General features: G+C 44.9%; 2 protein-coding genes across 2 annotated transcripts; one reads left to right on the top strand and one right to left on the bottom strand.

Annotated features, from left to right (window-relative positions):
- The first annotated feature begins 29,466 nt into the window (after positions 1–29,466).
- On the top strand, positions 29,467–90,993 carry LRP6 (LDL receptor related protein 6). Its single transcript, XM_044281335.1, has 23 exons — positions 29,467–29,675; positions 33,002–33,395; positions 46,213–46,410; positions 52,019–52,215; positions 52,493–52,624; positions 55,985–56,381; positions 57,794–57,965; positions 61,512–61,728; positions 61,818–62,107; positions 62,902–63,128; positions 71,477–71,661; positions 73,553–73,879; positions 73,961–74,160; positions 74,819–75,030; positions 75,134–75,324; positions 77,451–77,660; positions 77,755–77,880; positions 83,598–83,834; positions 84,078–84,188; positions 84,272–84,502; positions 86,573–86,709; positions 87,242–87,339; positions 89,198–90,993. Exons 1-23 carry the CDS (start codon positions 29,621–29,623, stop codon positions 89,478–89,480), a joined length of 4,827 nt encoding a protein of 1,608 aa, XP_044137270.1. The 5' UTR covers positions 29,467–29,620; the 3' UTR covers positions 89,481–90,993.
- Positions 90,994–96,071: 5,078 nt separating this feature from the next.
- Positions 96,072–112,059, bottom strand: BCL2L14 (BCL2 like 14). The gene is made up of 6 exons (XM_044277973.1): positions 111,973–112,059; positions 103,913–104,281; positions 102,639–102,776; positions 99,919–99,986; positions 98,336–98,590; positions 96,072–96,952 (listed from the first exon to the last, which is right to left on the bottom strand). Exons 2-6 carry the CDS (start codon positions 104,277–104,279, stop codon positions 96,902–96,904), a joined length of 879 nt encoding a protein of 292 aa, XP_044133908.1. The 5' UTR covers positions 104,280–104,281; positions 111,973–112,059; the 3' UTR covers positions 96,072–96,901.
- Between the last annotated feature and the right edge of the window lie 12,794 nt (positions 112,060–124,853).

Raw genomic sequence — 124,853 nt, 5'->3', positions numbered from 1 at the left:
AAACAAGGCAAGGCAAAAAAAAAAAAAAAAAAAAAAAAAACGTCCTCCCAGCAGCACAGCAACACAGAAACCAGCGCTATGTAAAAAATAAAATCAACCAAGGCTATGTTCTCACGTGTCCAGGGGTCCAGGAATGGCCGACAGTCCAGGTTACAGGCAGACAAACAGTAGAGGAGAAGCCGTAGGCAAAGCGGTAAAACCTCCGGATCCAAAGGGAGGAAGCAGACGGGAGGCAAGGGCCGAGCAAGCAAGCCAGCCGACGAGGGAAGGAGAGAGGAGGTCCCTGGGGCAGTGAAGCAGCTGAAATCAGACACGAGCAGGAGGGAGGACTGGAAGCGAAAAAAGAGCAACGGAGGGTCAGCACGTCCGGCAACCACCGATGAGCCGCAGGTGAGATGATCCAGGATCCAGGAGCCGCGTCCAGCGCGGAGCGCCGCTCAATACTTCAGCGCAACATCAGCTAGTCAGCTGATCGGGTGAGTCGGGAGCCTGAGGGGAAGAGGCCGGCGCGGGAGAGCGAGACGTGCTGTGTTCACGTCATCTCGCCCTTGTCAGATGGAATTTAACGATGAATAATCGCTTTATCCAACCGATGACAGATCATCACTGTCTGGGACACTTGTCTATTTAAGTCTTTAGCTGGGTTCACAACACGTTTTTACCCTAAGTTTAACATATACATTAGGAAAAAAGGTTGCATACGTGGAGAGCACCACGCTCTTCTATCCTGCAGCGTGCAGGAAAAATATGTATACGTTACTGACATCACTGAGTATAATAGTAATATAATTACACTGTGATCAGACATGAGATCCACACACCTTATACTACAGTAACAGCTATTCCATCTATTACTGCTGACTACCAGCCTCTATATCATGTCTGAGAGGTTGTCACAGCCCCGCCCCCTGTTACTGACATCACTGAATATAATAGTAATATAATGACATTGTCATCAGACATGAGATCCACACACCTTATACTACAGTAACTGCTATTCCATCTATTCCTGCTGACAACCAGCCTCTATACCATGTGTGAGAGGTTGTCACAGCCCCGCCCCCTGTTACTGACATCACTGAATATAATAGTAATATAATTACACTGTGATCAGACATGAGATCCACACACCTTATACTACAGTAACAGCTATTCCATCTATTACTGCTGACTACCAGCCTCTATATCATGTCTGAGAGGTTGTCACAGCCCCGCCCCCTGTTACTGACATCACTGACTATAATAGTAATATAATTACACTGTGATCAGACATGAGATCCACACACATTATACTACAGTAACAGCTATTCCATCTATTACTGCTGACAACCAGCCTCTATATCATGTCTGAGAGGTTGTCACAGCCCCGCCCCCTGTTACTGACATCACTGAATATAATAGTAATATAATTACACTATGATCAGACATGAGATCCACACACCTTATACTACAGTAACAGCTATTCCATCTATTACTGCTGACAACCAGCCTCTATACCATGTCTGAGAGGTTGTCACAGCCCCGCCCCCTGTTACTGACATCACTGAGTATAATAGTAATATAATTACACTGTGATCAGACATGAGATCCACACACATTATACTACAGTAACAGCTATTCCATCTATTACTGCTGACAACCAGCCTCTATACCATGTGTGAGAGGTTGTCACAGCCCCGCCCCCTGTTACTGACATCACTGAATATAATAGTAATATAATTACACTGTGATCAGACATGAGATCCACACGCCTTATACTACAGTAACAGCTATTCCATCTATTACTGCTGACAACCAGCCTCTATATCATGTCTGAGAGGTTGTCACAGCCCCGCCCCCTGTTACTGACATCACTGAATATAATAGTAATATAATTACATTGTGATCAGACATGAGATCCACACACCTTATACTACAGTAACAGCTATTCCATCTATTACTGCTGACAACCAGCCTCTATATCATGTATGAGAGGTTGTCACAGCCCCGCCCCCTGTTACTGACATCACTGAGTATAATAGTAATATAATTACACTGTGATCAGACATGAGATCCACACACCTTATACTACAGTAACAGCTATTCCATCTATTACTGCTGACAACCAGCCTCTATATCATGTCTGAGAGGTTGTCACAGCTCCGCCCCTGTTACTGACATCACTGAATATAATAGTAATATAATTACATTGTGATCAGACATGAGATCCACAAACCTTATACTACAGTAACAGCTATTCCATCTATTACTGCTGACAACCAGCCTCTATATCATGTATGAGAGGTTGTCACAGCCCCGCCCCCTGTTACTGACATCACTGAGTATAATAGTAATATAATTACACTGTGATCAGACATGAGATCCACAAACCTTATACTACAGTAACAGCTATTCCATCTATTACTGCTGACAACCAGCCTCTATATCATGTCTGAGAGGTTGTCACAGCCCCGCCCCCTGTTACTGACATCACTGAGTATAATAGTAATAGAATTACACTGTGATCAGACATGAGATCCACACACCTTATACTACAGTAACTGCTATTCCATCTATTACTGCTGACAACCAGCCTCTATATCATGTCTGAGAGGTTGTCACAGCCCCGCCCCCTGTTACTGACATCACTGAATATAATAGTAATATAATTACACTGTGATCAGACATGAGATCCACACACCTTATACTACAGTAACAGCTATTCCATCTATTACTGCTGACAACCAGCTTCTATATCATGTCTGAGAGGTTGTCACAGCCCCGCCCCCTGTTACTGACATTACTGAATATAATAGTAATATAATTACACTGTGATCAGACATGAGATCCACACACCTTATACTACAGTAACAGCTATTCCATCTATTACTGCTGACAACCAGCTTCTATATCATGTCTGAGAGGTTGTCACAGCCCCGCCCCCTGTTACTGACATTACTGAATATAATAGTAATATAATTACACTGTGATCAGACATGAGATCCACACTTCTTATACTACAGTAACAGCTATTCCATCTATTACTGCTGACAACCAGCCTCTATATAATGTCTGAGAGGTTGTCACAGCCCCGCCCCCTGTTACTGACATTACTGAATATAATAGTAATATAATTACACTGTGATCAGACATGAGATCCACACATCTTATACTACAGTAACAGCTATTCCATCTATTACTGCTGACAACCAGCCTCTATATCATGTGTGAGAGGTTGTCACAGCCCCACCCCCTGTTACTGACATCACTGAGTATAATAGTAATATAATTACACTGTGATCAGACATGAGATCCACACACCTTATACTACAGTAACAGCTATTCCATCTATTACTGCTGACAACCAGCCTCTATACCATGTGTGAGAGGTTGTCACAGCCCCGCCCCCTGTTACTGACATCACTGAGTATAATAGTAATAGAATTACACTGTGATCAGACATGAGATCCACACACCTTATACTACAGTAACAGCTATTCCATCTATTACTGCTGACAACCAGCCTCTATATCATGTCTGAGAGGTTGTCACAGCTCCGCCCCCTGTTACTGACATCACTGAATATAATAGTAATATAATTACACTGTGATCAGACATGAGATCCACACACCTTATACTACAGTAACAGCTATTCCATCTATTACTGCTGACAACCAGCCACTATATCATGTCTGAGAGGTTGTCACAGCCCCGCCCCCTGTTACTGACATCACTGAATATAATAGTAATATAATTACACTGTGATCAGACATGAGATCCACACACCTTATACTACAGTAACAGCTATTCCATCTATTACTGCTGACAACCAGCCTCTATATAATGTCTGAGAGGTTGTCACAGCCCCGCCCCCTGTTACTGACATTACTGAATATAATAGTAATATAATTACACTGTGATCAGACATGAGATCCACACATCTTATACTACAGTAACAGCTATTCCATCTATTACTGCTGACAACCAGCCTCTATATCATGTGTGAGAGGTTGTCACAGCCCCACCCCCTGTTACTGACATCACTGAGTATAATAGTAATATAATTACACTGTGATCAGACATGAGATCCACACACCTTATACTACAGTAACAGCTATTCCATCTATTACTGCTGACAACCAGCCTCTATACCATGTGTGAGAGGTTGTCACAGCCCCGCCCCCTGTTACTGACATCACTGAGTATAATAGTAATAGAATTACACTGTGATCAGACATGAGATCCACACACCTTATACTACAGTAACAGCTATTCCATCTATTACTGCTGACAACCAGCCTCTATATCATGTCTGAGAGGTTGTCACAGCTCCGCCCCCTGTTACTGACATCACTGAATATAATAGTAATATAATTACACTGTGATCAGACATGAGATCCACACACCTTATACTACAGTAACAGCTATTCCATCTATTACTGCTGACAACCAGCCACTATATCATGTCTGAGAGGTTGTCACAGCCCCGCCCCCTGTTACTGACATCACTGAATATAATAGTAATATAATTACACTGTGATCAGACATGAGATCCACACACCTTATACTACAGTAACAGCTATTCCATCTATTACTGCTGACAACCAGCTTCTATATCCACGGCTGTATTTATAGCTGGTGCCACCCTAGGCACTGTATGAATATTCTCTATCATGGCCCAAAATGAAAGAAGATGGGGCTAATACATAGATGTGGCAAGCAACACCACAGAGCAATACCTGCAGCAGAACCAAATACCAAAGCACAGCTAAATTGTTATACCCCATTAGAACAAAATACCAAAACGCAGCACAAAATACTGCTCCAGCAGAACCAAATACCACAGTGCAGCACAATATACTGCCCAGCAGAACCAAATACCACAGTGCAGCACAATATACTGCCCCAGCAGAACCAAATACCACAGTGCAGCACAATATACTGCCCCAGCAGAACCAAATACCACAGTGCAGCACAATATACTGCCCCAGCAGAACCAAATACCATAGTGAAGCACAATATACTGCCCCAGCAGAACCAAATACCACACTGCAGCACAATATACTGCCCCAGCAGAACCAAATAAAACAGTGCAGCACAATATAACAATATACTGCCCCAGCAGAACCAAATACCATAGTGCAGCACAATATACTGCCCCAGAAGAACCAAATACCACAGTGCAGCACAATATACTGCCCCAGCAGAACCAAATACCACAGCATAGCACACTATACTGCCCTCAGCAGAACCAAATACCACAGTGCAGCACAATATACTGCCCCAGCAGAACCAAATACCACAGTGCAGCACAATATATCAATATACTGCCCCAGCAGAACCAAATACAGTGCAGCACAATATACTGCCCCAGCAGAACCAAATACCACAGTGCAGCACAATATACTGCCCCAGCAGAACCAAATACCACAGTGCAGCACAATATATCAATATACTGCCCCAGCAGAACCAAATACAGTGCAGCACAATATACTGCCCCAGAAGAACCAAATACCACAGTGCAGCACATTATACTGCCTCAGCAGAACCAAATACCACAGCATAGCACACTATACTGCCCCCAGCAGAACCAAATACCACAGTGCAGCACAATATACTGCCTCAGCAGAACCAAATACCACAGTGCAGCACAATATATCAATATACTGCCCCAGCAGAACCAAATACAGTGCAGCACAATATACTGCCCCAGCAGAACCAAATACCACAGTGCAGCACAATATACTGCCCCAGCAGAACCAAATACCATAGTACTATACAATATACTGCCCCAGCAGATCGTATTGAACTGTGCTATTTGGTTCTGCACTGTGGTCTGCTGGGAAGTATATTGGAAGCATTTTGGTATTTTGTTCTCCTGCAGAACCATACACCACAGTGCAGGGCAAATGCAATCCTAGCAGAGATAAAATACCACAATGCAGCACAATAAACCACCCCAGCAGCACAGAATACCTTCCCAGAAGCTGCCCCATTGTGGTGGCCGGTGCAAGCTGCCTTTTTCCCTCCTCCTGTTGTCTTTAAGATATGGAGGAGGGGGCTGAGAAGGTGAGACGCGGGTCACAGCACTGAGCCAGCTTTACCAAACATACAGGAGAATACAGCACTACATACCTCTTACATGCAGTGAGGTCTCCTTTGATGCAGAAGTTGCCTTTCTTCATCATCTCCATTTGGCCTAGGTCACCGCAACAAGTTCTTTCACATCTTCTCTCTGCAGAGTTTGCCACATAGCTATATTAGATTCCTCACTTTTCTATCATCTTTCTCCTCCTGGTGCCCCAACATTGTCATCCATACTACTACCCTCAATGGCCTCAAATACTGTACTGTCAAAAAAATAGTGCCCTCAGTATTATTAATAATACCTATATAGTGACCCCGGTAGTACTAATGCCCCTATAGTGCTTCCAGCAATAATAATTCCCCCCCCCCCCCCCCCCCATTAGTGCTCTCCAGTAATAATAATAATTTAAGCTAAGAAACGCCCCTAAAACATTGTGGTAGCACAGTCTTCTGCCACCGTGATTTGGACTTATACATTTTTTTAATTTGGTATGTATTAATTATGGTGAAATAAAGAACGACGGACCCTTGGCCCTTCCTACAGTATAATAAAAAATATCAACAAAAAGCCTAGAGGCTGAATACCCAAACTTGACCCAGATCATTTTTCCCAATAAAACTTAACTTTTAATGATCACAATTACAATGACTCAGTGAGCATAAACAATAGGTTATAAACCGCTGTGTCCAGTCTGTGTGTAAAGTGTGTTTGTATAAAGCCGAAATCATAGATGTCAGGGACGTGCACTATCCCTGCTAAACTATTAGATCAGTGTTGCCAAGAGTCATTATAAGGGTCCATTCACACGTCCGTTTTTTCTTTCCTGATCTGTTCCGTTTTTTGCGGAACAGATCAGGACCAGATCTGGACCCATTCATTTTCAATGGGTCCTGGAAAAAATCGGACAGCACAATGTGTGCTGTCCGTTTCCGTTGTTCCGTTCCGCATGTCCGTTTAAATATAAAACATGTCCTATTATGTTCCGCAAAAATCGGATCCTGGTACAATGCAAAGTCAATGGATCCGCAAAAAACGGAAGACATTCGGATGTCATTCCGTATGTCATCCGTTTTTTGCGGATTCCGTTCCTGGAAACACATAACAAATGTTTTTTTATTTATTTTTTTCAATTTTTTTTCAATGAATTCCAAACAACTTTATTTGATTATTGAAATTCATACATGTTGCAAAAAACGGATGACATACGGAAACATTTTCAGGAACAACGGATCCGCAAAAAAACGGACCGAAAACCAGGATATAGGAAAATACTGACGTGTGAATGTAGCCTAATTGTGATAATTAAAATGTATGTTTTATTGGGAAAAATTATCTTGGTCAAGTTTAGGTATTCAGCCTCTAGGCTTTTTGTTGATTTTTTTTCTTTAACTCTACCCACAATTGTTTGATTGGGTTGAGGTCTGGCGACTGTGGAGATTAATCCAGCACCTCTACTCATTGAACCATTTCTTCTCCAATCTCGATGTATGCTTCAGGGTGTTGTCCTGCTGGAACACTATGTCGTCCTTTTCATACCCATAATACTCAAGTGTATGAAGCGACTCATCTTGTAGGATACTCACATATATCTCAGCATTGAGACCACCATCGATCCTGGTCAAGTATTCATCAGGCTTCCCCCACTAAACTTAACAGTTCCTTCAATTTCTTGATCCGTTAGCCCCCTTTTCCCTTGTTTCTTCCAGACTCATTTGCACCCATCAGAGCCCGGACTATTGTCTTTCGCTTCATCGCTCCAAATCACCCGTTTTAAATCTTCTATTGTCCACAGTTCGTACTTTTTTGCAAACTCGAGCCAACGCTTCTTATGATGATACTGGCTTCTTCACCTTTTTCGGGCCACCATTCCAGACGTGTCTAATGCGCGTTGCACGGTGCTTGCATGTGATCTCTGTCACAGTTCTGCTTTTTCTAGGCACTGCGGAGTGTCTTTTGTCTGAAAAGTTGGGCACCATCTTAAGGGCACTTTACTCAGCGCAATCATCGCCCGAACAATTGTACGAATGTTTGTCCCTGATCATTGCCACGTGTAAAGATGTCTAGCAATCGAAGGACTAATGATAGTTTGCTTGTCTGTCGTTGATTAAATTTTTCATGATCAAATAGAAATTAGGGGATATACTGCTGATAATAATGGAAATCGTATGGGAGGGAGGGACAAATACCATATTTTTTCACCCTATAGGACATACTTGTTTCCCCCCCAAAGTTCGTTTTATGGGACGAATACTAATGAGAGCTTCCATTATGGAAGCGCTCATTTGCACAGGAGGAACGGGAAGCAGTGAATGCACCGCTCCCTGGGCTCTGTACTCACCACTTCCTCGGAAGCTCGCTGTGCTGTGACGGCGCACAGCGTGAGGACCTCGGGTTTCTGTGACTTTACACTGTTCAGCGTCGAGTCACAGCGTGCGGCAGGAAGAACAGGAAGAGCGCTGCATGTGAGGAGCGGTGGCGTCCCAAGCAGGAGAGGTAAGTTACTACTGTCTGATCTGAGGACTGATTGGGGGTCATTCACATTGGGGCTCTGATCTGAGGTCTGATTGGGGGTCATATTCACATTGGGGCTCTGATGTGAGGTCTTATTGGGGTTCATATTCACATTGGGGCTCTGATGTGAGGTCTGATTGGGGTTCATATTCACATTGGGGCTCTGATCTAAGGTCTGATTGGGGGTCATATTCACATTGGGGGGTCTGATCTGAGGTTTAATTCACATTGAGGGCCTGATCTGAGGTTTTATTCATGTTGGGGGTCTGATCTGAGGTCTGATTGGGGGTCTTATTAACATTGGGGGTTTGAGCTGAGGTCAAATGAAAAACATTTTTTTCTTATTTTCCTCCTCTAAAACCTAGTTGCGTCTTATGGGCAGGTGTATCTTACAGGGTGAAAAAGACGGTAATCATAATATCGTTTGTATGAGAATCTCGATCGCCGCTCATTACGGGCAGGTTATCTGCCCATGTAAAAGGACCCTTAGACAGTGCTCCTTCCCACTTTCTGGGGCATGCACTGCTGACTACAAACAGCTACGGCTCCACAGATCGGCGACCCTTTCAGAGCTGCCACTTGTAAACATATATGGCCCCACCATTTTACCCATGATACATTGGCCCCTGTCTTGGCAATGACTGTGAGTGACAGCTCTGACATGTGAGTACAGGCAATTTGCCCTTAAGGATTATTTCTACTGTCAAGTGCCCCGTGGTGGTGCCTGCTATAAAAAGCCATTATAGGACAATGATGTCGTACAGTGAATGCAGCAATTAAGGCAAGTTTTATGGCTTTCTTATAGTTTTCCAGACTCTGGGCAGCCACGTAATTAGGGGAAGGTCTGATGCTCACAGGGGGCTCATTGTGTCCATACACCGGCACTTTATTAAAGACGTCCTCCCCGGCCGTAATACCTTAATTTACTCTGATTTATTCCTAGATGCCTGAAAGAAGGAACAGAGTACACCCTGATCATTTAAGAAAGTACCTTACATGATAGGCTTAGATACAGCAGCTCAGCAGACAGTATCAAACATGATAGTATTAGGGCTCATGCACACAATAGTATTTTATTTCCGTGTCCAGTCCATTATTTTTTTTTGCAGACCATATGCAGAACCATTCATTTCAATGGGTGGCAAGAAAAAAAAGTTACTCCGTGTGCATTATGTTTCTGTATGTCCGTTCCACAAAAGAATAGAACATGTCCTATTATTGTCCATATTATGGACAAGGATAGGACTGTTCTATTAGGGGCCAGCTGTTCCGTTCCACAAAATACGGAATACACATGGGCGTCATCCGTATTTTTTTGCGGATTCGTATTTTCCGGACAGCAAAATACACAGGGTCGTGTGCATGAACCCTTAGATACAGAGTCTCAGCAGAGAGTATCATACATGATAGACTTAGATACAACAGCTCGGCAGGCGGCATCACACGATAGGATTTGATACAGCAGCTCAGCAGGCAGCATCACACATGATAGGATTAGATACAGAGGCTGAGCAGAGAGTATCAGTTACAATATCAGGCTTAGCTATAGCGGTTCAGCAGAGAGTATCACACAAAACGATTAGATACGACAGCTAAGCAGACAGAATCACACACAATAGGATTAGATACAGCAGCACAGCAGAGAGTATCACACATGATAGGCTTAGATACAGCAGCTCAGTAGAAAGTATCACATAATAGGATTGGCTATAGTAGCTCAACAGATAGTATCACACATGATAGGAAAGATACAGCAGCTCAGCAAACAGTATCACACATGATAGAATTAGATACAGAGGTTCAGCAGAAAGTATCATAGATGATAGAATTAGATACAGAGGTTCAGCAGAGAGTATCATACATGATAGGGTTAGATACAGCAGCTCAGTCAACAGTATCACTTATGATATGATTAGATATAGCAGATCAGCAAGCAGTATCACACTTGACAGGATTAGATACATCAGCTGAACAGACACTATCACATATAATGGGATTAGATATGGCTCAACAGACAGTATCACACATAATAGGCTTAGATACAGTAGTCCCGCAGACAGTATAACACATCATACGATGAGATACAGCAGCACAGTATCACACATTCAATATAGATACATAGGCTCAGCAAGAGAGCTTAGGCAGCATTGTAGTCGGTGATGACTCCTCTGGGGGGATTTGGGTTCCGAGAATGATGAGGCGTCTGCTTTTCGGCTCGGGGCAGGTTCTAGAGTTACAGGACGGATGGGAGAGTTTGTCCCATTTCTCTGTTTTCTCTCCAAATTCCTTTTTTCCCACGTGACCTGAAATCGGACTGTGGACAGATATTTTTGGGGTTATATTTTCTCAGCTCGCACTGGTGGGGCCCAGTCGGGGAAGTCATAAACCTTTAACACATTAGAAGCAGGGAGCATTAGCACGCAATGTGGATGATTTTAGTGAAAAGTTTTTGAAACTTAGTCTATCTGTAAAGTTTTTTCTAGCAAATTGAATGAACAGATAGAAACTTGAGGGACCATATTATAGTCAGTGGGGTCCATTGGGCACTATTGGTGTCCATCATCTGACAGATCTGGCACTGCTGTCATTTTCATGTTCCTATAATGGAACAGAAAAACTGAAATACAAGTGCAGATGTGAACCTAGCCTTACATATCGGACATTGTAAATCCGCGATACAATAGTTCAATTGAAGTGATTATGTGACCAGAATTTGAGCCACTTCGGATTGAAATTTCATTATAGGAAATCTTCATATTTTGTCTTAATATTGGTGCAATTGTAATAAAAATCAGTTTGATTTGATTTCCCCCCAAAAGGAACCATCTAAAGGTTGGCGTCAGGAATAAAAACAGGCAGAGGAAAAATTGTGATCGCCCCAAAACTGGGACCTGCAGAAATACCCAGATTATTGGGTTGTCAATCTTACATCCCCACTTGGCACCGAACCCGAGTTTGGGAAATGGTTTTTTACAGTACAAATTTTTTTTTTTAAGTTGTTGCACAAAGTCTCATGAGACTTCGCAAAGCAATAACTTCGGCTCATCGGAGCCAATACACTTCGGCTCATCGGAGCTCCTGTCCGTACAGTATTAGAACAAAGTTTTATGCAAATCAACTTCGGATGTTTCATTCAAAGTCGATTTGTTCATCCCTAGATACAATATAACAAAATCTATGGAATATATAGCGTACAACCTCAATGATTTACAAATCTCATAGACCCATATTTTATGAGATGTTGAAAGTGAGACATTTTACCATTTCATGAAAAAATTTACTCATTTAGAACTTGATGGCATCAACACATCTTAAAGAAGTTGAGACAGGGTCATGTCTACAGCCTGTAAACGTCTGGGAAGTGAGAAGACCAATTGCTGGAGATTTAGGGCGCCTTCACACGCGGCAGATTTTGTGGCAGAAAATTCTCCAACTGCAAATCAGTTCCATTCACCTTAATGGGGTACTGCAGAAATCAATGTGCTTGCTGCCCCATAGAAATGAATGGAGCTGGACTTCCGGTTCCCGCGCTGGCATGGAGTGAAGCATCCAGCTGAGCTCCGCTACCCTCAAGAACCCGATACCCTCCTAACACCGCCGTAAGGCTCCATTCCCCTGCTGAAAGGTTGGGACACATAGGTATCTCCTGCGCAGCGGGAAGATGTCAGGAGAGGGAGAAGACCAGGGGGCCACGCCGTGCGTGGCAGCATCTAAGATGGCAGCGGCTGAGGAGTTCAATGCAGCGTCCTGCTCCACACAACGGTGCCCGCGGCTGCACTCCTCACAAGAGGACCTGTTTACTTCCAGCCCGATCCAGGTTATTGATCTCAAACAGATGGCCATAGTGGTGGCCAATTGCCTCGCTCCAGATCTAAAAGAGTCGCTGGCTGTAACTATCCAGTCAGCATTAACAGAGCTGCAAGACCCCTTTACCCAACAGGGCTATTGCATAGATGAACTGGAGCAAAGAATCTCGTGCATGAAAGAAGATTTAGGTGGCACCCACACAAAAGTTGATAAGATGCAGAGGGAGATCCGGGAACTGAGAGAGAAGGTGGACGATTTGGAGAATCGCTCCCGTCGCAGCAATCTCCGGTTAGTGGGGCTACCTCAGGAGGTACCAGCTTCAGAGTTGCAACAGATCTGCGAAACAGACCTACCCAGAGCCCTGGGCCTCTCTACTCCTAGAAGCACAGATTGGTCCCAAATTTAAATGCTCTCAGAAGCATGCTAAATAGCAACATAACGTCTCCCAAAGCAAGACAAGTCATAATGAAATACCTTGACTATACTGATAAAGAGGAGATAATCCGTGCTTATCGCGCGCAAGGAACCGCTTACCCTCAGTGGCTACAATGTCAAGGTCTTTAACGACATTTCGTTGGCAGTTACTAAAAAGAGGAGAGCTTTCAGCGGAATATGTGCATCCCTCTTCAAACGTAACATACGCTTCCAACTGCTGTATCCGGCTTTGCTGAGGGCCAAGTGTGTAGATGGCTCCTTTAAGATTTTTGAATCACCTTCAGAGGCAGATATTTTCTTCTCATAAGGCCCCTACCTCCCTGAAAAAGACGCCTCTGGGGATCAATGTAATGGCAGGTCCACTGTCGCGATATCCACCGTCTACACCATCGCAAGCTTCAAGAGCGTGAGAAACGGGACTGGGGAATAATGCTTCCTGAAGGTGTCGGCCCGTTAAAGAGTAATGAGGGGGGAGTCGCAGAGAGCGACGAGGAGAAAGCAAAGCTGTTAAATATTTTTTTCTCCAATGTATTCACTGAGGAAAATAAACTGTCAGATGACATGCCGAATGTTGAAATAAATTCCCCATTAAAAGTGTCCTGTCTGACCCAGGAAGAAGTACATCAGCGACTTAAAAAGATTAAAATAGACAAATCGCCAGGACCGGATGGCATACACCCTCGTTTCCTAAGGGAATTAAGTAATGTCATAGCCAGACCCTTATTTCTGATATTTGCAGATTCTATATTGACAGGGAATGTCACACAGGATTGGCGCATGGCAAATGTGGTGCCAATATTCAAAAAGGGTCCAAAAACAGAGCCTGGAAACTATAGGCCGGTAAGTTTAACATCTGTTGTGGGTAAACTGTTTGAAGGTTTTCTAAGAGATGCTATGTTAGAGCATCTTAACGGAAATAAGCAAATAACGCCATATCAGCATGGCTTCGTGAGGGATCGATCATGTCAAACAAATTTAATCAGTTTCTATGAGGAGGTAAGTTCTAGACTTGACAGCGGCGAATCAATGGATTCGTGTATCTTGACTTCGTGTATCTTGACTTCTCGTGTATCTTGACTTCTCCAAAGCATTTGACACTGTACCACATAAAAGGTTAGTATATAAAATTAGAATGCTCGGACTGGGAGAAAACGTCTGTAAGTGGGTAAGTAACTGGCTCAGTGATAGAAAACAGAGGGTGGTTATTAATGGTAAATACTCAGATTGGGTCACTGTCACTAGTGGAGTACCTCAGGGGTCAGTATTGGGCCCTATTCTCTTCAATATATTTATAAATGACCTTGTAGAAGGCTTGCATAGTAAAATATCAATTTTCGCAGATGACACTAAACTGTGTAAAGTAATTAACACTGAAGAGGACAGTATACTACTACAGAGCGATCTGGATAGATTGGAGGCTTGGGCAGATAAGTGGCAGATGAGGTTTAACACTGACAAATGTATAGTTATGCACATGGGAAGGAATAATGCAAGTCACCCGTACTTATTAAATGGTAAAACACTCGGTAACACTGACATGGAAAAAGATCTAGGAATTTTAATAAACAGCAAACTAAGCTGCAAAAAACAGTGTCAGGCAGCTGCTGCCAAGGCAAATAAGATAATGGGTTGCATCAAAAGGGGCATAGATGCCCGTGATGAGACCATAGTCCTACCACTTTACACATCACTAGTCAGACCACACATGAAGTACTGTGTACAGTTCTGGGCTCCAGTGAACAAAGCAGACATAGCAGAGCTGGAGAGGGTCCAGAGGAGGGCAACTAAAGTAATAACTGGAATGGGGCAACTACAGTACCCTGAAAGATTATCAAAATTAGGGTTATTCACTTTAGAAAAAAGACGACTGGGAGGAGATCTAATTAATATGTATAAATATATCAGGGGTCAGTACAGAGATCTATCCCGTCATCTATTTATTCCCAGGACGGTGACTGTGACGAGGGGACATCCTATGCGTCTGGAGGAAAGAAGGTTTGTACACAAACATAGAAGAGGATTCTTTACGGTAAGAGCAGTGAGACTATGGAACTCTCTGCCTGAGGAGGTGGTGATGGTGAGTACAATAAAGGAATTCAAGAGGGGCCTGGATGTATTTCTGGAGCGTAATAATATTACAGGCTATAGCTACTAGAGAGATATCGTTGATCCAGGGATTTATTCTGATTGCCTGATTGGAGTCGGGAAGGAATTTTTATTCCCCTAAAGTGAGGAAAATTGGCTTCTACCTCACAGTTTTTTTTTGCCTTCCTCTGGAAACAACTTGCAGGATGACAGGTCGAACTGGATGGACAAATGTATTTTTTCGGCCTTATGTACTATGTTTAAAGAACAGAAGAAACAACCTCGCTGAGGATTGAAACACTAGCGTGATAGGACTCTCTACTGGTCCTCACTTTCTGCATTGAGTCGTTTATTCAAAGCCTCATTGTGGTCCTTGTGGCAGACTCTAAGACGCGGGGAACAGCTCAGGCCATCTTCAGGCAAGGACTGTCGTGAGTTTTCTTATGTACTCTCTATGACCGAGATTATATAAGGCATTGATGAGCTCTTTGCTTAGGTGGGGAAGCCCCCTCTCACACATACAGGCTCTATATTCTTTAGGCTGTGTGTTAGTTTACCTGCACTACCAGACCAGCTATGGAGGGAAGGGGGGATGTTTAATGCCAGAAAAAAGTGAAGTGCATTAGTAAAAATTTTTCTTGTTTGTTATCTTACATTTTAAGGAAAGTACCAGAATTTACCTCAATGTTTCTTAAATTCTACACGTGATATAGCTTCTCTCCTAAAAGACACATCATTGCTAGACGCCTGGAGAACTTTACACCCAGATGATCGGCAGTATACACACTATTCCCATGCCCAACATTCCTGGTCAAGGATAGATTACTGGATTATAGCCCCTCAATTGTTAACCAGGATACAAGAGGTACATATTGGAGACTTAGTTATATCTGATCACTCCCCAGTGCTCTTGACTCTGGCAGATTCAACCCCCAAGGGCAAGGAGTTTATTTGGAAATTTCCATCCTACCTAACAAAAGACGATACTTTTTCAGAATTAATACAAGCATGGTGGCTGGAATATAGCTCCCTAAACCAAGTACATGCCACTAACCCGTTGTTGTACTGGGTGGTTGGCAAGGCGGTAATACGAGGTCGGTTAATATCCCTCATTGCAGGACTCAAAAGGCCCACAAAGGCTTATTACCTTAAAACTAGTAGAGAGGTCCAGAGAACGTACAGGGAATTCCTACAATTCGGCACATTACAATATAAGCAAGCCTGGATACAAGCCAGACGGGACTTTGATTTATGGTCAGACAGGAAGGAAAATCTCTATAGAGCAAATTGGGAACTGGAGTTTCATAAATACGGGAACAAAGCAGGGAGATTGATGGCTAATCTGGCAAAAGGAAGACAGTTGGTAAGGCCTATAGGTCACATCAGAAATTCCGGGGGGTCCATTGAAACAGATTCACGGATGATCCTACAGGTTTTTCAAGAGTATTACGCGGGGATCTATAGTAAACCAATTACTAATATAGATGATGGGCACCAGTTTTTGGACAAGTTAGGACTTTCGGTTCTCACTCAAGAGCAACTGAACGAACTGAACTCACCCATTACAGCAGAGGAGATCCAAACCACAATCTCCCACATACCGGGCTCTAAGGCACTGGGACCAGATGGGTATTCAGGTGACTTCTATAAAATTCTTAAGACACAAATTTCCCCTCTGCTGTCATGTGTAGGTAATGCCTTTCTTCAGGGAGGGAATTTCTCTTCTCAGATGAATGTGGCTCACATTAGACTGCTACCTAAAGAGGGCAGACCATCTGAGGATCCCGCCTCATACCGCCCTATCTCCCTAATTAACCAAGATGTGAAAATCATCTCTAAACTCATGGCCAACAGACTGGTAGGGATTCCTTCAGATCTGATAACTCCAATGCAAGTTGGTTTTATTCAAGGCTGTTCGGCGGTCACTAATATACGTATACGAGTATTGGTGGCTCTGGATGGAGTGGCGCGGAACACAAGGGGGATACGGACACCGCCCTAGTTACCCTAGATGCAGAAAAAGCATTTGATAGTGTTCACTGGAAGTGGCTAGGGCGGGTCCTAGACAAGATGGGAATAGTGGGACCCTTCAGATCTTATATTGCTCAATTCTACCAAAACACACAGGCTAGAATTAGCATGTCAGGCTTTCTATCAGAACCCTTTCGGCTGTTTCGGGGCACCCTGCAAGGCTGCCCATTGTCCCCCTTATTGTTTAACTTGGCTATAGAGCCATTAGCACGGTATCTGAACAAGCAAGCACCATACGCTGGTATTAAAGTGGGAAATAGTACCTTGAAGGCAGCTTTTTTTGCTGATGACGTTATACTGTTCATGAGGCACCTTAGGAGAGACTTACAAAAGGTATTGGATAAAATAACAGTTTGGGGCACTTTCAGGGTTCAGACTGAACATTACAAAATGTGCGGTCTTAGCCTTGAAGGGGGGTAAGCCTGGCCCAAATGCTACTATCTGCGGTATACCATTGGCAAGAGATAATATAATCTACCTAGGGATTAAAATAGGACATAAGTCTGACTTCCTGTACTCTCTTAACTATGTCCCTTTACTTAGGAAATTAAGCCAAGAGCTCAAAAAATTGCAGAATCTGCCTCTATCGCTTTTGGGACAAATTAATCTTGTCAAAATTATGAGTTTCTCGAAACTCTTATATCCGCTGCAGACATTGCCCCTCCTAATCAAACATGCTGATATTTCCAAATTATATGAGGCAATATCACACTTCATATGGCAAGGCAAGCGGCCCCGGATATCTATGAAAAAGCTTATGGCCTTGAGGTCAAAAGGGGGTATGAATCTGCCAGATTTTAGAATGTACAATTTATCTTGTCTCTTCCAACATATCAAATACTGGGTTCGCAGATCAAATTTCCATTTGGATTTCACTTTGGAAAAAAAATGTATGCTACCCATGGGATCCTTGTACCTTACTACATACCAGCCTAAAGCATCTACCTGTGCACCTAAGGAACTCAGTGGTATTCAGACACACATGGGCTGCATGGAGGACCCTTAGAAAACTCTTTGGCCTTAGCCAGAGGATCTCTAAATACTTGTCTCTATGGAACCATCCAGAGTTTGAGCAAGAGAGAGCTAATGTTCTCTTCAGGGAATGGAGGACAAGGGGATTATGACTGCTCAACACATGATGCATGCTACTGACAAACGGTGGTTAACTCAGCAAGAAATTACGGAGCAATATAATTTAAGATCTTTTCAGGCCATTCAGTTTGCACAGGTCAAAGACTTCCTTACTGGCCAAACTGACCAATGTATCTCATGAAACGAAGGCAAACAGGTTTGATAAGATCCTCAATAGAGGTTCAAGCCCAGAATCAATTTCCTCATTGTACTCTCAAATCAGGGTAGGTCTTGGCGATGGTATGCCTGTACACGCATTTAAAACATGGAGTAGAATTCTGGGGGACCAAGAAGCAGGTGACAATATGCTTAGGGGTTGGGGTTCCATGAGAAATGCCATACTTAACGAAACCTGGAGGGATACACATTTCAGGATTTTGCATAATGCTGTGTATGTCTTTGACCTCCCTATTTTCTCAGCTCGCACTGGTGAGGCCCGGTCGGGGAAGTCATAAACCTTTAACACATTAGAAGCAGGGAGCATTAGCACGCAATGTGGATGATTTTAGTGAAAAGTTTTTGAAACTTAGTCTATTTGTAAAGTTTTTTCTAGCAAAATGAATGAACAGATAGAAACTTGATGGACCATATTATAGTCAGTGGGGTCCATTGGGCACCATTGGTGTTTATCATCTGACAGATCTGGCACTGCTGTCATTTTCATGTCCCTATAATGGAACAGAAAAACTGAAATACAAGTGCAGATGTGAACCTAGCCATTGTAGATCCGCGATACGATAGTTCAATTGAAGTGATCATGTGACCAGAATTTGAGCAGCTTCGTATTGAAATTTCATTATAGGAAATCTTCATATTTTGTCTTAATATTGGTGCAATTGTAATAAAAATCAGTTTGATTTGATTTCCCCCCAAAAGGAACCATCTAAAGGTTGGAGTCAGGACTAAAAACAAGCAGAGGAAAAATCGTCATCGCCCCAAAACTGGGACCTGCAGAAATACTCAGATTATTGGGTTGTCAATCTTACATAACCACTTGGAACCGAACCCGAGTTTGGGAAATGGTTCTTTACAGTACAAATTAATTTATGAAGTTATTGCGCGAAGTCTCGCAAAGCAATAACTTCGGCTCATCGGAGCCAATACATTCTAATACTGTACGGAGCTACTGCTCCGTACAGTATTAAAACAAAGTTTTATGCGAATCAACTTTGGATGTTTCATCCGAAGTCGATTTGCTCATCCCTAGATACAATATAACAAAATCTATGGAATATATAGCGTACAACCCCAATGATTTACAAATCTCATAGACCCATATTTTATCAGATGTTGAAAGTGAGACATTTTACCATTTCATGAAAAAATTTACTCATTTAGAACTTGATGGCATCAACACATCTTAAAAAAGTTGAGACAGGGCCATGTCTACAGCCTGTAAACGTCTGGGAAGTGAGAAGACCAATTGCTGGAGATTTAGGGTGCCTTCACACGCGGCAGATTTTGTGGCAGAAAATTCTCCAACTGCAAATCAGTTCCATTCACCTTAATGGGGTACTGCAGAAATCAATGTGCTTGCTGCCCCATTAAAATGAATGGAGCTGGACTTCCGGTTCCCGTGCTGGCATGGAGTGAAGCATCCAGCTGAGCTCCGCTACCCTCAAGAACCCGATACCCTCCTAACACTGCCGTAAGGCTCCATTCCCCTACCAGAAGGTTGGGACACATACAGCAACACTCCGTGACACATGGAGTGGTATCTCCTGCGCAGCGGGAAGATGTCAGGAGAGGAAGAAGACCAGGGGGCCGCGCCGTGCGTGGCAGCATCTAAGATGGCAGCGGCTGAGGAGTTCAATACAGAGTCCCACTCCACACAACAGGCCCTGCGGCTGCCCTCCTCACAAGAGGACCTGTTTAGTTCCAGCTTGATCCAGGTTCTTGATCTCAAACAGATGGCCATAGAGGTGGCCAATCGCCTGGCTCCAGATCTAAAAGAGTCGCTGGCTGTAACTATCCAGTCAGCATTAACAGAGCTGCAAGACCCCTTTACCCAACAGGGCTATCGCATAGATGAACTGGAGCAAAGAACCTCGTGCATGGAAGAGGATCTAGGTGGCACCCACACAAAAGTTTATAAGATGCAGAGGGAGATCCGGGAACTGAGAGAGAAGGTGGACGATTTGGAGAATCGCTCTCGTCGCAGCAATCTCCGGTTAGTGGGGCTACCTGAGGAGGTACCAGCTTCAGAGTTGCAACGGATCTGCGAAACAGACCTACCCAGAGCCCTGGGCCTCTCTACTCCTAGAAAAGTGGAGAGGGCGCACAGATTGGGCCCAAACTTAAATGCTCCCAGAAGCACGCTAGATGGCAACATAACATCTCCCAAAGCAAGACAAGTCATAATGAAATACCTTGACTATACTGATAAAGAGGAGATAATCCGTGCTTATCGCACGCGCAAGGAACCGCTTACCTTTAGTGGCTACAAAGTCATGGTCTTTAACGACTATTCGGCGGCATATGTTCATCCCTCTTGAAACGTAACATACACTTCCAACTGCTGTATCCGGCTTTGCTGAGGGCCAAGTGTGCCAATGGCTCCTTTAAGATTTTTGAATCACCTTCAGAGGCAGATATTTTCTTCTCATAAGGTCCCTACCTCCCTGAAAAAGATGCCTCTGGGGATCAATGTAATGGCAGGTCACGCCCGCCGCGATTTCCACCGTCTACACCATCGCAAGATTCAAAAACGCGAGAAACGGGACTGGGGAATAATGCTTCCAAAGAACAGAGGAAACAACGTCGCTGAGGATTGAAACACTAGCGTGATAGGACTCTCCACTGGTCCTCACTTTCTGCATTGAGTCGTTTATTCAAAGCCTCATTGTGGTCCTTGTGGCAGACTCTAAGACGCAGGGAACAGCTCAGGCATCTTCAGGCAAGGACTGTTGTGAGTTTTCTTATGTACTCTCTATGACCGAGATTATATAAGGCATTGATGAGCTCTTTGCTTAGGTGGGGAAGACCCTTCTAACACATATAGGCTCTATATTCTTTAAGCTGTATGTTAGTTTACCTGCACTACCAGATCAGCTATGGAGGGAAGGGGAGATGTTTAATGCCAGAAAAAAGTGAAGTGCATTAGTACATTTTTTTCTTGTTTTGTTATCTTACATTTTAAGGAAAGTACCAGAATTTACCTCAATGTTTCTTAAATTCTACAAGGTATATAGGTTTTATATTCCTGCCAAGCTACTTAAACATTACATGAGACCAAAATGTGAAGGTATTAGAACAAGGTGCTATGTATCATGGTTAAGGTAATATCATGGAATGTGAAGGGTCTCCGTTCCCTGCACAAGCGCAATATGGTGCTTCGCCATCTTAAACGCCTGGGAGCGGAAACACATCTTGAGGAATCAGATTATCAAAGAATGGCCAAACTATGGGTGGGGAGGTATATGGCTCTCTGGCGGTGCAAGGAAAGGCAGGGGTCCTCATATTGGTTCATAAAAACTTCAGGCACCGGATTTATGGTCATTTCTCTGATACTGAAGGGAGACTATTGATTACTACTTTATCTTGTCCTGAGGGTGACCTGAACGTCTACAATATATACGCCCCCAACATAACTCAAGGTCTCTTCTTCTCTTTCTTAAGAGATAAAATACTGACAGACCCAATCGGGGATAAAATATTGGGGGTTGATTTTAATACCGTCGTTTTTTCCCATAGAGGGTCGTAGGCAGATGGAAGAGATTACATATAATATTGAATCGACCGCAGGTAGCAAACTTTTAGCTTCTCTCCTAGAAGACACGTCATTGCTGACGCCTGAAGGACTTTACACCCAGATGATCGGCAGTATACACACTATTCCCATGCCCAACATTCCTGGTCAAGGATAGATTACTGGATTATAGCCCCTCAATGGTTAACCAGGATACAAGATGTACATATTGGAGATTTAGTGATATCTGATCACTCCCCAGAGTATTACGCGGGGATCTATAGTAAACCAATTACTAATATAGATCATGGGCACCAGTTTTTGGACAAGTTAGGACTTTCGGTTCTCACTCAAGAGCAACTGAACTCGCCCATTACAACAGAGGAGATCCAAACCACAATCTCCCACATACCGGGCTCTAAGGCACCGGGACCAGATGGGTATTCAGGTGACTTCTATAAAATTCTTAAGATTTAAGAATTTCCCCTCTGCTGTCATGCGTAGGTAATGCCTTTCTTCAGGGAGGGAGTTTCTCTTCTCAGATGAATGTGGCTCACATTAGACTGCTACCTAAAGAGGGCAAACCATCTGAGGATCCCGCCTCATACCGCCCTATCTTCTTAATTAACCAAGATGTGAAAATCATCTCTAAACTCATGGCCAGCGTGCTTCTGGAAGCATTTAAGTTTGGGCCCAATTTGGAACGCAGGGAGGCTGAGAGGCACAAGGAACGGAGTGTGAAATTCTTTTTGGGATGGTGGCATAATTTTCTACTACATTTCCTTACAGAGGAAGAAATAGGTAATGTGATCAGACCTTTCTCTCTAACTCAATGTTACCTGACAGAGCAATTAAAAAACACGCTAGGTAGATTGCAGCTGAGATCTTGCGATCTTTTATAGGATTTATATATATCTTACCCATACCTCTTACTTCATAGGGTCCGCATTGAGAGCTCACGTATATTATGGGGATATATTGAAATGGCAGGGATATTTTTCATTTCATATTTTTTTATTTATTATTTGATGTGCAGGTATGTTGTCTGTACAATGTTTGTATAAAATGTTGTATGTATTAAAATTTTCAAAATGCAATAAAATTTATAAATAAAAAAAAAGAAAGGATGTAGCTGATTTTCAGTCGCAGAATTTTCAGCCACAAAATCTGCCGCTTGTGAAGGCGCCCTTAGGAGAGGAGTTGTCCCAATCTCATCTGATGTAGGATTATAGCTGCTCAGGTTTTTCACTTCACAACTCACCAAATGTTTTCTATTGGTGAAAGGTCTGGACTGTAGGCACCCTCACCGATCTGACATTAATCAGCTATCTTGAGGATAGGCCATCACTTGTAACCCCTTTAAGGCGAAGTCACTCCTGGTGTCAGCTCAAGGCTTTATTACATGGTAAGTAGCAAGCGACTATCTGGAAGGAAGTGTTACTTACTGAAAAATGCCTGGTCGTCAGTGGAGGAGACTGCACCAATGGCATCTTTACACAGATTATCGCTAACGAGTGTATATATGCAACGGTTTTTGTCTGGCCTAAGGCCTCATGCACATGACCGTAGGCAGCCTCTGGTATTGTGGCAATATACACACACCAGCTGTTTGTGCACTGACCTATCAGAGTGGGTAGTGGGTTGTCTGTCCATGCCTTCACACCGCAAAAAAGTAATCCATGCACTGCTTTGTTGTGGTGTGAACCGTCAGATGAGAACCCCATTCAAGTGAATGGGTCTGTGTCCACAGATGGCGGGCATAGGGTCGGTGCCCATTGCAGTCCGCAACATGGGCATGGCTGGCACACAATCATAGTCATGAGGCTAAAATAAGGAATTTATGTTGGAAAGTGGACGGATCACTGCCAACCTCATTACAATCAATGGGGATCCGGTGGTGAACTATAGAATCTAGCAATGCCGGATCTGGCAGGTTGCTCTCTGCCATAACAGTTGGTTTTTCAAGTGGTTTTTACTGATGAACTGTCCTCTGGATAGGTCATCAGTATCTCATTGGTGAAGGCCGCAGCGCTACTGTGAGCACTGCTGAGAAGGCAGCAGTGCTCACCGTAGCGCTGCGGCCTTCTCCAGATTTTCCTAGACCATGTGACGTCACATTTATTGGTCACATGGCCCAGGAGCAGCTCAGCCCCATTGAAGTGAATGGGGCCGAGAGAAAAACCAAGAACAGCCGCTATAAAATATACGGTGCTGTGCTTGGTGAGCTTAGAGAAGGCCACAGAGCTCATAGGAGCGGCGGTGCCTTCTCAAACAGACGATCGGATCCCCACCAATCAGATACTGATGATCTATCCTGAAGATATGTCATCAGTAATACATAACACTTGTAAAAACCCTTTAAAGGGGGCATTTACTAAGACCAGTGTATCGCACATGACTGGTGCACGCGTCTTAATAATTGTGGCGCAATTGGAGCAGATTTCCACTATAAACTACACCAGTTTCGTGATGTAGATTATGAGAAACAAGTGGGGTTCCAAATGCCCCAAAAGTTACCACATTTGAACAGCTCACTCTCAGGCAGCAGCACTTGCACCCCTGCAGCTGACAGAAGTGGGAATGTGGAGTAGGAGGGGGCGTGGCTTAGTGGGACCTGGGGGTAGGGTTTTTAAGTCTGTCTTTTGAGGGTGGCCTGAATGGCCAGTCTACTTGCCCCTGAACTGTGACCTCCACAGCACTCCGCTCCCTTAACAGTGTCATCCACAGCGCCCTGCCCCTTTAAAGCTGACCTGCAGCAGTGAAGAAAAATGGCTGGGTTGTTATGGAAACCTGGTGTAAAACTGTGCGTATGTGGAGACTAAGGGCCTGCGAGCTTCTATTGGCTAAGGGTCATTTGACCAGGCTTCTATTGGCTAATGCATTTTTTGGGAATATCTCACACAGGGATGTCCTTTTGAACAGCTCACTCTCAGACAGCAGCACATCCCTCCCACCCTTGCAGCTGACAGAAATATTTTTACCTTCATTTTTTCAATTCCTGGCGGCTGTGGACTGGAAGGGGCGTGGCCTAGTGTGACATGGGGGGCAGAGTTTTTAAATCCGTCTTTTGAGGGTTGGTCTGAATAGCCATCCTACCTACCCCCTGAACTGTGACCTCTACAGCACTCTGCTCCCTTAACAGTGTCATCCACAGCGTCCTGCCGCTTTAAAGCTGACCTACAGCAGTGAAGAATAATGGCTGGGTTGTTATGGAAACCTGCAGTAAAACTGTGTGTATGTGGAGACCAAGGGCCTGCAAGCTTCTATCGGCTGATAAGGGACATGTGACCGTGTGTATGGCAGTTGGGATATGAAGAGAAAGACTTGCAGGCTTGTATTTGCTAATGCAGGTCATTTTTTTTTAAATATCTCAGGAACGGTATGTCCTAGAGAGCAGAAACCCCCACAAGATTTCTTTCCAGGTAGCAAGGGATGAGTATATCAAGTTTCGTTGAAATCGATGGTTGCGTTTTTGAGTGATCGCGGAACATACACATATATATATACAGGTGAAACTCGAAAAATTAGAATATCGTGCAGAAGTCCATGTATTTCAGTAATGCAAATTAAAAGGAATTGCATTTATGCAGCTTAAAATTACAATTTTGTAAAATGGTTCAATATTCTAGGCTCAAAGTGTCACACTCTAGTCAGGTAATTAATCCATACCCCCTGAGCAAAGTGTACCTGAGATTGTGACTTTGGGGTTTCATAAGCTATAAACCAAAATCATCCAAATTATAACAAATAAAGGCTTGAAATATCTCGCTTTGCATGTAATGAGTCTCTCATATGTTAGTTTCACCTTTTAAGTTGCATTACTGAAATAAATGAACTTTGCACGATATTCAAATTTTTCGAGTTTCACCTGTACGTCCTTCTTTATATACATATATATATATATATATATATATGTATATAAACATATATACACACTCTTGCTTATGTCTGTATGTACAGTCGTGGCCAAAAGTTTTGAGAATGACACAAATATTACTTTTCACAAAGTTTGCTTCTAAACTGCTTTTAGATCTTTGTTTCAGTTGTTTCTGGGATGTAGTGAAATATAATTACACGCCCTTCATACATTTCAAAGGCTTTTATCAACAATTACATGACATTTATGCAAAGAGTCAGTATTTGCAGTGTTGGCCCTTCTTTTTCAGGACCTCTGCAATTCGACTGGGCATGCTCTCAATCAACTTCTGGGCCAATTCCTGACTGATAGCAACCCATTCTTTCATAATCACTTCTTGGAGTTTGTCAGAATTAGTGGGTTTTTGTTTGTCCACCCGCCTCTTGAAGATTGACCACAAGTTCTCAATGGGATTAAGATCTGGGGAGTTTCCAGGCCATGGACCCAAAATGTCAACGTTTTGATCCCCAAGCCATTTAGTTATCACTTTTGCCTTATGGCACGGTGCTCCATTGTGCTGGAAAATGCATTGTTCTTCACCAAACTGTTGTTGGATTGTTGGAAGAAGTTGCTCTTGGAGGGTGTTTTGGTACCATTCTTTATTCATGGCTGTGTTTTGGGGCAAAATTGTGAGTGAGCCCACTCTCTTGGATGAGAAGCAACCCCACACATGAATGGTCTCAGGATGTTTTACTGTTGACATGACACAGGACTGATGGTAGCGCTCACCTTTTCTTCTCCAGACAAGCCTTTTTCCTGATGCCCCAAACAATCGGAAAGAGCCTTCATCGAAGAATATGACTTTGCCCCAGTCCTCAGCAGTCCATTCACCATATTTTCTGCAGAAGATCAATCTGTCCCTGATGGGTTTTTTTTGGAGAGAAGTGGCTTCTTTGCTGCCCTTCTTGACACCAGGCCATCTTCCAAAAGTCTTCGCCTCACTGTGCGTGCAGATGCGCTCACACCTGCCTGCTGCCATTCCTGAGCAAGCTCTGCACTGGTGGCACTCCGATCCTGCAGCTGAATCCTCTTTAGGAGACGATCCTGGCGCTTGCTGGACTTTCTTGGATGCCCTGAAGCCTTCTTAACAAGAATTGAACCTCTTTCCTTGAAGTTCTTGATGATCCTATAAATTGTTGATTGAGATGCAATATTAGTAGCCACAATATCCTTGCCTGTGAAGCCATTTTTATGCAACACAATGATGGCTGCACGCGTTTCTTTGCTGGTCACCATGGTTAACAATGGAAGAACAATGATTTCAAGCATCACCCTCCATTTAACAGGTCAAGTCTGCCATTTTAACCCAATCAGCCTGACATAATGATCTCCAGCCTTGTACTCGTCAACATTCTCACCTGAGTTAACAAGACGATTACTGAAATGATCTCAGCAGGTCCCTTAATGACAGCAATGTAATGCAGTGGAAAGTTTTTTGGGGGATTAAGTTAATTTTCATGGCAAAGAAGGACGTTGCAATTCATCTGATCACTCTTCATAACATTCTGGAGTATATGCAAATTGCTATTATAAAAACTTAAGCAGCAACTTTTCCAATATTTATGTAATTCTCAAAACGTTTGGCCAAGACTGTATATGTAATGTAGTATAATATGGGAAGTGTAATGTTTTCTTTATGAGGTATTATATATTATATTTGTATTTTATAGTTATACAGTCCTGATCAAAAGTTTAAGACCACTTGAAAAATGGAAAAAAATCATAATTAGCATGGCTGGATCTTAACAAGGTTCCAAGTAGAGCTTCAACATGCAACAAGAAGAAATGGGAGTGAGACAAAACATTTTTTGAGCATTTAATTTAATTTAATGAAAACAACAAATAAACTGAAACAGGCTGTTTTTCAGCTGATCAAAAGTTTAGGACCACACGTCCCAAAAAAACTAAATCCCCCCAAAACAGAAATCCAACTTCCAAACATGAACTCAGTATTGAGCAGCTCCGCCGTTATTGTTTATCACTTCAAAAATTTGTTTCGGCATGCTTGATGCAAGCGTTTCCACGAGGTGAGTGGGAACATTTCTCCAAGTGGTGAAGACGGCCGCATGAAGGCCATCTACTGTCTGGAACTGTTGTCCATTTTTGTATACTTCCCTTGCCATCCATCCCCAAAGGTTCTCAATTGGAATTAGATCAGGGGAACACGCAGGATGGGCCAAAAGAGTGATGTTATTCTCCTGGAAGAAGTCCCCTGTCCTGCGGGCATTGTGTACCGTAGCGTTGTCCTGTTGAAAAACCCAGTTGTTACCACACAGACGAGGGCCCTCAGTCATGAGGAATGCTCTCTGCAACATCTGGACATAGCCAGCGGACGTTTGACGTCCCTGCACTTCCTGAAGCTCCATTGTTCCACTGAAGGAAAAAGCACCCGAGACCATTATGGTGCCCCCTCCACTATGACGCGTAGAAAACATCTCAGGTGGGATCTGCTTGTCATGCCAGTAACCATCAAGGTTACATTTTTTCTCATCAGAGAATAAAACTTTCTTCTACCTTTGAAGACGTTTTTTTGTTTTTGAAGCCCTTTAGTCTCAGATGCCGTCTGATGGTTATGGGGCAGCAGTCAGCACCAGTAAGAGCCTTAATTTGGGTCAAGGATCGTCCAGTGTCTTGACGGACAGCCAACTGAATCCTCCGGCTCAGTGCTGATGAAATTTTTTGGGGTCTTCCATTTGACTTTTTTGTTCCATAATCATCAGGATCATTTAAGAAATTCCAAATGACTGTCTTACTGCGTCCCACCTCAGCAGCGATGGCGCGCTGTGAGAGACCCTGCTTACGCAGTTCAACAACCCGACCACGTTCAAAAAGGGAGAGGTTTTTTTTGCTTTTGTCATCACAACGTGTGACTATCTGACAGAAAATGACAATGAATCCACATCTTTGCCCAGATTTGGCCTTTTAAAAGAATGCGGTCCTAAAATTTGGATTAGCTGAGAAACAGCCTCTTTCAGTTCATTCGTTGTTTTCAATTAACTGAATGCTCAAAAAATGCTTTGTCTCACTCTCATTTCTTCTTGTTGCATGTTGAAGCTCTACTTGGAACCTTGTTAAGATGTAAAATATGATTGCCATTTTTCAAGTGGTCTTAAACTTTTGATTAGGACTGTACATGTTTATGTACTGCGGTATAATGTGGGAAGCGTAATGTATTATTTATTACATGTAATACATATATGTGTATTTTATAGTTATATATATATACGTGTATATAAACATATAGACTGTTGTGTATGTCTGTGTGTATATGTGATATAATATGGGAAGTGTAATGTACTATATAATGTATATACTGTGAATTATATGATGGGTTCCTGTATAATGTATTCCAGGATTAGATCAATGTATATACTGTATAATAGTAATGTACACTGTGTATAGTATACAGCAGCACAAAGGGACAACACATCCGTGTGCCCTGACATGGAGTCGCCCGGTTGTTTACATAAGTGTCCTCTGCCCCCTTCCTTCTTGTGTCCCCATCCCCCAGGCTGAGGGTGGGAGGGGAGCCGGCTGGCCCCTCACTCCAGACCGAGGTCTCAGCTCTCCGCTCACAGAGGACAGGCCCTGGGAATGTAGTTCCGGCTGCAGAAAAGGGGGAAGGGAGGAGAGAAGGTAGTCCCTGCGGAATTCCGCGCCGTACTCGCCCGTGAGAACGCCCGAACGGACGGCGCTGGGTACAGTGCACAGAGCGGAGGGTACCGGGTTCATACCCGGGCAGTAAGGGCTCCCGTTCGTCGGTGGAGCTGTGCGGGACTCGGTTACAGGACAGGGATCAATCCGCCGCCGGAGCAGGAGGGGGAGGAGAGTATCCGCGGCGGCTTCACACGCAGCATGGAGGGTCCTGAGCGGAGAAGCGTCAGCCGGGGCCGGGAGAGCGCTGAGCATTGAGGCGCACGCTCGCGATGTACAGGGGCCACACGCAGACATGGGCGCCGTGCTGAGGAGCCTGCTGGTCTGCAGCCTGAGCTGCCTGCTGAGGGGTAAGTGCGGGGTCATGTGACTGCGGGGGCTCAGAGCGAGGGGGTGACTTGGGGCAAAGTCGTGAGAGGAGGTACGGGATTTTGGGGTACCCGACATCGATGTGGGGTGCGTAGGGTTACTGGAAGGGGGTCACCTCAAGCTGGCGCAGAGCCTTCTGGGTCTTTTTCATGGAGTACCTTGTACTGGGTGAAGTGGAGGTAAATGGGGCCTGCACTTGGGTAACCTGGAACCAGTTTTATGGAGATGATTGTACCTGGTGGTAGTGCAGGGGTTAATTGTGTGGGGTATGAGCTGTGTGCCCACCTGTGCTGGTGGTGGGCTCTCTACAGGGGGATGTGATTTGGGGTAGGGGTGCATATGAAGTATGAGGGAGCGGGGACCATGGTATGGTGATATTGGGGTGTCAGGAAAGCGATTGGGAGGCTGCGTGAGGTCCTAGGAAGCTGCACATGTTGAGAGTTGTAGTAAGTCGCTGGGATGGGTTTTTGGTTATTTTTGGCAGGTCTGTGTCCACTACTTTTTCTTGGTTGGGGGAGGGGGGCTCAGGATCTCAGCAGCCGCCATGATTGTTTGTTTTGGCTGCCTCCCACCTCACATTGCTGGACTGTTGAGTAAGCGCCCACTCCCCACTTAATCAATTTACATCCTAATAGCTTTTACATACATCCCCAGTTGGTGGGGAGGGGGCTGTGCCCTCCTCCTTCATTTTTCCTAACTTCTCATGAGGTTTGGAGTTTTTCTCCAGATCTTGTGAGATGAGATTGTTGTCACTTTGTTTTTACTTGGCTCCCCCAATATGCCAGCTGCAGGCGCGTCCCCTGACATCTGTCCAACGCATGTGTTCTCTATCCCTCCCCCAGTATGGACTAGACAGGCTGGATTTTACCACATTAACCAGTATGCCAGGGCACAGACTGGGAACACGCTGCCAGTTCCAAATAAGCCATAGACTACAACTCGCTTCCTAGAAAGCGCCGCTGATCTCCGGCATATCAACTGGTGCAGCCGGCTGCTTGGGTCGATCTTCACTTGGTTGAAAAGCTCTGCAAAGCCTTTATAAACCCTGTGTTTTTACGCCTTTTCATATTCTCTGCTTGCTGTCAGTGAAGTCGAGCATTTTTGTTTACATCCAGGGCCTAAAAACCTGCCCTGATCTCATCCTGCCTGTCGCTGAGGGGCCTGTTACATTGTATGATTCAAAGCAATCCTGAACGCAATGCGCCAGCTCCTTCCTATACATTGTAACAAACCATCATGTGCGATAAGTAATGCATTTTTCCGTTCACTGACCACCATCAGACATCTCGCTTAGGCTACATGCACACGAACGTTGTTTTTCCATGTCCGTTCCGGTTTATATATTTTTTTGCGTATATGATTCAGACCTATTCATTTCAGTGGGTCCACAAAAAATGCGGACAGCACACTGTGCGCTGTCCGCATCAGTATGTCCATTCTGTAGCCCCGCAAAAAAAAAATAGAGCATGTCCTAGTCTTGTCCGTATGACATACGGCTCTCATTCGTGTTTTTATTTTTTTGCGGATCTGCTAATTGCGGACTGCTTAACACCTACGGTCGTGTGCATGTAGCCTTAGGGTCCCTTCACACATCCGTAGTTTATTGCGGATCTGCAATACACCAGGCCGGCACCCCCATAGAAATGCCTATTCTTGGGTCCGCACCCGTTCCGCAGAATTGCGAAACGGGTGCAGACGCATTCACGGACGTGTGACTGGACCCTTACTGCTATGAGAAACTGGAGCACAAAGTCTGAGGAAGTGGCAATAAGACGCTTCATTATGGGAGGCGCCTGAGGAGCAAAAGTGTGCAGCTGAGGTCACATGACCAGGCTTTCTTTGTCTGCCTCCCCAGCAGCTGAGGGGTTAAGTCCCTGACAAAAGGTTTCTGCCTGATGCACTTCTCAGATGTCTGTCCTGATGGTGACGCTGCGGTCATTACCCACATGAAGTCTGGGACTTTAGTAGATATGGGAGTCCATGATGGTCTGACTGGGATGGGAGACAAGTCCTTGCTGGTTTAACAGCCGCTTGACTTTTAGTCTGGCAGCGCTTAAGTCTGAGGCAGTCTGACGTGTGCCAGTGATGAAAGCCTTGGGCAGCCCCCTCTAGATCCACCACCAGTACTCGGGACTGGGGCCTACTGGTGTCTGTGTGGAGCACTAATCCCACTAATGTTGTAGCAGCGCAGTTTGTAATCATTCGGCAGTAGTTCTGCCATCTGAAGATCACTCTCCAATCTGGCGGCTGTAGGGTCACCCTGGGACAGGCAGGGGGAGAGCTGCGTGCCCGCTATTTCATGGCTCTTTAAGAGATTCCTCCATATGGTTTATGAGCTGCAGCCGGAGCTCAGCTGATGCTCCCCACACCTGGAAGTCTTTATATCCATGCACAGAGCCCGCACCCTATCTGCACTTCATCGCCCTCGTCCAGATATTTCTCTAGATTGTAAGCTCTCCGCAGTCACAGTCTAACGTGGCTCTGCAAATTGGGAACTTTGTGCTGCTTTCTTTACCTAATTGGTTCCCTATGTCAAGAAATAGTGGGTTGATGTGGTCGTACCCATTATCAGTGTCACTTATTTTCATTCTGCTCCTTTTTCTAGATGCAGTGTAGAGCATGGTGGGTTTCTTGTTCAGGATCATATTGATCAGTAATATATTCCGTTCTACACCTCCCACTTGTAATTTGGTTGAGGCCTCATGCACACGACCATATGCTGTCTGCAAACTGCGGATACCGTCCATGCTGCCTCTGCGTTTTTTGCGGACCCCGTTGACTTCAGTGGGCCCGTGGTCAATGTTTTGCATCCACCAACAGAATATGTTCTATCTTATTGCAGAACGGCGTACGGATGCGGAAAGCACACGGATCATCAGTGTGCATTCTGCATCTGTATGACCTTTCCGCAAAAAGAATATAGGGTCCTAAAAAACACCACCACCATGCTTCCCACATCTGAATGTCAGTTCCGCAAAAAGAATATGCCCACAAAATCCGAACCACGGACCCAGTGAAGTCAATGGGTCCATAAAAATATGCAGAAGGCACACGGACTGGAGCGATTTGTGGACCGAAAAATGTATGTCGTGTCCATAAGGCCTTAGATAGTTATATCTAGTATAGCATAGAGGAGACTTTATTCAAGTGAATACAGAGATATCACTGTGTATGAATGCCACCATTGTTTACACTGCAGGCTACATCAAGGGAACTGAAAACTAGCAAAATTGAAGCTAGGTGTACATTGTTGTTTTTTGTACTACCTGTACCCGCTGTAGTTCATCTGTCCTGGTTTTTCTTTCAGCATCTCCCTTACTGCTATATGCCAACCGGCGTGACCTGCGGCTGGTGGATGCTGCTGGGATGAAGGGGAACTCCACTGTCCTGGTCACGGGCCTGGAGGACGCAGCCGCTGTGGACTTTGTGTATTTCCGTGGATATATTTACTGGAGCGATGTCAGCGAGGAAGCCATTAAAAGGATAAACTTCAACAAGACTGGAAGCTCGCCGGATGTCGTCATTGGCGGATTGGTATCGCCAGATGGACTGGCCTGTGACTGGTTAGGAGAGAAACTGTACTGGACAGACTCCGAGACAAATAGGATAGAAGTTTCTAACCTGGATGGCACTTTGCGGAAAGTTTTATTCTGGCAAGAACTTGATCAACCCCGAGCGATCGCCCTGGATCCTGCCAGAGGGTGAGTGGTAATGCCATCCAACTGTAGTGTTCTTCATAGGATAGAAACCTCCCTGCCCTTTGTTTTACGTCAGATGAAAAGCTGGCAGCTGTTTTGGTGACCGTATCAGTTGTCCCCCAACTTTCTTAGAAAAAATAGCCAAGTCAGAGGTTTCACATTGATGATGGGTGGACAGGCCTACCAATGCACAGCATGGGTGATAAATATCAGTGCCCCTCATGGGGACCGCCTGTGACCCTGAGAGCGAAAAGTCCCCGAGTCCACCCTCTGAATGTGTCGGTCCACTTCTCCGTTCACTTCTATGGAACTGAGATTTCTCTATTCTGTGGACGAGTGATAACTAGCTGATCACTGTGGGTCTGACCTCTGGGACCCCCACCAATCATGGAAGGGGGGTCAAGTTCCTTCTTTCTGATGGAGCAGCACTGCCGCTCCATTCATTCTCTATGGGAGCGCCGGAGATGGGCGAGTAACTCAAAAACATGGCAGTCAATTTGAAAGCCAATCTGACAGAGAAGGATCAGGGCTTTGGGTTTTTCCCCAATGCATTTGTTCTTCCAGGCGATAAGGCGTCTGACAACGGCTTTCCCTTTTTCCCCACTGACATGTACACGCTCATCTGAGCGGGGGAGTCGGGAGAGAGAGCTTTTGGCCCACAGCTGCTGAAGGTGTGTGGGCACCTTTACCTGAACAGGGCAGGATGCCTCAGGCACAGACTGGTGATTGTCAGGGGTGCATCACTTGGTCTATGGTCATCTTCTAGTGCAGCGTTTACTTTGTGTTGCATTTGGTGGAGATTCTTGGCGTCCGATCCCGGAGGTCTGCTTTCTATTTGCTTGCTGAATTGCTGATTGTTTCCTTTGATGCAGGGCCATGTGATCACAGCAGCAGGCAATCAGATGCCGAGCATATGCCAGAGCCTCCAAGCCTCGTCAGTGGCTGACAAATTAATTGGGTCCCCCCTCCCCTCCTCCAAAGGCCTCCGGGGAAGATGGTGGTTATAAGTCGCTTTGTCTGCTGCTTTTCCTTCCCATATTTTGCTTTTTAGCATCTTTTGACGGCTAATGGTTTACTGTGATAGCTGGTGACACTGCTTTAAGAGGATCCACCATAGGGGTGGCCTGATGCCTGCCCCCCAACCCCCATGTTATCCTGTGGGAATGAAAAGTGTCAATTCCTGCCCTGTGTTCCTCTGTGGAATGTCTCCATTCATCTCAAAGGGAACCTGTTACCACGAAATGCTGTGCAATCTGCTATAGAGCAGGAGAAGCTGAGCAGATGGGCGGTGTTTTCAGTGATTGACAGCTAACTCTGACTAACCATAAAGGGGAGGCTGTCAATCACTGGGTGGCACCGCCCACATGACTCCTTAGCCTAAAAAGAGATGTAAATGAATAAATTACAAGATTTACTAAGTCTTTTCTCAAAATGATACAACAATCTGCTTAGCTCCTCCTGCTCTATAACAAGCCGCATTTCATGGTGACAGGTTCCCTTTAGCCCCTTCCTGACTGCCCAACGTAAATTTGGGGACTAATGTATGCTATCGATGATGACGTTGATCGCGTACATTTAACACCTCAGATGCCATGGTCAAATGTGACCACGGCATCTGATAAGTTAAAGACCAGGAGCGCTCGCTTCTGGCCATGTACTGGGTCCCCCTGGTGACGGTTGGGGTAACCAGATGTAGTGTACTCAGGAGTGGTACCGGGCTGCCGCACACTAGTTCCTATTTTTAAAAATATAAAAAATTCGAATCATCCTCCTTTACCCAAAATAAAAATACAAAATCATGGGCATCGTCTTGTGTGAAAACATCTATACTATTAAAGAGGTTCTGCACTTTGTTTTAACTGATGATCTATCCTCTGGATAGATAATCAGCATCTGATTTGGCGGGGGTCTGACAACCGGGACCCCCGCGATTAGCTGTTTGAGAAGGCAGCAGCGCCGCGGCCTTCTCACTATTTACCGCTGGCCCAGTGACGTCACGACTTGTATCAACTGGCCTGGGTGGGGATAAGCTCCATTTAAGGGAACAGAACTTAGGCCCCGCCCAGGCCAGTGATGCTAGTCGTGACGTCACTGGCCCTGCGGTAAATGGCGAGAAGGCTGGAGCACCGCGACCTTCTCAAACAGCTGATTGGCAGGGATCCCGGGTGTTGGACCCCTGCCGGTCAGATGCTGAGGATCCAGAGGATAGATCATCAGTTTAAACAAAGTGCAAAACCCCTTTAATATAAAAAGATTTATACCATGCAGCAAATGACGAAACTGGGGGGTGGGAAAAAGTCAATATGGCCAATTCACAATTTTTTGGTCATTTCATCTTCAACAAAAACATTGAATAAATAGTGATAAAAAAGACACACACCCCAGAATGGTGTCAGAGAAAAGTAAAGATCGTCCTGCAAAATAATGAACCCTCATACAGTTATGGGGATGCAAAGGAAAACATTCTTTCCTAGGTTCTTATATTTTTTCCCCCAGTAAATCTATACATATCTGCCATCGTTGTAATCGTAATGACCTGAACAATAAAAGTAACAGGTCGGTTTTACCACATATGAAAAGGTGTAAAAAAACAAACACCCCATAAGGCTACATGCACAAGACCGTGCCGTTTTGCGAACCGCGAATCCACGAAAAAAAACGGAAGCCGCCACTGTGCCTTCCGCAATATGCGGAATGGGTGGCCCATTGTAGAAATGCCTATTCTTGTCCGCTAAAATGGACAAGAATAGGACATGCTCCGTTCCATAGCCCCGCAAAAAAAAAAAATATAGCAACGCATGCGGACAGCACACAGTGCTGTCCGCATCTTTTGCGGCCCCATTGAAGTGAATGGGTCTGCACCCGAGCTGCAAAAACTGCGGTGGTGTGCATGAGGCCTAAAACTGACGGAATGGTGTTTTTTCTTTATAATTCCACCCCATTTTGGATTTTTTCCCCTCTTCTCACTACATTGTATGCAACCGTAAATGGTGCCATTAGAAAGTACATCTTTTTGGGCCCAAAAAAACAAGCCCTCATACGTCTATGTAAAGTTATGGCTTTGGGAGGGCTGGGAGTAAAAAATGAAGAAAAAAAAAAAATAATGAAAATCGCCACCTTGAAGGGGGTTAATGAGGGGGTGTAAACTGCACAGAAGTCTGCATCAAAATTCACACATGCATCCTAATCTGCACTTTAAAAAACTGCGCCTGCAAAGTTTGTCAGATTTTCTTTTTTTCGCAGTGTGTGAAGGTATCCTTACGGATCATGTAGGCTTCATTCTTCGTCATGTCTGTAGTGGCGTCCGTGGCGCTGTATGTAGGCAGTGTGTTGTGGGAATGCTTCAGTCATATAATGCAGAGGTGCCATACCTCCCCACCATATGGTGTTCATGTCATGGGAACTATCTGTGTATGTTCCTTTGGTATAGGGGGGAATCTCGCTGACACTTCCCATTGACTGCGCTCTCCCCGGAGTTCCTCCTTATCTGTACCAGGGGACAGCTCCATTTATGCTGATTGCTCCAGGTTCTTGCTGGGAGCTCAGCAGGGAGCTAATGAACTGCATAAGTAGCTTTGGGTAGGTAGGAGCCAAGGGACTAGATCTCTGCACTTCCCCCGTCTTCTTCCATGTTTTTTTTTTTTTTTTTTCTTCTTCATCTGCGGAGCTTATGTATGGAAGTTTGGAGGGAATTGTGAAGAAGTCCCATGGTTGCCCTAATTGCAGCAGTGGAATGATTAGAAGCCTGCATATGGGGGAAACGATGAGGATCCATGTCTGAGCTCACAGCTGCTTGCATGTGGTCTCACTGACTGCATCACCCCCCTCCCCCATCCTCCCTCCAGCCCATGCAAGTCAATGAGAATCTCCTTCACAGACCCTGGGAAGCCTCCGAGCTGTAAAGTGCTTCTAAAATGTGGTTGTAATGGGGCATGTTTTAATTAAAACTAACAAAGACTGCTGGCACCTGGTATGAGTTTACAAATCCGTGCTATAAATACATGGGGCTATTCAATCTTCAGTGTGTTGGGATGAGCTGCTCTAATATCATGTGATGGCAGCATTATGAAGGGCAGCTCCACACTATTAACATGCCCACCGCTGTGATTGTTCCGGTTATACATCCCCAGGATAAATATCATCCAGACGAAGATTTCTTCTGTGTGCTACAGTATAACTATTAGAATGCCCCCAATGCACCAGAATAGAACTACTATAATGCTGCCCCCAATGCACCAGAATAGAACTACTATAATGCTGCCCCCAATGCACCAGAATAGAACTACTATAATGCTGCCCCCAATGCACCAGAATAGAACTACTATAATGCTGCCCCCAATGCACCAGAATAGAACTACTATAATGCTGCCCCCAATGTACCAGAATAGAACTACTATAATGCTGCCCCCAATGTACCAGAATAGAACTACTATAATGCTGCCCCCAATGTACCAGAATAGAACTACTATAATGCTGCCCCCAATGTACCAGAATAGAACTACTATAATGCTGCCCCCAATGTACCAGAATAGAACTACTATAATGCTGCCCCCAATGTACCAGAATAGAACTACTATAATGCTGCCCCCAATGTACCAGAATAGAACTACTATAATGCTGCCCCTATTAGGCCTTTTTCACACTACCGTATGGCTATTGCAGTGTTTTGCGATCCATTTTTCACGGCTCTGTTCTGTTTTGTTTCCGTTCTGTTTTTTTGTATGGCATATACAGTATTATTTTATTATTTATTAAAGCGCCATTCATTCCATAGCGCTGTACATATGAGAAGAGGTATACATACATAATACAGACAATTGCACTAATCATAAACAAGACGAGTTACAAACTGGTACAGAAGGAGAGAGGGCCCTGCCCGTGAGGGCTTACAATCTACATGGTATGGTAGAAGGACATAGTAGGTGCGGGTGAAGCTGGTCATGGCGGTATAAAGGCAGCATGGTCACGGGTTGTAGGCTTGTCTGAAGAGGTGGCTTTTCAGGTTTCTTTTGAAGGATTCCACTGTAGGTGAGTCTGATATGTTGGGGTAGCGAGTTCCAGAGTATGGGGGATGCACGGGAGAAATCTTGGAGGAGATTTTGGGAAGAGGAGAGAAGGAGGTCTTGTGAGGATCGGAGAGTGCGTGTGGGGATGTATCGGGACAGTATCTCAGTGATGTAGGGAGGGGACAGGTTATGAACGGCCTTGTATGTATTTGTTAGTATTTTGAACTGAATTCGCTGGGCAATGGGGAGCCAGTGAAGGGATGGGCAGAGGAGTAATAGGGTGAGAGGTGGATTAGTCGGGCAGCAGAGTTGAGGATAGATTGGAGGGGTGCGAGAGTGCTAGATGGAAGGCCACAGAGGGGAGTGTTGCAGTAGTCTAGGCGGGAGATGATGAGGGCATGTACAAGCATTTTCGCAGATTCAAAGTTAAGGAAAGCGCTGATGTGGGAGATGTTATTGAGTTGGAGGCGGCAGGTGGTGGAAAGGGCTTGGATGTGTGTTCGGAAGGAAAGGGCAGAATCCAAGGTCACTCCAAGGCAGTGGACTTGGTTGACCGGGGATAGTGTGCAGCCATTGATTGTGATAGGTCTGTTGGGGGGGTTGAGCAAGATGGGGGGAAAAGATTATTTATTCTGTTTTATCCATGTTAAGTTTTAGAAAGCGAAAGGCGAAGAAGGATGATATAGAAGATAGACATTGTGGGATTCTTGATAGTAAAAGGTGGTGATTTGTTGTCACAAATCAGTATACAGTAATTGCATAGAACATATTCGGCTGGGCATAACATTTTCAATAGATGGTTCCGCAAAAAATGGAACGGATACGGATGCATTCTATATTTATTTTTTTGCGGACCCATTGACTTTAATGGAGCCACGGAACGTGATTTGCGGCCAAATATATAGGACATGATCTATCTTTGAACGGAGATACGGAATGCATACGGAGTACATTCTTTTTTTTTTTTTTTTTTTTTTTGCAGACCCATTGAAATTAATAGTTCCATATACGGACTGTATACAAAACGCAAAAAAACGGCCCGCAAAACGCAAAAAAACGGTAGTGTGAAAGAGGCCTTACAAGAATATAACTACTGTAATACTGCCTCCTATGTACAAAAATAAAAAACATTGCTTATTAGAAGTAGGCCTGGTTTGGTATAGGACGCCATGTCTGGGCTGTGATATCATTGTGATTCTAGGTGTGACCACATTTTGTCAGGATTGTTGTCGTGTGTTGGTGGTGATTTTTTTTTACATGTTCTTGCCAATTGTTTCATGGTCCTGATAGTCTGGAGGACTCAGCAGATGTTGGGAGTCATACACGTCAGCTGGGTTTTTGCAAGACTGAAAGTGGGGAACCTTCAACAGGTATATGGTTGTAATGACTTCAATATAGCGTTAACTGGGGTGTATACACACCTCAGTCACATTAATATCCAGTAACTGCCGTGTGCAGCACGGACAGCAGCTAGATGGGCTGAGAGTGACTCAGTAAGGTCCTGGTAGGTTGTCACAGGTATCTGGAGCCATGCTGACTGGAGGGTGTGTGGGGGAGGAGCCATAGAGCGAACACGATGATCGAGGTGGTCCCACACATGCTCAGTTGTATTAACGAATTAGGGGGCCAGGTTAGTACTTGAAAGTCTTGGTCATGCTCTTCCAACTAATGTTAGACATTTCTAGCCTTGTGACGTCACGTTCTCTTGCTGGCAGATCCCATCCTCCCCAGGGAAGACAATCGGCATGTATGGGTGTACGTGATCTGCAAGGATGGATTTATACCCACATGGATGAGTGGTCCAGGGAATGCCACAAAAACATTCCCCAGACCATAAAGTGCCACCACCAGCATGTGTTCTTCCAGCAATGGTTGCAGGGTGTTTGTTTTCTGATGTTTCTCATCTGACATCCCAACGTCCATCCATTCCATGAAGCAGATAACGTGACTCATCGGAGAAGACAACTCTTTGCCAATCAGTGGAGGTCCGGGTCCGATACTGCAGCGAAACTGAAGTCTTTTCTGCTGATGTAACTTTGTTAGCAGAGGAGCAGTGACCATCCGTCTGCTTCAGAGTCCCATACACAGAAGGGTTTGCTGAACTGTTGTATTAGACACATGTCTGGTAGCCCCTGGTTCATTTTGGCATAAAGCTGCTCCACTGTAGAGTGTCGGTCCGCCCTTGCACACCTTCCTAGCCGACGTTCACCTCACATCAGTGGGCAATTTCCACGCCACTTATTCACAATGGTGCCATTTCTCCACTCTTGTTACACTTTGCCACGAACCGTTCACAAACTGTGCAGTTTGTAAAATACCGCCACCTTTGGCCCGAAAGCCAATAATCATCCCTTTTTTGATATATCACCCTTTACAGCAACAAGGGATATGTGTGCAGACAGCCTATCTCGCCCCTTATATACCCACCAAGCCGGCTCACCACACGTGACTTCCTTCATGAGCTACACACTGCCGAGAGTAGGAAGTGGTGATAATAATAGGACTGGATTGTGGGGTCCCTGCCGCCAGCACTGCGCCTCTCATGGCCTGCTGTGTGTTACTATGTTGTCCCTATTGCTTGTTGTAATGTCAGCAAGCAATTGGCAAAAACAACGACTTCATTAGAAGATGGAGTTGTGTTCTAGAAAAGAAAAAAAAAATCGATTTCTGTACCTCTTGTACTTTTTCCGCTTAGCTGACGCTAATGTGAAAGTAGCCTTAGGATACATGCACACGACGGTGAAAAAAAATGGACTATTTTAACGGACGTTTATTTAACTGATGCCTTTCTGACAAACGGACGTTAAAAACTGACCCATTCAATTGTATAGGGACAGTCTGTCAGTGAAAAACGGACAAGATAGAACACATTCTATTTTTTTTACGTCCGTTTTTCATGGACAGTCAAAAAGTTGCCTTGTGAATAACCTCATAGACTACTGTTCGTCTTAAAGCGGACGTGATGGCCGTTAAAAATAAAGATGTACATCCCGTTTCCATTTTTCACTGTCATGTGCATGTCGCCTTAGCTTACAGGTAGTAGTGATTGGTACATTGTATCTGTTGCTTTCCATTCACTTACAGGAAGTGGAAAAAGTGCAGTTTTATGTAAAGGCTCGGTTGGTGCATTTCATTGATAAAGGATGGTGTGGTTCATTCGCCATTGAGCCGTTTTTTTTTTTTTTTTTTTTTTTCTACAATCACTTCTGCATTCAGAGATCCCTGTAACAAAGGCCATTAGCAGGGCTGCCCTGTTTACACTCGGCTCGGTGGAGGCGCTGGGATGGGCAGGTCTCGGCCTGGAATGCTTTTGAACTTGAGTTGCAAAAATACAGAGTGAAATGGAGCATGTGCTGAGGTAGGAGGCTCGGCTGAGAGCGGAGCTGACATTCCTTACCTCGGCTTCAGCCACTCAGAGGCGACCGTGCGGTACACCGGAAAAGCAGGATGACCATGCGGCTTGTAGACATGCATGGTATGGATCAGTGTGTGATCAGGTTTTCCATGGAGGCTAGAAGACCTTGGTGCCAGCCTAGGCCACTGGACCTTCCTTGGAGGGTAGCGGTGACATTGGACCTGAGGACTGTTGTGTTGGGGGAGTTTCAGACCATTTATCAGGATACAGGTTAATTTAAGAAAAGGAGGCCCCACGACGGCTACATTTGTGCCCTTGTGCCAGTCCCTGAGGAAGTTATATTGGGCAGGGCTGTGGAGTCCAAAGTCCTGACTCCCACTCCTGCATTTTATCATGCTCAGACTCCTTCATAAATGGCCAGGCATTCAGTAATAAGATTTACCATCATGTGAGTAATGAAGCTACTTACACCATATTTACAAAACCTACAAAAAATGGAGCTCATAGTGTATCAGTGCAAAAAATATATATTTCATTGAAATCCCAGTAGTACATATATAAAAGACGTTGTCACTTTAAAAAGGTAGCAGAGAAGAACACCATCCTAGTAGGGACACGGGCTACATGTACGTATTCTAGTATAAGGACTTATTGTAAAGGATAAGTCTAATATGTTACATCATTATGCATATAAGAAACCGGAACCTGCAAGATGGACACAGCAGTACTAGGAAATCACAGTATCAGGGAAAATGCTGCGCACGCGCGGCACCTGCCGTCTCCACGTCGGCCCGCTGTATCACGTGACTTTGTCACTTGATTGGGGGCGTAGCGATGTGTCGCTGGCTGGGGGGAGGACCAGGCGCCGTGGCCCGCTCACCGTGTTTTGCCGCTGTACATCCAGGTGATTCAAATTATTTACTCCAAGTGGGAATGCAACCTCATTGGTGGGAAGGGCTTCATAATTTCATGATCCACAGTGATGGCGTTACCACCTGACACGCCGAAACGCACGTCGGGGTAGCGCCATCCTGGTCTGGGTACACTGAGATCTTGGTTAAGTCTCTTCATCAGGTTCTTTGGTATCTTTGTCTCCAGGGCAGTTTGTACATTCCTGTCCCTGTTTTCTGCGCAGTATTCTGCCTGATATTGTGATTTCTTAGTACTGCTATGTATATTTTGCAGGTTCCTGTTTCTTATGCATAATGATTTAACACATAATTTTCGAAGAAACTAGGTTCCTATTTTGTGGTTAAGCGGATCTCTGCAATTGTGGTTGTTTAATATTTTCTGCTCTGTAAGCAAATGTGATTATGACTTTAATAAGACTTGGGTGGTTTTCTCCCCCCCCCCCCCCTAAAACATAACAAAACAAAAAAAAAACTGTAAAAATCAATAAACAGAGACTTGTTTGACCGACACTCAGTGATCAATCAATGCTCCAGATGGGTACCCATTACTAAATCTATGGGCAATGATGATTTGGAACTCGGCATAAATTAGAGTAAGGGGTCCTTTGCCCCCACAGGTTGTCCGGGAACAGATGAGATGACGTTTCATTCCTAGGTGTCCGCAGCCTGCTCTGAGTGCCAGCTCCGGCCTGTTTACTTCCTCCCCATCATGGACATGATCATCTGCTCCACTGCGGCCAATGACTGGATTCAGCAGTGACATGTCCTCAAGAGACTCATCTCCAGTAAAGCCAGTCATTGGCTGCAGTGGAGCAAATAATCATGTATGTGCCAGGGTGGAAGTGAGGAAGGCGCGGACTGGACAATAGACACATGAGAGCTGTCACACAGGACTGGTGGAGAGTAGGTAAGTATGAATCTTTCCATAGCGGAGACAGGCTGTGGGCACCTGTGAAAAGTTGCTTATTCCTGGACAACACCTTTTTAATGCTGTCTTCCTGTTCTGTCTAGAAGTTCTAAGATGACTTGCAGGCATGCCCAGTACAGAACTTCCTCCTCTGGTCGTCTCTACTGAGCATGTGCAGTTTTGTGACCTGGAACGAAGGGCCTTGGAACAGCATGAAGATACCTAGTATAAGTGATAAGGGAGCACACCGGAGAGGTGAGGACTGATTATCTCTAACTCCGTTTTAATGCTGTGCAGAGACCTGTCAAAGGGGTTATCCGACCCCTGAAATGCTCCCCCATATGCCCGGGCCCCTCAAACACCATGTACTTACATTGCTCCCCGGCACCCGCGTCGCTCCTGGTCCCCACACGTCCACCACTGCTTCTGTGCGGCTGAAAGCATCCGGTGTCTGGGGAGGGGTGCAGCCAATGGCAGGCGGTGATGAGGACGAGCCTTCCTAGCATCTCCTGCCCTTGGTAGACTTCGTATTCCTGTTTTTAAAGTTGTAGCATCGAAGGCCAAAGTTATTCACCGAAGTCTCATTACTTTTGCCTCCGCACAGTGCATACATTTTAATGCTGTACGGAGACAGGCTGACTTCGGATCTTGGAACTGAAGCGTGATTAGCTCACCCCGGACAGGACAGAACCGGAGGAGGGGAGGACTGATTCTCTAGCACCACTAGAACACCCAGTTTATCACTGTCTGTAGTATAGGGGCAGGACAGAACCGGAGGAGGTGAGGACTGATTCTCTAGCACCACTAGAACACCCAGTTTATCACTGTCTGTAGTATAGGGGCAGGACAGAACCGGAGGAGGTGAGGACTGATTCTCTAGCACCACTAGAACACCCAGTTTATCACTGTCTGTAGTATAGGGGCAGGACAGAACCGGAGGAGGTGAGGACTGATTCTCTAGCACCACTAGTCCACCCTGCTTATCACTGTCTGTAGTATAGGGGCAGGACAGAACCGGAAGAGGTGAGGACTGATTCTCTAGCACCACTAGAACACCCAGTTTATCACGGTCTGTAGTGTAGGGGCAGGACAGAACCGGAGGAGGTGAGGACTGATTCTCTAGCACCACTAGAACACCCAGTTTATCACTGTCTGTAGTATAGGGGCAGGACAGAACCGGAGGAGGTGAGGACTGATTCTCTATCACCACTAGAATACCCTGCTTATCATTGATTTTAATATATAATAGCCTTGAATAAAACATAAAATTTATTTTTTTATTAGCATTTTCTAAATTTATAGGAAGGTTAAATTAATTATTAATAATGGATAATAATCTTTTAAGCTGGAGTTGTAGTCAGTACATTTCTCCCAACTCCACCCAAAACTAGCTTAGTCCAACTCCACTGCCCTAATTTTGGGTGTGAAAATCCTATAGCTGCATAAGATTGATCAGTGGTGGTAATGACCACAGGGAATCCTTTCTGCCCAGCACAAGCACCCATTCTCATAATTCATAGTAATCAGTTTGGACTCCTTCTCTGCATGGGGACTCTTAACAGCCAGATGTGTAGCCACTCTGGGGTATATATACCCTTGCGACAGTCCCTGGGGCAGTTTTAACAGATGCGATATTGGGTGTGCAAATGTTATAGGGGCATATAAGCGATCAGTGGTGTTAATGACTACAGGGAATCCTTGCTGCCTGGCTTGAGTGCCCATTCTCCTTATTCCTAGTCATTTTACATACAGCCTGCACCCCCGTTGGTGTTTGTGTGTGTTCGGTGGTGGGGGTCGTTCGTCGCGCTTTACTTCAGAGGACAAATTTTGCGGTTTGCAGTACAAGCGCAATGATTTCATATAATGACTTACTAATTGGAGGTGGCACGATTGTCTGTTCCAACTTGTCTCCCACCGCCGAACTTTGTCAAGTACAAAGGTGAATTGTCTGTAATCCTCATACCTGAGACATGCTTCGATCCGTGTGCAGCGGGGTACATGGCTGCTGCGTTGTTAACCCTTACCCTGTCCTTGTGAATGCAAACTGCCCCAGACCTTATAATATCACTTATATAACTTATTCCTCTCATAGATGTTCTACACTTTATTTTTTTTAAATATTCGATTTCAGGTTTTGTTCATCTTCAACATCTCTGCTTGCTGACTGTTAAAGAGAACATTTTTGTTTACATCCAAAGTCTAAAAGCGCATGGAGACCTAATCCTTCTCAAAGCTGTGGATTTGTTACAGTTGTGTTCAGTCCTGACAATGTAGCGTGATACAGATTACCTGCTCTATATGTATCTCTGAGTTGGCTAGCCTGGATGCAATAGTTACAAACCCTCAGCTGTGAGAGATAGGCAAAGATGGATTTTCAGCATTGAAGTATGAGAAGAAAATTTCTGATAGGGAATGTGGCCACCATTGTAGTTCTCCCAGTGTCCTGGTACATGCGTCTCTCTCGTGCATGGGTACACTAGAAAAGCTGGGTGACACCTACCAGTATGTGACTGTTGCAGCTCTCATATGGGTTGTGACCCAGCTTTTCCAGTGTCCTGAACAGCAGCTCTTCTCCAGCGCAGAGGTGATGGGTTATCGGAGGTACACAGCGCTTACCGCCATGTCTGTTTCTTTGTTTCAGTTACATGTACTGGACGGACTGGGGCGAAGTGCCAAAGATTGAGCGCGCCGGGATGGACGGCTCTCTGCGGGCCGTCATTATAGACACAGACATATATTGGCCGAACGGGCTGACGTTGGATTACGAAGATCAGAAGCTTTACTGGGCAGACGCCAAATTGAGCTTCATCCACAAGTCCAATCTGGATGGCTCCTTCAGGTGAGTGCCTATACCATCCCCTGTCTGTGAGGGGCAGCAGAGTTACCTGCACTGTGTAGAAGGCGCCTGCTTTGCGCAGTCTCTTCTGCGCAGCCTCCTCCCTGATGGATGGGAGCTCGCTGTAAAGTTGGGTGAGAAGTCCAGCAGGGTAAATGGTGTGTAGCTGCCGGCCGGTGTTTACACAGCTGCAGGATATTAGAAGCGGGTCCTCAGATCGGCTGCAGGAGCTTTTGTTTCCCTCTTCCTGTCAGGACATCTCATTTAACCATCTAGGCAGGGTGCGATCCCAGCAGCGTTCCTTACTGGAGCATCTCGCGTGCCGACGGAGGAGTCTGCTTTACAACCAGAGTGTTTGAGTCATAAATGACCAGGCGCTTTTTATTTTTTTTCTTGTCCTTTTGCATATGTGTTTGTTTAACAGCTGGCCACATAGGGCTGTTTTTAATCTCTTTTTGTATTTTTTGTTTTTAGGGATGAGATGTACAAAAAAAGCAGTGGAGCGCCACTGCCTCTTCAAAAAAAAAAAGCTGATCGGCAGGGGTGCTGGTAGTCAGACCCCCACCGGTCAGATATTAACCTATTCTGATGATGGGTCATCAGTTTCAAAATCTCAGACAGCTCCTTTAAATTTAAAAATGTACATTTTTGTTGGGCTTCTCGATTTGCTTTTGGTCATTTTTGATAACGTGCATAGTATTTATTTATTATGTTACACACACCATGATTTCATGGGAAACCCCTGGGGACATTCACACTTGTCTTTTTCCCCCCAATATTTTTACAAGGACTGTCCGAGTTAATTAAAAATCTCAGGCAACTGCTACAGTGTCCTAAAATTCACCTCCTACTCCAGCGCCATTCTTTGCAGCATGCTTTTGGCACTCCTGCTGCATAGTGGTGTCAGCCTTAATACAGCATGTGATTGCTGCAGCCAGTCACTGTCCTCAGTGGTCTATACCTGAGGACGATTGGCTGCAGCAGCGAGGTGCCAAATCCAGGTACGTCGCCGTACACATCAGACTACTGTGATGGCTGTAGGCCACTGAGACAGCGATTGGCTGCAGCAGTCATGTGCCATATACAGCTGTGGTAGGGGTTGTCTAAGATTTTTTGCTATCTCTGACAACTGCTGTAATTCCACTGTAACTGGGGCATTCATTGGAGCCACTGGAGAAGACAGCCCCTGTGGGGACATGATCTGGGTCAACCCTGCCATTCTTTTCTTGGATTGTTTATAGTTTTGGCATTTTTGGATTTCAGATTACCAGAAATTTGCTGCGCACTGAAAAGTTCTGCAACTTCTTAATGCACTTTGTTTCTGTTCCTCACAATTTTACTTCCTGCCAGTAGAAGGAATCATTCACATGTATTTTCAGAGGCTTAGGCCTGCCTGTATACCTGAGGGTTTGTCACAGTGTATCAGGTGTAGGGAGTACTGTCGCACAGCATCAGCCCTATGGGGCTGATACATTAGACTGATACATTGCAACAAGCTACATGATGCTAGAAACCTTTCGTTACCTTGTCCATTTTCAATGTTAGCATTGAGGTTCCACTCACTGACAGCAAAATGGGTTCTTGAAAATAATGAGGATGAAAACCCAAAGTTTCAGTAAGGCCTCTTTCACACGGGCGTGTGCGCCCCGTTGCCGTATTGCGGACCGCATTTGCGGCTCAGCAATACACGGGTGCTGATCCGTTGGCATTCCGCATCACGGATGTGGACCCATTCACTTCAATGGGTCCGCAAATCTGGGGAGATGTGGAATGGTGCAGAACGGAACCCTACAGAAGCACTACGGAGTGCTTCCGTGGGGTTTCGTCCCGTACTTCCGTTCTGCAAAAAGATAGGACATGTCCTATCATTTTGCGGAACAGCCGGATTGCGGACCCATTCAAGTGAATGGGTCCGCGATCCGCTGCGGCTGCCCCATGGACTGTGCTTGTGCATTGCGGCCCGCATTTTGTAGGCCGCAGCACGACCATGGGGCGCACACGCCCGTGTGAAAGAGGCCTAAGTCGGTGAAGAGAGGGATGCAAATGAGCTCTTAACAAGCTCTGCCTCTAATGCCACCAGATGTAAGGCAGCTATCCTATAAGTCAGTGTTTAACCCTTTAACTAGGCCTTGAGACATGACTCGGATAATAAATAAGCCAGCACCTCATCTGCAGACAGCTGTTTGTGGGTGACATGCATTTTGTATGATGGTTGGATAATCGGGATCGCACTGTATTGTCTTTGGTGTACTGCGTTTAGTGGCTTCCTAGGCAAAAGGTCTGTGCGCCCAGCTCCATGTGTAGTGACATTTGTCGGCTTGGTGCCAGCGGAGCTTATACAAGGTCTGTCACTAGTACCACGCTGCCGCTCTTGCTCGCTGGATTTATTTGCGGAGGCTGCGCCAGCTTCAGCGTGTCAAGTGCTGCCAGCTTTCTTGAACTTTCCTTTGGCACGATGAATTCCTTCACCAGCTAAAGAAAATAAAAGCCAAAGGAGATTTCCAAGACTTAACCAAAAGCAAATGTGTCGACGGCTGCTTTCCAGCTGTCTTGTGTGGGTGTCAGTGTTTTCCTTCTAACGCAATGTGGAGCATTGACGGCTCAGCGACCGGCTCTGTGCATGTCGTGCCGCTCCGTCCCCGGAGCAGGACAGTCATCGCCCCACAACATGGAGAGTTCACTCACTGGCCTTAGAGAGTCTGCTTCTGCCACTTTCTAGTATTCTTTTGCAGATTAGCTAACCACTTTCCATGATCTCTGCTTGCTGTCAGAACAGAAACATTCTTGCTTGCGTTCATAGGCTGAAAACCTACCCTGGCCTGCCTGAAGTCTGTTTCTTATGTCCTTTTTTTTTTTTTTTTTTTTAATATATTACAACTGAGGGTTTGTTAGTTGTATCCAGTTTAGACAATCCTTTGTGAGGTAAACGGTGAAGACTCCAGACTGATACATTGTGACAAACTATCAGGATAGGGCAGAGATTTGTGCTGCTGATGCATTGTAAGTAGCAGATCTGCTGTGAGGTGAATTGGGTCAGGACGGGTTTTCGTCCTCTGGAGGATGGCATTCATTGGCTGCAAGCAGAAATCTAGCATCATTTTAGAATATTTTTTTTCGGGAAAATACTATAAAGAGTCTCTAAAGTAAAGTGCTGGATAGTGATGTCTGTCACACCTGGATGTAGAAGGTAAATGGTGGGTACCTTGTGATGATCATGGGGCATATGCCCCTGCTGTTTACCATGATTTACCTCCTCATGGTGTGTAAGTGACAGTTTAATTCCTCTGAGCCAGGTGACAACCTAAGCAGCCATTAATTAGCGCAGTCTTTACGTCTGGTGCCCGTTATCTGTTATAAATGCATTATGTATCTGACCGGTGAAAGTGTCCTACCCTAGCTGGCACAGGACGCTGCTTTCCTTCCTGCATTGCTCGTTTCAGCTCTCTGCAGGAAACCATAGTGTGCCGCATTGTTCTCGCCAGTTAATATCCACGTCCTTATCACCACCGTTGCTTGGAGGCCAGCGCGTCCTATCTGCGGATATTAATGACTTCCAGGTAATGACTGTGTCCTATGATCAGTGCAATCTCCTAAGGAGATGTCAGGCCCCATGCATACGACCATATCCGTCATGCGTTCTTCAAATCGCGGATCTGCAAAATACGGATGTGATCCTTGTGCTGTCTACATTTTATTTGTTGACCTGTTGTTTTCACTTAGTCCGTGGTCTGCATTTTGAGGAATGGACATATGGATGTGGAGAGCACACTGATGATCCATGCACTTTACGAATCCACGTGTCTGTTCATCAGAAAGATAGGACTTGTCCTGTACTTGTCTGCAGGATGAGGACTGAGGAACCATTAGCGGGGTTGTCTCGGGCCTTTGATCACCCTGCAATCCTATAATGCGCAAGCACGTCCCCCGCTGCTGGATTTGCAGGCTGGTCGTAACCCCTGGATACGAGCAATGTGTAATGTGATGGGGAAAAATGAATCCAGCCAGCAAAGGAAGCAATATGGGCAATCGCAATACATTAGTAAGTGGCTTGTATTCACTTTGTGTACATGATAAATGCCCTTTGCTAAAGTAAAATGCAGACTGCACAAGGACCACATCTGTATTTTGCAATTCCACCATTTGTGCGGTCCTTTGCATGGGGCCTCACCATCTCCTCAGGAGATAGTACAGTACCGATCATAGGATGTAGCCAATGGGTCTGTGGATGCAACATGGACCGCACCCGTATTTTGTGGATCCGGACATGTCCATGGAGCCTTACCCTGGGTTCACACCTGAGCGTTCTGAAAGGAGCGCTCTGTATGTGCGATTGTACCGGCGTTTATAATCGCGCATACAGAGACAAGCGAACGCCCATTGTCGCGCGTTCCCGAAAGTCTATGCACGGGAACGCGCGACAAAACACCCGAAAAAAAGAACAAGAACTTTTTTGAGCGTATGGCGTTTTTCAGCGCGTTCAAACGCGCTGTAAAACGCTCAAGTGTGAACCAGGGCCATAGGGAAGCATTGGTTTTCATATGTTGAGTGTTTTACAGCGCGTTTGAACGCACTGTAAAACGCTCAGGTGTGAACCCAGCATTAGGGTGGCTTGCAGAAACGGAAACTTCCCTTGCCACGTGAGAATAGAAAGAAACCTGCACCCATGAGCATGGGGGGGATCTAGAGGAGATGGGCCCACTTATTATTTTTTTTCTTTGCTAGATTTTGACAAATGTTGTAGTGGTTGTGGCACGGTGGGCACCGCATCCAGCATGGCAGCAGTTAACAAGGTCTGATCCTCCTGCGTGTTTAGTCTTCAACCTCCCTCTTTGTTCCTCCCGGGGGTTGCTGAACTTAAATTTGTTTTATTTGTAGGAACCAAACGGTTCCAGCTGCGAGGACTGTGCGTCCGGGACCGACCTGTTTACTTTAGCCGCCCGCTCACCTCTGGGGATGTGTTTTTCATTGCTCCCTGTGTCTGATTACTCTTGTGATAATCTCCCTAGACCCGCACCCCCTCCTCCACAGGAAATGGCAGCGGACGGCATTTGTACTTTCCATTATTTTTCCCATAAAGTCTCCTTTGTTTTCGCTGCCTCCACAGGCTGATTGCATAAAGAGATCCTTGTGACTGAGTACATGACATGGAATCCCTGGCTGGCGATTATCTCGGCGAAGTACCCCCCCCCCTCCCCCCCACCAGGGCCCAGCAGTGGCAAATATTGCTCCTGAAAAGCAGAGCTTTCTTGGACATGCGCTGAACCGCTGCTGTATGCAAACTGGGTCAATTATAAAATGAATCCATGCTGAGCAGCAGGGTTATTTACATTTACCTGCAGGGGCCCCTATATCGCTGGTAAGGAGCTGTCGGTGAAGTTTAGGGAATTGCTGTCTATGCAGTTGCTTAGTGCATTAACAGGAGGAGAAGCTGCAGTTTTAAATTTCTCCAAGTTAAGACTAGAGACCATCACTTTCCTGAAATGTATTAGTGATCAGCATATAGCGGGCCCCATGTGGGACTGTGGTCATTTATTTATTTATTTTTTATTCACTTTTGCGTAATCTATAGAGGTTTACATGCACTGACTTTGAGGGTCTCTTGCTTTTCCAGACAAACGGTGGTGAAAGGATCACTTCCACATCCCTTCGCCCTCACCCTCTTTGGGGACACGATATTCTGGACGGACTGGAATACACGGTCAATTCTAGCATGTAACAAGTACACCGGGGAAGACCGCAGAGAAGTGGACAGCAACATCTTCTCCCCCATGGATATTCATGCATTCAGCCACTTGAGGCAACCAAATGGTCAGTTGTGGTTGGTTTTTTTTTCTATGGTTTCCTAATGCTATTCAGCAGTACAAAATCTGGAGTATAAAGCATGGGGGGGGGGGGGGGGGTGAGACTTCTGGAGAGAATACAGCTAAAATGGTATTGCTGGTCATAGTACCCTGGGAGCAGAGCTGCAGTGTAAGGCATGAGGGAGAAGTAGAGCCGGAGCCTGAGCCTTGTGAATGGGTAGGACGTTGATTTCAGTAGAGGTAATCTTCACATTTACCGATTTTTCTTCTTCTTCCTCTGGCAGCTACAAATCCATGTGCTGGGAACAATGGCGGCTGTTCTCATCTGTGCCTCATGTCACCAGTGGAGCCATTTTACCAGTGCGCCTGTCCGACGGGAGTGAGGCTCCAGGATGATGGCATGACGTGTTTGCAGGGTGAGTCTCCGCTGGTTTCTCACTAGGGAGAAATAAAAGTAAAAAAACTGCCTGTATATCGGGTGTTAGCAGTTTTACATAGGTATAGGAGTATAATACAGGATGTAACTCAGGATTGTATGTACACAGTGACTCCACCAGCAGAATAGTGAGTGCAGCTCGAGTATAATACAGGATTAGTACAGGGTAATGTATGTATGCAGTGACTCCACCAGCAGAATAGTGAGTGCAGCTCTGGAGTATAATACAGGTTGTAACTCAGGATCAGTACAGGATAAGTAATGTATGTATGCAGTGACTCCACCAGCAGAATAGTGAGTGCAGCTCTGGAGTATAATACAGGTTGTAACTCAGGATCAGTACAGGATAAGTAATGTCATGTATGTACACAGTGACTCCACCAGCAGAATAGTTAGTGCAGCTCGAGTATAATACAGGATCAGTACAGGGTAATGTATGTATGCAGTGACTCCACCAGCAGAATAGTGAGTGCAGCTCTGGAGTATAATACAGGTTGTAACTCAGGATCAGTACAGGATAAGTAATGTATGTATGCAGTGACTCCACCAGCAGAATAGTGAGTGCAGCTCTGGAGTATAATACAGGTTGTAACTCAGGATCAGTACAGGATAAGTAATGTCATGTATGTACACAGTGACTCCACCAGCAGAATAGTTAGTGCAGCTCGAGTATAATACAGGATCAGTACAGGGTAATGTATGTATGCAGTGACTCCACCAGCAGAATAGTGAGTGCAGCTCTGGAGTATAATACAGGTTGTAACTCAGGATCAGTACAGGATAAGTAATGTATGTATGCAGTGACTCCACCAGCAGAATAGTGAGTGCAGCTCTGGAGTATAATACAGGTTGTAACTCAGGATCAGTACAGGATAAGTAATGTCATGTATGTACACAGTGACTCCACCAGCAGAATAGTTAGTGCAGCTCGAGTATAATACAGGATCAGTACAGGGTAATGTATGTATGCAGTGACTCCACCAGCAGAATAGTGAGTGCAGCTCTGGAGTATAATACAGGTTGTAACTCAGGATCAGTACAGGATAAGTAATGTATGTATGCAGTGACTCCACCAGCAGAATAGTGAGTGCAGCTCTGGAGTATAATACAGGTTGTAACTCAGGATCAGTACAGGATAAGTAATGTCATGTATGTACACAGTGACTCCACCAGCAGAATAGTTAGTGCAGCTCTAGAGTATAATACAGGATGTAACTCGGGATCAGTACAGGATAAGTAATGTATGTACACAGTGACTCCACCAGCAGAATAGTGAGTGCAGCTCTGGAGTATAATACAGGATGTAACTCAGGATCAGTACAGGATAAGCAATGTATGTACACAGTGTCTGCACCAGCAGAATAGCGAGTGCAGCTCTGGAGTATAATACAGGATGTAACTCAGGATCAGTACAGGATAAGTAATGTATGTATGCAGTGACTCCACCAGCAGAATAGTGAGTGCAGCTCTGGAGTATAATACGTGAGGTAACTCAGGATCAGTACAGGATAAGTAATGTATGTATGCAGTGACTCCACCAGCAGAATAGTGAGTGCAGCTCTGGAGTATAATACAGGATGTAGCTCAGGATCAGTACAGGATAAGTAATGTATGTACACTGTGACTCCACCAGCAGAATAGGGAGTACAGCTCAGGAGTAGAATACAGGAGGTAACTCAGGATCAGTACAGGATAAGTAATGTATGTACACAATGACTCCACCAGCAGAATAGTGATTACAGCTCAGGAGTAGAATACAACTCAAGATCAGCCTAGGATAAGAAATATTGCTCTTCAGAAATGACAAGAACTTGATCACAGCGTGCATGGCTGTGGAGGATGGGGTAGCCATGATGTACTGTGCACTGCCTGTCCTGCATGGTGCCTTCATTTACCACCTCTTTGCCAGTGTATATGGGCAGCCTGTATAGTGGATGGAGATGCTGCCACAAATGTATTTCCCCTTTAGTGTATGCATTTTTTATTTTATTTTTTCCCTTCTAATATTAATGGAAACTTGGATCACTGTATCATTCACTTAGTGAGCAGCCTGGCCGCAGGCCAATGGTTTGTGCCCGGTGCTCGCTGGTAACGTTTGGGTAAGGTGCCGGTGACTAGTTAGGCCGTCTGATAACAATCACTCCACAGGTGCTCCTGGCTGCCTTTTGTCTGGCTTCTGTCACGCAACTGCAGCTGCTTGAGCTGTTAGTCAGCAGCACATAAAGAGCAGCAGGTTCCTGCCGGCAGCGTCATAGGTTTTGGTAAAAAGCGTTCTCCAGGATCCTTCCGTATTCCCAGCACCAAACTCTGCTGTTCTGTCGGGACTCTGCGCCTTGGCGCCCCCTCTTGGCTTAGTTTCTCTCTGGCTCCTTTGTCTGGGCCTGGAATGTTGTCCCTGCCCTTAAGTCAACATTGAGGAATTCTCCTGCTTGGGCCTCATGTTTGTGTTAAGGGGGTGGGAGGAGGGGGTACCTAAATCCTGTGGAGCCTTTGCTGAGGAAAAATGTCACTAGACTAAACACATTTTACTCTGAGCTGACCATTAATCCTGGGAGAGCAGAACAGAAGGCGGTAAAAATATTACAGTTGATTGGTAACAAAGCCCTCAATATCACATTGATATATTCAGGGTCTGATGGGAGTTGTAGTTTTCTACAGCTGTAGAGCCAAAGGTTGGGACCGCTGCTTCAAGTTATTTTGAGCTTTTGGCCACCCTCTTCACCCCCACCCACACAAAGTGTACCCAAAAATATAATTTCTTTAGGAAATCTTGTTGACTGTTAATATGGCCGCTATTACTGCAGCATTTTGTCTTGGCATTCAGCTTTGCCATTCAGGAGTTTGGGAAAGCTGGATGAAATTTGCTGAGCAGAATATGATATATGCACACAGCAGTGTAGTTTGTGTGGATTTTCCACGCGGATTGTCGTGCATTTTTTACTGGTTACCGTACTAAATTTGCATCAAAATCTGCATGTGTTAATTGTGGATTTTGTCGCGGATTTAGAGGTCGATTTGCTCCGGATCTCGTGCTTTGCAAAGAGTAAATTCCGCACAAACAGTTGACATGCTGTGCAGTGCGGTTACTTTCCGAAGTGTGTACACAAGATTTTAAAGATCTCGTCTACTTAGCTTGTACTGTATTAAGAGAGAATTCCACAAACTGCGCTGACATGTTGTATTACTGCAAATTTCCGCAGTTTTCACATTCTTAGATCATGGTTAAGGATCGATTTTGAAAATCGTGCCAGTTTACTGTAAAACCACACATTTCATGTGGCCTTACCTTTACTGAGGATTGAGATGTGGTATTAATGATTCTCCCTCTGAATTTCTGCAGGTGCGACAGAGTTATTACTTCTCGCCCGGCGGACAGATCTTAGGAGAATATCTTTGGACACCCCTGACTTCACAGACATCGTTCTTCCATTAGATGATATTCGCCACGCCATTGCCATAGATTATGACCCGGTTGACAGCTATATTTACTGGACAGATGACGAGGTGCGGGCAATCCGCCGGGCGCAGATAGACGGTTCATCCAGTCAGTTCATCATTGTTTCTCAAGTGTCTCATCCTGATGGCATTGCTGTAGACTGGGTGGCACGGAACTTGTACTGGACGGACACTGGAACTGACCGGATTGAGGTAACGCGGTTAAATGGAACCATGCGCAAGATTCTAATATCAGAGGACCTTGATGAGCCCAGGGCGATTGTGCTGGATCCAACTCACGGGTACGTTATGTTATACAGCCCTAGGGCTCATGCAGACGGCTGTTGCCTTTTTTGCGGACTGCAAAACTCAGATACAGTCCAGGCGTGCTCTGCATTTTGCAGAACTGAACGTCCTGCCCTCTATAGAACTGTCCTATCCTTGTCTGTAAAACGGACAAGAATAGGACATGTTGTTTTTTTGTTGTTGCTTTTTGTGGGGCCGTGGAGCAAAGATGTGCCCCCATTGGGTCTGCATATGGCCAGAAAAAAATGCAGATTGGATGCTGACCAAAAACACATTTTGTGTGCACATGAGACCTTATACTGTTGTGCTGAGCAGTGTAGCTGTGAATTCTGCATTGGGGGTGAGAGAAAACTTAAGGTGGATTTACGTGCACCAATAATGAGCCAGATTATCGGGAGCACTGCGTTCCTGCGAGCACTCGTTCCCCAATAATCTGACCATCTGACTGTGCCACTGATCACCTGATGAACAAGCAAAATGGTCGTTCATCAGCTGATCCTGTCTTTCGTGCAGGCACTCCAGTCATCGTTCCTGGACAGTAGATTGTGGTGTCTAAACAGCGACCTGCTGCCCAGAAACAATGGTTCTGTATGGAAACGAGGGATCGCGTTCCCTCAACCTCGTACTGTGAAGGAGCGATCTCCTTCACTGAACGAGCAGCCGATTGTCGGGAAGGAACGCTTCCTTCCCGACAATCGGTTGTTCACATCAGCACGTGTAAACCCGCCTTTACTAGAGTCTCCTCTCCTCTTCATAGACTTCTATTGGCGGCATGTAACATGATCTACCAGTGAGCTGATATTTTATGGTAAATGATCAATGCAGGAGAGAAAAGGAGGAGCTTCTGATATAGGACTTCTGGGAACCTTTTACCGGTCACTGGAGCAGAGGTTCTTGAGTCGCCTGTGTGATTTAGAGCCGTAGAGCCCATGTTTGACCATTGCACCATTCATTGACATTGCACCAGTCTCACAGAAGTGAATGGAGTTGTGGTCACATGTGCACACTAACACTCAGTTCACACAAGGGACTTGGGACCCCCATTTTCTTGATTATTGGGATTCCCTACAAAAGGACCCCCTCATCAATCATACTTTTATCACCTATCCTGTGGAAAATGAGAAAACCCTTAACTTTTCTTGCACTGGGGATTTGTAGCTATGTATCAGAAAAGCAGAGCGCCAGCCATATAAATAATTCCTTGGCTCAGACTTTTGTATCTATTTAGGTGAAAAGAGCAACATGGTGTTCACACGGCGGGGAGATCAGTGGTAGATCAATAGATTTCCCAGCAGCTGTTTTCTCCCTGTCTTAAGGCGTTGGTTCTTGTAAAAGTCAAGTTAGGAATTCCTTGTAAAGCAGTTGCCCTTTGATCAGTTCTGCTTACATGTCCCTTTTATCTCTGCAGTTATATGTACTGGACGGACTGGGGAGAAACTCCCAAAATTGAACGAGCGGCAATGGATGGTTCTGATAGGGTTGTATTAGTGAACACCTCGCTTGGGTGGCCGAACGGTCTCGCATTGGACTACGCAGAAGGAAAAATATACTGGGGAGATGCCAAGACAGACAAAATAGAGGTAGGAGTCCGCTTTTCCTGAATTGTTTCTTCAGCGTTAAGACCTCTGCTTGCTCTCTGCTAGGAATATAGAGTGCATAGTGTTTATTACGCATCAAAACTAGCAAAACAAAACTGGATATCCATATTATTACCTTCATTTTATCTGTTTGCAAACTGAACAAATACAGATCCATAGCCTTAAAATAAAATAAAGTTAAAAATTGCATTCTATTTTTGAACACTTTTCAACTTAGGCTACTTTCACATCAGCGTTTTCCTTTCCGCTATTGAGATCCGTCATAGGTAGTGTTGAGCGATCTTGTGTTTAAAGTTCGGGTTATGGATTCCGTTACCACGGACCATTATGGAATTTAGAATCCATAACGGGATTCTTCAATAACCCGAAGTCAAACTTTAGACCCCGAACTTAAAACACAAGTTCGCTCAACACTGATCATAGGATCTCAATACCGGGGGAAAACGCTTCAGTTTTGTCCCCATTCATTGTCAACGGGGACAAAACTGAACTGAAGGGATTTGAGTGCACCAGAATGCAATGCGTTCCGTTTCATTGTGTTCCCATGACGCACACAAAAGAGCTGCAAACAGCGTTTCTGAGTGCGTCCTGGGAAACTGATCAAGACGGATCAGCCATGACTCGCAATGTAAATCAATGGTGACTGATGTGTTTTCTGACACAAAAGAAAACGGATCCACCCCCCATTGACTTGCAATGGTTTTAGACACTGATCTGTTTTGGCAGTTTTTAGAGATAATTCAACTTGATCAGTTCATAACTGATGCAGGTGGTTGCATTATCATTATGGAAGCGTTTTTGCTGATCCATGACGGATCCATCAAAAACACAGATGTGAAAGTATCTTAATAAAGCTAAAAAATAAAGTGTAAAATTCTCTAAAAGTGGTTTTAAAAAACAGCCTCATGTCCTTGTATCTATTTTGGTGGCCCAACAGAGAAGGTTACAGCCATTAAACCACCACGTCTGTTTTTAGTACTGAAATGTTGGCCATTAAGGGGTTAATAAGGGGCCTTTGTTTCCCATTTTGTTAATTTGTGACGTTCTGAAATAAGACTGCGTGTTCCTCGCCTTCTTCAGGTACTCCCTTTGATAATGGTAAGGGACGGGCCTTGGGTTAGCCGCGTGTTGTATGCGTTGCTCAATCGAATGGGATGTAGCTCTATATTAAAAAAAAAATCTGAACTTCTAAGTACAGGCGTCGCTTTGTGGGTTCTCTGCCAGTCCCCGAGACGTCGATAAGCCGGCCGCGGTGGTTAATAGACCTCAGCAGGGGGGTTCAGAAGAAGCTTTTGTTCCCCGTTTTTATCTGGCAGCTCGCAGCAGACTGTCTCTACAGCAGTGACATTAATCTCTCAAAAAAAGATGGCCACCACTCATTGTACCGCACCAGCAGGGAGTGGGAGGGGCATCTAATGTGAACTGCACATCACTGGCATGCTTAACCCTGTGACTGTTATTCCACATATTTGTCCCCCTGTCATCACCCCCCCCCCGGCATTATAAGGATGTTTACTCCATAGACTTCACATTAGTGTGAGTGTGCAGCAGTGTTTGTGAAAGAATAGTGCTGCTTATGAACATAAAAGGGTTAAATAACGGAGTTCCCAATGCTGTGTCGTCGCCCCCCCCCCCATGATCCCAAATAAGGGAGGTTTCAGAGTCCCCTCTCAGCTCATATGTCAGTTCCCTGCTCTATTGACTTCTAAATACATTTTCGTGGGATGACCCCTTTAAGTGGGAAGCTGCTCTCAGAGGTTTGACTGGCCACGTACTACAGTGTTATAATCTTTTCCATGTAATCGGGAGAAATAACCATGCTTGCTTCCAGTGAACAAGAACTTTCTTGTTTTATTTCCAGATGCTAAAAATCCATCCTTTAGTCACTACTTCTCAAAGCTGAGGGTCTGTTACAGTCTGGAATCCTGGAGTAAACATTTGACCTGCACTAATACATTGTAGTAAAGGCCAGATTTGTGCTGCGGATGCGTTTACATCACAGAGGAGCTTTTATATTGTTCGATAACCTACAGTACTTGGTGAACTGTAGCAGCTCTCATCTGCTGTGCTCTGTGCCGGCTCTCCGCCCAGGGAGTTGGGTTGATGCGGTTGAAGCCACATGTGTTTCCTGTAGTCGACTTTCTCCCCTCTGCGGTTTCCTGGTGTTTAGAATTGACCCCTAATGTGAAACTTCACACCACTCTGCACTTCCTAGAGCTGCAACCACCACAGATTTCAGTTCCTGAACTGGGGTGAAAAATGGGGGTTATCTAATGCTTAACCTCTGATGGACCAGAGATGGCTTCACATGTAAGGGGAGACACTGCTGGCAGGAAAATCCCTATGGCTGCTGGACGGATCGTCTGATGGTTATGATCCTCTGGGCGGATCGTCTGATGGTTATGATCCTCTATCTTCTTTCATTAAGTTTTTTTCTGGCAGACTTTTCTAGTGGTGTAAGACTTTTCTTTTTTCTTGATTTGGGGAATTGTTTGTGGTGTCCAAGGATCATACTTGGTGCTGTGAAACACTATCATTGAAGTCAATAGGTAGGTGCACACGGCGCTGTCCATGGTTTGCGGCCCTCAAAATGGACATGGCTGTGTAAATACACCCTTATTAGAGCAATCTCCGATTTCAGTTTAGTTTCTCATTGTCTTGTATGGATGACATGAGTTTTAGGCTACATGCACACGACCGTATGTGTTTTGCAGTCCTCAAAAAAAGGATGACTTCCGTATGTCATAGGACATGTTCTATTTTTTTTTTATTTATTTTTTTTTGCTGGTCTACGGAACGGACATACTGATGCGGACACATTGAAATGAATGGGTCCGCATTAAAGCCAAAAAAACTGCGGCTCTGATGCGGACTAAAACAATGGTCATGTGCATGAGGCCTAAACAATACAAGATGGTAGTTGCGAGTCCCAAGGTGAGAGAGGTTTTAAAGTAGACCTACCACGTCTCCTGACAGCCGCAAAAAAAAAAAAAAACAGAACGAACTTGGAAAGTTTGGAAACAGAATATGTTTATGTGCATGTAGCCTTAAGCTGATACCATAGATGGGACAATTCACCGCTGATCCATCCAGTTGTGATACTTGTCAGGATGCAGTTGATAAAGGGATGTAAACTACAAGAGTGGAATTAATATCACTGGAAAAACAGGTTAACTTTTCGTTTTGAGCCTATGTCTAAGTCATATGAAAGGAGGATCCCCGAGATACACCTATGAGATCTATTGAGTGGTAGTTAGGTTAATCCTCTTGCGCGTCCGCTGGCTCATCCGCAGTAGAAATCCAAGTGTCAGTCTCTGGTTTCTCTTGCAGATCCTTAAATGGTACACAACAGATTTGCCATAGGTAAAACCTGAATGTGTGAACGTAACCTTAAATCTAGACTGCGTGAAGCTGTCAGGCTTGCTGACTGTGGTAGAAGCTGTGTGAGCAGGACTAGGCCTGCACCCTCTTTTGCCTAGCACTTAGCCTTGTGCTTTGTAGTAAGTGTGGCTTCATGACTTATTGCAGGTTATGACTACAAATGGAACTGGTCGGCGGGTGCTGGTGGAGGACAAGCTGCCTCATATCTTCGGTTTCACGTTGCTGGGGGATTATGTGTACTGGACAGACTGGCAGAGGCGCAGTATCGAGCGGGTTCACAAGCATTCGGGGGAGCGAGAGGTCATCATAGACCAACTGCCTGACCTGATGGGATTAAAAGCCACCAACATTCACAGGATGTCAGGTGAGTAAAGGTCACAGTCATTTGGAGAGTATCTCGAGGTTGTGTATTGCCTCCCGTGTATTCTAATTTTGTTTAATCTTCTCTTAAAGGAACCAATGCATGTGCAGACAACAACGGTGGCTGCAGCCATCTCTGCCTCTATCGCCCTCAGGGACCACGGTGCGCTTGTCCCATCGGCCTAGAGCTCATCAACGATATGAAGACGTGCATCGTGCCTGAGGCTTTCCTGCTCTTCTCTCGACGGGCAGACATTCGGCGCATTTCTCTAGAGACAAACAATAACAACGTAGCCATCCCACTGACCGGTGTGAAGGAGGCCTCTGCTCTGGATTTTGATGTTACGGACAACAGGATTTACTGGACAGACATAAGTTTAAAGGTGCGTGCGTGAGTGATAATGGGTAACAAGCCTTTCCTATAGCCTTGCCACACCTACGAAGTTGCTGGCTGGTGTAATACACAGCTGCACTCCCATCGCACCTGGTTGTGGCAGTGTACAAGCAGAGCAGAGAGAGACCCATTGTAGCCATGATCTACAGGGCTGACATAAGAGACAGCCTATGAATGTCCAAAAAATAAAACAATGGAGACAGCACGTCCAAAAGCGGAACTTTATTCCAGATGCAACGTTTCGGCTTAGTAATGCTTGCTTGACAAAGGCTATCACTAAGCCGAAACGTTGCATCTGGAATAAAGTTCCGCTTTTTGGACGTGCTGTTTCCATTGTTTTATTTTTTTGGACGTTCATAAGTTATTTTTGGGGGTGCTTTTTAGTACTTAGGAGCGCTGTTCACCCGTGTTTTTTGATAAGAGACAGCCTGGGACCAGATAAACGTCCTCAGAGTTGTCTTTTATAAAAGGCTTTTGAGGCGTTTCAGTGGTATACCCTACCAGGTGCTTGTGTGCATTTGTGCACAGTCACAATATAGTGGTATTAAATAAGTTCCTTTATGGAATAAAAATAAAATAAAAAAAGGCTATTTTGTTCTGCATTAGTGAGCTGGAAAAACACAACATTTGTGGGGTTCTGAAGTGGTGAAAGTTTATATGTAAAGGAATTTTGGGCTAATTTGGAACTATATTGATTATATGATCATTTTACATCCTGTTGTATACTTTAGTCCCATCCTGAGGTGCATTCAGAAATCTTGCTTTGTGCTCTTATCTTTCCAGACAATTAGTCGTGCATTCATGAATGGAAGTGCTCTGGAGCATGTGGTTCAGTTTGGCTTGGATTACCCAGAGGGCATGGCAGTGGACTGGTTGGGGAAGAACCTGTACTGGGCAGACACTGGCACCAATCGTATTGAGGTTTCCAAGCTTGATGGCCTTCATCGGCAGATCCTGGTGTGGAAGGACCTGGACAGCCCGCGAGCACTCGCGCTTGACCCAGCAGAGGGGTGAGTTACCAGATAATCTGTTATACCTAGATACACTTGACCCAAAAGTTGACTTTAATGTGCATCCTTTTGCTCCCTGATACCCTTTCCTGTCAGGAAAGATGTGTACCCCTTAAGATAGCCTGGACAGTGAGGTCTCTCATGGGGTGTCTGACACTGCTATTTTTGTTTATGGGCTGTGTCTGATATTGCAGCTCACCCTTACTGGGGAAGCTGGGTGGCAACTGTGGCATCTTAGACTTGCATGGCTGAATAGTAAGACAGCGGTGTGGGAGAAGATCTGTCGCTGCAAAATGAGGTTGATTTCTCTGCTGTGGATAACCTCCTCCCTATCCCCCACCTTTCTGCTCTGGGTCCCCTCCTTTTCTCCACTCTGAAGCCCTCTCCGTCCTCCTCTGCTGTAGATCCCTCCTCTTCCGCTGTGGACACCGCCTTTATTAGACCCCCTCTCTGGAGAATTATCATTTTCTGCTTTGTGAAAGAAAATTGAAAGTTTTTAAAAATGGCTGTCCTTCTTGTCAGTCTCTGTTCATTGTAACAAATTTATCTGCTCAGCCTCCTGCTCTGCTGTCATTAATGACACAAACGTGAAATATTATTTGGTCATTTAGTCAGAATCGGCCTCCCTGCCAGTCCTCTTGTGTAAAGTAGGTCATTGCTGAGCTGAACAGAATGGGCAAAATCATGTAGGGAAAGGCTCTGGAAAAAGACAGAAGCTCCAAGCAGTAATCATGGATGCATGTGCAGAAATAACTAAAGGGGTTGTCTCACTTCAGCAAATAGCATTCATTATGTAGAGGAAGTTAGTACAAGCCACTTACTAATGTATTGTGATTGTCCATATTGCCTCCTTTGCTTTCTGGATTGATTTTTTTCCATCACAGTATACACTCCTCGTTTCTATGGTTACGGCCACCCTGCAATCCATCAGTGGTGGTCGTGCTTGCACACAATAGGAAAAACACATACAAGCCACATACGGCCTATGTGAGCTCCCATGGTCCTAGCCACCAGAGAGGCCATTACTTTTTCCTATAGTGAGCAAGCACGACCACAACTGATAGATTGCAGGGTGGTCATAACCATGGAAACTAGCAGTGTATAATGTGATGGAAAAATAAATCAAGCAAGCAAAGGATAATAATACATTAGTAAATGGATTGTATTAACTTCCTCTAAATAAAATGCTATTTGCTGAAGTGAGACCGCCCCTTTAAGTGTACAGTTAAAAAAAAAAAAGAAAATATATATATATATATATATATATATATATATATATATATATATATATATATATATATATATATATATATATATATACAAAACAAAAGGTCAGGCAGCACTCCTTAATATGCAGCTGAGGCTGTAGCGGTGCCCGCAGTGATCCCTCGATCCAGGACCAGTAATATAACACAGAAAAATCCGCGGCACTCCTTAAGTGAACATTAAAAGTGCATATGTGCATATATAAATACATCATCACATGGTGACTAATTAATTCAACAGCCAATGCAATAGCAGTGCACTCCCCTTAGGGGTAAGCTACAATTCAAGTGGTCAATTCCAAAAATTAACATGGATACCAATCTATCCTAAATACATGTAGGTGAGATTTTAAAAACATATAATTCATTGAAATCCTCATCAATGCGTACAGGTGCATATAATAAAGTGAACAGTGCAATTAAAATCATGACTGTAGTACCTTCTCAGAGCAAGTTATGGAGAGAAATATAGGAAAAGGCGTCTTCACTTGTATGGAGGCTCGCGCCACTCTTCCGCGTCTGCTACTCCCCACTGCGCATGTGTCAATCCTTCTTCCCTCGTGACGCCGTACATAACCACCCTGCGTCACGTCTGGGCGGAGTCCCACATGATGACGCTCGATCGGCCGCGTCAGCCCCATCCCCGCACGCGCTGCGTGCGACACTGAGCTGCGCCAGTCGCACCGAGTCCCATCACTGGTCTATAGCCGCCATTTTAAATTAGGGCACTCATCTGGGCAAAATATTACACCTCTGTTTTTCCATAGTTCTTCTCCAAACTTATAATCCGATATGGGCAACAGTCAACATAACATTTTAAACAATGCCTACAGACAATTAAGCCACATGTTTAACATGAACATGTCCGTAGCTTCTATTAATTCACTATATACAGTATGCAATGCACATCAAATCACAGGACTGTGAACTTGAGATTAACTGACCATTTCTCCCGTTACCCTAAATTCAACGTTTAACCCTTTTGGTTTCAAAGTATCTAACTGAAAGATCCACCTGAGCTCGGTTTTCTTTAATATATTTAATCGATCCCCTCCTCTCACCAAAGGTTTAACGTGGTCAATGACCATAAATCTCAAGTCACTCTCCTTGTGATTTTTTTTCCCACAAAATGTTTCGATACAGGCAAATCAGTTCTTTTACTCCTGATGGACTGTCTATGGTTATTCAACCTGGTCTTTAAATCACATGTCGTTTCACCGACATATAGCCTTTTGCAAGGACACCATAATACATATATCACCCATGACGAATCACAGGTGAGATAATGCCTTATGTTAAAGATCTCTCCCGTGTCTGGATGCGTAAACCCTGATCCTTTCACCATCAGTTTACAGTTCACACATCCCAGACACGGGAAGGAGCCCGTGCGCCTTGTCTTAAAAAACGTCTGTCTTAATTGTCTCTTTTCAGGTACTCTGGAGTGTACAACCTTGTCCCTAATGTTCCCTGCTCTTTTATATGCCATCATAGGCGGATTCTTAAAGGCTGCAATATTCGGGTGTCCACTACTCAGTAGCCCCCAATGGCGCCTCACTATCTTTTCAATATTAGGACTCAACTCATTATATGATGATATAAAAGGCAATCTATCGTTCGCCTGTCTTTGTTTGGGGGCCAACAGCTCCTCTCTTGAAGTTTCTCTTGCTCTATCCGCATGTTTTTTCACTAGCCTTCTAGGGTACCCCCTATCAACAAAGGCTTGTTCCATCTTGTTCATTGCCAAATTCATGTTCTCTTCCTTATCAACTATTCTCCGTACCCGGAGTAACTGACTGAACGGCAAAGAGTCCACCATCCTCCGTGGGTGGCCACTTGTAAAATGCAGTAATGTATTCTTATCCGTGGATTTAATATTCAAATCCATATGCAACTGATCATCCTCAATATATACCTGTGTATCTAGGTACTGCACACGGTCAGCCGATGCCGTTAACGTAAATTGGATCTCCCTGTCTAGAGAGTTCAAAAATACGTGAAAGTCCATCAGCTGATCCATAGTGCCACCCCAAATGAGGAAAATATCGTCTATGTACCTCCACCACGTCAAAACTTGGTTGAAGTGGGGAGATACATAGACAAGACGTTCCTCAAATGACCGCACAAAAATATTTGCATAGGTGGGCGCGGCGTTGGACCCCATCGCCGCGCCCATCGTTTGCAAATAAAACTGTCCCTGGAACTCGAAATAATTGTTCCTCAAAGACAGCTCCATCAATGTCAATACAAACTGTCGTGCTGGGGCGGAATAATCAGAATGTTGTAGCATCTCAGCCACAGCCGACAGTCCCTTTTCTTGGTTAATAGAAGTGTACAATGACACTATGTCAAAAGATGCCAAAATCGCCCCTTTCGGAACCCTCGTTCCTTTAATCTTGGTGATGAAGTCTCCGGTGTCCCTAATGTATGATTTAGCACCCATAGCGTACTCCCTAAGTATTTTATCCAAAAAAACATTTATATTCGACAGAATCGAATTCCTGCCCGAAATTATTGGCCGTCCCGGAGGGTCGACCAACCTTTTATGTATCTTTGGCAATACATATATAGTGGGTGTAACCGGAGACTTCACCACCAAAAACTCTTTAAGTTGTTTATCAATGGTCCCATCCTGTACTGCGGCTGTTAAATGTGCAACAATTTTCCTGGCAATATCGAATCTGGGGTCCCTGACCAATGGTTCATAGACACCAGGTTCACCCAATTGCCTTTGTATTTCCTGTATATACCGAGAGGTGTCCATAACCACGATCCCACCACCCTTGTCCGCAGACTTGATGGTGAGATCGGGGTTACTGGACAAACTCTCAAGCGCAGACATTTCCTGTACCGTGATATTTGGTTTAGTGAAAATTTCACCTTGGGTTCTTTTTCTTAATATGGCAACATCTCTTCTGACCGCCTCTATAAAGCACTCTAGGGCATGCGAGTTGACAAGAGGAAAGAAATCACTTTTTAAATGCAAACCAAACTGTTGTAACGTCAATTGCTCATCAGAATAATCAGCCTCATTAGTGTTAAAGTAACAGTATCTATTAATGAAACAGAGGTGTTCTTGGAGAAACAACGGTCTTTTTTGGAAAAAATGCGAAAAGATCTTGAGGAAGTTAAAAGGTCTAAGTGGCATAGAGACCAAAATGATTATATGTCTGGGCAAGTCTATATTTGGGAACAACCTTGGCATACGGATCGGGGTCCGCAGCCAAAAAAGATGCCGAAACGGAACAAAGATACAAATAAATGGGCGAGAAACAACGACGCAAATGATGATTTCAACTCTAGCCAGCCTGGAACTTTTTTAGGCCCACGGGTCGCTACGGGAGACGCCCCACAAGACGGGGAGGTGTCCGATACAGGAGATCTGGGAAAAACCAGGGCACAGAGATTATTGAGGACCAACAACTCCAGACAGATGAATACAACAAAGAAGAAGTAGAGTCAAATGTGGTGATAAATATTTCATCTTATTCATTGACTGATTGTGAATTGAAAGTTCTGAACAAAGGACTATCATTTTGTCCACAGGCTAAACCTGATTGGTTCCAGTTGGAACTGGACTTGAACCGCCTCTTCAGGAATTTAAAACTGAGAGTGTGGTTTGACTCCAGTTCCCCTGGTGCCATGAACACTAATGAGGCTGATTATTCTGATGAGCAATTGACGTTACAACAGTTTGGTTTGCATTTAAAAAGTGATTTCTTTCCTCTTGTCAACTCGCATGCCCTAGAGTGCTTTATAGAGGCGGTCAGAAGAGATGTTGCCATATTAAGAAAAAGAACCCAAGGTGAAATTTTCACTAAACCAAATATCACGGTACAGGAAATGTCTGCGCTTGAGAGTTTGTCCAGTGACCCCGATCTCACCATCAAGTCTGCGGACAAGGGTGGTGGGATCGTGGTTATGGACACCTCTCGGTATATACAGGAAATACAAAGGCAATTGGGTGAACCTGGTGTCTATGAACCATTGGTCAGGGACCCCAGATTCGATATTGCCAGGAAAATTGTTGCACATTTAACAGCCGCAGTACAGGATGGGACCATTGATAAACAACTTTAAGAGTTTTTGGTGGTGAAGTCTCCGGTTACACCCACTATATATGTATTGCCAAAGATACATAAAAGGTTGGTCGACCCTCCGGGACGGCCAATAATTTCGGGCAGGAATTCGATTCTGTCGAATATAAATGTTTTTTTGGATAAAATACTTAGGGAGTACGCTATGGGTGCTAAATCATACATTAGGGACACCGGAGACTTCATCACCAAGATTAAAGGAACGAGGGTTCCGAAAGGGGCGATTTTGGCATCTTTTGACATAGTGTCATTGTACACTTCTATTAACCATGAAAAGGGACTGTCGGCTGTGGCTGAGATGCTACAACATTCTGATTATTCCGCCCCAGCACGACAGTTTGTATTGACATTGATGGAGCTGTCTTTGAGGAACAATTATTTCGAGTTCCAGGGACAGTTTTATTTGCAAACGATGGGCGCGGCGATGGGGTCCAACGCCGCGCCCACCTATGCAAATATTTTTGTGCGGTCATTTGAGGAACGTCTTGTCTATGTATCTCCCCACTTCAACCAAGTTTTGACGTGGTGGAGGTACATAGACGATATTTTCCTCATTTGGGGTGGCACTATGGATCAGCTGATGGACTTTCACGTATTTTTGAACTCTCTAGACAGGGAGATCCAATTTACGTTAACGGCATCGGCTGACCGTGTGCAGTACCTAGATACACAGGTATATATTGAGGATGATCAGTTGCATATGGATTTGAATATTAAATCCACGGATAAGAATACATTACTGCATTTTACAAGTGGCCACCCACGGAGGATGGTGGACTCTTTGCCGTTCAGTCAGTTACTCCGGGTACGGAGAATAGTTGATAAGGAAGAGAACATGAATTTGGCAATGAACAAGATGGAACAAGCCTTTGTTGATAGGGGGTACCCTAGAAGGCTAGTGAAAAAACATGCGGATAGAGCAAGAGAAACTTCAAGAGAGGAGCTGTTGGCCCCCAAACAAAGACAGGCGAACGATAGATTGCCTTTTATATCATCATATAATGAGTTGAGTCCTAATATTGAAAAGATAGTGAGGCGCCATTGGGGGCTACTGAGTAGTGGACACCCGAATATTGCAGCCTTTAAGAATCCGCCTATGATGGCATATAAAAGAGCAGGGAACATTAGGGACAAGGTTGTACACTCCAGAGTACCTGAAAAGAGACAATTAAGACAGACGTTTTTTAAGACAAGGCGCACGGGCTCCTTCCCGTGTCTGGGATGTGTGAACTGTAAACTGATGGTGAAAGGATCAGGGTTTACGCATCCAGACACGGGAGAGATCTTTAACATAAGGCATTATCTCACCTGTGATTCGTCATGGGTGATATATGTATTATGGTGTCCTTGCAAAAGGCTATATGTCGGTGAAACGACATGTGATTTAAAGACCAGGTTGAATAACCATAGACAGTCCATCAGGAGTAAAAGAACTGATTTGCCTGTATCGAAACATTTTGTGGGAAAAAAATCACAAGGAGAGTGACTTGAGATTTATGGTCATTGACCACGTTAAACCTTTGGTGAGAGGAGGGGATCGATTAAATATATTAAAGAAAACCGAGCTCAGGTGGATCTTTCAGTTAGATACTTTGAAACCAAAAGGGTTAAACGTTGAATTTAGGGTAACGGGAGAAATGGTCAGTTAATCTCAGGTTCACAGTCCTGTGATTTGATGTGCATTGCATACTGTATATAGTGAATTAATAGAAGCTACGGACATGTTCATGTTAAACATGTGGCTTAATTGCTTGTAGGCATTGTTTAAAATGTTATTTTGACTGTTGCCCATATCGGATTATAAGTTTGGAGAAGAACTATGGAAAAACAGAGGTGTAATATTTTGCCCAGATGAGTGCCCTAATTTAAAATGGCGGCTATAGACCAGTGATGGGACTCGGTGCGACTGGCGCAGCTCAGTGTCGCACGCAGCGCGTGCGGGGATGGGGCTGACGCGGCCGATCGAGCGTCATCATGTGGGACTCCGCCCAGACGTGACGCAGGGTGGTTATGTACGGCGTCACGAGGGAAGAAGGATTGACACATGCGCAGTGGGGAGTAGCAGACGCGGAAGAGTGGCGCGAGCCTCCATACAAGTGAAGACGCCTTTTCCTATATTTCTCTCCATAACTTGCTCTGAGAAGGTACTACAGTCATGATTTTAATTGCACTGTTCACTTTATTATATGCACCTGTACGCATTGATGAGGATTTCAATGAATTATATGTTTTTAAAATCTCACCTACATGTATTTAGGATAGATTGGTATCCATGTTAATTTTTGGAATTGACCACTTGAATTGTAGCTTACCCCTAAGGGGAGTGCACTGCTATTGCATTGGCTGTTGAATTAATTAGTCACCATGTGATGATGTATTTATATATGCACATATGCACTTTTAATGTTCACTTGACTTGAAAAAGGTTCTGTGAGAGAACCGAAACGTTGTCTTTGCTGACATGTGTGAATAAATTGCACATTTTTCTACTTTAAGGAGTGCCGCGGATTTTTCTGTGTTAGAGAGATATATATATATATATATATATCTATCTATCTATCTCTATATCCTTTAGTTAATGCAGTAGATCATGTCATACTCTAGTCCAGGGGTGCACAACGTTTCCTGGTTGGGGGCCACATTTCCAGACTGAACCAATGACGAGGGCCGAAATTTAAAATTTAAAGGTGCATTAACAACTGAAATATTGTACTTATGGCATATTGAACACACATTATATACCATTAATGTCTAGTTACAGTTACAGGACTCCCATCTAATGGGAGAAATACATGAAAAATACATGCGAGCAGCCACAAGACACAGGCATACATGTGTGTTACCAGATGGTTGGGGGCCGCACAGAATGGTATCAAGGGCCGCATGTGGCCCCCGGGCCGCAGGTTGTGCACCCCTGCTCTAGTCTCAAGGTTCTGTCTGTGCAGTCACAACCAGAGCTGCATAAAGCATCCAATGTATTGTTTTCTAGGTTTATGTATTGGACGGAGTGGGGTGGAAAACCTAAGATTGACAGAGCAGCTATGGATGGAAGTGAACGCATCACCTTGGTGCCCAATGTGGGCCGCGCCAATGGGCTAACCATTGACTATGCAGAGAGGAGGCTTTACTGGACAGATCTAGACACCAATCTTATTGAGTCCTCAAACATGCTCGGTGAGTAATCCTAATTGTCGCATTACATTGGCCTCCTCAGGAACAGCTTAAATGCATGTTCTGATCATGCATTATGTCTAGAGATGAGCGAATTTGATCCATCCCATTTTCCGTTGTTCACGGGAGTCCTCTCCTGCATAACGGAAATGAGACAGATCCATTATGCAGCCCATAGACTTCTACTATGACGGATAGGACTCTCCCACTCCGTTACTACTCCCTTTCTGCAAAGAGTGGTCTGCCGTCCATAAACAATGTATCTGTGTGCAGCAGTGATTGCTGCAGGTAAACGCTGCTCTCGCCTCCGATTAAGATCAGGCGATTGTCAGCCCATGTAAAGGGGCCTTTCCAGTTGCATCCAGAGCAGCATTTAGTGTTCTGCTGCCTGCAGCATGTTGAGCTGAGGGATTTTAAGTCATATCCATACACTTAGGGACCAACATAAGAAATCAGCATAATATTAAATCCGCTTAGCGTAGTATCAGTGCATGAAGCATTGTTATGCAGCCTTGTATGCATATTTAATACTAACAACCATCATGGCTCGTCTCTGTGAGCCGTGTGCCGGGCCTCGGGCCAGCGAGGCTCCTGCAGGTGAATGAAGGGCTCCCCAGCTGTGCAGCCTGCTCCCCACGCATGGGTAAGTTTTCTGTTCAGGAAGCGAGTCGGCTCATGGAGTGGTGCCAAACTCCACTCTCTGCACCAAGTTAATTTGCATTAAAAAGGATTTATCTGCAGGGGGAAATGTTTAACACAGTGTTTTAAGTAACTGATCCTCTTTGTATGAAGCATCCCCGTCTATCGGCCTCTTCCTTTGGCCCATAATCCTCCGCTCTCCTCCAGTGAAATTCTGACGGCTGCTTTAAGTTTTATCTCAGTTTCTCATAAATTTGCCATTATCATTGCACCTCTGATATGCTTTATTTTAAATGGTTTTTCAAGATCTCTGCTTGCTTTCTGTGAGTGTGAACTTTATTTTACATTCAAGAGGCAAAAGTCTACTTTTCACAGCAGTAGTTTTGTTAGAGTGTATCTGTTTGGAGTCCAGAATAGTAGAAGATTGATTCATTGTAACAAACAAGTTTCTATCTGTCTTTCGTCATTTGCATAGAAACTAAAAAAATGGGGGGGGGGATGCATTCGCTGACAGCAAGCAGAGAGACTTAATATGGAATATTATTTCCAAGGTGCTTCATTGTCCATTTCTGATCAATTAGGGCAATTCAGAAAAGGAGAATGTGGAGACAGCCATATTCTCTGTGGCTCTCGTGCATATGTAGCAGGGTGGATTTGATTTAAATCATAGTTTTCTACATAAAGACTAATTCTTGCTGGTATAACTTATAATATGCAAGTAGATGAAGATTTCTAGAATAACAACTTTTCATATTAGGTTGATTCTGTATTCATAGGTTTGTAGAAGTTAGGATTAAGGTCTTTTTCTCAACTCTGTTCATGTTATAACATTTTTGCTGTGAAGAGGAGGCATGTGATCTCTGCTGAGTCAATTTCAGTTTTGAGAACTGCAAAAGTAAACCAAGCATCTGTGACAATATCTTGTAGGCAGAGAAACTGCCCAATAATCTTACAAAAACCTCTGGAAGAGCATGACATTGAAAAATTAAACGTATTCTACATAATTAAAAAAACTAATCTTTATTTCATGCTGGAATAACCTTTTAGATGGTAATATATTTTCCTCAAAAAGCATTTTATATAAAAAAAATCCTATTTAAATCAAAATAATCTTCTTTTTTATTTTTTATTTTTTTTATTTTAATCATTGATTTTGTATCCACCCTGGCATGTGGTCTCACATCTGGAGACATCTGACCCTTTTCCTAGCCTACGCTTCTGTCCCAAGTCTTACAATCTTTATACTCACTCACAGGACAAGATCGTGAAGTCATAGCCGACGACTTGCCGCACCCTTTTGGTCTTACTCAGTACCAAGATTTCATATACTGGACTGATTGGAGCCGTCGGAGCATTGAGAGAGCCAACAAAACCAGTGGCCAGAACAGGACCATCATCCAAGGTCACTTGGACTACGTCATGGACATCCTGGTATTTCACTCCTCCAGACAGTCAGGCTGGAATGAGTGTGCGGCCAGCAATGGCCACTGCTCCCACCTTTGTCTGGCCACACCGGTGGCTGGTTACACCTGCAGTTGCCCCGTACACTACTTCTTGAACCCGGACAACAAGACTTGTAGTGGTGAGTGGTGGATCACAGCGAGCTGCCAGTCTGGGGGTTATAATGTCTGTGTGCCATGTTAATGTGTTGCTCTCGTCTCAGCTCCTAGCTCCTTCCTGCTCTTCAGTCAGAAAAATGCGATTAACAGGATGGTGATCGACGAGCAGCAGAGCCCTGACATCATCCTCCCTATTCACAACCTACGCAATGTTCGTGCCATTGACTATGATCCTGTGGAAAAGCACCTGTACTGGATCGATTCCCGGCAGAGCATCCGCAGAGCCCTTGAAGATGGCAGTCAGGTGAGATTCAATCTTTACCATGAAATAACTTTCATTTTCTGACCAGATAAAAAAAAAAAAAATGTGATTTAAATTTGTAATGCATTTTTAGAGTGAACAGATTTTCATGTTTCAGAGCTACACAGCAAATCTCCTGCCTGGTACGGTTATATGGTAAAATTCTGGCAGACTATGGGACCTTACTGTACGCGGTGACATTTAGTTCTAGAATATCGTAAAGAGGTTTTTAATGTGATGTGAAGGTAAAGGAGTTGTCTGGAATCTAGATATTGATGACCTATCAGATTGTTGGGGGTCTGACACCCCCACCGATTAGCAGTTTGCAGCTGGTGCCAGGACAGAGCCGTTGTGTCCTCTTGTCTTACTGCAGCTCAGCTCCTATTCACTTGAATGGAATGAGCTGCAGTAACCCCACACAGTCTCTACACAGTGCATGGAGCTGTGCTTACAATTCTGTCCTTCGGGTTGTTGCAGCAAACAGCCGAATGGTGGAGGTCCTGGGTGTTGGACTCCATTCATCTAACCCAGTCAAGCCCTTTTAAGACACGTTGGACCTAAACTTCTTTTTTTCAGTTTTTATGCCCAATATATAATGCCTCATAGACTGGCACACGGAACCGCTTGATATTACCCTTTCTAGTTTAACCCTACCTTTCAGAACGTGACCTTGGTTTCCAACACAAACCCCAACCAGAACCTAGACATGCAGCCCTACGACATGAGCATTGACATCTACAGCCGTTTCATATATTGGACCTGCGAGGCGACCAATGTTATAAATGTCACCCGCATGGATGGCCGCGCTGTAGGAATAGTTCTGAAAGGAGAGCAAGACCGACCCAGAGCCATCCTGGTGAACCCAGAGAGAGGGTGAGTGAGAATTATTCTTGTCGAGTAAATGATCAGTCTATGGCCCTCTAATAATTGTTATATGCATGGCTGACCTATTGATGGTGTCCTTCTGCTTCTCCAGGTACATGTATTTCACCAATCTACAGGAACGTTCAGCCAAAATAGAGCGCGCTGCCCTGGATGGGACAGAACGGGAGGTTCTCTTCTTCACCGGTCTTAGTAAACCCATCGCTCTTGCCCTGGATAATAAAATGGGAAAGTTATTTTGGGCAGATTCAGACTTGAGACGGATCGAGAGCAGCGACCTGTCTGGTAAGAAGCATTAGGTTATTTAAAACGGGTGCCTCGTTATCCGGCCCTGTAATTAATATGGTTATGGCTGGGAAAAGCCCCAGTTGGACTGTCAATTCTCCAGCAGTGCCCTCTGCAGGAAAATGGAGGTTTACATGCCACCTGTTCAAATTTGTGGTGTTTTCTGATCTCTGCCATTGTCGCACAGCTCCGTGTTCCCTCCTTCCACTCTATAGGGACTAAGCTAGATCAGTTTTTGCTTACTGTCTGTTGGAGGCAGACTTACCTGTAAGTCTGCTGATCAATTTTTTTGGGCACTTTTACGTTTGCACAGGGATTACAGGGAGCCCCGCAACCCCCCCTAAGAGTGGGGAGACCAGTGAGTCATCAAACCCATGCTCAGTATCAAGGGACCCCGGGACTCCACTGAAACTATTCTTGTGTATATCGCTCCCCCACTCCCACAGCTGGCCACTGGGCTTCGCTGCACTAACCTTTGAATACTGGAATCTTTATTAGCGTGAGCCCCTATGACAGTGATGGCGAACCTTTTAGAGGCCGAGTGCCCAAACTGCAACCCAAAACCCACTTATTTATAGCAAAGTGCCAGCGCGGCAATTAACCCTGAATACTACAGGCCAGTATATTATATCCTCTATGTACTTTATCATGTAGCTATAACAGCCTGCCTACATTCAGTGCGCTGCCTGTGCTGTTCATAGTGCGCCCTGCGCTGATGAATGGCAGGAAAACTCTAAGGCATATTGGTACACCATAGACTTTTTCCAGAGTGCGAGTGCCCACAGAGAGGGCTCTGAATGCCGCCTCTGGCACCCGTGCCATAGGTTCGCCATCACTGCCCTATGACAACATTCAGCATGCGTACTGCTCAGTTCTATACGTATCGCACTCTCCTGTCCTATAGGAGAAATAAGTGTCTCTATATATGGTCTTGTATAATGTAGTATGCTGGCAAGTAATAATTTAAATTGCTGCAGCTCACATTGCAGTCTGTGGCAGGCAATGGCCAGGGATGATAGGTGCACCGAGCTGCCATGTCTTGCATGCCCGTCATCTGAGCTTCTTGATGATTGGATATGTTTGTAAAGGAGAGCAGGAAGCAATGCCGGGAGTATTCTTTAAAAATAGGAGTCCACAATGACTACTTTGGGCTATGTGGTCTGTCCTGTGTCCTGACACGTGTGAGAACCTTTTTAGTTACTTACCATAAAATCCTTTCTGTTTCGTTTACCGGGGACATGGCTCCCACCCCGATTGCTCTTTTGTTGGGTAGTTTGAGATGAACAGAGTCCCGTCTGTTGCGGGTTTCTCCATTATTATGCCACCTTGTTTCTCTCCTCCAAATGCACTGATCTAGCTTAGTCTCTGTGGGAAGGGTGTAGCTAGTGGGAGGAAGGAACACTGTACCCATGGTCTATCCTGTGTCCCCCAATGAACAGAAGAGAGAGGGATTTTACGGTAAGTAACCAAAAAATTCTCCTATGTCCACCATAGCAAGTACTTTTTTTCGATTTTAGTCCCAGTGCATCTAAAGTGAAACCTGATGCAACCTTGCAGTAGGTTTAAATCTCCTTGTTCAGAGGATATTACAGCTTCCATGCAGAGCCTGTGTAGTCTGATCCTGCGGGAATTCTCCCTTCTGTTCCCAGTTCTTTTCTAACATACATTAGGTCAGTGAGAAATAAGTATTGGACAGATGCGAGTATGACTGCAGGACCTGACTGCATAGGGTTGGATTTTCTGTTTTCATGGAGGAGCTAAAGAAAGTCACAGGAGGTTTTAAATTAAAACCGGCTGCTACGTTTTATTTTTTTCAGGTTTCATTTTTGCTGTATTGGGACAATAAATAAAAAATAGTGTTGGTGGACATAGCCTTTCAGGGGGTATGAACAATTAATTCATAATCATTATCATGGACTGTTTTACAATAGTGTAGAAGACCAGAAATATGCAGAATCTGTGGCAATGACGTTAATCGTTTATAAGGGGATTAGTCTTCTGTTTGCGTACATGATACTTCTGTACTGGATTATTGAAAGACAGATTGTAGGAATTAAAGCATCATTGAATACATTTTTTTGTATTGGTTGTCAAGTTTGGTCTCTCACATAATGTCTCGCTGACAGGTGGGAACCGCATTGTACTGGAAGATTCAAATGTGCTGCAGCCGGTGGGACTCACGGTTTTTGGTAACCACCTGTACTGGATCGACCGACAACAGCAGATGATTGAACGCATTGATAAAATGGGTCGAGAGGGGCGCACAAAAATCCAGGCTCGGATCCCCTTCCTGACGGATATCCATGCTGTGACAGAACTGAGTGTGAAGGACTACAGTGAGTGTATTAGCCAGTATGGCGACTTGTTGGCACTACTTTTAAGAAATGCTGAATGAGCAGAAAGGTTGATCAGTTGATTTTTCTCTTTCAGAGGAGCACCCCTGCGCACAGGAGAATGGCGGCTGCACACACATATGTATAGTGAAAGGTGATGGAACAACTCGTTGCTCATGTCCCATGCACTTGGTCCTTTTACAGGATGAGCTGTCCTGCGGAGGTGAGTGACCAAACTTTTCAATACTGACTGTGGCATCTCCAAACAGTGGCCCCCAGGTCTGCCATGGCTATGTCAGATCCAGCCTTTTTTACTGGACAGGCAATAATGCATTGGTATACCAAAGCATTATATAAGTGCATTGTGAAGTCCCATTGTAAAGTTTAATGGCGTAAAAAAAAACAAAACTTTAATTTAAAGCTTAAAAAGCAATGGTGGACTTGAAGTATTTTCCCCCAATAAACACCGCCACACAAAAGTGTTTAGTTAATCAAAAAGTTATATGAATCTCAAAATTGTTCCATTGATGAAGAGAACCTGTCACCACGAAATGCTGTGCAATCTGCAGACAGCGGGTTATAAAGCAGGAGAAGCTGAGCAGATTAATGTATAGATCTGTGGGAAATATTCAGCAAACCTTGTCATTTTATTAATTTCAACCTCTGTGACTCGCAGCAAAATGGTCCTTAACCCCTTAAGGACCGGGCTCATTTTCACCTTAAGGACCGGGCCATTTTTTGCAAATCTGACCAGTGTCACTTTAAGTGCTCATAACTTTAAAACGCTTTGACTTACCCAGGCCGTTCTGAGATTGTTTTTTCGTCACATATTGTACTTCATGACACTGCTAAAATTGGGTCAAAAAAGTTATTTTTTTTGCATAAAAAAATAAATTTTTTACCAAAAATTTAGAAAAATTAGCAAATTTCAAAGTTTCAGTTTCTCTACTTCTGTAATACATAGTAATACCCCCAAAAATTGTGATGACTTTACATTCCCCATATGTCTACTTCATGTTTGTAGCATTTTGGGAATGATATTTTATTTTTTGGGGATGTTACAAGGCTTAGAAGTTTAGAAGCAAATTTTGAAATTTTTGAGAAATCTTCAAAATCCCACTTTTTATGGACCAGTTCAGGTTTGAAGTCATATTGTGAGGCTTAGATAATAGAAACCTCCCAAAAATGACCCCATTCTAGAAACTACACCCCTCAAGGTATTCAAAACTGTTTTTTCAAACTTTATTAACCCTTTAGGTCTTCCACAAGAGTTAATGGCAGATAGAGAAACAATTTTGAAATTTCTATTTTTTGGAAAATTTTCCAATATAATCAATTTTTTCCAGGAGTAAAACAAGGGTTAACTGCCAAACAACACTCAAAATGGGTTGCCCTGATTCTGTAGTTTGCAGAAACACCCCATATGTGGTCGTAAACTACTGTTTGGCCGAACGGTAGCACATAGAAGGAGGGGAACACCATATGGGTTTTGGAAGGCAGATTTTGCAGGACTGGTTTTGTTTATACCATGTCCCATTTGAAGCCCTCTGTTGCACCCCAAGAATAGAAATTTCAGAAAAGTGACTCCATCTAAGAAAGTACACCCCTCAAGGTATTCAAAACTGGGTTTACAAACTTTGTTAACCCTTTAGGTGTTCCACAAGAGTTAATGGCAGATGGAGAAACAATTTTGAAATTTCTATTTTTTGGAAAATTTTCCAATATAATCAATTTTTTCCAGGAGTAAAACAAGGGTTAACTGCCAAACACCACTCAAAATGGGTTGCCCTGATTCTGTAGTTTGCAGAAACACCCCATATGTGGTCGTAAACTACTGTTTGGCCGAACGGTAGCACATAGAAGGAGGGGAACACCATATGGGTTTTGGAAGGCAGATCTTGCAGGACTGGTTTTGTTTATACCATGTCCCATTTGAAGCCCCCTGTTGCACCCCTAGAATAGAAATTTCAGAAAAGTGACTCCATCTAAGAAAGTACACCCCTCAAGGTATTCAAAACTGGGTTTACAAACTTTGTTAACCCTTTAGGTGTTCCACAAGAGTTAATGGCAGATGGAGAAACAATTTAGAAATTTCTATTTTTGGGAAAATTTTCCAATATAATCAATTTTTTCCAGGAGTAAAACAAGGGTTAACTGCCAAACAACACTCAAAATGGGTTGCCCTGATTCTGTAGTTTGCAGAAACACCCCATATGTGGTGGTAAACTACTATTTGGCTAAACGGCAGGACATAGAAGAAGGGGAACGCCATATGGTTTTTGGAAGGCAGATTTTGCTGGACTGGTTTATTTACACCATGTACCCTTTCAAGCCCCCTGATGCACCCCTAGAGTAGAAACTCCATAAAAGTGACCCCATCTAGGAAACTACGGGATAAGGTGGTTGTTGTTTTGGGACTATTTTAGGGGTAAATATGATTTTTGGTTGCTCTATATTACTCTTTTTTGAGGCAATGTAACAAAAAAATTAAATTCTAAAATTGTTTCTACATTCGCTATTTAGTTTTGTGGAACACCTAAAGGGTTAACATAGTTTGTAAAGTAACTTTTGAATACCTTGAGGGGTGTAGTTTCTTAGATGGGGTCACTTTTTTGGAGTTTCTAGTCTAGGCTACATCAGGGGGGGCTTCTAATGGGACATGGTGTCAAAAAAAAAACTGTCCATCAAAATCTGCCTTCCAGAAACCGTATGGCGTTCCCTTCGTTCTATGCCCTGCCGTGCGGCTATATAGCCATTTACGACCACATATGGGGTGTTTCTGCAAACTACAGAATCAGGGCCATAAATATTGAGTTTTGTTTGGCTGTTAACCCTTGCTTTATTACCGGCAAAATGGATTTAAATTGAAATTTTGCCCAAAAATAGGTGTTTTGGCACAGTTTTTATTTTATATTTTTAACACCGTTCATCCGAGGCGTTTGGTCAAAAGTTATTTTTATAGCGACGACTTTTACGCACGCGACGATGCCCAATATGTATGGCTCTCAGACTTTGGACACACTAAGCAGGCATCCTAAAACTGCGGCCCTCCAGATGTTGTAAAACTACAATTCCCACTATGCCCTGATGATGGCTGTAGGTTGTCTGGGCATGCTGGGAGTTATAGTTTTACAACATCTGGAGGGCCGCAGTTTGAGGATGCCTGCACTAAAACTAATATTTTTTGGGGAAAGAAAAATAGTTTTCGTGTCTCCAAAGTCTGAGAGCCATAGTGTTTTATGTTCTCTAGTGAACTGTTGGGGATTATAAAAATTTAGTACTCCATGGAAGTGTGATACTCCCTGAAGCAATTGATAATGCAGAGGCCCGGATGATCGGGGCACGTGTCACACTGAGTTGTGGTGTCCTTCCGTATCCCCCTCTTGTGACACACTCTGCACTTTTTTTGGGTTCGTCCCTTCTTTCCAGTATGGGGGACCACACCTGGAAAGTGTTGGCCAGGGACGATCCGGGCGCCTCCAGTTCCCGAGGTACTCCGGCCTGCTCTTTCCCGGTCCGAAAAGATCAGGTCCTTGAGGACTGCCTCATAGAATTGGAGGAATGTCCCTGTGCTGCCAGCGCTTCGGGATAGTACAAAAGAGTTGTACATGGCAACCTGCACCAAGTAGACCGCAACTTTTTTGTACCATGCCCGGGTTTTGCGCATGGCGTTATATGGCGTGAGGACTTGATCAGAGAGATCAACTCCTCCCATATACCGATTGTAGTCGACGATACAATCGGGCTTGAGGACCGTTGCCGCGGTACCTCGCACAGGGACTGGGGTGGTGCCGTTACCGTGGATTGTGGACAGCATAAGGACATCCCTCTTGTCCTTATACCTGACCAGCAACAGGTTTCCACTGGTAATTGCACGGGTCTCACCCCTGGGGATAGGTACCTGGAGGGGGTAGGCAGGGAGGCCGCGCTGATTTTTCCGCACGGTCCCACAAGCGAACGTGGATCTGGCGGCAAGGGACCTGAACAAGGGAATGCTGGTATAAAAGTTATCCACGTACAAGTGGTAACCACTATCCAGCAGTGGGTACATAAGGTCCCACACGAGTTTCCCGCTAACACCCAGAGTGGGGGGACATTCTGGGGGTTGAATACGGGAATCTCGCCCCTCGTACACACGAAATTTGTAAGTGTACCCTGAGGTACTCTCACAAATTTTGTATAGCTTCACGCCATACCTCGCCCGCTTTGTGGGAATATATTGGCGGAAACTGAGTCTCCCCTTGAACGCAATGAGCGACTCATCAACCGCGACCTCCCTTCCAGGTACGTAGGCCTGCTGAAATGTGGCCCCAAAGTGATCGATGACCGGCCGTATCTTATACAGCCGGTCATAGGCAGGATCACCTCGGGGTGGACATGCTGCATTATCGGAATAATGCAGACATTTCCGGATGGCCTCAAACCGGTGACGTGTCATGACCATACTGTACAGTGGGGTCTGGTACAAGACGTCCCCACTCCAGTATTGTCTGACACTGGGTTTTTGGACTAGACCCATATGCAGCACGAGGCCCCAAAATGTCCTCATTTCGGCTGCACTGACCGGCGTCCAGCCACCGGGTGGGGTGGGGGGGGTCTGGGGTGGGGGGGGCTGGTGGGGGTCTGGGGTGGGGGGGGCTGGTGGGGGGTGGGGTGGGGTGGGGGGTGGGTGGGGTGGGGGGGGTCTGGGGTGGGGGGGGCTGGTGGGGGGTGGGGGGGGGGCTGGTGGGGGGTGGGTGGGGTGGGGGGGGCTGGTGGGGTCTGGTGTGGGGTGGGTGGGGTGGGGGGGGGGGGTCTGGTGTGGGGTGGGGGGGCTGGTGGGGGGGGGGCAAGTGGCAGGGGGGGGTCTGGGTTAGGGTTAGATGGATAGATGGAAGTTTGGATAAGTTTTTTTTTTTTTTTTTTTTTTTTTTTTCCTAACTTACTTTTCCCTTCTTTCCCTGCCTAACGGTGCCTCTCCCTCACTGACCCTAACCTACCTGGGTGGCGATGGGTGCAGGAGGGTGATGCCGATTAGGGGGACACAGGAGCTGGTGCTGGACGATGCTGCCGGGTGCTCGTGCAGAACAGGAAGAGGAGGGGAGAGAGGAGCGCAGGAAGTTTGAATCTCGCGCCTCTCTCCCCTGCACCAATCAGCACCCTGGACAGCAGTGTTCAGCACCAGGGCCAGCACCGCCTCCTCAAATCCTCGGACTGCGATTGGTGGTGTATAATTACGCCACCGATCGCAGTCTTTTTCCGGTTCATCGGGTCACAGGACACCCGAATGGACCGGAAACGCAGAAAACCGCAGGTCTGAATTGACATGCGGTTTTCTGCGATCGCCGATACGGGGGGGTCAAATGACCCCCCCCTGCGTTGTTACGGGATGCCGGCTGAATGATTTCAGCCGAAATCCCGTTCCGATTAACCCCCGCGGCGCCGGAGTTACGGTTTTAAGTCAGGACGTACCGGAACGTCCTCGGTCCTTAAGGACTCGGGAAATAGGGCGTACCGGTACGTCCTCGGTCCTTAAGGGGTTAAAGGGAACCTGTCACCGGGATTTTGTGTATAGAGCTGAGGACATGGGTTGTTAGATGGCCGCTAGCACATCCGCAATATCCAGTCCCCATAGCTCTGTGTGCTTTTATTGTGTCAAAAAAACTATTTGATACATATGCAAATTAACCTGAGATGAGTCCTGTATGTGAGATGAGTCAGGGACAGGACTCATCTCAGGTTAATTTGCATATGTATCAAATAGTTTTTTTGACACAATAAAAGCACACAGAGCTATGGGGACTGGATATTGCGGATGTGCTAGCGGCCATCTAGCAACCCATGTCCTCAGCTCTATACACAAAATCCAGGCGACAGGTTCCCTTTAAAGTGTTGCATGTTAGTGTGCCATATAACATCAGGATGTATTAACCTCCTGTTTCTTTCTTTATTTTTTCCCAGAGCCCCCCACTTGCTCCCCCCAGCAGTTCACTTGTTACACTGGAGAGGTGGACTGCATTCCTGCAGAGTGGCGCTGTGACGGCTTCATGGAGTGCGTTGACAACAGTGATGAACACAACTGCCCCAAGTGCTCCAGTACCCAGTTCCAGTGTGCCAGCGGGCAGTGCATAGACTCTTCTCTCAGGTGTAATGGGGAGGCCAACTGCCAGGACAAGTCTGATGAGAAAAACTGCAATGGTGAGCATCCTGTAGTCCAATCTGCTGTGTTTTTTTTGGGAAAGCTTAGTAACCATATTATTCTAACCCAGTTTTACCAGGAACAGATGGGGCACTGTTTGGTGGGATTTTCTTCTATTTCTTAGATTTGGGGTTTTCCAGCCTGTGGCTGTCCAGTGATTGCAAAACTACAACCATCAGCAGACCCCAACAGCTTGCGGTCACTGCCTTATGTTTAATTGTACCTTCTTCCCCTTTCCTCAGAAATCTGCACTGCTGACCAGTTTCATTGCACCAATGGCCAGTGCATAGGAAAACACAGACGATGTGACCACAACAGGGACTGCAGCGACGGCTCCGATGAATTGGGCTGCTGTGAGTTGATGATATAATACACCATACCCCTTCCCTAGATTCACCTACCCCTCCCACCTAATATCATGTATTGTCCCTTACAGATCCTACAGAAGAGCCACCTCCACCCTCAACAAACACCATTGGCTCCATCATTGGTGTCATCCTCACTGTCTTTGTGGTCGGTGGTGTTTACTTTGTCTGCCAGAGGGTGTTGTGCCCCCGTATGAAGGGCGATGGTGAGACCATGGCGAACGACTATGTGGTACATGGTCCGGCCTCTGTGCCCCTGGGATATGTGCCCCACCCAAGCTCTCTTACTAGCTCCCTGCCAGGTGGGTGTACTGCCATTTTGAAGTGTTACTGCTGCTTGCTTTATGCATTCAAAAATTCAACAATTATCAATTTACAAACTACTTCAATGGTCACTGTCATTTAAACAAACCTTGCATAAATCATTAGTAGAAGTGAATGTAAGAAAGTTTTAAATATAGCTTTATTAGAGAAAAAATTACTTTCTCTCAATTAATTGGTAAATTTCTTATTGAGAGACTAGATGGACTGCCTTCTCACTAAGGGATCAGGTTAGATGCTGCCCATCTTGTGAGGGACTGATACTACTTTCGTCCCAGTGCTGGATTCACAGCTGCTCAGCGTCACTATAATGCCCTCCATGCTGCTTCTGCTGCTCCTGATAGTGTTCTACAGAGAAATAGGGGAGCAGTATCGCCTCTTTGTGTGCTGTATATGGGAGACATCATAGCAGCTAGTCTTCACCTTCTAGCACTAAGAAAAATGCAGGGTACAAGTCATATGATTGACAGCCATGGCCAAATAAGCTTTTGTTGGGTTGTTTTGTTGGGCTACCATGGCTATACAAGAGAATACCACAATCTCTGTTACAGTGGGATATCAGCTGTTATATTCTTCAATGTCCCACACAAGGCTTAAAGGGAGTCTTTCACCTAAACTGACCATTATAGAACACTAACACCATGATCTGCATTATAGTCCCCATATTGCAGGCATGTCCAAACTGCGGCCCTCCAGCTGTTTCAAAACTACAACTCCCAGCATGCCCTAATAGCTGTAAGCTATCCAGGCATGCTGGGAGTTGTAGTTTTGCAACAGCTGGAGGGCCGCAGTTTGGACATGCCTGCCATATTGGAATGCTACTTACCGTATAGCTGTCCGTCGCTTATTTTCTTTAAAAAAACACTTTTATTCCATATGCAAATTAGATCTGAAGGAGCCCAGGGGCGGTGTTCAAGCGAACGGTGCCCAGGATCCTCGTCGCTTTTCATATGAAACCCCTCCCCTTTCACCCCTCTGGCCTGCCCTAGGTTCTTCATAAATCCAGCGCCGTTCACAAGATTCGCCACGCCTGCGCACTTCATTCCCCATTATAGGTATAGGCAGAGGCACAAGAGCGTTTAATGCGCTTGTGCCGGATTGGGGAATGCAGTGAGCAGGCGTGGCGAATCTTGTGAACGGCGCTGGCGTTGGATTTCTGAAGAACCTAGGGCAGCCCAGAGGGGTGAAAGGGGTTTCATATGAAAAGCGATGAGGGGCCTGGGCACCTTGAACGCCACCCCTGGGCACCTTCAGAACCTAATTAACATATTTCATAAGTGTTGTGTGTGGTTTTTTTTTTTGGGCGAAAATAAGCAACAGACAGCTATTCTGTAAGTAGCATTCCAATATGGGGACTATAATGCAGATCATGGTGTTAGTGTTCTATAATGGTCAGTTTAGGTGAAAGACTCCCTTTAACTGTGCGTCTATTTGCGAGGAGTGGGGTTAATCAGTTTCTCCACATCTGACACATTTTTAAGGTGTCATTAGGGCCTTCCTGTGCTGCTTTCTTATATGTAATGGAAACCTGGAACTGTAAGGGTGCAAAACACCTTTAAGAAATGGTATTGCTTCATATCCCTTATAGCAGGCATGACCAACCTGTGGCTCTCCATCTGTTGTAAAACTACAACTCCCACCATGCCCTGCTGATAGCTGTAGGTAGTCTGGGCATGCTTGGCGTTGTAGTTTTGCAACAGCTGGAGAGCCTCAGGTTGGCCACCCTGCCTTATAGTGTCCTGTTCTAGACGCGCCATCTCCACCCCCACTCTATAACAAAGAGCTGCCAACATCCTTCCCCCAGTGTATAGAGTGAGGACCTGTATCCAGTTGCATGTGGGTGCTGTGAGTTCATTGTACCGGTCATGGAATCAGGTTTCACACACTTTGGGTGCAGAAATTCACAGCCGTCTCTCCTGTCTTGTAACCCTTTCACTACCAGCATGCTCCACACACCAGCATGCTCCACACTTTACTGTGTGTTGTGGTCTTCATATGACTGTCATTAGAATTGTCTTTTTCCTGTAATTTTATGATAATTTCATCTGCAGGAATGTCACGTGGGAAGTCTGTAATAAGTTCCCTGAGCATTATGGGTGGGAGCAGTGGGCCGCCGTATGATCGCGCACATGTGACCGGAGCATCATCTAGCAGCTCGTCCAGTACCAAAGGAACTTATTTTCCACCGGTGAGTCAAGGTCTCTGTAAATGCAGTCTGATGTGGAGACAGTTCGATAGTGTTGTGAAATTTTCCATGGCGTACTTCCAAAATCATCCCGAAAGATCTTTTATTGGGTAATAGAAGGTTTTGCACCAATAAACTGTGTTTCACTTCCTCACTGTTTTCAAGATCTCTGCTTACTGTCCATGAATGAGAAAATAATTACATCCACAGACTGAAAATGTGTACAGGAGTTATACTCCTCACAGCTGAGGGTTTGTTAGTTATATCCAGTAACTATGTGGATATATGTGAACTATACATATGAACAGCACAACTCTCTATTAGAAAGGTGCAGAAGTGTTCCTTGTACACTAATGAAGCATCCAGTCTTTGAAGAATATGACAATCTACTTTCCACAGCCCCCCATCTTCCACAAAGAGCTGACATCTCATGGGATCAGTCGAGTGATTTGTCCTCATTGTTGAATATTCTGCTTTGGATTACATTTTTGCACTAGTAAATTTTCCCCAGTAATGTATTTCCTTCTGTTTTCAGATTCTGAATCCTCCGCCTTCCCCAGCCACGGAGCGTTCACATTACACCATGGAGTTTGGTTATTCCTCCAATAGCCCATCCACACACCGGTCTTACAGGTAATGAGCTCTCCTTAGGTCAGGGCAAGACAGGATTCGCCTCTTGTCTCACTGTTTAGAAGTGTTCTCCAGCATCCACCCAGAGCTGTGCCTTGCACAAGTCATGATGTGACAGTGTAGCACTGTTCCGTGCAGGTCAAGATCTCTGCATTCAGTGAAAATTAAGACCCCTGTTTACATCCTGGTTCTCACTGAAGAGCATATAGGAATGAAAAGTCAGCTCACCACCATAGAAGTAGTCGGGCATGTAGGAGATGACTTATCCAGTACACGGAAATGGTTCCGGGCTGGCTGAAAACTTGTCCTGACCTAATGCTTTAGGATACTTTCACACTAGCGTTTTTCTTTTCCGGCACTGAGTTTCGTCCTAGGGGCTCAATAACGGAAAAGAACTGATCAGTTTTATCCTAATGCATTCTGAATGGAGAGAAATCCGTTCAGGATGTCTTCAGTTCAGTCACTGAACGGCGTTTTGGATGGAGGAAATACTGCATCATGCTGCGGTATTCTCTCCGTCCAAAATTCCGGATCAGATGCCGGATTAAAATGAGTTAGTGCCTGATCCGGCATTACAAATATCGGAATGCCGGATTCGTTCTTCCGGTAAAAATGTGAAGAAAATATATAACAGATCCGTTTCTCCGAATGACATGCGAAGAGACGGATCCGTTCTTGCAATGCATTTGTAAGGCGGATCCACATCCGGATCAGTCTACAAATGCTTACCGTTTGCATGCAGATTGGCGGATCCGGCAGGCAGTTCCGGCGACGGAACAGCTTGCCGGATCATTCTGCCGCAAGTGTGAAAGTAGCCTAAATTGTATCCATCCTAAACATACTTTGTAAGATTAAAGGGAATCTGTCACCATTTTTACACTGCCCTCTGAACTCTGGGTCACTTTATTGAATTGGTGCAGGTCTAGCCACCAGTGTCTGATCACTAGAGTCCTCCTATTCACGATCTATAGCTAAAGAGCGGTCATTCAGCAGCAGAATATGAGGACTCCCAAGCTTGTGCACTGTATTGAGTGGACTCTACACTTGGCTCATGCTGGAGCTGCTAAATGCAGCTTTTTCCAAAACTACTAGGTTATTTTATCTGTCACCAGTTTATGCTGCCCTGTCTGCTGGGAAATGAAAGGGGTTTTTCCGAGATGTTCATATAGATGGCCTATCCTTGTCATGTTTGGGGTATAATTTCCAACTTTTTATACTTGTCACTTTTCAAAAATGTCAGGAAGTGTAAACATTATGAGCAGCACTACAGTAACCAGCTCCGTCCACTACACAGTGGACAGAGCTGTGTAGTTTTGACACCGGAGATGGTCTGAAACAGCTGATTAGCGGGGTGTCAGTCCCCCAACTGTAGGATATTGATGGTCTATTCTGAACATAGGCTGTCAATAGTTGAAACCTGGAATACGCCTTTTACGAAGACTGTTGTATGACACGCTGTGAATGTGCCCCAAAGTGTATTAAAAAAGTGGAAGAACTTTTATACATTCTCAAAGGGGTTGCCCACTTTGCTGCAAAGTTACAATAATGCCATACAGTAGGATGTAATGACATTTGAATAAAGTTGTCCAGGAAGGTTTATACAGTCGCTGCCGTTCAGCGCAGGAATGGTAGAAGAGGAAAATCGCCATCTTGAAAACGATATGGCCAACGGCATCCCCATTTACTGATTGAGGCCACCTCCACTCAGTCTAAAGTAAAGCTCAGAGGCCAATTAGCAGCTGCTACATGCTACTCTATGGCATTACTGTAATTTTGCAGAGAAGTGTCCCCTTTAAGCTTAATTTCCGTACAGCTATCACCCAGGTGGCATAATATGTTGATCATGTGTTTATTATTTCAGTTACAGACCATACAGCTACCGTCACTTTGCTCCTCCAACCACGCCATGCAGTACTGACGTGTGCGACAGTGACTACACTCCGAGCCACCGCCTCATGTCCACCACTGCTAAAGGCTACACCAGTGATCTGAACTATGACTCTGAGCCGGTGCCCCCTCCCCCAACACCGCGCAGCCAGTATCTGTCTGCTGAGGAGAGTTGTCCTCCATCGCCATACACAGAGCGCAGCTACTCTCATCATCTGTACCCGCCTCCCCCCTCACCATGTACGGACTCCTCATGAGCCCCCCAGCCCTGTAAATACAAGAATACCTGTGGAGAGGGGACTTTGCGCCTCTTGATTGTTTTTAATTTCATGTACAGATTTTATTTCCGGAAGCGATCTGAGTAGAAGAGGGCAGGGTCATTCCGTGGACAGACTTGTACATAGAGAAACATATTTATATATTTTCTTAACTCACTCCTCGTCATGCTGTTCAGCCGTTAACGCAAGGCGCAGCTCCTCCCCCTCATCTGACGTTTAAGCTTTTGTATAAAAGATTCTCATTCTACCCATATATTGTACAAATATATAAAGATATATAAATATATTTTTGCAAACAGAATACACACAATGCCTTAATCGGCTGCCGAGGAGACGCAACGCCAGATTTTAATGCCAAAAAAAGTTATACGTTAATCCTTACTGTGTCTGGGGCACTTAAATGATTAACAACTGATAGTAATTTTTTTAAATTTTTTTTTACAATTGGACTCCCACCTGAGCAATGATTGACATACCGTGCACCGCTGTGTACACCGGTCCTGCCAACCCTGGTCTCCCGACTCTGGGTGCAAATTTCACTATATGACAAACTTACATCTGATGCTCATGTGTATGAGTCTGCATTAAACCACAGAAAACTGCAGAGCCACGGTAAACGAACTGCGGAAAACTGCAACATTTTTATTTTTTTTATGAATGTAATATACCCTTTTAAGAATTAAACGGGAGCTCCACTGCTGCTGCATTTAAGGCTACCTAGTGGGTGTACACCATCATTTGTTCCCTGGATATGTCCTATGTCGAATTCCATAATCACTGCATATGGAATTGAGCAAAGCTGTGGCTTATTCCCTGTACAGTCAACTATATAGCAGCATGATATGTCGAATATACCACTAATCTGTTCCTAAACCACTATGAGGATGGGGCTGTTACTTGTGTTGCAGTTTTTTTTTTTTTTGTTACTTTATATCACCAAAGTTTGTTTCTCCCCATTTATCACAGAGGTGGCGTCCCCTTCCGGCAGCTGGAGTTAGAGATGTATTGTTTCTATTTTACAAAGTCTGCAAATTTTAAGTGTTTTTATACCACATACAATGTAGATACTGTACTGTATTTATAAGCCATGTAACATTGTTTTGTACTCTCCTCATGTTTATATGCCGTATACCTGTGTGTGTATATAGACATTGATGTCTGTGCAGTGTGTCCAGTCTCCACTATACCACATTTCAAGTGAAGAAGGCCTGGCACTTCACGTGGTTGGATAAAATCTTCAGTGCTTTCTGGTAGAAATCATACGTCTCAGTCAGAAAAGATCTCATTCAGGCTTTTCTTTTCTTTTCAAAACGTGTCATTGTTTGTATGGGCGGTTGGATCCATGTTTGTGATTTCTACAATGAAGTACTGAAGTTTTTATCCAACTGTGTTGAGTGCCGGACTTGCTTCACATTTGTTGTTTAAGCTCTCATGCATGGTTCCAAGCACCCGTCAGGATTAATCTATATGAACAGGGTGAGTGAACGGTTTGTTTTTCTTATGTATATCGCATTTTAGACGTTTTGGGGTGATTTTTTCTCGTGGGTATCTAAACATAGCAAATGTCAGATCCAATATCATACTCAAGAAATGACCAGCAGGGGTTAAGATTGAATAGGGCTTTTTTGTTTGGCTAAAATTCTGGGGAGTGGGGAGACGGGAAGTGTTACACAGCGTCCATTGACTCTTCACTCCTAATAGAAGATGTCACTTAAAGAGGACCTATCATGGGTTTGTGTATTGTCTCATGCACATGGCCGTTGTTTTGGTCCACACCGAGCCGCAGTTTTGGCGGCTCGGATGCGGACCCATTTACTTCAATGGGGCCGCAAAAGATACGGACAGCACTCCGTGTGCTGTCCGCATCCATTGCTCTGTTCCGTGGTCCGCAAATTTTTTTAAAATAACCTGTCCTATTCTTGTCCGTGTTTTGCGGACAAGAATAGGCCGTTATATTAATGGCTGGCTGTGCCGTTCCGTGTTTTGCGGACTGCAGAACACACAATGGTTGTGTGCATGTAGCCTCCTATGAGAAACTGGTATGTGTACCAGATAGTGCAGACCCTATAGATCCAAACACTTTTTTTTTTTTTAATATAAACCCCTCCGTTCCACTGCTGTGCGCGCCAACAGATTCTCACATCTCTGCTTCCTTTATCCTTATGAATGGGGAAATATGGAGAGGTAGAGATAGAATTCCATCTTTACCCAGTCTGAATGGGGCAACAATAGATCGGATAGAACAATAATGTAATCTCCTTTAAGTTGAGTGCTCCTTTAAGTAGACCCCCTACTGTGATGGGACACCCTGCTGTTTGCTATGCCAAGAGCCAAAAATACGTTCTTATGAGTATACTTCACTGCACTTTCAATGCTGCCGTGTAAAAGTGGCCTGACTCACTGTGTGAGCCTTAAAGGGCTCATACAAGGTAAGAAAAAACATGGCTGCTTTGTTCCAGAAATCGCACCAAACCTCTCCCTGTTTTGTGTATGGTGTTGCAGCTCAACTTCATTGAAGTGAATGCTCAGCAATACCACCCACAACCTGTGGACAAGTGTAGTATCGTGGAAGGAAGCAGCCATGTTTTTCTAATCCTGGACATCCCCCTTAAAGGGAATTTGTCATCAGAAAATGACCTATTGTTCAAATCACGGGTTTATGTTTAACATATTTTTTAATAATTTTATTCTTTTTAATTTTCCTTGTCATATTTAAACAAAAATCATAAAATCCTGCAGTTTTTGCACTGGCCACTAAGCCTAATAGGCGTGACTTCTTGGTCTTTACAGATCACTTTACTGCAGTTACCTCCTTATCTATACATGGAGGTGATATCTGTCCTTCTAATCTGGACTGTAATAAGACAGGAGCCACCATTCACAATAGGTGATTGTCAAAGCTTATCTATTCTTTCCTTGTACAATGACCTCTGCACAAGGCACGCCTAGAAAACTTTCTTAGAAATCAATGAGGTCTCTTCCTGACCACTGTGTCTATGGTCCATGGGGCTGCCAGAAAGCAATTTTCTCAATATTTTCTAAATGCTGTTAAAAACAGCTCAGACAAGATGGCCGCCCCCATAATCATGTCCAGAACATAGAATAAAAAAAAATCTGCAATTAGAAAAAAGGGATGTGTGTGTCACTGGTTCTAACTGGCAGATAACGATTTTTTTTTACACATTTCATTTAAAAAGTGTATCTCTCTTTTTTTTTTTTTTAAACTGGTTCTGTGAGATGGTAACACTAGTTGGATGCTCTCCTCTATGTACCGGTCGCACACTATAGGTAACTGCTGCTCTGTGTCAGTAATATTAGGCTCAATCGGGTATGCAGTGACCAAAGCCCCTGGCATGTTATGAGTTAATCACAGGTGATAAAAAGGAGTGCGACTCCCTTAATGTCATTGGCTTCCAGCTTTAACACTAATTTCTTTTCTGCTGCTGCCGGTATGACATCTGCACGAGGATGTAATGGAGGATTTATGATATTGGCCAACATTTGGTCAGCGCCACGCGCTCATACAATTCTTTTATATATATTTTTTTTTTTGTAAAATATGAGCTTGACTTTGTAAGCTGTGTATAATAAATCACCAGTCACCTGTATAAAGATCAATTACTGTATGCCAAGCTGTAACAGAGTTAATTTTTATAATAAAACAAAAGCTCAAAACCTGAAAGATCTTCCTAATTATTGTCTTGACGGCTCACTAACATTCATTACAGGCCCTCTGTCCATTCGCCTTCCAACATTGAAAACAATGCTTCTTCCTTTTACCAAATTAATTAATTTCAAGTTTACAATGTATAAATATACCCTTTTATCTAGTGTGCAAATAAGCATCTTGTCTTGGTCCAGTACACAGACCTAAAGAGCAGATTGTTCCTCCTGACAGTAGCTCGTCAGTGGAGGAGAGCACTGCATTTACATGCAGCAATCTCCTCCAGTATGGGGAGCAGTGATCACTAATGCCATCACTCATCCCCATACTGACTAGTTTGCCGGCAGCAGATAATGTTTACTCAGACTGATCTGCTGCCGGCAAACTGTTTGTGTGCACACAAACTATTGAATTACTTGATGAACGAGCGTTACATTTACACTGCCAGAGTGCTAACAAGGGAGCAATGGTAGAGCAGGGCAAGAGATGTAGCACTGGTAGAAGGCAGTACCATAAAGGTGGAGAGCAACAGGGCCTGAAGGACATGTAAGGTTAGCGAGCAGTACAGTACAAGGGGCACAGGTAGAAGGCAGTACTGTACACAGAGCATGTAGCACTGGTAGAGGCAGTGCATAAAATTGTAGAGCATAACAGGGCATGTAGTACAGGGAGCTCCTGTTGAGCACAGTGGATATGACTAAGGGTCCACTCACACGTCTTTCTTTCCAGATCTGTCCTTTTTTTTGCGGACCAGTTGCGTACCCGTTCATTTTCAATGGGTCCTGGGAAGAAGAAAAAAATTGGACAGCACAATGTGCGCTGTCCGTTTCCGTTGTTCTGTTCCGCATGTCCAATAAAATATAAAACTTGTCCTATTATCCGCAAAAATATGTTCCTGGTACAATACAAAGTCAATGGATCCGGAAAAAAAAACATGACATACGGAAACATTTTCAGGAACAACGAATCCGAAAAAAAACATACCAAAATTTGGGATATAGAAAAATACTGACGTGTGAATGGATCCTTTAATGTAAGTATTCCAATTTAAAAAGAATAACTCACATTTAGACCATAATTTCAATTTTCATATATGTAGTTACTAATAACATGATATTCCAGAATCAGTTACTATTGACTTACCCCATATTTAATAAGATTCAGCCCTTAGCAACCAGTCTACATAAAACTGCAATTTCACTATTTAGTTAAGATGGCCGCCACTGCCTCACCCTGAGGCTAATCCCACCTGCCCTCACTAGCCAGTAACAATATCCCCCCCCCCCCAAAGTGTCAGTAACCAGAGCCTTCCCCCCTAAAGGGTTAATCTCCTGCAGCACAAAGGGGGTCCTCTTACCACATGTTGCTTTCACTTATACACTGAGCAGATGGCAGATCTCCCTTTCCTGGTCTGCGCTGCTTCGACTCTGCCTTCTCCAGCTCTGCTGAGTGAGGGAGCGTCTGCCAAGCGCAGGGACAGGGAGAAGTGCACACAGCCCAGGCACTGTTATCAGCTGCTGGGGAGGACCTGGCTCTAATCATTTACTCAGTCCCTGGCGGTCTGTAATCTGACCTTGCACGCAGCCTGCTTCTGCGTCCTCCAACAGATAGACAGACCATGCCTAGCAACCTGATTTGAGGTAAAAGTAGGCAGTTCAGGGAACAAAAATGTGGAATTAAAGGGGTTCTGCACTTTCATATAACTGATCTATCCTCTGGATAGATCATCAGCTTCTGATTGGCAGGGGTCCAACACCCGAGACCCCTGCTGATCAGCTGTTTTGAGAAGGCAGCGGCACTCCAGCAGCACCGCTGCCTTCTCACTGTTTACCACCGGCCCACTGACGTCACGACCATGCTAGTTGATACTAGTCGTGACGTCAGTGAGAAGGCTGTGGCGCTGCTGCCTTCTCAAACAGCTGATTGGCGGGGGTCCTGGGTGTCGGACCCCTGCCAATCAGAAGCCAGAGGATAGATCAAAGTGCAGAACCTCTTCAGGGTTGGGGGCAATTGAATACACAGTGAAAAGTTGAAATAGGGCCACCAAGGTGATATTAAAGGGAACCTGTCACCAGCCCATGTCACACAAAATCCCGGTGACAGGTTCCCTTTAATCACCACAATCCAATACTCTCTCTCTCTTCCCTCCCCCCCCCCCCCCCCCCATGGAAGTCAGTACATGGCCAAGCCCAATGCATAACTACTACCTCCTGCAAACTAAATAGGTGAAAGAATCATGAAAAACCTAAAATGAAACTTTATTAAAATATATAATGCAGAATTGAACACAGTCTCCTCAGTTATTAAATCTGACTTTTGTGATCTTCCACCTATTGGAAGGAAAGGTTCTCTCTTTCGGAAGTCCATTTGAAAGGTTCAGAAAATACTCGGGCAGACTTCCTAAGCCGGCACAGGATCAAACAGGGGGATTGGTGCCTTTTGTCAAGAAGTTTTCAACCAAATAGTGCATCTATGGGCGGTCCCCTCAATATACCGGCTTCCAGATAGAACAAGAAATGCAATCGTTTTTTTTAACCTCAACCCAGCGTTTGTTTTTTTTTTGCAAATCTGACATGTCACTTTGTGGTAATAACTTTGGAACGCTTTTACTTATCCAAGCCATTCTGAGAGTGTTTTCTCATGACATCATAAATTTGAGTCAATATATTTCACCTTTATTTATGAAAAAAACAAAAAACACATTTACCAAAAATTATGAAACATTCTCAATTTGCAAAATTTTTATTTCTCTGCTTTTAAAACAGAAAAAGTGATTCCTCATAAAATATTACTTAACATTCCCCATATGTCTAATGTTGGCATCATTTTGTAAATGTTTTTTTTTTTTTTTTTTTAGGACATTAGAAGGCTTAGAATTTAAAAAGCAATTAACATCTTGAAGAATTTTTTTTTTTAAAGGACCAGTTGAGGTCTGAATTCACTTTGTGGGGCTTACATAGTGAAAAAAAAAAACAAATCACCCCATTGTAGAAGCTACACCCCTCAAGTTACTCAAAACTGATTTTAAAGTTTAACATCCTTTGTGTTCCTCAAGTATCCCCATACAGTAAATGGGATCACTGCATGTAAATGCAGCACTTTCCCGCCACTGACTAGCAGGCAATTGTAGGGAAGGAATGCTTCCTTCCCAGTAATTGCCTGCTCCATTGGCCTGTGTAAACCCACCCCAACACCAGGATTCTGAGCTACAACACAATGACCTGATCTACAGGCCCCACACACGTGTCCATCTCTCTCTGTGCCGAGTCATCGCTGGTGCTCTGTGATCCTCCGGGCGACCGGTCTGAAGCACCATTGGTCTGAAGTCCCTTGAAGAGACCAGTATGTATTTTACTCGCTTATATAACACAATGACATATTCCACTGCGCTTTATAGACATTAGCACCACTCGCTGTCTTCTATGTAGCTCACAATCTAGATTCCCTGTCTTTGGAGTGTGGGATGAAACCTATGCAGGAGAACATACAAACTCCATGCAGATGTTGTCCTTGGTTGGATTCGAACCCAGAACCTCAGGAATCCTCACAACATGCAGGGTCCTGCCACTCATGTTGTACCCATCTTGTCACTGCTCTATTGATGTTCGCATTAAAATGCATACAAGACCCTTTTGTCCTGCCTAATAGATGAATTATTCCATGCTTCAGAAGACAAGTCCCAAGTCAGATCCTTGATCACAGGAATTGGGTGGCATTCGAATCAGACTTCCGTACCTCATTCTTCCTCCGACTCGTCTTGTGTGTCTGGGATTCCCATAGCTTTTTCCTAAAAGAAGATTAATGTTAGGAGATGTTTGTGTTATTCAGATCATCTTTGACAGCCCCCACCCAAATCCCTTCACATCTATGATCGGCATTGTGCCTGAGGTAGTCTAAATGGCACAGTTTCTAAGCCAAATCCCAGACTAGGTCCAGAACACAGAAGAGGCACATTTTTCCATTATACTTTATTTTTGTAGGCTCCACTCCTGGTTTTGGAGAAATATACACAGTGGTGGTTACAATGTAGATCCAAGGCACACCTATGTAGAGCAGCTTGGAAGTATATCCCAGACTGCTGTGCAGGACTGGAGCCAGCGATAACTCCACTTGCATTAAGGGGTCACTAACTTTTCAAAAAAAAAACACTTTCAGACAAAGCATGGCAGGTGCAGTATCACTTCTTGTTGTGCTCTGCACCTTCAGCGTGCATCGGCTCGGTTACGCTTTTGCAGATTGCGGAGAATGGATCTTACATACTTCCAGCCCCGGTGCAGGTAGCTCTGAGAAGCACTGCTGCACCTGTGCTTTGCTTGAAGACTTAGAGGTTATCCAGGAAGAGATATTTATGACTTATCCTCTGGATTGGTCATCAGTATCAGATCTGTGGGGGTGCGACCTGCAGGACCCCGCTGATCAGCTATTAGGAGAGGTTTTGAGCGCAGCAGCCTCTTCCTAGGCCAGCAACATCGCTCATGTGGCCTAACTGCAGCTCTGCCCCATTCAAGTCAATAAGGGCCGTTTCACACAAGCGGAACCTGTGCATGTCTGCAGCGTGAATGAGAGCCAAGCCGCGCTCTGGACAGCAGAGACACAGAGCAGTAACAGGACTGATAATGCTCCGTGCCCCTCTGATCTTTTTACTACAAAATCACAGCGAGAAAGTGGTCACCGTGATTTTGTAGTAAAAAAAAAAAAGTCAGAGAGGCAAAGAGCGTCATCAATCCTGTTAATGCTCCATGTCTCTGCTTTCCAATGCGGGGCTTGGCTCTCATTCACGCTGCGGCTGACACGCACGGGATCCGCTTGTATGTAACAGTCCTAAGGCTGAGCTGCAATACCAAACACTGCCACTATACGTTGTACAGCGCTGTCCTAGGAAAGCTGCCAGGAGCCTGCATTGCCCACCAGAGCTCCAGTAAGTGCAGCGGCTCCCTCAAACTGCAGATTGGCAGGGATGCAAGGACTCAAATCTCAGCTGATGTGATAATGACCTCTCCCGAGGCCAAGTCATCATTATTTCCCGGATAACGCCTTTAAATCCACTTCCAGTCTCAGCAAGACTCGGGCTTCACCCATGCCTCACACTGCCTGCCATGTGGAGTCGTTAGACCATTTCCTCTCTGAGATTTGCTGTTCTACAACAGCTCCCTCTGGTGGCTGGGCTTACCCATCCTCCTTGCTGCTGTATCCACTGGCTGTAATTTTCCTTTAGATATCTGGCTCCAAACCCAAACATCCGGTTCATGGGATGACTGTCTAAAGCGGTGAGTTTGGTGGTGGCATGGATGCACAGCGCAATCTTACTGGTCTGCTGTATGTCCTCTGGTTCTGAGGCAGGTATCATCTGCGACACATAAGCCTCAGTAAGCTTCTGAAAGAAACTGTAAGACCAGTTTGCCTGAAGTCTCTGCTCTTGGACAATCTGAAGAGGGAAGAAACAAAAATAAATAAAAATGTATAAGAGCACCACCTACAGGCTGGCCAGTACCACTGCACCTCCTCAATAATACAAGGCTGCTCCTCTAAGATCTGGAGATTACATCTGCAATAGCATCATCTGCTGGCTGCTTAATGGCACTACACCTCCTCAATTACATAGAAAATGCATATGTAACTGACTATACTGCATCTCCTCAATGATGTTAGGGGTGGGAAACCTATGGCTCCCGGGGATCAATTCATGTGGCCTCCGGCCCCCTGCCAGAACACAGTAAAAATGCTAATGACCGCTTCCATTATGAGAGCGGTCATTAGCATGAAGGAAGCAAGGGAGGTGAGAACAGCACTGCACTGGCTATGCTCACCTTCCCTGGTCTTCTGCCCCGTGGATGATGATTAATAACAAACATACATATCAAAATGGCAGAGGGGGGGTTGACTTGAGTCATCTACTGATCATCAGATCAATAGAGCTGCAGGAATAAACAACATCAAAATGTCTGGTGGTGTAAATGATGGGGGGGGGGGTCTGATAGGGGCTGATCTGAGGCCAATTTAAAGTGGGGAATGTCTGATCTGAGGTTGGGAGGAGTCTGATGGGGGTGTGATCTGAGGCTGGGGAGGGTCTAATGGGATCTGATGGAAGGGGGGGGCACATTTGAGACTGAGAAAGGGACAAAAGCAGGGAAAGTGGCAGAGTGAAAGGTGGGTGAACCCCTCTGTAGACCCCCCCTAGGTTCAGCTTGGCTGCCATTAATGCCAAATAAAGAACAAATATTCTGAACTTAAAAATTAGACTGCTACGTGTGGTCAAAATGGCACCTGTACTATATGTAATATATATAGTGAAGGCGCCATGTTGTGCTGCAAAAATACAGCGCTCTAGGTTTTTAAAAAAAATTGAAGCGCAATTTGTAAATGGCCCCCGAACAATGTTACAAATATCCTATTGGCCCTCGGCAGCAAAAAGGTTCCCTACCCCTGACATAGGGCTCTTGTATACTATGTGTATTCTCTCTGAGGACACTTCCCAGTGATATGGATGTTACATCTGTAGTACCATAACCAGCAGGCAGGGGTCTTTCAGTCTTTATGGAACAAGGATACTCCGGATTATTGGAACTACAGAGTCTGCCTGAGGAGTGCTGCACTGCATGAGCATATCAATCTATGATATACCGTAATACAAAAAGCTGTGATTTTCTTTCCAGTGTTTGGATAGGAAATCCTAGCTGACTGATGCAAAGCTCCCAAATACCCGAGTCTATGCCATTCCTTGTACGTTATATATTATCATGGAGCAATAATCACCTCTTTATTCATCTTGTCGCCTTCTGCTCTCAGAATCTCCACAATATCTTTAATTAAATCCTCTTCACCTGAAGAAGAGAACCAGACCATGCCATTAGCTGCCAGTGTGGTACAGGAGGCAACGTGTGCCATTTTTCTTAAAACATAGTTTTATTGACACCACCAACTATCTAGACCTTCACTACAAACTGCTAGCAATTCCTTCATCTTGATTGAAGTCTTATCCTGGCCGGGCTGCACACCAAGGCCGCACATGAGCCCTGGGACTTCTTCCTGGCAATTATACTATACTGGCCAGGAAGAGATTACCATAGCGCATGCGCAGCCTCGGCATGCGCTTTCGGGACTGCGTGTGGCCGGCTGGGAGAAGAGAAGACGTAGTCTGCGCAAGCGTGGCCACCGAGATTCCTGAGAAGAGCGGTGGCCGTAACCAGGGGAGACGGAAGACAGTCAGGTAAGTAAGTATATGTTTATTTCCTTCTAAGGGGTGGGAATTAGTTAAATATATTTAGAAAAATGATCACTGTTAAATAACTAACAGATTTAACAGTGATCATTAAGATGGGAATACCCCTTTAAATAAATAATTTTCAAATGCACAATGGAAGATTCTCCACCAAACTCCTTAAATGCACTACACATTAATGAATCCATAATGAAGTCCACACTACGATGGTATTACACCCCAGACAGATCATGCCATGGAAGTGACTTTCAATGGGTCCGTTAAACTCGGAAAATGCACTGTTGTTCATCCGCGGACCCATTCAAGTCAATGGGTCAGTGAAAAAACACGGATGCACACAAGATTGTCATCCGTGTCAGTGATCCGTGTCCGTAGGCTACTTGCATAAAAGCTTTTTCAGAGCAGAGTTTTCACTTCGTGAAAACTCAGATCCGACAGTATATTCTAACATAGAGGTGTTCCCATAGTGATGGGGACGCTTCTAGTTAGAATATACAACGAACTGTGTACATGACTGCCATCTGCTGCCTGGCAGCACCCGATCTCTTACAGGGGGCTGTGATCTGCACAATTAACCCCTCAGGTGCCGCACAGTTCTTAGTATATTCTAACTTGAAGTGTCCCCATCACCATGGGAACGCCTCTGTTAGAATATACTGTCGGATCCGAGTTATCACGATCTAACTCAAATCTAATGGTATATTCTAACATAGAGGCGTTCCCATGGTGATGGGGACGCTTCAAGTTAAAATATACCCTGACTTTACATTGAAAGTCAATGTGGGACGGCTCCGTTTGCAATTGCACCATATTGTGTCAACGTCAAACGGATCCGTCCCCATTGACTTGCATTGTAAGTCAGGACGGATCCGTTTGGCTCCGCACGGCTAGGCGGCACCAAAACGACTTTCCTTCATGTCCGTGGATCCTCCAAAAATCAATGAAGACGCACGGAAGAAAAAAAACGGACATGGATCACAGAACTACGGAACCCGTTTTTGCAGACTGCAAAAAAATAAAAAAAATAAAATAAAAAAAAGTGTGCATGAGGCCTATGGGAACACTGGTCCAAATCCAAGTATTGTTCTTTTACATAAACTCTTTAAATATGCATAAAAAAAAATAAAAATAATAGTGGAATTGAAGACATGAAACTGTACCTTCATTGTAACCTCATATGTTTATTTGCTCTATTTCAGTATTGTATAAATTATATGCTGGTACTGCGCTACCAATAATGCATATTGTAACCTTTCTAAAAACTCAATAAAAATTGTTGTTTAAAAAAATAAACAAAATTTGTTCCAACACTGTACGGAGCAGGAGTTCCGTACAGTATTAGAATGAATTCTCTCCTACGAGCCAAAATTATTGCTTGTCTTGAGACTTCACATAATAACTTCATAAATTTGTACTGAAAAAAAAAAAAGAAAAAAAAAAAATACATTTCCCAAACTCCGTTTTGGTTCCAAGTGGTACCTTGGAACAGAAAAAACAGTTTGGAAAATGTCTTTTTTTTACAGTACAAATTTATGAAGTTATTATGCGAAGCCTCAATAACTTCGGCTCATCGGAGCCAATACATTCTAATACTGTACGGAGCTCCTGCTCCTTACAGTATTAGAATTAAGTTTTATGCGAATTGACTTTGGATGTTTCCTCCGAAGTCAATTCACTCATCCCTAGTCACATGGAACATGTTTGTGGAGGATTTTATTTTTTTCATTAAAAAAAAAATATATATTTTTAAAAAAATATAAGATTCACTTTCCCCATGTGCTTCACAATACACCGATCAATCTCTATACCTCTGCTTCCTCTCACACAATATATTATAAAGTTGTCTGCCTGCAGCCACCATTAGGGGGAGCTCAATGTAAATGAATGTATACAGCTACTATTGAACTCAATTGAACTAGGCTCCCCCTAGTGGTTGCTGCATGAAAATGCTGTATTTTTCAGTCAGGAATCAGGAAGCTTTCAAGGACCTCCCCAAGTGCCCCATAGCAGTCACGTGGTCTGCTTCCATGCAGAGTATGCCACAGTAGAGCATTCAGCTTATATGTATGGGCCAAATGATAGCTAAAGTAGCCACTGTCCTGCCCCTTCACAGATCTTAAGATAGGAGGGGGGGGGGGGGACTCTATATTCTGTGACATCTGGGATGATGTTGGGAGTTGTATATATGGTCCAAGTGGTTGATCAGTCTAACCATCTGCACCAGTGGCATCCACCTATTAAGACCAGCTCTTACCATCTCCGTCATGCTGGATGCTGGGCAATCGCTTCAACCCCCTGAATGTTGAATTCTCGTGATCTTGCTTTTCCAGTCCCTGGACAATGGATTTTAGTCTCTGGACGATTTCTCTGAAGCGCGCGTCATCCGGATTCTCTGCAAACAGGTAACAATAGAGGAATTAGAAGCAACAAGAGAAGTAGTAGTTAGTAGTGTGTGGATGTCATGTGGACATGGCTTGCCGCTCTTGTACCAACCATAGTAGGGACAAACTTAATGGGGATAACATACACAAGGCATCAGGGTTAGGCTACTTTCACACTAGCGTTCGGGCGGATCCGTTCTGAACGGATCCGCTCATAATAATGCAGACGGAGGCTCCGTTCAGAACGGATCCGTCTGCATTATTTTAGCATATAACAGCTAAGTGTGAAAATAGCCTCGTACGGATCCGTCCAGACTTTAAATGTAAAGTCAATGGGGGACGGATCCGCTTGAAGATTGAGCCACATTGTGGCATCTTCAAACGGATCCGTCCCCATTGACTTACATTGTAAGTCTGGACGGATCCGCACGCCTCCGCACGGCCAGGCGGACACCCGAACGCTGCAAGCAGCGTTCAGCTGTCCGCCTGTCCGTGCGGAGGCGAGCGGAGCGGAGGCTGAACGCCGCCAGACTGATTCAGTCTGAGCGGATCCGCTCCATTCAGACTGCATCAGGGCTGGACGGCTGCGTTCGGGTCCGCTCGTGAGCTCCTTCAAACGGAGCTCACGAGCGGACCAGCGAACGCTAGTGTGAAAGGAGCCTTATATGTTGGTTCGGTCCCCGAGAAACCAAGACAGCTTTCCACACATGGCCACCTATGGCTATGACTTCCAGTCCCCAGTTACAAACAGAGGTGTAAGGGCCGTATGCGTTTTGTGGATCCGCAAAACACTGATACCGGCCGAGTGCATTTCACATTTTGCGGAACGCACGCGGCCAGCCCTATGATAGAAATGCCTCTTGTCCACAATTTCATACAATAGGTCTGCTGTCCGCATCTTTTTCGGCCCCATTGAAATGAATGAGTCTGCATTCGTTCAGCAAGACAAAATTTACGGTTGTCTGAATGAGCCGTAATTGTGGAAATAAGTAAAATACCATGCAGACCGAAAATACCCCCCTGTATAGCGAGATATCTGACCAGCATTAAGCATCTGCTTTTGGGAGAATTGTGGTCCCCTAAGCACAGGGGCCCCTGATATCCTGATGAACAAGGTTTCATCTTGTAATAAAAGCGTTTTACCTACCGTCTGAACGGAATTTGATATCTTCCTTGTCTCTTGGTGGCTGCAGACACTTTGGGAACAAACCCCAGTGCCGCCTACTCTTTTTCTTTTTTGGGGTGGCCAAGGGGCCATTATCAACTTTGTGTCCTTTCCCATTAGAGGTGGCAGCACCTTTCTTCTTTTTCCCTTTCTTTTTAAGAGAGTTTGTGTGTCCTTCCCCATTGGAGGTTTCAGCCTCTCTCTTCTTTACAGGAGTCTGGCTCATCAGGTCTTGGAATTTACTGTTGGGCAAAGTACGCTGTGCATATACCATCAACACCCGGAACTCAGTACTGTCCTCCTCCTGGAGAGGAACCTCGTCCAAAGCTTCATCCTGCACAGAGACCATGGCTGCCAAGAGACAATAAAACTGATAAGCCACCTCACAGGAAGACTGCACAACCAGGAGGTAGCATTATAGTAGTTATATGCCTGTACATAGGAAGCGGTTATTTTTTCTATTCGGATTCTTTGAAAATGAAATAAAGTTACTCCATGTGTTTTATCCAGTGGTTGGATTCAGCTTTTTCCTGCTACTATAATTAACTGCCTCCTATGTACAAGGATATAACTACTATAATACTGCCTCCTATGTACAGGAATATGACTACTATAATACTGCCTCCTATGTTCAAGAATATAACTACTATAATACTGCCTCCTATGTACAAGGATATAACTACTATAATACTGCCTCCTATGTACAGGAATATGACTACTATACTACTGCCTCCTATGTACAGGAATATAACTACTATAATACTGCCTCCTATGTACAAGGATATAACTACTATAATACTGCCTCCTATGTACAGGAATATGACTACTATACTACTGCCTCCTATGTACAAGAATATAACTACTATAATACTGCCTCCTATGTACAAGTAAATAACTACTATAATACTGCCTCCTATGTACAAGTAAATAACTACTATAATACTGCCTCCTATGTACAAGGATATAACTACTATAATACTGCCTCCTATGTACAGGAATATGACTACTATACTACTGCCTCCTATGTGGACCACCAAGTAACAGCACGAAAAAGCAGAATCTAGCCTCTGGATAAAACACATGGAGTAACTTTATTTCATCTTCAAAGGATCCTAATAGGAAAACTGCCACACCGTGACACTACAGCTTTCTTGTGATGCATTTTGTGTGGAAATCCCACACTTTGTTGTAGTGATACGAGTCACAAGAAAGCTGTAGTGTCACTGTGTCCGTTTTCCTATTTGGATCATTTGAAGATGAAAGAAAGTTACTTCATGCGTTTTATCCGGTGGCTGGATTCTGCTTTCTCCTGCTGTTACTTGGTGGTCCACATCACTTCCATGCTCCGAGATTCCTGCTTAAGCTGGCCGTGATTTCTGAGTATATGCTGCAGTATTATAGTAGTTCTATTCTTCTATATAAAAAAAAAAAAGAGGCAATACGATAGTAAACTGACGAACAAAGTTTATTCCAGCCTCTGGATAAAACAATGGAATCCTTTATTGAAGAATTGTCCTATAATCCAGGTATGCAAGACACATAGGGGGTCATTTATCAAACTGGTGTAAAGTAGTGCGTAGGGCTTAGTTGCCCAAAGCAACCAATTATCCACCCATCATATTTTTGGACAGCTCCTTTGGAAAATGAAAAGGTGGAACCTGATTGGTTGATATTGGCAAGCCAGTTCGACTTTACACCAGTTTAATAAATGACCCGCGTAGCACACAAAAAAATAAATAAAAATGCACCTCCAGTGGAACGTTTCGGAGGATGAAATTAACTTTTTTCGTCAGTTTGCACTTTTTCATGCCTGCAACCTCTTTGGAGCTAGCCGTGATTATTTATTTGCAGTATTATAGTAGATATATTCTTGTACATAAGAGACAGTATTATAGTAGTTATACTCTTGTACATAGGAGGCAGAATTATAGTAGTTATATTCTTGTACATAGGAGGCAGTATTATAGTAGTTATATTCTTGTACATAGGGGCAGTATTATAGTAGTTATATTCTTGTACCTAGGCAGCAGTATTATAGTAGTTATATTCTTGTACATAGGAGCAGTATTACAGTAGTTATATTCCTGTACATAGGAGGCAGTATTATAGTAGTTATACTCTTGTACATAGGAGGCAGAATTATAGTAGATATATTCTTATACATAGGAGGCAGTATTATAGTAGTTATATTATTGTACATAGGAGGCAGTATTATAGTAGTTATATTGATGTACATAGAAGGCAGTATTATAGTAGTTATATTGATGTACATAGAAGGCAGTATTATAGTAGTTATATTCTTATACATAGGAGGCAGTATTATAGTAGTTATATTCCTGTACATAGGAGGCAGTATTATAGTAGTTATATTGATGTACATAGGAGGCATGATTAGGGTACAGCTACACGACAACATTGCACATAAGGATTGTCAATGGTATCCGAGCAGGATATGGTGCAATGTAACAGTCTAAACCTATCTGGAAAATAATCTAGACTTTGTGGGTTTCGTGTCGTAGTTCACAAGTCGGATGAAACTTTTGCTTCATTAACTTTAATGTAAGTCGCATGCGACTCGGCTGTGTTTTCACGGTCAAATCAGTTATAAAATAGTCATGTGACAGCAAGTTACAGACAAGTCAGACATATGTTTGGGTGACATGCCTCAGTGTAGCTCTACCCTTCTAGGAGGTTTCCCAGCTTTCCTACATAAAGTATTGTGTAACTGGCCGGACGGGTTCTGTGGGTTTTCTGCAGATAGGTAAAAGACAACTCTCTATGTAAATAAGATCTTTCGCCTCCAATAAAAGGACTAACCCTTGATAAATCATCAGTAAAGTTGCAACTCTGGGTATCAAATCGAAACTGGAAATTAGGAGCGAGCATGAGTCAGCCACCGGAGGATAGCTAATAAGTAGTCACTTATCTTGTGTTGCCATGTCTGCTGCAGGAGGAAGACTTTTTATAATGGCCGATCATGTGAGAGTAACCCTTCTGAACTCAGTGGGGGTCATTTACAAAGACTGGCTTTTCACAACAATATTTGTTTTCCCTTTGCGGTGGAAGGGGATGGATGCGCACCTAGTCATGTCAGGCACATCCTCCAGCGTGTGCGCCTGTCGTTTCTTTTGCCCAATTTTACACCTAAAACTGGTGTAAATGTAAGTAAATATGCCTGGGCCGATGGCACAGCCCTGGCCTGGCTCCCACTGCCTCCTCATCACTCCCAAGTGGATAAAAATATATATTCACCTGCCTATACCAATCTAAAGTGCCTACTAGGGGGTATTCACCTGCCTATACCAATCTAAAGTGCCTACTAGGGGGTATTCACCTGCCTATACCAATCTAAAGTGCCTACTAGGGGGTATTCACCTGCCTATACCAATCTAAAGTGCCTACTAGGGGGTATTCACCTGCCTTGGTGTTTTCATGTCAAAAGTATAACAAACTGAAAGTTATCCTAGTGACTAACCTCAGAATAAGGCCTCTTGCACACGACTGTATGCCCTCAGATATACGGGCCATATGTCCCAAAGCGACATTGATAGTGTGCACGGGAGCGCACAGCATCATAGATTACAATGATGCTGTGGACGTCAGGCCGCCAGCGGGTATATTGTCATAAGAGCTCGGGACAATAGCTCTGCGGGCGGCCTGACGTGCACAGCATTAGTGTAATCCATGATGCTGTGTGCTCCTGTGCGCACAATGTATGCCGCTCCGGGACATACGGCCCGCTCACAGACTGTATATCTCGGAGGGCATACGGTCGTGTGCAAGGGCCCTAACTGGTTGAATAAATCCCCCCCACAGGCATGGGACCAGTTCCCTCAGGTTGTTAAAATTACAGTGGCAGACGGAGATGAGCGCTTCCATTCCATAGTTTAGCTCCTCAGGCTTTTAAAAAGTTGGGAGGGAGGTGTGTGTAGTGTATACATGGTGTATGTATATGTAAATATATTTTGTGATACTGCGCGCCCGCCGTTGAGTAGGAAACCTGTTACATTTTAATACCACCCCTGCCTTCCCAACCTCCTTGAGAAGTTGAGGTGCAGTCAAAACCACATTTGAAAAATAAAAATAAAAAAATTGGCTGTATGTTTTCTTACCGGTCATCTGTAAACTTCTAAAATTACCATATTGCAGCATCAAATATTAACGGCACCTTAACATCTACATGTGATTAGACCCTAAGGCTGGGTTCACACCTGAGCGTTTTACAGCGCAAAACGCTCAACAAGGAGAAACCAATACTTCCCTATCGGCATGGTTCTCACCTGGGCGTTTTACAGCGCGTACGATCGTGCTGTAAAACGCCCGACGCCCCAAGAAGTACATGAGCTTCTTTGGGGCGTCTCGTCACGCGTTCCCGTACATAGACTTTCGGGAACGCGCGACAATGGGTGTTCGCTTGTCTCTGTATGCGCGATTGCAAACGCCGGTACAATCGCGCATACAGAGCGCTCCTTTCAGAACGCTCAGATCTGAACCCAGCGTAAAGGAGTAGTCCAGGATACAGATATTGACTAACTATCCTCAAACGACCCCTCAAAACAGCTGAACGTGGGGGAGCTGGGAGTCAGACTCCGGCTTATCTGCTATTGATGACTTATCCTGACCATAGGTCATCAATACCTCTAGCCTGAACCCCTTTAATCATCTTTTGTACAGTTTGTTCATTTTAGAACTGGGTTTAATTGTGGTGGCCACCATGTGAAGGCCGCAAACTCGTCCACCTTAGGGTCCATTCACACGTCTGTAGTGCGTTTTGAGGATCCGCAAACCACAGACAGCAGCAATGTGCGTTCCGCATTTTGCGGACCGCACATTGACGGCACTAATAGAATATGCCTATTCTTGTCCGCGATTGCGGACAAGAATAGGACGTGTTCTAATTTTTTTTTTTTTCGGGAACGGAAATGCGAACCCTGAAGTGCGGGTCCGCATTTCCAGAGCCGGGCCGCACATAGAAATGAATAGGTCCACAATTCCGTTCCACAAAATGCGGAACGAAATTACGGACGTGTGGATAGGGCCTAAGGTGATCAGCAGCCTCACACGTTTATGTGCATTACATCCTTTAATTCACAAATCATGCGGCCGCTGAATCGCTGTGGAAACCCAGTCCAGGGGTCCCATAATTAGCAGAATGAACATTGCCTGTAGTTAGGTTGTCCAAAAAGTACCAGTCAGGGGGGTGGATGCGTGCTTGGATTTATGATAACTGTAGGGCTCATGCACACAAACGTATTTTCATTCCGTGTCCGATTAGGACTGTTCTTTTAGAGGCCAGCTGTTCCGTTCTACAAAAAAAACGAATGCAGATGGATGTCATGTGTATTTTTGGCGGATCCGTTTTTGCGGACTGCAAAATACATACGGTGGTGTGCATGAGCCCTTACATTTGAATTCCTGTGGTCTGATCCGGCATTACAACTGTTCACCTCTGGATCCCTATTGACTATAATGGGATCTGGCAATGATCCACCCACTTTTCCAGCATAAATCCCAAGTTTTGGCCAGACAAATGCACCGTTTTTTTGTCCAGCCGACATTTTTGCCGGATCTGCTTGAGATAGGAATCAGGCCCATTTTGTGGGGAAAAAAAAAAGTTCAGACCTAAGGACACCAGTTGCCATAGGCTGCCTCTACTATCCAATGATGTGATGGAGGTGATTTTTTAAAGGAGGTTATCTATGTTGCACTGCGATCCTGTGTGGCGGCCACTTCATTGGGCACATGATTCTAGCCTGTGGTCGTAATTCGCAACGCATGTGCGAGTCTGAATCTCTAGCCACAGTGCTAGTGAGAGATTCAGATTTACACATGCGGGTCCTAACTCCAGGCCAGCGCCCAATGTACGGCACGTGATCGCATCGCAACCCAGATAACCACTTTAAGCATTATGATATTTCACGCATAGTTGTAGTTTAAGAGTGTCCCCACATGCGGAAGATGTCATCACAGGAAGTTTTGCAGCTAAAAGTCTGTTCCATTTGCATGAAAGGAGCTTTTACAATTCCTTGTGCCGTTTATAGGCACTGGGGGGAAGGGGGGGGGGGGTCATTTACCAAGACCAACTTTTTACGCCAGTCTTAGGCCTCTTTTAACACAAACTATATGGATTGTGTTCAAGAAAAAAAAATACTGACGGTTTTGCACGCAAGTCCAGTCAGTTTTGTCTCCGATTGTGTTGTGCAAGTTTGCGCTGCGAATGCGTTGTGTCGTCCAAGTTTATTTAGCGCGGGTACAATCAGTTTTGGAATGCGTTTTTCAATCACATGAAAAAATAAATAAAAACCCTGAAGAACAATCTACATCTCCCCGCAACCATCATTGGAAAATGCATTGCGTTTTTTTCACACAAGCCCCTTTAACCGCTAAAGAACCAGAGCTACGTGAAAAATGCTGAATACAGAACATGCTGCGATTTTTCCTAAACGCAGAAATGATGCGTGAAAAATTATGTTCATGATCACAGATCCATTAAAGGGAACCTGTCACCGGGATTTGGGGTATAGAGCTGAGGACATGGGCTGCTAGATGGCCGCTAGCACATCCGCAATACCCAGTCCCCATAGCTCTGTGTGCTTTTATTATGTATAAAAACCGATTTGATACATATGCAAATTAACCTGAGATGAGTCAGAGCTTGAAGATATGACTCTCTGGTCACACAAGTAAGATATGACTCTTGTGTTAATTTGCATAAAAAGGCGGGAAGTACAAAAATCCATAATACTTATTGAATTCATCTGCAAATTAAATTAAAAAAAAAAAAAAAGTGTAATTTATATGTTTAGGGTAATGCAATAAACATTTAGAAACGCGGTTCCCTTTAAGGCTACATACACAGGGCAGTGAAAAATGGCCGTGTGGCCGCTGTCTAAGTAAAGTCCGTCACACGGCCATTTTTAGCACCAGTGAAAGTCTATGGGGCTATTCACATGGTTGTTCTTCTAACGGCCAGTCAATACCATCCGTCCAAAAATAAGACATGTCCCATTTTCATGGCCGGACAGACGGACCTTCGGCAGGTCCCGTTCTGTGAAGAGGGAAGAGACTGCTGCAGCGCACTGTGGCTGCGAGACACTATGGGGGCAATATATAAACCATGGGGGGAATTGTAAAGCTGGGGGTCAAAAAAAAAAACAAAAAAAAAACAAAACACACCACTATGGGGGGACAATATTTAAGATGGGGCCCTACAATGGGGGCATTATTAAAGCTAGGGGCAGTTCAAAAAAAAATAAAAAATTTATAATAATAATAATAATAATAATAATAATAATAATAATAATATACACTGCAGGGGACAATTTATTTATTTAGCAAGGGGCATTATTAAAAGCTGGGGGCAATTAAAAAAAATAAAATCCTACAGTACGGGGGACATTATTTTAGCTGGGGGCCTACCGTCCTGTGGGTGTTCTCAGAAGGGCGGGTCAAATGCATCCATTTTTCATGTCCATTTTTTAACAGACATGAAAAACGGACACAAAACAGACACGACCAGAAAATGGATGCGCACCCTGATGCAAAACGGCCATAAAAAAAACTGACAAGGTGTCCTTTTTGATTTACTCCTGTTCGGCTGATTTATGCACCTGGTCATAAATTAGGCGAATCTATGGCAGTCCGTGCCCCTGGCATAAGAACTACCCCACCCACTGGCTGAAGCAGTGTTTTTGCCAGCAGTTCCACCTGTGTCTAGGCCCTAATGTTAGTGTACTTGCTGGGGCCGCAGTCCTGGCCCCTGTCACACCCAGCTGGGTAAACAGGTAGTTGCAGTGGTACAAAAAAAAAAAAAGAAAAAGAAAAAAGGGAACTTGCAAAAGTTTCTACCACTTAATAAATATGTGCTGCTATTCTGGGCTGCGATCCCGAAACAGCCCCCGCCCTCGTCACCACCTACCGCTGTCACCCTAAGATCTACCGTCAAAGTGCGTCCTATAAAAAGTGTAGGACCCCAGGGTCAGGCTGAGCTGAGGGGGTCTCAGAATTAACCCACCGGTGAGGGCACAGTCCGCACCACTTACCTGCTGCTTCCTGAGAACTTTGCCTCGTACACAGGAACGCTCCTTGAACCCAAATGGCTCCAGACGTGACTGATCGCTATATAATCGCCCCTCCCCCTCACTGGGCGTGTCCAATGTCAGAAGATAGTGAGTCAACATGACGAAGTCTGAAGTCAGGGAAAATCCAGGGACAAACCCGGCTACAACTGCCAAGAGTCAGGGGCCACACAGCCAGCAGCAGGAGGGTGGCTTGGATTTGGGCTCTGCCATTGCATCTAATGGCTGTGCTGTCACCCAACTGGAACCTGGATCCTGAATAGCAAATTGCCAAGGGTCTGGGAAAGCTGGGTGACAACCCCTGTGTGAGGGGTCTATCTAGTGGCTATCACCCAGCTTTCCCAGACTCAGGCAATGTTCACACTTCTGTCAAGTTTTTTTTTTTTTCTGTCTAAATAGGAGCAGAGGAAAGTAAATTGGCAAAACACATCTGGCATCTGTCGGACGCCATTCACTTATAATGGTTGGGTTATATGCCACTATGTCCTCATATGGTATAGAGGCTGGTTGTCAGCGGGAATAGCTGTTACTGTAGTATAAGGTGTGTGATCTCATGTCTGATCAGTGTAATTATATTACTATTATATTCAGTGATGTCAGTAACAGGGGGCGGGGCTGTGACAACCTCTCAGACATGATATAGAGGCTGGTTGTCAGCAGTAATAGATAGAATAGCTGTTACTGTAGTATAAGGTGTGTGATCTCATGTCTGATCACAATGTAATTATATTACTATTATACTCAGTGATGTCAGTAACAGGGGGCGGGGCTGTGACAACCTTTCAGACATGATATATAGGCTGGTTGTCAGCAGTAATAGATAGAATAGCTGTTACTGTAGTATAAGGTGTGTGATCTCATGTCTGATCACAATATAATTATATTACTATTATATTCAGTGATGTCAGTAACAGGGGGCGGGGCTGTGACAACCTTTCAGACATGATATAGAGGCTGGTTGTCAGCAGTAATAGATGGAATAGCTGTTACTGTAGTATAAGGTGTGTGGATCTCATGTCTGATCACAATGTAATTATATTACTATTATATTCAGTGATGTCAGTAACAGGGGGCGGGGCTGTGACAACCTCTCAGACATGGTATAGAGGCTGGTTGTCAGCAGTAATAGATGGAATAGCTGTTACTGTAGTATAAGGTGTGTGGATCTCATGTCTGATCACAATGTAATTATATTACTATTATATTCAGTGATGTCAGTAACAGGGGGCGGGGCTGTGACAACCTCTCAGACATGATATAGAGGCTGGTTGTCAGCAGGAATAGATGGAATAGCTGTTTACTGTAGTATAAGGTGTGTGGATCTCATGTCTGATCACAATGTAATTATATTACTATTATATTCAGTGATGTCAGTAACAGGGGGCGGGGCTGTGACTACCTCTCAGACATGATATAGAGGCTGGTTGTCAGCAGTAATAGATGGAATAGCTGTTACTGTGGTATAAAGTGTGTGGATCTCATGTCTGATCACAGTGTAATTATATTACTATTATATTCAGTGATGTCAGTAACAGGGGGCGGGGCTGTGACAACCTCTCAGACATGATATAGAGGCTGGTTGTCAGCAGGAATAGATGGAATAGCTGTTACTGTAGTATAAGGTGTGTGGATCTCATGTCTGATCACAATGTAATTATATTACTATTATATTCAGTGATGTCAGTAACAGGGGGCGGGGCTGTGACAACCTCTCAGACATGATATAGAGGCTGGTTGTCAGCAGTAATAGATGGAATAGCTGTTACTGTAGTATAAGGTGTGTGGATCTCATGTCTGATCACAATGTAATTATATTACTATTATATTCAGTGATGTCAGTAACAGGAGGCGGGGCTGTGACAACCTCTCAGACATGATATAGAGGCTGGTTGTCAGCAGTAATAGATGGAATAGCTGTTACTGTAGTATAAAGTGTGTGGATCTCATGTCTGATCACAATGTAATTATATTACTATTATATTCAGTGATGTCAGTAACAGGGGGCGGGGCTGTGACAACCTCTCAGACATGATATAGAGGCTGGTTGTCAGCAGGAATAGATGGAATAGCTGTTACTGTAGTATAAGGTGTTTGGATCTCATGTCTGATCACAATGTAATTATATTACTATTATATTCAGTGATGTCAGTAACAGGGGGCGGGGCTGTGACAACCTCTCAGACATGCTATAGAGGCTGGTTGTCAGCAGTAACAGATGGAATAGCTGTTACTGTAGTATAAGGTGTGTGGATCTCATGTCTGATCACAATGTAATAATATTACTATTATATACAGTGATGTCAGTAACAGGGGGTGGGGCTGTGACAACCTCTCAGACATGATATAGAGGCTGGTTGTCAGCAGTAATAGATGAAATAGCTGTTACTGTAGTATAAGGTGTGTGATCTCATGTCTGATCACAGTGTAATTATATTACTATTATATTCAGTGATGTCAGTAACAGGGGGCGGGGCTGTGACAACCTCTCAGACATGATATAGAAGCTGGTTGTCAGCAGTAATAGATGGAATAGCTGTTACTGTAGTATAAGGTGTGTGGATCTCATGTCTGATCACAGTGTAATTATATTACTATTATATTCAGTGATGTCAGTAACAGGGGGCGGGGCTGTGACAACCTCTCAGATATGATATAGAGGCTGGTTGTCAGCAGTAATAGATGGAATAGCTGCTACTGTAGTATAAGGTGTGTGTCATCTCATGTCTGATCACTATGTAATTATATTACTATTATATTCAGTGATGTCAGTAACAGGGGGCGGGGCTGTGACAACCTCTCAGACATGATATAGAGGCTGGTTGTCAGCAGTAATAGATGGAATAGCTGTTACTGTAGTATAAGGTGTGTGGATCTCATGTCTGATCACAGTGTAATTATATTACTATTATATTCAGTGATGTCAGTAACAGGGGGCGGGGCTGTGACAACCTCTCAGACATGAAATAGAGGCTGGTTGTCAGCAGGAATAGATGGAATAGCTGTTACTGTAGTATAAGATGTGTGGATCTCATGTCTGATCACAGTGTAATTATATTACTATTATATTCAGTGATGCCAGTAACAGGGGGCGGGGCTGTGACAACCTCTCAGACATGATATAGAGACTGGTTGTCAGCAGTAATAGATGAAATAGCTGTTACTGTAGTATAAGTTGTGTGATCTCATGTCTGATCACAGTGTAATTATATTACTATTATATTCAGTGATGTCAGTAACAGGGGGCGGGGCTGTGACAACCTCTCAGACATGACATAGAAGCTGGTTGTCAGCAGTAATAGATGGAATAGCTGTTACTATAGTATAAGTTGTGTGATCTCATGTCTGATCACAGTGTAATTATATTACTATTATATTCAGTGATGTCAGTAACAGGGGGCGGGGCTGTGACAACCTCTCAGACATGACATAGAAGCTGGTTGTCAGCAGTAATAGATGGAATAGCTGTTACTGTAGTATAAGGTGTGTGGATCTCATGTCTGATCACTATGTAATTATATTACTATTATATTCAGTGATGTCAGTAACAGGAGGCGGGGCTGTGACAACCTCTCAGACATGATATAGTGGCTGGTTGTCAGCAGTAATAGATGGAATAGCTGTTACTGTAGTATAAGGTGTGTGGATCTCATGTCTGATCACAGTGTAATTATATTACTATTATATTCAGTGATGTCAGTAACAGAGGACGGGGCTGTGACAACCTCTCAGATATGATATAGAGGCTGGTTGTCAGCAGTAATAGATGGAATAGCTGTTACTGTAGTATAAGGTGTGTCATCTCATGTCTGATCACTATGTAATTATATTACTATTATACTCAGTGATGTCAGTAACAGGGGGCGGGGCTGTGACAACCTCTCAGACATAATATGGAGGCTGGTTGTCAGCAGTAATAGATGGAATAGCTGTTACTGTAGTATAAGGTGTGTCATCTCATGTCTGATCACTATGTAATTATATTACTATTATATTCAGTGATGTCAGTAACAGGGGGCGGGGCGGGGCTGTGACAACCTCTAACAAAACACAAGGTGCATATTAAAATATATAACACTATATAACGACTAGGGTCTCTGCTGCCCATAAGACTCACCTACATTTTAGAGGAGAACAATAAGAAAAAAATCCGCCAGCCATCAGCCCCCTTGTCCGCCAGCCATCAGCCCCCCATGTCCGCCAGCCATCAGCCCCCCATGTCCGCCACTGATCAGACCCCATGTCAACCACCAGCACCCCATGTCAGCCATCAGACCCCCATATCAGCCACCAGCACCCCATGTCAGCTATCTGCCCCCCCATGTCAGCCACCAGCACCCCATGTCAGCCATCAGCCCCCCATATCAGCCATCAGACCCCATGTCAGCCAGCCATCAGACCCCATGTCAGCCACCAGCACCCCATGTCAGCCATCAGACCCCATGTCAGCCAGCCATCAGACCCCATGTCAGCCACCAGCACCCCATGTCAGCCATCAGACCCCCATATCAACCATCAGCTCCCCATGTCCGCCAGCCATCAGCCCCCCATGTCAGCCAGCCATCAGACCCCATGTTAGCCAGCCATCAGACCCCATGTCAGCCAGCCATCAGATCGCATGTCAAACACCAGCACCCGATGTCAGCCATCAGCCCCCCATATCAGCCATCAGACCCCATGTCAGCCAGCCATCAGACCCCATGTCAGCCACCAGCACCCCATATCAGCCATCAGACCCCATGTCAGCCAGCCATCAGACCCCATGTCAGCCAGCCATCAGACCCCATGTCAGCCACCAGCACCCCATGTCAGCCATCAGACCCCCATATCAGCCATCAGCTCCCCATGTCTGCCAGCCATCAGCCCCCCATGTCAGCCAGCCCAGACCCCGTGTCAGCCATCAGCCCCCCATATCAGCCATCAGACCCCATGTCAGCCAGCCATCAGACCCCATGTCAGCCACCAGCACCCCATGTCAGCCAACAGCCCCCCATGTCAGCCAGCTATCGGACCCCATGTCAGCCAGCCATCAGACCCCATGTCAGCCAGCCATCAGCCCCCCATGTCCGCCAGCCATCAGCCCCCCATGTCCGCCAGCCATCAGCCCCCGGTGTAATGGAAGTGCTTCATTAGTACCGCGTTAAAGACGGCCCGGCAAACAATCTTCCAGGGCCCAGTCCTGGGCTGCGGACAGGCGGTTGGTGACCACTGTTTTTTAGGACTGGGTCCCTATGAGGTCACAAGGAGAAGCTAGAGATCGGTAAACCCTGTAAGAGCAAGTATAAGCACTGGTTTAACACCACCGTATGTCGGTGGGATCCGCTGTCCTGGTCTGCATAGCACTGCCGGGTCGCATAGCATTATATTTATTTATGATGCTATGTAACCCTTAGAGGTCTGGAATGTACTGGATAACGCTGACCTTGAATGCTGTTAGTGTCATCCAATACATTACAGAACTGTAAGGGTTACATGGCATCATAAATCAATATAATGCTATGTGATTCCAGCAGAGCTCCTGCAAAACCAGCGCAATCCTATCAATGCACAGACTAGTAATAACCATTTCTGATCATAAATCATATAATCTATTATTTCACAAGACCAGTATTCACATCCAAATAGGGGATCAGCTCTCAACCTTCCCGTCAGTCCGTGACACTGCTGGCAGAATGATGAAACAATGGGACTCCCCCGGCCTAGGGGTTCGCTCAGCTGTCCCAAGGCACGCAGATTGACAAGGAGAGATTGCCGCCTATACTGCGCACGTTCTAGAAAAGGACGGCGATGTCCGTGCACGGCTCCTTACTGACATGTGGGTGATGGGCAGAGAGCGCTTAGCTGCTCCTTTCTGCTCCAAAGACATGTGGTAAAGTTAAAAAGAGGGGAAAATGGCACTGAATCAGTCTATAAGAGGTTAAAGGGCTTCTGTCACCCCACTAAACTATTATTATTTTTTTGGGGTACTTATAATCCTTATACTGCAATATATCTATACATTATGTTATTAATCATTTTCGTTCTGTAGATAAGGCAAAAAACATACTTTTATAATATGCTAATTACCTGTCTACCAGCAAGTAGGGCGGCTACTTGCTGGTAGCCGCCGCAAAAAAACGCCCCCTCCTCCTGTTGAATCAAGACAGGCGCGCGATTTTTTAAATGCAGACAGGGCCAGCCGGAGGAGGAGATCGCGCGCTGGCCCTGTCAATCAACAGGAGGAGGGGGCGTTTTTTTGCTGTTGCTACCAGCAAGTAGACGCCCTACTTGCTGGTAGACAGGTAATTAGCATATTATAAAAGTACGTTTTTTGCCTTATCTACAGAACGAAAATGATTAATAACATATGCAACACGCCAGACCTGCAGGGTATAGCGAAGTGAGGTCACGGTTATGGGCAATCGAGGGTTACTCACTGTACTGGAGAACCCTGGGCAGGCGCGTGGCAGTGAAGGAGAGGTAGACACGGTTCCTCTGGGGCACACTCTGTATGTAGGGACCAGGCCTGATGGTGGATGAGGTGCCCTGGATGTTACGGGTATTTTGAGTGCCTGGGGCAAGGTCCCTGTTGGATTTGTGACGCCAGTGCCTTTGACGGTGGCACACCGGTTGGTAGTTGGAATGATGGAGGTACACAGGTAGTATAGTGAACCAAACGTTACTTTACTGAACAGTCCAACTTTGTACAGCAGGTAGTACACAGTCTCTTAGAATCACAGTTTCACAAGTAGGCTTTCTTCACAGAATGGCAGGTAATAATTATGCAAGATACACACAGGGTAACTTCACAATGCACTCAGAAGCAGGTTGTACCTTTCCTCAGAAATAGCGTACACTGTTCTTTCTAGAACTCCTGTCTGGCTTTCTATCCCAAGGCCCGGATGCCTAAAGGGTGGCTTAAATCCTTGGTAATTATATCTTCCTCTGGTATTAGATTCTTGCTTTATTTTCTACTGCATCTGCCCATCAGGGTTACTTATCTTTCCCTGGGATGTTCTTACTTGTTAGGCGGATGACTGTGGGTTTCTCCCAGGAGGTTCTGTCCTGCAACTGGTGTGTCTCTACTGAGCTAATCCTAGCCTCAGGAGCTTCAGGTGGACGAAGTAACTCCTCTAGTCCCCTGGAATGAACTACTTCTCCCCTGTCTGGGCCTTCCTATATGTATCTAGGGCTCTCTAGCTCCCTCTAACGTCCGGGAGGCTAAACTACACCCTGACAGGCCTGACACCCAGCTAATACAGGGAAAAACAGGCACATGACATTCAATGCAATGAAACACATTAACCTGTGCAGTGCCCACCTTTACCTAGTGGGACACTACATACCCCCACGCTATAACGTTGCCCGTCCTCGGCGCAACATGGAGGGTCCGCCCATCTGGAAGCGGCAACCTGAAAGACAGATGAGAACATGCACATACAGTATTCACCACATTAACAATATAACAGTGGGCAAACAGGATCACTGACAGGAGTGGTGACAAGGGGCGTCGTTCTCTTCTCTCAGGATAATGTGAGGGAACAGGGGGCGCTGACCTGGCACAGCGTATCAATAAATACCAGGATAGTCCATAATAATACTTTAAGTGCAAATGGTCCATGATAGAACAGTAGAAGAAATGGAAATAACCATAAGTCCTTGGAGGCTCAAAGGATCACATGAGTCCATACCCAGGCTTGCAAAAGTTAAACAGGGGTTTCCCGTGAAGGGCTACCTGGGCCCATAATGTAGTCCCCAAACCTCACAGGTGGGTGCCCCCTGGTAGAACGGGTGGACCTTCTTACTGGCAGGGATTCCTCCTGCCCGGATTCAGGAAGGTCAGAGGAGCCCCCCGCCTCTGGAGCTTCTTCAGGAGGCTGAGGGCTAACAGGAACAGGAGCAGGAACCAATAAATTCAACCAAGGCGTGAGGACCCAGTGGAGCGGCTCTTTATCATGGATTAAGTTCTCCACAGCCTGCATAGGGTCCATAGGTGGAGCCGGCAGCTCTTCCTCGGAAGGCTCAGGTTCCATCTCCTCTGCCGCTGGTTCTCCTTCTATACAGGGCTTGAAGCGGTTCCTGTGAACAACTTGGGGACCTTTTCCTTCCCTGGAGACCTGGTAAATGTGGGCCGCAGCATTGGGTATGGCAGTAATAAGGTAGGGAATCCTTTCCCATTTGCTGTCCAACTTGCTGGTCCGGTGGTTGTTTTTCAACCATACCTTGTCTCCGAGAGCCAGGGGTCCCGCATGGGCAGTCTGGTCATAGTCCTTCTGCTGCCTTTCTCGAACAATCTCCATCCGTTCCTGGACAATCTCCTTTGCATTAAGAAGACGCCTTTGGTGCTCCACTACCCAATCAGTCTTGGGCAGTGGGTTGATCTCATCCGGCACCTGTACCCCTAGGGAGTGGTCCGCAGGCAATCTCCCTTGTCGGCCGAACATCAAATAGAACAGGGTGTAGCCGGTGGAACAATGGATGGTGTTGTTGTAAGTGTACATAAGCTGCGGCAACAGAGTAGGCCAATCTCCCCTTGTCTCAGGGGGTACTGCTCTCAGCATTTCAATGAGAGTCTTATTCATTTTCTCACAGAGTCCGTTACCTTGCGGATGATAAGCGGTGGTCCGGACCTTCTGGCAGTTGTGTAGCAGGCACATCTCATGAAACAGCTGGGACTCAAACGCAGACCCTTGATCGGTGAGGATCCTTTATGGGCAGCCGTAGGGCAGCAGGAAATGCTTCCAGAACGCCTCCGCTGTGGTCTTGGCTGTCAGGTCTTTCACAGGCACTGCTACGACAAACTTGGTGAAGTGATCAATTATAGTCATGGCATATGTATACCCTGAGCGACTCGGCTCTAACTTTACATGATCAATGGCAACAAGTTCTAAAGGAGTCTTACTTACAATAGGATGGAGAGGCGCCCTCTGGTCATGGCGTTCAGTCCGCCCCACAGCACAGGCAGTGCATTCTCGGCACCATTTCTCAATATCCTCTCTCATCCCGATCCAATAGAATCTTCTGCGAATAGTGGCCTCAGTCTTTTGCACACCGAAGTGTCCGGACTGATTGTGGTACATATCCAGCACCAGGCTGGCATCCCGACGTGGCAGGAGAATTTGATACACTCTATCATAGGACACTGGATACAGGCCCTTTTGAAGGAATAGTTGATGGCGATGTCTCCACAGTCTCACTAGCTCTGGGTCTGCACTCTTCCTGCGGATCCTCTCAGGGACTTTTCCACTGGTAAGGAAGTCAAGCAGTTCACCGAGGACTCTACTTTCGGACTGGAGCTTAATCCATCTTTCTTGATCGCCTCTGGACTCAGGACCATCTGATGAGGAAGGATCCGCAGCAGGGGAATCTCCAGTACGTATATTATCCTGCTGGGTGAATTTATTATAAAACGCTGGCATCTCCACCTCTTCCCAGGCATCTTTCGGTTCATCTGGGGCTTCTGTAGTGGGGAGTCGTGACAGAGCATCAGCGTTATCATTGGAGCGGCCTGCCGGGTACTTCACAGTAAAATCATAGTTGGCCAGGTGGGAGGCCCATCTTTGCTCCAGTGCCCCTAATTTGGCTGTATTCAGATGCACCAGGGGATTATTATCCGTGAAGGCAACAAACGGTGTGGCAGCGAGATAGTCCTTGAACTTTTCGGTCACAGCCCACACTAAGGCAAGAAACTCCAGCTTGAAAGAACTGTAATTCTGGTCGTTCTTCTCAGCTCCCTTCAGGGATCTGCTGGAGTAGGCAATTACCCTTTCTTTGTTATCTTGCACTTGAGCCAACACGGCCCCCAGGCCTCTTTTACTGGCATCTGTGTAGAGGTGGAATGGCTTCTGATAATCTGGGTAACCCAGAACAGGGGGTTCAGTCAACTTCTTCTTTAGGAGTTGGAAGGCAATTTCCCGCTCTTCATTCCACTCAACAGGAATAGGAGTCTTTGGGCTCTTTTTTGGATGCCCCCTCAAGAGTTCCTGGATGGGATCCGCAATTTGTGCGAAATGCGGGATGAATCGCCTATAATACCCTGCAAAACGGAGAAAGTTTCTCACCTCTTTCACGGTCGTAGGAGTAGGCCAGTTACGGACAGCAGCAAGTTTGTCAGGATCAGGCTGTACTCCTTCGGCACTGACAATGTGCCCGAGATATTTGACGGCTGGTTTCAGCAGGTGGCACTTGGATGGCTTGATTTTGAGGCCATATTTAGTAAGAACTTGAAACACCTCACCCAGGTGCTTTAGATGGTCCTCATACGTCTTGGAATATATAATGACGTCATCCAGGTATAATAGCACCGTCTCAAAATTCCTATGGCCTAAACAACGTTCCATCAGCCTCTGGAACGTTCCTGGAGCATTACACAGTCCAAATGGCATATAATTGAATTCAAACAGGCCCATAGGTGTAGTGAAAGCAGTCTTTTCTCGATCTTCTGGGGCCATGGGTACCTGCCAGTACCCACTGGTTAAGTCCAAGGTGGAGAAATAGGCTGATGACCCCAGGGCAGTCAGGGACTCTTCAATGCATGGCAATGGATATGCATCTTTGTGAGTGATTTGATTAATTTTCCTGTAATCCACTCAGAACCTTATGCTGCCATCTTTTTTTCGGACAAGTACAAGGGGCGCAGCCCAGGGACTATGACTGTCCCGGATTATATTAGAGTCTTTCATCTCTTGTATCATTTCTTTCACAGACTGATAAGTAGTAGGTGGTATGGGTCTGTGCCTCTCCTTAATAGGAGGGTGAGAGCCAGTGGGTATGGTGTGTTTGATTACACTGACCTCTCCATAGTCCGTGGAGTGTTTGCTGAAAGCCTGGTGGTGCTCCTTTACCAGCTTCAGGACTCCCTCTAGTTGCTCCTTTGGGGTGGATTCGTCCCCCACATGTAGTTCTTCCCACCAGGATGCCGTTGGAGTGCTGCTGCTCTGTGTGGTCTGGAACGCCTCCGTGGCGGGCAGACGGATCACATCCTGGAAAGACACCTGGAAAAGCTGAGCAACGGGGCAGTGTTTAAAGAGAGTAACGGGATGATCACCAAAGTTGATTAGACGAACAGGCACTTTACCTTGAGACACGGTCACCAGGCTCTTGGCTGTCCGTATGAAGGGATGATCTTTAATGGGAATAGGTTCCACTAGGGCTTGATAGTCCTGGCCCTGGATCCCTAATACAGCACGGCACCACAGGATGATCTGGGAATTTGGAGGCAAAATTACCGGCCGGTTATCCCGGATCCGGACAGTGCAAATTTCTCCTTTCTTGTTGGCGAACCTTTGTTGAGCACACAGCACGCTAATAGTCTTTTGAATAACTCTTCTAGAAGCAGGTGAGGCGGAAGATATGGTCTGATTCAATGCTTCAAGCACTTCGGAGTAACAATTTTTAAGAACATTAGTCCCTAAGATCACAGGGTGTCCTCCTTTATCTCCGGCTTGTACCACAATCACGCCTTGCTGTGGCAGGGTGGCTTCTCCCACCTGAAGGGTAGGTTCCCAATACCCATGCACTTTCACAGGCTTACCGTTGCTAGCGATAATATCTAGCCAGGACTCTGGTGGCTGGGTGAGGAGACTTGGATCCCGGAACTTGTCACAGGCAGGCCGTTGAATGGTGGTGACCTGTGACCCAGTGTCCAACAGGGCTTCAAAGGGTATCCCGTTGATACATATATTAATTTTACCACATGACAGGAGGCTTCGTATTTTGCATTAAACTCTCTTTACTTACTCCACATAGCAGTAAAGAAACAGTTAAAACAGTAACCAATCAAAATGCAATAGGAGGTAATATATTCTGAGCCGTGAGACTCCTCCTCCTCTTTCTTTACTGCTCCATCAGACAGACAGGTCAGAGTTTCTGCTCTCCCAGTTATAAGGCTTTTGGGGTTACGTATTTCCATTTGAATGTTTTTCTATCTATCCTTGTGGTAATATTAATGTCTACTACTACATTTTGGGGGGTTTGTGGCTCAAGCAAAAATTTTCTCCTCAGTTTGGTCTCCCGTCCCTGTCTGGCCTTCTCACTCGGACGTGGAGGATAAGCTTTACTAGCCAATTTATTTATTTACTAGCACCCCCCCTCCCCCCCCCCAAAGGATTATGGTGAGGGGTAACATTCACCCCATCTGCGAATATCGCGTCGCGATTTTTTCGCCGTGCATTTTCGCTCGCGCCAATGGCGGGAATTATACTCGCATCTCGCGAGAACTGTGGCCGCCATTTTGGATAGAGACGCCATGTCCTCAGTGCTCGGTTTTTGCGGTAAGTCCATTACAACCATTTCCTCTTACTATTTGATATTGTGCTCCGTGTCAGAGCCCTCACTGTGTCTCTCCTCCTTCACAGCTCGGATTGCATAAGCCTGTCAGACGACCAGGCAGGGCTCTCAAATCTGTGGCCGTTTGTCCAGGCCTCACCACTGCAGGGTTCATTCCCTGGGCTTTGGGGTGTCGCCCCGAAATTGCTGCTGCTACAGAGGTGTCAGACATACATCCTCTATTCCTGGGTGCTGCCCAGTGTAAAAATCCCAATTTACCCTGCTAGGGTTATAGGTACTGCTGGTACCATCTCTATATACTTTATACTACCCTGTGCCAGGGGGTTGTTGGACAATGGACCAGAACGCTGCACAGCTTCAGGCCATGATTAATGAGGCAGTTGCTGCCTCTATGGAGAAGGCTTTCTCCAGAATTATGACGGCGGCTGATGGGCCAGATAACCTCGCTGAGGTACCGCAACAGGACTACGATTCCGAGGCTTCGGAGTCACAGGTTCGTGCCGACTCTCGGCCACAAAAACGCCATTGGAAAGGAGAGAAGGGCTCTGCTAATCCGGACAGGGGCAAGGCCCCCGCCAAGC

The sequence above is a fragment of the Bufo gargarizans genome, chromosome 2 (genome assembly GCF_014858855.1).
Source record: "Bufo gargarizans isolate SCDJY-AF-19 chromosome 2, ASM1485885v1, whole genome shotgun sequence".
Lineage (NCBI taxonomy): Eukaryota > Metazoa > Chordata > Amphibia > Anura > Bufonidae > Bufo > Bufo gargarizans.
This window is presented reverse-complemented; position numbering and strand designations above follow the sequence as displayed.

What these genes read in the sequence shown, in the direction of transcription:
- LRP6 (XM_044281335.1), top strand. Translation starts at nt 29,621, where the DNA reads ATGGGCGCCGTGCTGAGGAGCCTGCTGGTCTGCAGCCTGAGCTGCCTG. An exon ending in CAACATTCACAGGATGTCAG is followed by an intron (nt 61,729 to 61,817) that starts GTGAGTAAAGGT and finishes CTTCTCTTAAAG; the next exon opens with GAACCAATGCATGTGCAGAC. An exon ending in AAGGAACTTATTTTCCACCG is followed by an intron (nt 86,710 to 87,241) that starts GTGAGTCAAGGT and finishes TTCTGTTTTCAG; the next exon opens with ATTCTGAATCCTCCGCCTTC.
- BCL2L14 (XM_044277973.1), bottom strand. Translation starts at nt 104,279, where the DNA reads ATGGTCTCTGTGCAGGATGAAGCTTTGGACGAGGTTCCTCTCCAGGAG. An exon ending in TATCAAATTCCGTTCAGACG is followed by an intron (nt 102,777 to 103,912) that starts GTAGGTAAAACG and finishes ACCTGTTTGCAG; the next exon opens with AGAATCCGGATGACGCGCGC. An exon ending in TACAGCAGCAAGGAGGATGG is followed by an intron (nt 96,953 to 98,335) that starts GTAAGCCCAGCC and finishes ATCTTCTTTTAG; the next exon opens with GAAAAAGCTATGGGAATCCC.